This window comes from Coturnix japonica, chromosome 14 (assembly GCF_054131305.1).
Source record: "Coturnix japonica strain WE chromosome 14, WE-NBRP24, whole genome shotgun sequence".
NCBI lineage: Eukaryota > Metazoa > Chordata > Aves > Galliformes > Phasianidae > Coturnix > Coturnix japonica.
In genome coordinates this window covers 5281687-5422802 of record NC_140676.1, presented here as the reverse complement: position 1 = coordinate 5422802, position 141116 = coordinate 5281687, and the positions used below count along the sequence as shown (strand labels likewise).

Genomic DNA, 141116 nt, shown 5'->3' with positions numbered 1-141116 from the left:
TTCTCCAGTGTATGTTAGGAAGGTTGCACTGCCTATGTGTGAATCCAGTTTCATGATCATGCACTGAAGAAGGTGTTGATGTGTACAGCTTGCCTTCAGGGAGGAAAGTCTTTGCAGAATTTTCCCTTTAATAAAACAGAACTGGCAAGTGCAAAGCATGAGCTGGTGCAGGCACAAGCAAGCAACCCCTAATTTCTGGTCAGGAGTGTGCTTTCACTGTCAAGAAGCCTTGCCCTGGCATGTTGCACAAAGTGTGTTGGATTCCACACTGCCATTTTTGCATCCAGGACACATGTCTTAAAAGGAGTTACACAGCAGGGAGATCCATGTTGTAGCCATTACCAAGAGACTGGGACTTGGAGCTGTGCTTGCATCTGTTCAGGGCTCCACCAGAGCTGACTGCAGTGGTCCCTTCTGGCCTTAAAGTAAAGGAAGTTTAAATTAGTGAGAGCTAAGAGCTCCAGTCTCAGTGCTTCTGCCCAGTATGGCTTTTGGCTGTTAGTCTGAGGCTGAAGAAAGAGGTCCCATCCCTTGGGACGGTGGTGTTTGCATTTCTTCCCCAAATGGCTGCAACAGAAGCACGAAGACAGGGTTTTTCTGTCACCTAATCCTTATAGCAATGTGTGCTGCTGTATCTCACAGAGCACTAGGTAGGTTGTGCCATTACTGCTGTTGGTGAAACAAGCCATTTAATATCCAGTACAATAGGACTCTTAACCTAAACACTTGAAAATCTTTTTTTGAAAGCACTTGTCTGTATTATTTTGCTTCTCAGCCAAGACCCAACAGCTAAGTGATGCAGGGAGGTCTCAACTTACAAGTAATGCATTGCTTTTACAGGAATCATTTGCTCACGCTGTGAAGCATAAACACATACAAAAGCTAACCTGTGTCTACCTGTCAGAACCAACGAAGCGCAGTCTTAGCACTTTGCCTTGTGTCTTGCAATAGCTTTCCATAGGTTCCCAATTTAAGAGCCTACCTGCATATCAGGTCCACGTTAACGAGAGGCAGCCTCCCTCATTCCCTTCTTATTCTGCAGAGTTCATCTTAGAACAGTAACACTGGAGCGTCTGAAGCAATTACTGCAGAATAGCTATCTTTAGAAATGGCAAGCTAGAACCCTTTAGCCTCCAGCAATTAATTAGTCTATTTGGGCTCCACTTTAAAGGGGACCTGAAGCAGAACTCGCTGCACAGTTATCTCTTAATCCTCTGTAACCCTCGCTTAACCGTAGCATTCACTTAGAAAAAGGAAGAAGTTGGTTTTGCTGGTTTTTGGCTCAGCAAAAGGCAAACGATTTTCTCCATCAATTCGACACCATTTTTCTGAGCTAATTTATCACAAATCTGTGTTTTGTGGCAGCCCCTTTTCTCACACTGGCTCATTTGGACAACTCCCCAAGGTTTCATCAACACCAGAATCATTACCCAGGCTTACTTTGAAGGAAAGCATTAGGACTCTCCCTGTACACGTGCAAAACAGGCCTGTCTGTTGGGAAACTGCAGCACATGAGAAGTGCTCAGCCTCGGTAGGATCCCTTTAATCATCAGTGTTGGCAACGTGAAAGGAAAAGCACTTGATCCAGCGGGTGGGACCAGACAGTATCTTTTGTCTGCAGGCAGACAGCAGCGTCAGCAGAGTAGAGCAGGGAGGAACTACAGAATACAAATGTTTGATGAACTTTTGAGACCTCTCAGATGGGATGAGGATACGTCAGGCCTCGTGGGTCTATTTTCTATGCATTATTTTGTGGTGGTGTTTTTTTTATATATATTTTAAGCGAACAAGAAAGTGCTGAAAGCTGTGGTCAGAGTATGTCTGTGGCATAGCAACAAGGTGAAACACTCCGAGTGATTCTGTTTGGGTAGGAGTAGTAGTGCATGTTTCAGTGCTTTCTAGCTCAAAGGTGTGTTGCTTCTGCTGTCCAACTCCAGCCACCTCCTGTAAGTAGGAGTAAGGGGGCAGAGGCAGCAGGGCAGGGTTGGTGCTTGGGATCAGATGAAGGAGGTGCTGCGGAATGTCTGCACTGTGCAAGTCCCAGCATCTGATGCTAATGGCTCCTGATGGCTTTAACCCCAGCTCTGGAGCCGACATACAACCAGCATGGGGAAGGAAAAAGAAGCTGGCTTTAGCCAGAAATATTAGCCTTCCACTTGAGACCCGGTATTGCTCCCACCTCAACCAGCCAGCTTTAACAGAAGGCAGATTTAGCGAGTGCAAAGCTTAAGTGAGACAGAATGAAGAAGAACTGATTGGACCTGACATGGAGGCCTGCTTCCAAGCGCTCCTGAGCTATTCAGCCTCAGTCATTCTTGCTTATTTGCATTCCCCTTGGGCTGGAATGCCTCAGGCACTGCACACCAAGCTGGTGTCTGGCCTGTAAGAAATCAGTTGTATTCCCTTCACCACACAGCAAGGGGAGGGAGGACACGCAAAGATGGGCTGGAGCAGAATGCTGACTTTGTGTCTCTGTATTTTGACCCGGGGCTATTTAGATCAAGCAACAGTCACATGCAGAACTCCATCCTTGGTTCTGAGGCATCATGTGGTGGAGTAAACGCCCAGGTCAACTCACTGGTTCATTACATTATTTACGCTTCTCATCTATTTTAGTCAACAACCCTGATATTCAAAGATAATGCTTTTCTTGACCCATAGAGAGAGGTCTCTGTATTTCTAATCTACCATTTACTCTTCCTGCCAACAGCTGCAGAGGTAGAAGGCCATGCCCTGGGGAAGAAAGGAGAGGAAAAAGAAAAGCCACAGCTATCCCTTCATAGTAGAATGTTTATTGAAGTCTGATTAAGCCAGCTACAACCCTCCCCCCTACAAATGCAGCAACGCTGTACTGGGAGCCAGTTTATTTCCAGTACATGAATTTCCTTAGCAGTTAAAAAGTATGGAAATACTAAGCTGGGGAAATTCCAGGCTTATTAGTGGCTGATGAATTAGATCAGTGGTATTTCATTACTGTTGATCAGTCTGGGTATCTCTGCTCTCTGGGTGGTGCTGTACATACTGAAGTTAAACCATGAAGTTAAGGCCTCATGCTCTTAGGATATGTATTCCCTATTGCAAACCAAAGGTGCTTTTTATAGCAAAGTCCTTGAGATGGAATATATACGGTCACAAAAGCAAAGTGCCAGCTTGCTTAACAGCATGGCTAATAAGAGGGTCTGATTGGGAATAACTTAGGGAACACCTAAATGAGACATTGCTGTGGTTCCATCAAACCCGCAAGCAATTAAAATACATCAGTTGTGGTGTTACTTGTGTACTTTCAAACATTACAGTACAGTCTGACTGGACGTGCTCAGGAACTACCCTTCTTTTATAGGACAAAGCTATAGAAATGTTTATGATCTACCCAAATGCTTTAAGCCAGTGAATCCCAAAACAAGAAACAATCTTTGCTCTATTGTGACTGCTCAGAGAGCTACAAAGAGCCCAAGAGAGCACTACATGGAGCTCATCTCCCTTCCTTCTGCCAATTTGCTGTAGTGCTCAGATCAAGTCTTACTAGGTACACGGCCTCTGAGACCCAGGACAAGTGTCCCATTTGTCTTCTCTCTGTGGCCCTCACTAAACTGCACAGAGCTTAAATGAAGCTTTCCATCTCAAGTCACAAGTCTCTGCTTAGCGTATCCTTTTTTCTGCCATTTGAAGTCCTTTTAACAGCGATGATTTCTTTCCTGTTCCTGACAGAGGTCTTTTCTTTGCTGGAGTACCCTAACTGGTTATAATATGATTAGTTTGAAACCAGTGCAGCTCTCTGGGGTTAAGGCTCGGAAGGCCCAGAGCCACTGCCAGCTTTTAGAACAATGGGTCTTGTATCCTGTGATCATATGCCTGAACCTTTCTCTTCAACCGAAGTGATTTATACTGGTTTTGCAATTACTGGAAAACCAAGATGGTATTTGAGGAAGGAATTGTAATGATACATGTAACGCAGCAAAGCAACAAGTAACAAAACGTGCACGTGGCTTTCCCCTAAAAATACAGGCGAGCAGCAGCTGTTTCTAACCTGGGCTTTGTTCATTCGAGGGCACGTCAAGACACATAGCAAACGCTATTACAGATGGTGCTCTGCACCTACAGCTCTGGGTTGCTTTCAGCTGGCACATTTGAGCAGATGTAACTTCTCCTCTTTACCCAGAAGGCACATGGCTGTATGTGCTGGTAGACCTGATCTGAAACATTCTGTTTTCTGGGAGCTGATCCCAAGGATTGTACTACAATGAAATGAACTGAGCTGCACCAGGAACAGAAAGAAATATTAGAATACGAAGGTAGAATCCCTGAAATACAGTCTTAACAATAGAGCCGGAAAGTGGGAAATCCATCGGTCCGTGTTCTAGTTAAACAACTACCACGGAGTAAATAACACAGAGAGAAATACATTAAAATGAAATTGTAGAACAAAATAAAATCCAATGCTGGTGAGAAAAATATCTGGCCGCTTGATAGTTCATTTCATCTCTACAATTCATATCTGAAAGGATAATTTACTTCCAGCAATCCAGAGCAATTTCACAGCAAAGCTTTAATCAAAGATTGGATTCCAGCAAAATCTCTTTAATAGGAATCCATGACACTTAAAAAAAGAAAATAATAAAAAAAAGCAATGGTTTTGACTAAGCAGGAGCAAAGCTCTTATTCTGGTGGAGGAAAGCTTTACATTTATTGAGGGTAAATCCCTTATCTCTTTTGCAACAGCATCTCCTCCAATCTGTTTTGTCAGCTACAAGTGTGACATGGTACAAACATACCTGTTGGTGTTTTTGTCTCATTTCCCAGCTGGAATAATTGTTTATTAACAAGTGCTCTGACTGATAAATGGTTTTTGAAGCCAAAAGCTTCACTTCTCATTTTTCTTGCAGGGCCGATTAAAAACACAGGAGAGATCTCAGAGGGATTCTTCTTTCTTAGCACATCTTTAATGCAACGTTAACTCTGACAAGTTGCATAACAATGACTTTGGCATGGGATAATTCATCTACCATTCCAATGTGACTTTAATGCGCACCTATTTCTGCTGATTATGGCATAGGGAAAGGTCTTTATAGGCTATCAGTTTGCATACTTTGGCTTGAAATACTCAGACTTATGCCAGATCTCCTTGGTACAAGGTTTCGCTTTATATCCAGAAGAAACTGCGGCAGAGGGCATAAGCCCTCCAAGGGCAGAAAGAGTGAGGGCTATAAATCTCTTCTGCAGTTACTTACAGACTTGCTAATTCTAATGTTTGTCCCCTGGAACTGCATGAGGTTGAAAAGCAATCGATGTTATTAAAATCATTATTTTTGATATTTTACTTGCTTCTCCTAACCCACTTCAGTTTAATGAGCAGATTTACTCGCGTTGGCTTTGCCAGCTACTGCAATACGTAATGGAATTTAGTTAAATGTCAGTTTCTTTAGAGAAACGGCAGTTCAGATCCTCTCAGTCTCTAAGTCCACATTTAATAACACTGCAGTTGTGAACGCTGCTGTTCCTAACACAGAATTAATTCAGAAACAGGAGAAGGGGAGAATTCAGCTGCAGCCACCGTGTAAATACAAAGGAGCTGCTTGGAAACAGAACAAGGAAGAATCTGCAAACTCTGCTTGCTCAGTCACTTCTGTCACCTCCAATGCAGCGCACACCTCCTTCCTGCTCTGCTTCCTGGTCAGTGAGCTGCTCCACTTTCCAGGTGCCTTCCAGCCTGTACCTACAGGTCAGATCACTGCTAACTACTGAGAGTTTGTAATCTTCTCTGGCAAAGTTAGGAGTGAACAGGCAATAACTTTGTCATCTGCAAAACAGGAACAGCATTTAGCACTGCACGGGGACTCTCACCACTACTCGGAGCTAAACAGTAACACTAACGGTGCCAAAAGGAGATTAATATTCATTTTTATTTCTGCTGCAGCAACAAGCCAAACAGAGGACTGGCTTTTTAAAGCAAATAAGTTTAACTTGTTCTTGTTCCTCCATGTAGATGTTAGATAAGGTTCAAGGACTGCTGGCCTACCTCAAGCACGTGCCAGCACCAACCTGCTTCAGCAGCGTGACCGAGTGGGCCTCCTCTGGCTGCACCACACTGTGTGGACCAGAGATGATCACCAAGCAGATGCAGACCTTCACCAAGCTTCCCTTCTTGCAGCTCTGTGAGCCATCAGGAGCTTTTTCCCCTTTTGAAATGGGTGTGGGAATTTGCATCCATCAGCATCTACTCTACAGGAACACCACGGGGCATCGTTCCAACCGATGTACTGCCATCGACTTCAGGCTGGGCCTCCTGAATCCAAGCCTACCTGCTTAAGCTTAACTTAAAAAAGATGTGTTCTATACCTGGTGCGACTTCTACACCACGGACATCTGCATGGCCCCAGCTGCAGACACAGCGCACAACTGTGAGGCTGGAAGGCACCTCTCCAGGTCACCCTGTCCCATATAGGCTCACAGAGTCCACTCGAGCTGTGAGTGTCTTCATGGCCAGAACTTCGTGGGGTCATCTCCTTCACAGTAACACAGTAAGTGTTTTCTTACATTTGGATGGCACACGCTGAGCACGGGCAAGACACCACTAAGAACCCGGATCCATCTCCTTCACACCAGGTAACTATCCGCACCACCCCTCCAAAAAGTGCCTTGAACCCCCCCATCCCCTTTTTTTTTCCTCCTTTCAAATCAAAGTAGAGCACACTGAAGGAAAACCTAATTCCAAGGACCACTGGGCCCCTCAGAAGTGCCACAGGGCGCTATAAACCTTTCCCTTTTATCTGAGATCAGGCTCGAAAAGCAGACGAACAGCTGAGCGGCCCATCCCACCGCCCCTTCCCGCACAGCCCGAGGCCCTTCCCCGGGTAAACGTGAGCCGAGGGCCGGGCGGCACCTGCCGCTCCCTACCTGAAGACACGGAGCAGCAGACAAGCGATGAGCGCGGCCGTGAGGGCGCAGGCCCCGATGACGGCGGCCTTCAGAGCGGAGAGATCTCGGAGCAGCGCGGGCACGGGGCTCAGCTGGGCCCGGCTGTGGTTGCCGGCCGCTCCGTGCGGTTCTGCGGGCAGGCGGCTGCCGTTCACCGGGCTGACCGCCACCGCCGGCGGCTCCCGGCTACAGCGGGCTTCATGCAGCGAGAGCAGCAGGCAGGCCGCGATCAGCAGCAGCGGGACTGGAGAGCGCATCCTGCCCGGCTACGGCCGCCACCGCGCCGAGCCCCGGAAGGCAGCGGCGGCCCTGCCCGGCCTGGCCCGCCTACCGAGCGGCGCCGCCCTCCGAGCGGGAGAGGCCCGGCCCCGCTCACCGCCCCCCCGCGATCCGGAGGAGCTGCATGAGGTTGAGGTGAGCGTTGTGTCCAGGTTGTGCCCGATGTTGGAGTCCTGAGCACACCCGGGGCTTGGGCACTAAGTGCTGCGGGCAGCGACTGAGGGACTGAGGCCCCATCTGTTGTACTGTGTCCAGGTGTGGAGCCCTCAGTACTAAAAAGACATGGAGATTTTGGAAAGGGTCCAGAGGAGGGACAGGAAGATGATCAGGGGGCTGGAGCACCTCCACTATGAGGACAGGCTGAGGGAGTTGGGTTTGTTCAGCCTGGAGAAGAGAAGGTTGCGGGGTGACCTCATTGCAGCCTTTCAGTACTTGAAGGGAACTTACTCCCAGGAGGGGAGTAAACTCTTCGAAAGGGCTGATAATAGCAGGACTAGGGGAAATGGTTTTAAGTTGAAAGAGGGAAGATTTAGGTTGGATGTTAGGGGTAAGTTCTTTACTAGGAGAGTGGTTAGGCCCTGGAACAGGCTGCCCAGTGAGGTTGTGGATGCCCCATCCTTGGAGGTGTTCAAGGCCAGGTTGGATGGGGCCCTGGGCAACCTGATCTAGTAAAGGTGTATGTTTGGTGGCCCTGCCAGGCAGGGGGGTTGGAACTACATGATCCTTGAGGTCCCTTCCAACCCGGGTCATTCTGTGATTCTGTGATTCTGTGATTCTGAGATGGGATGGTTCGGTCTGGGATGGTTTGGAGGCTCAGGGGGAGAAAGCTCGTTGTTCTCTGTGCTCTCTGAAATGAGGCTGTGGTAAAAAGGGGGTTGGGCCTTCTGACTCAGGTAACAGCGATAGGATGAGAGAGAACGGCCTCAGGTTGTGCCAGGGGAGGTTCAGGTTGGACTTTAGGAAATATTCTTCTCCAAAAGTGGTGATGCATTGGCATCACCAAGGATGCCTAGGGAGGTGATGGAGTCACCAGCCCTAGAGGTGTTCAAGAACAGTGTAGATGTGTCACTGAGGGATCTGGACAGTGGGCAGTATTGCTGGTAGGTGGATGGTTGGACTGGATGATCTCAGTGGTCTTTTCCAACCATACTGATTCAGTGACTCATATAGGCCGTTCTCTCTTACCAGTGGGAAGCAAGGAGGAAGGACGCTTAGAAGAAAGGCTGACGGCCTGTTCCCACCAGCAATGGAGTGAAGGGTGAGGCAGGACTGGGAAGGAGAAAGCTATCACTGCCAGCTGGGAGCCAAGCAGACAGGCTGAGTTTCACAAGCAGCACTGCACTGACTGACAGATGTCATGCCCAGGCTGGCCTGCTTTATGTAAGTCAACCATTCCTGTGTTTAAAGGGTGCCAGAGGCACTAGCCAGCTGGTAAGGATCTCTGCAGTTAAAGGGTGTGTTAATCCATAGTGACTGCTCTATAAATACAGACTTGGATCTTATTACTTGTCTGGTGAGCTCATACGGCACGTGTTTCCTTAGCAATTGCTGCCGTTGTTGACTTAAGCAAACAGATATGCTATTAAATGTTCACCATCTCTTGGTGCCCACTGAGGTGTTTCAAGAGTCCATACCTGGCTTCTCCCAGAGACTCAAACCTGTTATGATGGCTCTGCATAATCCCTTTTCTGCATGGGGCTGCGGTCTGGGAAGGCTGTAAAGTGGGACTTGTCCCTGTGACTGATTTTACTCTTTCAAATGTGCAGTAATTCACACCACTTAGGAAGCCTTCTCAAAAACGAGAGTAAAATTGAAAAACATTTTGCTTGAAAATTTGCCTGCTTTCTGTACACGCCACTGGACTCTTGGGGAAGAGGTTCAATTATCTTGTTTCACTCTTGTGTTCCTCCAGAGACATCTATCTAAGAAACAGATTGAGCTAATTTTATTTTTGTGTGCCTATTGAGTCAATGGGGTAACACCAGAGATGAATGTGGCCCAATGGGTTCCTTAAGAACTCATCTGCTCCTTATTCCAATACCATTTCCTTGCCAATAACAACTGTTTTTAATTACAACATGCAACATCTGTCCAAATATAAAATGAAGTGATCACAGAGTTCAAGCTGCGATGCATTTGCATGGGCATTCTCATGGAATAAACCTCGCTGTGTTGCTGATTCAGCATCTTGCATCTGTTAAACTGAAAGGATTACTAAAACAGATTTACTTCTTTTGCCTTCAGCAACAATATACACTGATTGCCTTGACTTTGGGTCTAGTTTAATTTATGTGGTAATACTTGGCATCTATCAAATGACAGCAGTCTTTTCCTTAAGATTCGTGGAAATCACAGTTGTGGCTGTGAAATTAATCCAGGTGTGCTGAGTATTTGAGCAGTGCCATTAAGCCAGACAGCAAGAATAAAGAAGGAAGCCAATGCTAAGGGTACCTCTAGGACATAACTTAGTTTTGCTTGCCATGCGTTGTATCAGATTAGCACAAGTTTCACTTCTGCAGAATAGTTGCTTGTGTCTGGGGAAAAGGGCACGTTGCCACAGAAATGAAGTGAAGGAAAGGAGAAGAAGGAGCTGATTTCCTTCCTATTAAACTCCGCCTAGACTTGGAGTTTATCATGGCAGGGTATAATCTGTGTGTGTGTGTCAATCAACTTTGAAAAAGAGTACAAAGAAGTAGCTCTGCTGGCAATGTGCAGTCGGAAAGATAGCAGTAAAGAATGTAGGGTTCATAGGCTTTCCCAACCAATTGGGATACTGTATCAAACACCACCCACTCTGTAATAAAGGCATCCTGTGTTTTCTGCAGGAAGTCCTTTGGTATGAGGAAATTTTGACATGTCCAATGTGCAGAAGGGCATCTAAACTGTCTGAATTGGTCATTGTTCCAGCTTTATTTCACTGCTTGTTTTTGTGTAGTTTCCCAGTTTCCAACATGGGGCTCCAATTTATTTCTGTTCAGCAAAAGCAAAGAATCCAGCTGGGGAGGAGGTCAGATTGGTGATGCAGACTCTTTCCCAAACATTGGTGTGAGCACTGCTCACCTAATTTGTTATTTGTAAACACTGACCCTGATGCTGGCCCTGCCTGTTGTGAGATGTTTGCCAGCTGCTGCTTTGCCTCTGTCAGATCTCACTGTGCCTGTATGCTTCCATTCCTCTTGTAGCTCAGTGCTTTGCCGTATAATGAGGCAGAAGGTGTAGGGCCTTCCAATGTGAGAACTGATTCTGGCTTGTCATGAGGCTTCGGGTCCAAAAATGCATCTATCATTTACTATTGCTCTTATAAGTGTTATTAGAGCTTTGCAGTGACATGTACTGGACACGAATCTAGACACAGACACTCTCTATCCTCACAAACTAATGTCCATAACTGCTGCCTTCAGTGCCCAATGGTTATGCAAAGATGGGGGGTAAAAAGCAGATGCTGTCCCATGTTGACCCACAAGTCTTTGTTTTTGTTCCTTGTGCAAGAACAGATGAACCACAAAGATGAACCACCTTCTAAGCTTGCTCAGAACTGAGTGCTGCCATCTTTGCAATGGGGTGATGCAGGATGGTGGGCAGCACAAAATCCTTTTTGAGTGTAAAAAAATTAACATTTCTGGATCTGTGATTTTCCTGTTGTATGGGAAATTGGTAATAACAGCCTGAACCTCTGATTAATCAGCTGAGGCAAGTGTCGGGTCAGCTGTGGGAGCAAAGGTGAGAGTAATTTAGCTGTGCTCCCAGAAGGGGTGGAGCTTTACTCCATCTCCTCTAGACCTTATTTAAGGGCTGACCAGCACTAAGGCAGCATCTCTTGGAGATTGCTCTTTGGTGGTGATTGCCTCAGCAGTTCCCAGCAAAGTCATCCATATCGGTGAGTTTTCCCTCATAAATAACCTTTTGAATATCTGTTGCCATCTTTGTATCGTTCCACCTTACACCTGTGATCACCTTTAATCTTCTTGTAGCACTGCTGCTCTAGTGCAGGACTGGCTAAGGTGTGCTGCCAGCTTTGGAACCCATAGTTCCAAAGTCAGTTTGTTTCATATCCATTTCTTAATAGAATTGGACTTATTCCCAAAATATTCTGCAAGTTTGCAACAGAATTTGCTGTATTGTGTGAGTGCATCAATCTAATTCTCTCTAAAATTCTCAGCCTGAAACATGTTACTTGACTAGCATAAAGCAGGCAGTGGTGGATGCTAGGTCTAGCATTTTTGTTAAACTTTTATTGCTACTTCTGCTTTATTTTCAGTGTTCCTGCAGCAGATATTTCAGTCTACTAAGATTTATGCTGAAAGCCAGCACGGAGAATTAATATTTATTGACAGTACAGAGTTCCTCTATTTGACAAGGTACAATTGTACCGGTATGTGCTGTGTCAAAGATATTCCAAACAGTTTAGAAATGATAAAGCTCAGGATTTTTCTGGTTTGTTTGGATCCCCCTAAGAAGCAGGTTTGTGCTGTTGGATATTTTGGGTGTTCAGATAAGAAGCAGCACAGCAGAAGTAAAAAAAGGCATTATCCACATACAGAGTGCAATTACTTCCAGTTGTACCTTTGCTCTATCCCCTGCCTTCTAAGGTTCTTCTTTATGGCTGTTTCTATCCTCAATAATCCAGTTCTGAACATAATTGGGTTTAACCAGCCACTCAGTGACTGTGATTAATGATTTGGGTATTTTTTTTATTGCACTCCTTGCATCCAGGTAATTTCTGCTCAGTAATGTCTAGACATATGTGGGGATAGAGGCGTGACTGTGTTTAGAAATGGGACCTCCTGAGTGGGAGTCCCGTGGTACGTTACCTCTGTGTACATCCTGCATGAATTTTGCCTGTCTTTTCCTCTGGAAGAGGTTGAGGAGTGTCAGAGAGACGCAGCTGTGACCAAAGGGCAGAACATTTCTTGAAGCTGGTGCTGAGATTATACTTCAGCAGTGTTTGAGCCACATCTGAAGTTCTGTGAATGAGACCTATTGACTTAGATGAGCCCTGGATTTATTCCCTGGAATCTTCATTCTGCGAAGCAATAGAACATTATATTCCACCACGTTGTGTGTGATGCTGAGGTTCTGTTCAATTACAATTTAATTTCATTTTGTTCTTTAATTAGGACAGATTGGGATTTGTTCCCATCTGTTCAATGGAAATCCCAAGTGGCTGATTCTTAGGCATGTAATATCTCAGCTCTGATCTATTTTTTTTTATGTACAAGGTATTTAGTGTAGTCACTTCCTTTTCAGATGTTAAAGGGCTGAACCAATGGAAAATGGTTTGACTCTATTGAGAACAAAGCGTAAAGCCCCAAGAAGAAGTACAACTTCTGAGGGTTTCCCTTAAACAGCATAAACTGATCCAGCTGTCATTGCTGTCTTAATGTCTCAGGTGATTTATTTCTCTTTGGATCCAGAAGAGGGAAAGATTACCTCAAAACTGGAAATACTAAACCAGTGTTTTGGAAAGGAATCACCAAACTGTAATGCAGAGGGAAAAGGACCCTCACGTTAGCAGAGGTAATGTAGTAGGACCTTTGAGGTTTTTTAACTTTGCAATATACTGCAGCCATAAAAAAGACTCAGCCTTTATAATAACAGTATACTTGTTCTTCAGATTATCCTTGGAACAAATAGGGTGTTAGAGCAGAGGGAGCTTGGAATCTTCTTTATAGTCTCATCATTAAAGATGCCAGTAAAGTGAGAGGCCAGACCTCCAAAATCTCCTCCAAAGGGCAGTGTCCAAAGGAAATATTTGCAGATTGTTACTACATAAATAATCTGTAAATGTCCCTCCTGAATTTGAAATTAGTTTTGCAATCCTAGCTCCATGTTCTGACGATATGGAGAAGAACTTTGGTAAATGTGTTTGAAGTAAAGCATCATTAATGTGTCAGCTAAATGTGATTTGTTTCACATGGCTTCAGGGTCTGTTTTTTTTCTGTTTCAGCCTTTTTCTTTCTTTCTTTTCTGTTTTTTTTCCCCCTCATGGGTGCTTCACTGATATTTTCATGTCATTTGCCTAAACTGGGGATCATTCCTGGTTCCTAGGCTGGAATGTGACATTGCACAACTCTGTTCTTCAATGACATCATGCGGCTTGTTCTGAACAGAGCAGTAATAAATACAAGCAAGGGGAGTTTGGCAGCCCTTCTGCAATAAGCATTCTATTGCAACTGTCATCTGTCTGAGACTTGAGCTAATTCATGGGGTTTAGATGTTGTGTTGTATGTCACGTTTTCCATGTAATTAGAACAGAGGGACCCACCTGGATAACAAGGAACCTCTATCTTTCTTTCATCTCCCCCTTAGCAGTGGTTAATGTGAAGGCATGCGCTCCCAAGAGCTTTGGTAGAAGAACAAGATTTTGAGGGGAAGAAATTCAGTCAGTGGAAAATGCAGGAAGTGTTTGGTTTCCTTTCTGGTGAGAGCTTGCCTTTCTATTCTGTTAAAACATGAACCTGGAGGAGAAGACTTTACAGCTGGGGATGGAGTTGTTTTAGCTTTTCCCCCTGCTGAGCTGTTCTTCCAGTTTACACCTGCTCAGTGTCATTATAGACTTGAGCTCTCACTAGCAATAATGCTTTTGGCAGAAGAGCCTGGTTCTGGCTACGTAGAACTAGGAAGTGTTTCTCTCTGCAACTGCTTCTTGGAATGGCAGATTTCTGTATTTATGGATGCCTGTTACAAGAACATCCCCATTTGTGTGAATGCTATTTACGTGTTGCTTAGAAATGCATGTGAAACTCAGGTTCCCATTGCTTTGGGCTTTCTGATGACTTCCACACAGCACCCAAATGTATTTGCTATAAGGCACTCAGAATAAGGCAAGAAATGGTTTAGAGAACAAATAAGCAAAGGAGCTGGATTTGGGTGAGCTGGGATTTGTGGGAATGAATACACTTTGTGTGTGAGAAATGAAATGTAGAAACATTGAAGCAAACTACCTTCCCAAGGAGTTTCTGTACACTTAATGCATCTTCTGAACAAAGACCAGGTGGGAAATGAAGTGTGATGTATAAAGGAGTGGTGCTGTATGAGCAAACCCCTTCCCATGCCTCAAAACTAAAAACTCAGGTCACTAGTAGGGATATAAACACAAGGAGTGACCAGGTCCGGTATCATCGGAGGAGTCTTAAAGCTTCTATGTCAGAAAAGAGGGCACATGCCACCAGAGTTTATGTAATTTTAAAGGTTAAATCCTTTTTCTGGTGACTATTGACAGATAAACCTCAACCAGCAGAGCAGTAAAACCACAGAGCCTCATCTATCAGCAGTGATCTGAGGGCTGCTGCGAGGTCCTATTGCTAATTAAAGACCAGTGATGTAGAGCAAGCAGTATCTTTACATATGCTCGGACAAGTCTGACTCCTTTGGATCCTCCTAGTTAGCACATAATATTAGGCTGTTATTTCTGTAACCTTGTAAAGCTTTCATGGCTTTTTACAGGCACTTAAAAGCCGGTGTTACTGCTGTAAAAGGCTTGCAATTTAAGTCTAGGATAAGCAACAGATTTCTTTTAAATAAAGGCTGGTGCGATCATTAAACTGGTGTGCAGAGATTATCTCTTAAACAGGTTTCTACAATAACCGTAATATACACAATGTCAGAGTGTAGCAGTTAATCGGGGGGGGGGGGGGGGGGAATAAAAAGAAAAAGAAGAAAAAAAGGAAAGGAAGAACACCAGCAAACCACGAATCTTTGTTTAGATTGAATAACAGTAATCAAAGAACACAAAAGCCGATGATGGCTTTGCCTCCCACTGGTTGGTTGGCTATTCATGCAGTGAATCCCGGATGGTTTGCTGAAGGAAACCGACACATAATTCAAGTCGGGTGTTTGGGTTTTTTCTTTTAAGATAATTTGCGAACTGAATTCTTAGAGTGTTCTGCTTTATCTCAGCTGCATTAAATAAACTCATCGCGGTGGTAGCTAATAATCTTGTAGCCTCAGATAGCTTTGGAGGTTTATTGATGGTGTTACAGGGGTTGCCAAGTACTAAGACTCCATACAAAGCTATAAGTGACCAGGATGTGAAACAAACAGGACAGAAAAACGCTACTTTTCCTATCTCTCAGTCCGGCTGAACTGCTGTCACCATCACACATGGCACTTGTTTTGTCATTGCAGGAGATAAGTCTGATGAGGTCAAAATGGTATTTCTATGAGGGGATATATGTATGCTGTAATAGAATTTCTCATGCCTCAGTACCTACTTGTATGTGTCTGCACAGGTATAAGAAGCAGAGGATCCATCTGACAGATGACAATAACTAAGCTCTTGCTTCTGCCCAAAAAAGGCCTCGGTGCTGTTTTTGTTTGGTATTGCTGTAGTTTACAGGAAAGGTTTACTCTGTTTTTACTTTAGGAGTCGGAAGCCTTATCTTTATTTGGCTGGAGGGTCTCTAAGGATGAGTGGAGATAGAAGGATCGTGACCTTGCTAGATCAAAAGATAAAAGATAAGCAATCAGGAAAGGAAAGATTGTTTCATAAATTGCTAGAAACTCACTGTTGCTTCTTATCATCTGTTTAATTAAAATACTGGAAAGACAAATAGGGTCAGAATGTAGATGTTTGAAAGATTCATGTATCACTCCACTTCAAAGAAAACAACCCTAATACCTACTTTTCCCTCTGTTTAAAATGCGAAGAGCAAAGAAGAAAGGGAGGAGGCCTGGATAATCCTCAAATAACAAACACATTTTTTTCAGCTAATTTTTAAGCCTTCTTTATACCTGAAGAGTAGGTGTAAAATGTTTCCTTTACAAAGCAGCTTTAGATCAACTAAATAAATGCAGCTTTTCACCACAGAAATTGTCACTTAAGCCCAGCTTTTGTGAGCAGTAATTTCTACCCATCTCTTGTTTTTGCTGTCTGAAACACCATTTAAAATATTTTCCGCATCAGCCCAAATACAGCTGACAGTTTTTGGGAGTAAGCACTTCAAATAAGGTTGTTTCTAAGGAATTTGCCTGGTGCTGAACATCTGCTGTCAGTGCTGTTATCAGCTCAGTGCCACAAACCTTTCCTCACCTGTGCGATGCTAATAGGTTTATTGCGGTCGAGATGAAAGATGGCTGGTCCATAAGCCTTCCCTGCTTCTCTCAGTTTTCTTCCACCAGTTCAAACACCTGAGAAGGGACTTGGTGTTTATGAAGTAGAAGTCTGAGCACTGTTTGGAGCCAAGCATAACCTACAGTCCTCCCCAGAGGAGCTAATTCACCATGGTCCTTGCTACAAGGACTGGCTAATCTAACCTATCTCTACCTCCTGCCCCATGCTAAATCTGCTGTGCCTCTAAATGCTGAGCACCAAGACTCCTATGTGCACCTGACCTGAGCCAGATGTCAGATCTGTCTGTGAACGCTGGATTTCATCTCACATCAGCCCCTTGAAATTTCAGTCTCTTCAACTTCGTGCATCGCTCTACCCTGTGAATCTGTAGTGGTAGGGTGAATATCATTAGAACATTAAGCCCTCATACAGTCCAGGGACTGGTATGCCCATTCTCTAGTAGATCTGATAAAAAATCAGCTCATCTGAATTCAGCTTGGAAGATTTTCCACTTTATGTGTAGTGCTTCCTGCCAGCTGAATGCAAAGCCTTTTACTGGAGTAAACCTTCTCCAAACCCCTGGGCAGTGGGTAATAATGTCTACTTCTATAGCATACTTGAAAGCGTTTCTTCAAAGCTTCTACTACCTGAATAACAGCAAAATGGCCTTTATTTTATAGGGAGATAAAGCCATGCTAGGGAGCAGCAGAGGCCGACTGAGTAAGGCACAGCAGCACAGTATGCTCTGCATGCAGGTCCGTACAGATTGCTTTGGTTGAGCGATGTGAGTGGTAAATTGGAAAGCGTTTCTGGGTCACGGAGAAGTGAAGTCATGCAGACAGTTGCTCCCTGCTTCTGGGACAAACAGGCTAGAGGGCGTCAGCTAATGCCAGACAGGGTGGGGGTGGACCTACAGGAAAAGATCATTCCTCCCATATATGAAAATTCTTTAGCTTTGGGTGTTCCGGTGCCACATAGAACTATATGGCACCGTGTTGACTTGTCTCAGCTCTGTGGCTGCAATCCTATGTCCTACTGTTCCTGCAGAATACCCTTCCCTTGTTACTGGTGTAGACCCCCAAAGGAAGGGGAGCCACAGCCTGGCAGGGAAGCCAGGAGAGTTGCTCTAGGCTGGCTAAATATTCCCTGTATCCCTGATACATGATCCATTTGCTATTGCCAGTGCCCTTAGGAATCTCCTGCTCTTAGTCCACTACTTTTCCAGCCTGGAGGTACTGGGTGCTGGGTTTGATGCAAACTGCCTCTAGGCCACAGCGCATTCTGAGTCCTGAAGCCTATCATGATGAGAAGGTGATGTCTAGAATCTGTCTTTCAGTAGAGATTGTATGTTTAAATCCAGCCCCAAGTACTTAAAGGGAAGGCAGCAGACATTTTCATTTGTGAATTGTCATCCGCCTGCAGAGGAGCGAGTGTAGATTTCAGAGAAATAAGAGACATTTAGTTATGCTTCTGTGAATAATCTACTCATGTCAACAGAGGTTGCTAATAGAGGCTCTGCCTGGGCATTTGGATGGAAATTAATGCACTGAGGAGACAAAGCCGCGTGCAGTTTGCAGACATGACACCAGCTCAGTGAACGGAAATGATACATTGAGTTTTATTATAGAAGATTCTTGGTAGACATGTTTATTAAATGCCTTACCTGCCAAAGGCACTAAAGGACTTCTCTGTTATTTTCTTCCTGGCTCGCTGTAACACGTATCTCTAGGGCTTCAGCTGGAGTGTGTCCCCACACACCCCATCTTTTCATATTTTTTCATCATGGCACAGTCTTAATGAACATCACCTTTAAAGCCTTTAGGCATCAAGAGATCCAAATCTTCCAACCTGTCTGACTCTGAATTTCACTGCACTGAGATGTTTTCACTCTGAGTTTCCAGTCTATCCAGATTCCTTTGCATTATCTTTCTGGTTTCCCCAGCATTTGTGAGCCCTTTCAACTTCATGTCACTTTAGTGAATGCCTGTCATCCTTTTGTTCAGTCCTTTTTTAGATTCATCAGTAAAAATGTCAAGGAAGACTGAGGACCTGATCTCTCTGATGCCCTAATAAACATAATTCTACAACACAATAACTCCCTGTTTAGCATCCTTCTTTGTCTGCAGCCACTCAGCTGTGATTCAATCCATGGGCTATTGCATTCAGATCATCCAAAGAGCTAAATTTTATGATATGGGATCAGATGCTTTACCAAATCCAAACATGCTCATAGATAAATTTTAGGATAGGAAGAAAAAACATGAGAGCATCAAATCTGCTCTTTTCAACCCTTGATTGAGCGTGCTAATGTGTATCACTAAAGCTTCTCTTCTTGAATGACTTGAGTGGAAGACCTCATGAGACAGGAAATCAAATACTTTGCTTCATTAATCACGCATGTTGCTTTTTTGTTTTAAAAACTTACTGTTCAATTTAATCAGCCTTTTCCTCCCAGCCATTGTTTTTGTGTCTTTTTTTTCTCCAGATTAAAGATTGTGTAGTATCCAGCCGTTCCAAGGTACGTTTATCAATGTTTCATGCAGTGATCTTTTAGCTTTGTCTTTTCTTTTCCTCACTAACATTGCTCTTGATTCTGCAGACTCTTCTATTCTTGCGCACCTGGAGAAATCAATCAGTCTCTGGGAAGAGGAGGATCTGCTTTCATAAGGCAATTTGCAGGCTTTGAACTAGAGTTTATAATTCTACCCATAAACAGACACATCAGCTCTGGCAATACTCCTTTTCTTACAATTCTTACTATTGCTTGTGGGTTTCCTGCTGTTTTTTAATATTCTTCTCTACATACATAACCCATTTTTGATCATTTAAAAGCTTAGGTAAGGTTCATTACAATGATACGTGTAAACAACGGTCCTGGATTTTCTACTCACTCAAATATGGACAGAATCAGAATAATGACTTTGAAGCCAGTGATGGAAAACAGGTATAAATGTCAGGGGAAACAAACACAATCTCTTTCAATATCTCTGGAGCAGGCCATGCAGAAATAGCATCCCAAACAACATCTATAATCAGCTGTTCAGCCCTTCCCTCCAGTCATTCTCCACATACCTCAGATCCCATCTCCCAGCTGACAAGAAACCCGAGTAATCCAAAAATGGAATTACCTGATTTTCTTCCCTATTATCTGAGGCTCATAATAGAAATATGGAACGACATGGGGTATTTCCACAGTGAAACCAAAGCAGCTAGTTGACTCTCAGGGCTCAATTCTCACTACATCATATTTCCATTTGCAAAGGTCAGGGTCAAACCTGGTGGGTTTTCTGCTCCCTGGGTATTAAATGAAATTCTTTCAGAGCTAAAGAGGGAGGGTGGAAAGAAAGAGCTGCAAGATTTATTTAATGGAAAAGCCTGCTTTGCAGGTGGTGTAATTCAGCATTGTTCAGGGTAGCTGAGCATCATGCAGGACAGATGGGCAGCTCTCTCCTTACTCTTGTGCCTGCGATGGATGGTAATCTCATAGGTAGGAATCGAGATGAGGTGGAGATAGATAAGCACCTTCTTTCCTCACTCAACATACCTTTAAGCCCAAATGTATGGGTCTCTAGGTCTGGGCTTAATTCTGAGAGCTATAAATAAGGTCTGTAAGCTATCTTAAGCTTGTAAATCTCCTGATGTGGTAGCTCAGTCCTATGAGGACACACTTCATTATGCTGATTACTCAGGGTCAAAACTGAACTTCACATCCCACAGAGCTGGGCCCTCTGCAGGCAGACACAGAGCAGGGAAGATGCTGCACCCATTGAGCCCACAGCGCTGTGCTGCTGCTGTGTCAGTCAGTGGAGCTGAGATTGCTCCTCTTCTGGACTGTAGCATTGACACGTGCCCCACAGCTGCCTGCAATGCCATGTGTTCAGTTTCTCAGTATCCAGGTTGCTAAGGAAGCAAAGTGAAGAGGCTCTTCTCCACCATCATGTCTGTTGTTTTGTAGTGCATGGAGCACACCAGGGAGGTTTTTCCCCTGGGCCATGATCTCGACACTCGATGGCGGATGTGACTTGTGTGGTAGTGAAATGCCAGAAAGTTAAACAAATTACTCCAAAAGCAGAAAAGGTTAAAAGCTCTTTGCTGTGAGCTCAGTGCCAGGAAATGATTTTGTGCTCGGTTTTGTGCTTGACAGTGTCAGAAAGGCTCATGTTTTATTTCTGAGCACCCAAGCTAGGCCCTGTATCCTTGTCCACATGCCTAAATGTGGTCAGGCTATGAGTTCAGGCCACGGTGTGTTTGCCAGGGCTTATGTAGCTCTGCAATAGTTTTTCATAAGACTTCTCTGATTGCATGACTTCCCATGCATGATGTTGCTTTATTAGCATTTGGGTGCTGGAGGGCACCAGGCCTGCCTGAAGGGTAGCGAGGAGAGCATTAAAGATGTCCTTTCTTCCCCAGACACCCTTTCCCTCTGAGGCTGCAGTGGGACTGTGGAAGTGCAGGCTTCTCCAGGGGAAATGAAGCCAGACTGATGAAAGGAAGCAGCTTCTGTGAAGTGAAGAAGGTCAGTGAGTCAGGCAGGAGCACTGATCCATGTGGCGCATCGTGAAGATGCTATATAGCATATCGAGGGGATTTTGGAAAGAGAGGCCGAGCCCTGGCTGGCAGAGGTACATTCCTATAGCTGCAGTGATGAATGGGAAATGATTCTTCCAGCAAATGTGCTACTGTGAATGGAAATCACTTTGCCAGAGAGTTGATGATGCTCAGCATGGGTCAGTTGATTTCTTTTGCCTCCCTGCACTTCATCCCCAGGTCCTGCAGGGCACAGATATCACAGCTCATCCTCCACCTGCCCCTGGCATAGCCCAGGCTGTGGGGATGACTGCAAGGTATCGCTGTGCTGGAAGGACAAGCAGTGGTGCAGATCCCTTTGCAGACAGCTGGGAGTTGTCACAGCCTGGCTAAAGATGTGGTTGGAGTCCCACTGGAAAGCTGCTCTGGCTGGAGGGAGATTGCAGTGACTTCATGCGATCTGAGCTAGGTAAGCTAAGTCCTAGGGAGCAAAGGGTTGTATAGATGGGGGTGTTTCCTGGTTCAAGCTGTGAATAATCCCTCCAGTTGCAAAAGGATGAGTCCTTGGTAGGTAAGAGTGGGAAGAATGAAAGCTGAGAGGATTTTCAGTGCTGTCATTTAAAGGATATTTCAGATTTCAGGGGCAAGGTAGTCCTTGAACGCTCCTTTTCTCCTCTCCACCGCTGCTGAGTAGAAAATACAGGAACAGTGATAGGACCTGGGGACAGCACTCCAGTTCTCAGTAAAGAAGAAGTTAAATCCTGCTGATTTGATACCTTACTTTTCCTATACATAAAAAGAGGGACTCCAAGTTTAGGAATGTTTTGCAGAACCTTTGGGGGTAACAAAATGAAGTTTTCTCGCTGGTTGAAAGCATCGTTGCAGTGCAGTGCAGGTGGGCTGAAAAGAACTGTAAAGCTGCAAGAACAATGCCAGTCTGCCTCGGAGATTGGTGCTGCTGCAGCTTTCCTTCCTGCTGTATTTCAAGAGGTTTTTACTAACTCTTGGGTCCTCTTAAAACAGATTGTCTGATTCTTGGCAGTATATTTTGAGCGCCCAATTTGTTTCATGGCACAGAAGCATTTGTGGACCATGATGTTTCTATGTCAACACGTGCTTGAGAAGGCAGTTTATTCAGCTGAAGTGGCAGGTGTTAGAATCCAGATCAGAGCTCTCTCCGCGTCATTATTTTTAGTGAAGGACTTCTTTTTTTAATAAGACGCGTTGATATGTTTTTCTCTATGTGGGATTAAAAGCACTTTAGGCTCATGCATGGAATTTCACTTTATAAATCTCTGTGAGTGCAGATTTCCTCCACTCTTGTCCACTCTGGTTATATTGCCTTTGTGAAATGGGAATAATAAACCTTGTCTGCTTCCTGAAGGGGCAGGGAATTAACTCTCTGAAGTTTGTAAGACCATATAAATGCCTCGCTATTATTAAAGTTACTACTACTCGGGGCTATTACATAGCTGCCACATTTCACTTGAGAGGAGGTTGCCTTGAACTGGTAGGTGAAGTGAACACAGTATATCAGGGTGTTACACTGGAAAAAAAGCTTTGGAATCCGTAGGCTGAAAGGTGCTGTTATAAACATGAGTTATTTGCAAAAATGGATTTTATAACCCTATCACTCTCCTCTGGTGTACCTCTTAATCTAAGGGCTTCAGTATTCTTTATGAACATTTAACAAGATCTATATTAAGCTTCAAACCTCTTCAGTGCACATATTTTACATTTACATCACTTTACAGCCTGTGTCGGTGCAGTGGGAACAGATTTGGTTTCCTGCCCAGCTCACACAGTAGGTCAGCAATGGACATGACTTGCCTGCTTTGATAATTAGTAATTCATAGTGACCTGCTGTCTGAAAATGGTGAGAGACCTGCTGTAGCGTCAGGAAGAGGGGCCTTTAGAGCTGTAATGCTCTTGGAACACACATGCTTATTCCTGTCCTTGCAGCTTTTCTAGGAATAACTGCTGGTCTCATTGAGCAAATTTAGGCTCTGGGTAAGTGGGTTTGGATTACAGGCACAAGGGCCTGCTTCTCAGGCTGGTTTATCCGCGTTTGATCCATATTCACTGTTCCCATTCCTTTCATAAATCTTGGGACAAGAATAAAAGATGAAAGCCTGTGAGTATCTCCATTAAAGCAGTTATGGTGACATGATGAGTAAACTATACACACTGGGCAATGGAGGCAATCAGCTGGCATTTCTCACAGCTCTGTATTCAGGCTGTCAGACTCTTCATTGCTAGAAGATTTAAGCCCAGGTAAGCATTTCTTGAAGGAAGACAATGAGAACTTCATTGCTTCTGGTCCTTACGCTTCTAACCCGGTGACCTTTTGAATCTGCTTTGAGTCTTTATTAGAGGAGCAAAAAACATTTTTCCTAACCTTTGCTTTGTTATTTCTGCTTGGGAAGATGTGAGATAGGAACCAAATTTTGATCTGTGATACTTCACCAGTGTGGAACGACATTCCTGAAAAGCAGCTGCTTCAGTCTGACTCTGGTACCTTGTTTAGAGCTTCTAAAGCTGCAGAGTAACAACAGGGCGCTGCTGCTCTCTTGCTTCTGCTCAGGCAAAGGCTCCCCAAGACAGTGCTGTGCCCCATGGGTTGGGACTGGGATAGGTAGTGTGGGTATCCAGGTCTCTCTTTGCTCCCACGTCCCTTCATTAGTATCATTGCCAAGTATCTATTGATTTCAGGAACACTAAACACAGTCCCTAAAACACATTTGTTGCTTTATGTCTTCAGAGTACTCAACAAGCATTAGCAAATTAATCTTTCTAATGTGGCTTGTAAAATAGATAAATATTATTCTTGCTTTGTAGCCAGAGAAATGAAAACAAGGAGATAGAGCAGCTCCATCAAGTGAACCTAGGAAGCTGTGTTAAGGCCAGAAGTAGTGAAGAATTCTGACTTTTGATGGCTGTCTGTGCTGCCACAGGCAGATGTACGTGTGGCATCCTTTTCTAGAGGAATTAACAGCAGAGACCTCATTTGTCATCGTGCTGCTATGCCGAGATGGAGCATGAATTCTAATTTCTAGCTTTGCAATCCACGTGGACTTCACCAAGTCTGGAGCTGCCAGAAGGGAGTAAGCAGAGCGCGATCCCTATTCTCAGCATCACTTTATTGTAGATGCTCAGCTGCATTTACAGGTGCCACAAGATTTAGAAAATGAAATACTGTGAGACAGCCTCTTCTTTTACAGCCACTTCATTTACAGCTGCCAAGTAAATTGGATTTTGAAGAGGCATGTGAATTTAGGATGCTTCTTTCCATCAAACCCCCAAACCTCCCGAAACCGATGAGCCTAATAAGCAGCCTTCCTACTGATACTCTGGGCAGTTTTGCTTGTTCTCATCTGTAATCTGGTTGGAGGGAAGGTGAACTATGGAGGCAGGAGAGTACCCTGGATTTGAAAACCAAAGAAGCTTCCTATTAGTGTTCTCAGTTTGAGCTAAAATTTCTCTATAGAGTTTGTAGCTGCCAGCACTGTGGGTGGAAATTATTTGCCTTACTTTTGCATGCCCGTGTTTTGAATAACGTAAGTCTTAATAAGAAAAAAAAAAAAAAAAATACAGCCCAAGAGCTTGACATAATTTTTCCCAGTTTGATGCTCAAAAGTTCTTTTGTTCTTTGTGCTGCTCCTGTTGTTTTACATAGAGAAGTGGGGCTGCACAGGCAGCTGCAGAGAAGAGGATTAAATTCAGGAGTGAGCACCTGAAGTGAGGTGATGTGTTTTGTACTGACGTTCCATTAGCTCCTACAACGCTGTCTAGCTGACACCTGTTCATTAGCCACATACATCCCAAACCAATTGCCCACGTAGCTTTATCCCAGCAGTGCCATATACAGAGCAGGAGAGATCTGGAATTCAAGCTATCCCCTCAATAGGAGATATGATTAGGGAGGCTGGTCTATCAATATTTCACTGCATCTCTGCCCTGCAACAGAAGTGGCTGTGGGATGTTTCTCTGTAGCTCTTGAGCTTCTCCAACTTATCTCCTTGACAACTTTAAGCAAAGGTTATTTTGGAACAGAAGCTGTCAAGAAATGACTCCAAGTTTTCTTGTTAAAACATGTTGGCTCGGCAGCACCATCTTCTGTTCTGCCCTTTGAACAGCCTTGGAAGCACTCACGAAGTGAGTGCTGTCTTGGGTAGCTCAGGGCAAAAGGAGAGTTTGAAAAGGATGGAGTTAATGTTTTCTATGCTGGGAGTCTGAACCGTAGAGCTGACACGGGAGGTGTGGGTGCAGGTCTGCAGGGGAGGAGGACGGCAGGGCTGTGGCACACAGCTGCTGTGGGCACAGTGCTGGCAGCACAGCAGAGAGAAAGAAAGTGAAAGAGACCACATGCAGACCCAGACTCTGAGTCTGAAGCTTGCAGAGAAGTCGGTAGGTCTCATCTATGTGTTCCCAGTGCTTACAAGCTCTGTTGCCTTTATCTTTGCAGTATCAAGCTTGTTATCTCACCATATTAATATATATGTACATAAGTGCCTACATGTGTTACTATAGCATATCTATATATATACATATATATACATATGAGAGAGAATATCAATATTTTACTTCTGCTTTAGAGTGCTGTTGCAGGCCATAAGTAATTAATATATGAGCGACTCAGATCCTCGCATGGCAATCCCCACACAAGAGAGAAGTGTTCCTATAAAAAATACAACAAAGGCCTTAAATCTAAACCACAACAGCTTCCTTGTCAGAGACACTCAGTGGCAGGAGCCTGCAACACAACCATCAAACCAGTTCTCTATCCAGAACAGAACAATGTGGGGAAATACTTGGCCAGCAGCCACAGCTCTCATAAGCAGCTGCTGCTACATTTTTTGGTCAGGATTAAGTTCATTTCAATTATAGAAAGCCTTGTGATCACCTGCTAGGAGGTTTTCAGCAGTTCGGGTGGCCGAGGGAGTGTATACAGCTATATTTAACACTAACCCCGTTGTGTTGCCAGCACCATCACATTTGTAGAGAGCTCTGCAGACATTCCCTGAGTAAGTGCTTAAATAGAGATTCCTTCTTCCTTTACAGCTTGATACGAGTGGAATTTTTTAAGATCCCTATAAATCCTCATTTACTTTGGAGAGAATTTAAAGGAACTGAGGAGAAGGAATAAAACAGACATTGCATTGTGCATCCCTTTGTTGCTGCTGCATTGCTCGGGCTGTGCCAGAAGGGGGCTGAGCACTGCAGCTTTTGGTGCTGTCCCACCCTTCGCTTCCCACAGCGAAGCAGGCAGCAAAAAGCCACAGCATAGAAGGCAGCATGGAAACCCAGAGCCCCTCGTGTGGAAAACTCTGGGGGAGAAAAAGAGGAAGAAGGAGATGCCCCATTGCTGGAGGTGCTCAAGGCCAGGATGGATGGTGCCCTGGGCAGCCTGAGCTGGTGGGTGCTATCCAGCCCATGGCAGTGGGTTGGAGCACAGTGATCCTTAAGGTCTCTTCCAACCCAAGCCCTTCTGTGATTCTGATACGACAAGATCCTGTTTTGAGAAGTGGTTAAGGCCAGAGGATGCACAGTTTCACATGGCTCCCAGTGATCTTATGTAAATGAACCCAAGCAGCCTGAACACACAGGTGGTCATTAATGCTCAGCACTGCCATTCCTTGTTGGTTGTCACCAGGGTCCTCCGTCATCAGGAAGGTGACAAGTTGGCAGTGAGATGTGGCCTCCAGAGTGTCTGCACTAACAATTCCCCGTGCCTAGCTGCTTTCGCTTGTGTGTCTCCTTCTTTTCCATCCATGTTTGAATGAGACCCGGAGGGATTGGTGACACTTGGATGCCACAGACCAATTGATGCTGTTCTGCACATTTGCTAGTCACATCCCATCAGCACCATGGCACCATCACACAGGATGTGCTGTGGTGAAAGAGGGACAGAGAGCGAAGGGGCCAGAGGACAACATCAGCAAAAGGGAAGCCTTTGGGGACAGCAGCGAGTGAAGGGCTTGGCAGCTTTGGGAAGTGGCTTCTAAGGAGGAGGTTTGGCACATCATCTTGTGGTAGTGTGTCTGGCAGGCGAGCCACAGCTATCGTTTGGCTTGGGGGGGTGCTGTGATTTGGTTGTCATTTAAAAAAGAAATTGGAAAGTGGCTAATGCCAATTTTTAAGCATCTGAATAACTGAAGCTTCGTAACGCTTTCCAAAGGGCTGCCAGAAGGCTGTTCTCGAAGGAATTCATTTTGCCTAATTAAATATCTCTGTAGAGCTCTCCAAGTATCAAACCAAAACATCAACATGCAGCACTTTGCAGACTGATAGGAGTCACAATGGAGCCTGGCACTGTGAGCTGACGGGCGGACAGATGGAGCTGATGCAGGAGTGAGAGGACAAACCTCCCTTTCTACCTCTGCCCCACATAACCCATTTCTTCCCCCGTCTTAGTTCACCCAACTGTAAAATGTCTTGAAAATACTTGTTATGGCACGGATTTACCCAAAGGGAAGCTGGTTGTGGTCACAGAGCGTGAGGCAAAGGCTTTGTGTGAGCTGAGAGCTTTGTGCTTTTTGGATGGGCTTCTGATGAGCAGGGGCAGTAGCCCTGGAAGATTGCATCTCTCTGCACTGCAGCAAGGCAGCACTCAGTGCTTGCAAACCCCAACCATCCAGGCCTATCAGTGTATACCCAAGGCTGGCTCTCAGTCTCTGGGTTTCATTGCATGTTGCACAGCAGAGCTCTGAGCTCCGGAGCCAGAGGGCATCCACAGAGTCCTGCCCTGGCACATCCAATTCTTGGGTTTCCACCTCACTCAAAACACCAGGAATTTCTGCTTTCAGCTTTCTGCAGCTGACATGTCCTTTGGAATTCAAGTGCCTACGGAGTGCATACCTCATGTTACAGCCCCCATTTGCTGCTGTCAGCTCCTTTCTATTGAAGCATAGTGTTTACATACATTGCTCTGTTTTTGCAAGCCACAGAGATTTTTTTTAATGCTCGGAAAGCAGTTTGTAAAACTATTTCTTACTATAACCTTCCATTTTATAAAACCCCTACCAGTCCTTACAGATGAGGTTAAACAAAAAGAAGTGGAAAATAGCAAAGGCCTCAGAAGGTATAAGTAGAAGTTGAAATCTCAGGTGCAGCCAATTGCTGTTAGGTCTGTGTTATAATATGTCTGTTAAGTACCATCTCAATTACTTCTCAGACCATTCTGTTTGCTGGCTTTACCTATAATAAGCATTTTCTCTATTTATAGGAGACTCTTCTACACTGTGCAAATGCTGGGTGTGATTCCACAAGGTGAAAGCCGTCAGAATGCTGGTTACCTTGCAGCAGACAATAAAGTAATCCTGGGGTTTCTTGGGGGGGCTCTTTTAGCAAAGCAACAGATGCTGAGATGAACGTTTGCACGCTGGATGCTTTCCATTGACAGGAATAAGTTTTCTGTCAGTGCTGGAAGTGTCCCAGGGGCGGACAGGGGCTCAGGGTGATGTTAGACAGGAGGGGGAGCTCTCTCTGCACCAACTGAAGGGGAAGCACCGCTCTCTTCAGGCGGAAGTGCAGGGAAAAGCCACGTTCACCATTTTGCTCCTTTGTGTGTTTTTTCATCTGCTTGCAGGAGTTTTGCAGGCCGTTCTGACTGCAGTGATTTAGGCTGGTACATTCATAGCAATGTTATATATAAACGTAGCAGTAATACAAGCTTCTGTGCAAGGTGTGGTTCAAGAAGAAACATAACCTGCTTCAATCCAGCAGCTTGGTTGTTTCAGAGAGCACCTTTGTTTCTCACTTGCAGCAGTATTGCTGCTTACTTTTCAGCCTCTATCACTCCCTTTTGTCCAACAACAAAACACCATACATCCAAACACACACACTCACCCAAAAGCCCCAGCGATACGAATCAATCCAGAAGCTAAAGGCATCATTTACTCCTCAGTGTGTTTTTACTGCATTCCTCGCTTCTGTTTGTTAATTTAATCGTTTCTTTCCCCGGTTATTCCGTGTTTTGCAGCAGAGCAAAGGGCCCGGGGCTGTGCAGCCGGCAGGTGGCAGCCGCTCGTTTCCAGCGGGGCCGGAGCGGTTCCCGTTGCGGAACGCACTCACTGGGATGGGTGAGCGGAGCTGGAGGAGCCGAGCTCTGTTTGCTCGCTAATTTTGCGCTTCATTTCATTCTGTCCATTTGAATATCAGATGTAGTTTAATTCTCCTGGCTGTTAACACGCTGTGCGAGTAGGGCGGATTAGCAGCCCTTGCACTTGAATTCCCAATTACCTTTTTTTTTTTGGTCTTAACTCATAAGGCGGAATTACTTTCCACTTTACTGCAGCAGACAAAATATGTGGCAAAGACATGTTTCCTTTTTGCACACCGTGTTGGCTTTGGCTGGAATACAGCTGCGACCTCAATCTCTGTATACATAGGTATGTAATAGAGGATTTGTGATAGGTGACAGGAGAAAAGCACAGCCAGACAAGCAGAAGTTCCTTTCTTCTCTTCTGCTCTTTGTCCTCCCCACCTTCTCATGCCCAGCCAACACAGGGTTGCTAGATGGACATTATATGTGTTTAGGAGAGAAATATGCATATTTTAGTATATTTCCCCAGTACAGACAACTGGGACACATTTCTCCATGAGTAGAAAGTAAAGGCCATTTTCCTGCAAATCTGTGTCCTTTGTAACTGGATTCCACTGCAGCCATCCCAGCTCCCTGCCCACCCACACTAGGCAAGCAGGATGTGTTGTTAACTGTGCAGTAATTGTCAGCCAAAGCACACGCGGGCTGGGGGAGCAGCAGGATAGCAGATGGGAGCACTCACAGCTTCCTCACCCCCTGCTCAAGGATGGGATTTGGGGGAGAAAGGCAGAAACTTCTGGTGGGTTCGTGCACCTTTCAGACATGGCTGGGGCTGGAGGTCAAAGCGCTGCAGGGAGGCAATGGCAGATGGTGCAGCACGGCGTTTCCATGGGGAAGCAAGACAGCAGGACTGAGCCCAATACAGCAGGACTGAGCCAAGCTGAGCCGGTTACTCTCATGTGATTTTGCTAAATATCCACTTTCTGCATCTCCTAAACATCCTCCCCAAGTCTGCAGCTGCAGCTACCAGCACAGCAAACAGGCTCCTATTGGCTGCAGGCTGTAGCTGTTTCTGCATTTGGCTGTTTTCAGGCTAACACAGAAATACAGAAAATGTATAAATACAGAAAGCAGAAATGCAGTTGGGTGAGTGAAAGAGCTGGCGGTGTCTCTCCTGAAGTTCCTCTTCATGTATTTCCTCAATGTCTTCCTGCCCCCCTTGGCTGTCAAACTTTACCCCAGCATAAAGGAAATGAAGATCACGCTGTGGCGGCCATGCTCTTTCTTCCCCCACTGCTGCTTTTGCAGGCTCAGCACAGAGGGACCAGGGGGCCCCTTGTTATGAAGGGCCTGAAACTGCAGCTTGACAAACATCTCTTGACATGCTGGGGGCTGGCACCCGGCCTGGCCCAAAGCCCTGTTTCACTGTCACCCAAAGCTACTCCCCTGCCCAGCAACCTGCAAGGCCACACAAGTGCTGCTGCCAGCTCTCTCTCATGGGTCTGTACCCAATTAAAATGACTATTAACTATGGCTCTCATTAGTAAGATTGACAACAACAACTTTTAATCATGCTCTTGGCTTGCGGAAGAGGTGGAGGAGGGAACAGCTCACTTTTCCATTTACCACGGATACGCTCTTAAAAAAGCAACTACAAAAATTCCCTGCAAGTAATTTGAGTGCAGTGCAGCTGGATTTTAAAATTCAAGGTTTAGGCCCGAGAAGGACAAAAAAGTGTTTTAAATGCCCCTTTTTCTCTCCCTTGCCAGATGAATTTGAGTGAGGATCAGGTTCAGTCAAGATGATTTTCCACAATGACGTTTGTATTTCTGCCAGGACTGAATTGTTACATCCCATTTACAGTGGTGGGGGTAGAGTAGAGGTGCTAACATGGCTTCACCCCCCCCCACAGCACCGCTGCTAAAGACACACATAGAGTCGGTCTTGGCAGCTTACCCAGGGCTATTGGGAAATAACTGGCAGCTCTAAAAATAAGCTGGGGGAGAGCAAGCTGCTTGCACCGAGTAGGTGCAGCATTGCTGCTTGCTGCACTACAGTCCCAGGGCTTCTCCAACATCAGTGACACAGGATGGGGTTAATAGCTCAAGATGTACTGGGAATTGCTGGCCTGATTTATGAATGCCTTTATCTGATATACCAGGTACATGACTGGGAGAGGAAAAACCAGCTGAGCTAGAATGGCCCTGTGTAGCCAAGGGTGGGGTTGATCAAAGTGCAAAGACCAAACACAGCCAATCTGTGCAGTGTCCCTCAATCCCTGTATCAGTCCCTGGGAGCTGTGCTCCCCAAGGACACTGTCCCTCCTTTGCCTCCTGCTGAGATGCTCATTGTGCCACAAACCACATGTGAGCCCTTCCCGCAGGAAGCCCAGTGCAGGCTGTGACAGTGTGACAGCAGGGCTGGCACTGCAGGAAGCAGCCTCGCACTGAACAACTCATGGTGCCTTCAGCTGGGGGCAACAACGCTATCTTGATTTTGAAAGAAACCCAGGCTAAACCTTCGAGCAAAGCTGAACCTGGCTGTTTGCAATGGAGGGATCTGCAGAAATCAGGAAGCATTGAGGCTTGCTCAAGCAAAAATGCTCGCTCAAACCGCAACAACTGAAGGGGAATTTAAGAAAGCCAGGGGTTTTTACAAGAATTTGCTCTTTTTATACAATGTGAGTTTCTCCAAGCAAGCAGGACAGCATGAGAGGAAACGTGAGGGCTGCTCAGGGGTCTCTGTAGGCAATGCAGAGCCAAAAAGCAGAGCACTGTGGGCTTCACAAGAGCTGGAAAATGAATTCAAAATGAATATTCCAGTGGATTCCTACACTGTGTGGAAGAGTGAGAGTGAGATTCTTTAAACTCAGAACGCGTTAAGGTGGAAGTCCACAGGTAGCCATGCCAGCTCATCCAGCCCCTTTGGCACATCCACCATGGCAGTGTCCACCCTGGCTGCAGGAAACGTGGTTACTCAGTCACTTGCTGCATTTGGGCTTCCCCTTGTGACAACAACATCTGCTATGTGGAAACCCAGACTGCATTAGCTAAGTTAGAAAAAAAGCCATGACACATCTGTGTCCAGCTCCCTTGTGCATGGTTACTGAACTTAAACCCTTTTGCTGTCTTGCAGAGCATGGCCTCAGCAATGCAGCAGAAAACACCAGCAGCTCCACAGGGACAGAAGCACAGGGCTACAGCTTAACTCCAGCTTCAGATGCCGGCACGTAGGTCTCTTCCGAGCCCAAGATGAGCTTTCACCCACAATACACATCTGTGGTTCTTTCAGAGGTCTTTGTAGCAACATTATGCAGTGCTGGAAGGTTTCATTTCATTTCTCTGTACAGCTGTAAAAGGCTTCTTGGAAACCAGAGATCGTTGCATTTGACTTGAGTTTGCTTATCTGCCAGAGGCTGTTTCAAGTTACTCTTTGCAGCCATATTAAATGAATCCCGAGGTGAGAAGGAGGCAGCAACAACAAGCGCTCTTTATCCTTGTTTAGAAGTCACTGCTTCTAATTATGTTCCCTCCTTATAATCATTAATATCAAGAACTACAAAATGAGGTCAACCTCTATTAAATGTAATGACTTTGCCTGCAGAGTTGACAATGAAAGCAGCTTCACAGTAAAGGTTTCCATTTAGGGGGAAGCTTCTGTTTCAACCCAGTACAGTGGCTTCATTTTTCACATGCTGGTTATAACAAAACACAGAGACCAGGGTTGAGATTTTAATCAGCAAAAAACCCAAGAAAAACAAAAGAGGAAAATCTGAACGTGCAAATTAGGAACACAAGAAGACAGGTTGCTGCAGGTCTGGCAAGAAAAGCCTTAATCTGCAGAGATGACTGAGAGCTGCATCCTTGAACCAACCCGGGGTCATCATGAGCGACAGCTGCATGCAGTGAGAGGATAGCAAGAGCAGCAGGTTTGCCTCATTTACCTGTAGATAACTGGGAATTCCCTGCACCTGGTTCCCTATAGGTGCCCCCAACAAGCACATAGCATGTTCAGCCTGGAAGAGAAGGCAGTGGGGTGACCTCATTGCAGCCTTTCAATACCTGAAGGGAACCTACACCCAGGAGGGGAGTGAACTCTTTGAAAGGGCTGACAATAGCAGGACAAGGGGAAGTGGATCCAAGTTGAAGGAGGGAAGATTTAGGTTGGATGTTAGGGGTAAGTTCTTTACTAGGAGAGTGGTTAGGCCCTGGAACAGGCTGCCCAGTGAGGTTGTGGATGCTCCGTCCTTGGAGGTCTTGAAAGCCAGGTTGGACGGGGCCCTGGGCAACCTGATCTGGTAAAGGTGTATGTTTGGTGGCCCTGCCAGGCAGGGGGGTTGGAACTACATGATCCTTGAGGTCCCTTCCAACTCGGGTCATTCTGTGATTCTGTGATATGTGCTGTTTCTTGTGGTGGTGAAATGAAACTTGGTATGGATACAGGAACTCATTTTGAGATGTGAAAGACGACTGGCTGCATAGCAGCCTTCCTGGTAGGGGAGTGCAGTCCTGTCCCAGTGGTAAGTTTGCAATCTCTAATGTATGATTTTCACCCAGCAGTATTATGCAGTTTAAGTGGGGTATGTAGTGTTATCACAGCTATTTGCGTGGCTCTTTAGTTTGGCTTTAAGGAAGGTAGGTACAGGGCTGCCTTAAGAAACTGGCCTCTTTTTCACTTGAAACTGGAAGTAAAGATGGCTGTGATTTTTCAGAGCAGCTGGTAAAAGCCTTATGATTGGGGAAGCAAGCTTGTGCTTTCCTTAAGGGCTCCCTACAGCTGCTGAGGCAGGGTATCATTGTGGCATCAGCTCCTGGCTGCTGCTAACTGCACCATGCGTAGGTTCCTATCTCTTAGGCTGTGCTGAAAGCAGCTCTACTGTGTCTCCTTGTTGCTGCTCGGCTCTCTGCTTTCCATTTCTACCACTGCAGTCTGCTGAAATACCATGCAAACGCTCCCTGCCTTATTAATGCCCCAGCGTGCTGCTGACGCACTGCAGACCAACCTTCCCTGTGAAAGGGGATTCTTGCCCTTTAAGAAAAAGCCCGCAGTAATTTTCCATTGCCCTGCTCGCTCTTGCCTACGTGGCAAGAATTGTTTGCGGAGGCCGGAGTGCAGCGAGAGCTGATCCTGCTGCGTTGCCTGGGCGCCCGCCTCCCTGCTTGGGGTTGGGATTCTGTCCTCGTGCTGCGGGTGGGTGACAAATGCTGCCCTTCCAAAGCAGCCTCTGGGGTTGGAAACACCAAGAGCCTACCCAAGTTGTGATAATAATAGATTGGGTTTATCGCCTGCAATGATTTCTCTGCCTTTGCGCAAAGAATTGCCTTGTTAAAATGAGGTTCTGTGGTCTGTTTGCCATTGCAATAGTTGCTTCTGCAAAGCAGTGTGTCACATCAGAGAAATCATACCAGCAATCTTAAATCCCCCTGCTTCTCTTGTTCTCATTTAATAAACGAGATGGATGTTAGCTGCTCCGCAGCCTGCTAAACAGATTTGCTGGGCAGCCCCTGGGGTTCCACTGAGTGAGTCCCTGCCGCAGTCTGTAGATGGCTGTGAGATGCCTGAAATATGTGCAGCGCTACTGGCAGGCTGTGCAGCAATGGGGAGGGCTGCCTCTACGTGCTTTATCTGCCTGCTGATGCCGGGAGAGCGCAACAATCATCACTGTGGTGGCTCAGGGATCATTTATTTGTGTGAGGCTGGGTCTTTCTATGGGTAGCACAGCTCTGTGTGCTTCTAACTGCCCACATTGGTGAGGTTTACCTCCTGTGTTGGGAATGACCAAGCACCCAGATGCTCTGGACTGAGCTGCCACATCCTGAGCTCACACTTGCCCTCATGGGTAACTTTGCTGTTAGAAACAGCAGCTTACCCACTGTGTGCTGCCCGTCCCTCTGCTCAGTGAGCTTTCTGCCTTGTCTCATCTGTCCTCGGATTGTGAAAAACTTCAGCTGCTTCCTCTGAGCAGCCTTAGCCAAGCTTGGTATGAGTTTGGCCTTTGAGAAGTAATCATTAGTAATGGCTGTTTTCCTTTTTGCTGTAGGTCTGGGCTCAGGAATTTTCCAGCTAACCCAGCAGCCTGCAAAGGGGGCCCCTCGCTAACACTGCTTTGGCCCCATTCTGCATCGGCTCCGATGTGCTGCCGCTGCTGGACTTTGCTTGGCACAGTGCAACGCAGAGGATCAGGTCTGCCAGGAGCAGGGCTCGCCTCTTGTTGGAGCAGTCAGGAATGTGGGTGAGTCACTGCCTTGACTGAGGAATGAAACCTTAGATGCTGGTTTCTTAAAACTTTGTTTGCTTTCAGAACTGTAGTGACTTTGAAGGCAGCACACATTCCCGGGGCTCCTCTGCCTCTCAGTCGTAACATCAGCTTTTGTATTAATCATTTCTCTATCTTTTAGAATCACGCAGGAGGGAATACTCATTTTTGCATGCTCTCAGAAGTCTGTAGGATCCCATAGACTATCTAGGTCAGAGCATGCAAAACCACCTGGTATTGCCCATCCATCTCTGAAGCACAGCCTTGATACCGTAGTCCTGCCAACTTCTATCCCCAGCAGTCAGGGCTTGTGTTCTGTACAAGCGCTCAGCAGGAACTGCTCAGGGTTCTTCCACAGCAATGTGACTAATTAAAGCCGTATCAATTTCCACGTGACACTGGAATGGCATTTGAGGGTGATTTGTTTAAGGAAGATGAGAAAAACAGAGGAGAGAATGCACAGGAGAAACAACAGAACACAGCAGGGTCTTCCAACTTTTGTAGCTTTCAACTGTTTAATTAAGCTTAGGGACCTGTGGCCATTTTGTGAATAGTTTATCTGATTTCAGAAGGTTTGGATACCTCAGGAGACGCTGCTACCTTTGAAAATAAGGCTTTTCATGTGGATGCTGCAGTATGAGCTTAGGTTCTTCCTGTTATGTTTGCAAAATGGAACAAGATGACATGAAAATATTCCTCAAACATAACTGGCACCATTTTCCTTCACGAGTTTTTGATATCTAAACCTGACCGTATTTTATTTATTTAATAGATACTTCCATTATCTATTTATTGCTGTTTTGCTTTTTACAATTTATGATCTACCAGTTATTCCCAAGTACTCTCTATTTATATGTATTCGGTAGCAAGCATGGACTGCTGTGACCATGTAATTATATCAAAATGAATTTGGGTTTCTTTTGTTGCAAAACATTCTAGGGCTGCAGATAGAGACTGAATGTAGGATAAGCTCCGAGCATTGAGATTACAAGAAAAACTATCTACGAAATCCTACAGATTAAGGTCATGCATGAGTTACTAATTCTCCCTCCTGTGAGGTTTGATTGCAAGATATAGTCAGCTCCCACTGACTTCTTAAAATGAGATGGCTTGAAAAATTGACCAGATTCTGTCCAATTTGCTTTGCTGCTGGAAGTGTCGGAGAAATAAGAAGCTGTGAGGAAAGAAAGAAGCGTAGACCAAGAGAGGGTCAAAATCCCTGCTGGCCAGCAGCTTGAGAGCAAAGGGAATCTCTAAGACTCCTCTTTTTTTTTCCTGTTTTCCCCTATCAGAGCTTGATCTGCTGCAGAATCACAGTGCTCGCAGTGGTGTTTTTGGGGCTGGGACTAAGGCTCCATTGTGCCAGAATCCGCATCCTTCCAAGAGGTGCGAGAGCAGAGCAAATATGGAGGAGAGAATAGGAGTGATAAGGGAAGCGCCTCAATCCTACAGAAAATTCAATCGTAGTCTTCCCCCATGGAGGCAGAGATATATCAGTGCACAACTGTATGGGGAAAAGCAACAGCAGAATGTGCTTTCCTACCTCAGTTTGCTATTATCTATGTTTGGTCAACACGTTTCCCTGTGATCCATGCAGCAGAGGGTAGCACTGGGCTCATTGAATTAAAGAAAGTGTTTTTATTTGTTATATCTAAGTATCTTTGAAAGGTGCCAAACTGGATATCCCTCTTGCTTGTAGGTTTTGTTTGCTTGGTGTTCATTTGCAGTGCGCCATGTGGCTTTGTGCTTGCTTACCTCCTGCTACACCTTGAAGCAACATGCCACAAAGCCCTGGCTTGCTAGAAGTTAAAATGGGATTATTCTGCATGGGCCAGCCCTATGGGAACAACTTAGAGGAACTCATTTTGCCAAATGAGTGAGGTGTATCTTTACAGGGGGCAAAGCCCTGTGTCTTTAATGGTTGAACATCAGTCAGCTGCACATGTATCCCTCTTGAAATAACCTGTGGCCGTAACAGTCTCATTCTGTTGGAGCCATTATTAGTCTCTCCCTTTCTTCATGATGCCTGTAACTAGGGCACGCTGCTGCCTGGCTGCACATCCCGAGGGAGCCTGGTGGTGTTTGTGCAAATGTGATTGGGCTACAAAAGGGGTGGAGAAATGCAGTTCTCTCTGCAAGATATATTTAGTGAATGCAGCTGTGGGAGGCAACAGGAACAAGAGAGCTCTTGTACTGCCAGGGCTCAGAGCTTGCAAGCCTAAATCTGCTATTTGCTTTGCAATACGTTTCTTCTCCTCTACAGCATTTATTTGAATGTAGATTTGCACTTCAGTGTAGCCAGAGCTCTTCCTGGAGCTTAGAAATGAGATGTCACAGTGCCAGCCCTGTTAGCTGCTTCTGCAGGCTCTGTACTTTTTCCTGGGCAGGAAGGGAGATTTGACCTCATTTAATGTTGGAGAGACTAGTGTTGTAGAAATAGGTGTGTCGTATATGCTGTGGCTCTTGCTTGAAGTGGAAGCAGCTCTGCAGCACGAGGATGGCCTCTCCCCAGCAGCAGGTGGGGAGCTTAGGGCATTTCGTGGCACCATATAAATACTCCTGGTCTTCCTGGCTTCCCTGACAGTCTGATCCGATATTCTCTGGTACGTCATGGAATACTTAGCACAAAAATAGGTCTGCTGACCTGCCAGGTCAAGTGGGAGCCTGCTGCCCTTAGGTGCCCAGGCATGTTGCTGGAGGGAAGGGCTGGGAATTGAACCGTTGTTGTTGTTGTTTGCTTTGTTCTAATGCAGTGGGGGTAAAAAAAAAGTAATCAGGATGAGTGTATGGAGGACTGCGTCTGGGCACAGGGGATTATGAAGACATATGTTTAAGAGGGAGCCAGGTTGCATCACTGCTGTCCCATTCACTGCATGCACACAGGAGAGGCTGTGTAGGAAATGCAGTGCATCCCCCATAGGGTGGCACAGATCTGGAAACGCATCCAGCTTTATAAGAACTAGTGTGCTTTAGTGCAGTAGTCGGTTACACCTCGGAAGCATTCAGCCAAGCACTGACGATGGCGGCTGCGAACAAAGTGGGGCAGCGCTTTCAGCCCCTCATCACCACGAGCCCGTGTCTGAAGCTCGAGTCTCCCCGCAGTGAAGCGGTTAAGTCCTTGACTAATTGGCTCCGAGAGCTCCAGCCCTTCGCAGCAGATGACTGCGGGCGGAGGAGCTGCTCCCTTCCCCCATCAACAACAACCACTGCGCCGAGAAACCCAACACCGAGCGGCCCCGGCCCGCAGTGCCCCGCGGCGGGGCGTCGTCCCGCAGCACTCGGGGGTGGAGTTGGTCAAGCTGGGGTTGTGCAGAAGGTTCTGTCTGCACCAGCCCTCTACAGCTGAGTGCACGGAGAGAAAAATAATAGCGAACACAAAAGAAAGTGATGTTCGCGGCCTCCTGCGGGACGCTGTGAGGGTATCCAGGAGAAGGGGGGGCTGAGCCGCCGCCATTTTGTGGAGAGGAGGCGGGAGGAGCCATGTTGTGCTGCTTGGTGTAGTACCAGACAACCGCCCTCCTTTAGTGCAAAGGATTCTAGATTCAGACTTAATATTTAAATAAATAAATAAAAGTATAAATTAAAGACAAGAAGTAAGGACAATAGTTGTTTTTTTTCTCAGGGATTAAGTGAGCAGAATAAGTCTTCTCAGGAGGCTGCAAAGATGGCGGAGGTGTAACGTGGCTCACTGTGTGCCCAGTGACAGCAGGAGATGCGGTGTCTGTACACAGTGTGGGGCCAGGCTGAATTGTGCAGGGAGATGAGGTGTTTCAGCCAGAGGAAAGGGGTGTTTTTATTCAGGATTTGGCTCTGGTAGGAGAAGGTGGTTGTACACAAAACAGCAGTGCTTTTTGATGCGGCTCCCAGGTGTTGAGATAGATAGTTTTGATCTGAAAAACTCAGGCTGGCTGCAGCTGTCAGAACTACGTGTTTGATCAGGAGAATGTGGAGATTTTGTCAGGAACGTGGCCAGACAGACTCCCCTCCAGCCAACAATCCTTAGAGTAAAAAACAGCGTTTCTATCGTGGGCCTTCAGCATCTGACTTCACTTTCTCTGCTCCCAGATCTTTCCCTTTCAAAGTGCATTATACAGCTGGTTTGTTTAAGGAGACTGTGGGAGAGGGAGCGTTAATGCTGGCATTTGGGAATACAAGAGAGATTGCCGCATGTGATTTTCGGTTTTGTGTCATTGTTATCTGGTTTCAGACTCGGGAAAAGCTGCTCATTTATTTTTCATGCCGCTGTATTTTTATCCTGGCTTCCTAACGAGGCAGAACTTGTGAAACAGTGCTGTTGGAGGCCTTCAGCTTTTGAACCGATGTTTCCAGCAAATTCAAGTGAAGTTTGTGGGTAGCTGTGGGTTACAGAGGCAAATCAGTGCTTCCACTGAAGAACTACAGAACGTGTGCAAGGGCTCGTTTCTTTGCTGTCAGTGCTTCCCAGGCCATCAGCTTCTGGTCAGTGATGTGTGGCATGGAAATACTCCAGCCCTGCTCAGGACAGGGGGTGATGAGCTGAGATTATTGGGGAGAGGAAGGACCTGTACGTAGTGCTGGGATTTCAGAGAGCTTTAGTCATAAAGAAAGCCAAGGGTCAGATTCTTCCAGATTAACTGTAGTTCACTTTTGCAAGGTGCCTGATTCCCTGTCCATGCCACTAACAGAGTGTTTCATGGAGCTCTGGTACAAAGCTGATGTATGTTTCTGGTTTGTTTTTGTAAGGCTGCATTATTAGGATAAAGAATATAGTAATTTTGATTGCTTTTCCAGTATATACTAATACACTTTTCTGAACCTCTCAGTTAGGTTCTGTTTTCTCCTAAGCGTAATTCCATTTTAGCATCACTTGAATAGACTTTCTGCATTTAAATAATTGATCTTCAACTTCATTTTTGTTCCAGTTTTCATCGCTTTTGAGTGTGTGTATGTATATAAAGACAGTCCTTTATTAATATTTTAAACGTGAGTTTTTGTTCAAGCAGTAAAAGTTCTGTCTCCAAATATTCATTATCAGGACTTGGTTTCTTAGCCAGCAGCGCAATATTTTAATAATTGGAGTTAAAAAAAAACCCACACAGAAGTCAGTTATTAAAATCCCAGTGTTTCAATTTTGCTCGTTATGATTCTGAATTATTCAAGCATTTCACTTAATTTCCTGCGCGTATGCACTTGTATTCCCCATACGTTTCCCTCCTCAAAGTGCTCTGGAATCTTGTTTGTTTCCTTGTTTGCTCTTACTCAAAATTCTCCCAGTTTATTCCAGATCCTTAGGACAACATTCTGTTTATTTTCAAGTATTAAACCTGCTTAGTCTCAATAGACAACGTGGTGCACATGCACAAAAGTGCTTGAGTTCTGGGCTGGGTATGGCCCTGCTAACAGCCAGTGTGTAGCAAATGGACTGTAGGAAGAAAATACAAAACCTCGTGGGTAACATCAGTCTGACACAGGAGCTATTTCTGGGAAGGTGACATTCTAATCCAAGCATGTCCCTGTATTGCTACATCAACAATGGCTTTTACTCCTCACCTAAATAGTGTTGACAAATACAAGGGAGTTTGTTTTGAGCTATGAATGCAACAAGTTTTCCCTTCTATATATACAATGTGTTGTCATGCTGGTTGTCTGTGAAATTTAAAAGGTTTGCTTGTCCAACTTCAGAGAAAAGCACAATTCCTTTTACTGCATGTGGCAATTTGCTGAACAATGCATCATTTTGGCAACTATTATATTGTAATCAATAAAAAGCCCTGTGGTGCTACCTGTGCAGAAGAGAAAGGAATGGAGATTGTGATGGAAACAGGCTGTTACTAAGTGTTCAACTTGCTTGAAAGAAGAATCTTGGTTCTGTATTGTATTTTTAGAGGCCTGGGCTGTTTTTTATTCTAGAGTAGCTGTAACTTATCTTGTTCTGAGTGAAATTCATTGCGTTTGTAAGGGTAGCATGGAGCCCTCGTGGCTCTGAAACCACAACGAGACTGATCAAGATAAACACCTTTCGTTATGTTTGTCATCTAAACCTTCATAAATCTCCCTTAACTAGAATAAAAATTGAGATTTGGTAAAAAATAAGGATTAAATCTTACAGGTTTTTTTTTCTTCCCTTGATTTTTAATTTATAAACACAAATCTGTTCTGCTTTCCCTGTTCTCGTACTGTTTCTTAAGCGCTGAAACAACCAAGGGTTGCTGATTGGTGTTTGAAGAAAACAAATTGGAGGGGTGAATAGAGAAATGATTTGCAGGCTGTATTTCCAACCAGAATGGTAAGATAACGAATTCTGATTGAAGTTTTGCATTTTAAACCCTACCAATCTGTCTGACTTTTACATAACTCCCCCTTCTCAAGTATTTTAAGTTTCCAAAGCAGTGAACAGCATCAGCACAGAGAAGTTAAAGCATGTAACTCGAGTGATACAACCTGACTGCGCATCCTGTAGCTATTGGTGTTAAAGTTCCTGGGAATGGCCACAGCGGTTCCTGGTTTGCTTTTAAAGGTGATGTCAGTAATAAGCAAAGTTGCATCATTCTCCTTCATGTCCAGATACTTGTCAGCACTTGTACCAATCCAGGTGTTGAAGTAGGTGCATGAAGGAGTTGATCAGTAGGTTTTTTTCTACCGTGTCCCACTCCTTTTATAAAAGTTTGCCAAGCCAAGAGGAATAGTTTAATAGTTACCTAAGAACCAAAACTTGACAGACCAGATCATCCCATACAAGTAGCTGTGGTAGTGAGCTCCAGCAGCTCAATGTATAAACATCAAACCTCAAATTTCAAAGCTCCTTGATGAAAGGAGCTCTAGATTTCTCCAGGAGAATAGGTATGTATTCTTTAGTTGACTCAATACAAAACTCAGTGAGCACCTGGCGGTTGTTACCTATTTTCTGTTTGCCTTATTGCTTATGGAATTCATGTGAAATGAAATGAGCTGGGCAGGTTCTTCTGATGGTCTTAGATCTAAAATCTGGGCTCGGGCCACAAGATCATGTGTACAGAAACAATATCAACTCTTTGCATTGTGACCAGCTAATACCACAAACAGTACTGGTTCCATTTCTCACTTATAATATTATTTTAGTATCGATAACTTATTTCTCTTTGTGAACACGTGAAGAGCTGAATTGTGGTTAAAACAGCTTCATTTTGAATAAGCTGCAGAAAGTCCTGGAGTGAGGCACAGCAAACTGAAAGATTTATTTTCTTTACCATATGCTTGCGACAGTGAGGATAATTGGTTTCAAATTATTCTTGGTAATAAACCTTTCTCTTGCTGCTCCAAAGGTCCATCATTCTAAATGGGAGCACCATAAAAGTGCCAGCGAAACTGCCATATTAACCGAATCATGGTTTTCAGTGTTAAGTCATAGCAACAAAAAGGGTGTGTGCAGAAGTGCTGCATGTAGATGTGTTTGCAGTTACTTGTTATGAGGTAGAATGAAAGTCTGAGCTTCAGTTTCAGTTCCAGACCTGTAGTAGAATGAATAGCATGAGCTGACTGCTACAACTGTTGGTGCTGTCACTGCTCACTGTGTGAAAGTAGCAAAAAGCTTCTGCTAGGATCAATATGCCATAATAATCTTTACGGTCACAGAGGGAAGTTGGTTCCGTGCTTAAAAGGACTTTGTCTCTATTTACCTTTCTGCTTATTGACATTATTCTATGTCAAAGTTTAGTCGAATCGATATCGGTCATTGTGAGAAGTCCTTAAATGAGAGCAGTGTAGATGCAGCTGTGTTCGCTCAGCCTGTGCACGCTGCTGCACTGCTGTGGTTTGAATGGTGACTTACTAAGAAGAGAAAACATTGTTTCAGTAACGTGTTATATACAAATATAGAATGTAGGAATAGATTTAATTTGGGACAGTGACAATTTCTGTGAACACACTGGAGGAATTTAAATGCTTACCACAAAATAACTCGCATATCTGAAGGACTTTTGTTTGCTAATGACCTTCATGGAAGCTGGGGGGAAGGTTAAAAGCTCATACAATAAAATGGGGTGAGTATGGGAAGGTGAAGCCGAGTGCCTAAATTGGGAGCTGTAGCCACAGATGCGGTCTCAGAAAACATTTCCCATATTAGTAATGGAAACACTAAGTTGCCTCCTTACTATCTGACAAGTGGTTCATAAAACATGGCTGAAGTATTTGGTTTAATGATACACAAAGCCAGGAAAAGAAATCGCTGTCTAAAATAGAATAGAGCGTATAGAGGAAATTGCAGCTGCAGAGAAATGACGAATTTAGAAGGGATAAGTGGTGTAACCACAGAGGTGGTAGGAACAAGGATTTGGTGTTAATCCAGAGCTGACCATGGGAGATGGAGGTGTGAGAAGGGAAAGTAGAGCTGTCCTTCTGTTCTGGTAGGAAAACAGAATGCAGACGATCTGCTGCTTTGAACATGGAGTTTGATGGGTGTAGTGACTGCTGAGTGGCTGTACTTACATTCCTCTACACACAGCTCACGACAAGCCAAGAAACAGCAGAATAAATGGATCCTTGTGCGAGTCTTTTTGGAGCTGCTTTTGGCCTTGGTGGCCAGGAAGCAAAAGAGCAGCACTGACTATAATTAATGAGGATATTAGATTTCCAGTAACTTTTTGTTTATGCTTAAAAGCAGTACAGTAATTGACTGTTAAAAACACATCTATCTGTAAAAGGTACAGGAATAAATTTATCTTTAAAGATGAATAATCTGTTCTATTAGATTAGCTGGGATGGGGGGAAAAAATCAGATAAGCAGGTCAGGTCTTGTTCAGTTCTGACTTAAAACCACTCTGACTGGATCCACGCTATTCCTACCAAGAGCAGTTGTGTCTTGAATGCTTGATCTCCTTCCATTTCACGTGGCTGTCACAAGTGATGGTACTTCATATGCTTTTCTAGATATGTCTTCTGGGAAGAAACAGCAGAAAGGCTGGGAGCTGAATATTGAGCTTCATGTCTTTGTGAAGACAGACCTCCTGCAGTGAGTGAAAACACCTGTGTAAGTAGCAGTGCTGTTGCTGTACTGTTGTCTACTTTGTGCCTCACTGTGGTTGCCTTTCCCTTCTCCCCACTGTTGGTATCTTTCCAAGGAGCACAGGCAGCACCTTTGCATGCAGTTACACATGCACAGTTCCACTGGGAGAAAGATTAGCTTTTGCTTTGCCAGAATCTGAATGGAAATGAAGTTGCAGAACAGGCTCCCTTCAGCAAACCAAAAATCCAATTCTCCCTACAGGCCTTCCCCAAATGTTTCAGGTACTGCTGACTTAATCGCTGCCGTACCTGCTCACATTGCTATGTTTAAAACAAAAAAAAGAAGGGAAGAATGTCTATTCTTCCTCTTTCTGCTATATCTTTGTGCTTTTAACAGAGTAAGCAGTCAAACAGGATCAATGCGCACTGATCACACAGTGATTGCTGAAGGGTGTCAGTGTTAATTGTGTCGTTGTCACTTAGCTGGGTGTGCATCCTGCAATATCCTCCTGCCCAGCTGCACGCTGACATCTGACATCGCAGGTGCTGGCGGACACACGGGGATGCTCCCATGCTCCTGGTATCTGGTTTCCATGGCAGTAGTCAAAATAGCAGACAGCGTCCTGGTGAGGTTGGCAGATGAGCCAGTTTCTATGGTGTTGGCTATAAAAAGCAGGGTACTGTGTTGTGTTTGGGTGCCTGCGGTGTTTTTTAGAGCAGCTAACGCAGACAGCGATGCTGCAGGCAGGTGAGACTGTTCCTGCCGCTGTCTGCATGGATGGGCGTATGGAGCAGGTGGAGGCAGAGCTGGATTCGGGTTAAGGGAGACACATATCTGTGGTATGTCATGAGGTCGGCCCCTGTGTGTTGATGGCTACAGGAAGGGCCCGAGCAGGCCGTCCTGCCTCAAGGACGAATGAGAGCAGCGCTTTGGGAGCGCCTGGGAGGATCGTTGGAGCCCGGTGTGTGAGGGGCGGCGCTCAGCTCAGCTCAGCTCAGCGGGGCCGATGCGGGTGGAGCCGGGGATGCCCCGTCCAGGTGGGGCTGGGGCTGTGCCGGGCGCTGCCGGCCGCGTCCCTGTCAGCCCAATGGAGAGAGGCGCTGCGCGCACGCGCCATCGAGGGCGGCCGGGGAGGGAGGGGGGGGGCCGCTGCTCGCCGAAGGTTGGGGGTAGGGGCGGCCCCGCCCCTTCCTCGCCGCAGTGAGTAGCGAGCGGGCGGCCATGTTGTGCGGGGGGGAGGGGAGGAAGGAGTTGAGAGGAGACGGGAGAGACTCCCTCACACACACGGCACAAGATGGCCGGGGAAGCAGCCGCCGCCGCCGCCCGGCTCCCGAGCGCTCTCCCAGCCGCTCGGAACAAGGGGGTCCGACGGGCGCTCCGGGCGCCGGGGCTCGGCGGTTACCTCGGGCCCGGCGCTGCGGGGGCTCTGGGGGCGACGGAGCGCGGTCGGGAGAGCTGCTGAAGGGCTGCGACGGGCGAAGGGCAATGGCGCCGGGCTGCTGAGCCCTGCCCGAGCCTCGCCCTCGGCGGGCGGGAGCGGAGCCGTCCTCAGGGCGCCGGCTGGGCGAGGAGGGCAGCGGCGCCCCGTCCTCGGGGCCCTCGTCGGCCGGCAGCGGGCTGCGATCGCCGGTAAGTGGCCGAGCCGCCCCTCTCCTCATTGTCCTTTGTCCTTGGGAGGAAAAACAAAATGTCCTTGGAGCCGGGAGGGGGAGGGGGCCGCTGGAGCTCCCGCCGTCGTCCCCCCTCCCCCCCCGCCCCTCTCCCCGAGTGCAGCCCGGGGGACCCCGGCTCTTCTCCCCGAGCTCCTCCGGGCCGAGAGGAGACCGTGGGGCCGGGGGACCGCGGTACCGCAGACCGAGTCCCGCTCCGCGCCCTCCCCGCCATGTCTCGGGCTGCAGAGCGCTCCCCGCCCCCCGCGTGCGGGGCTGCCCCGGGGCCGGGGAACCGTGGACGGGGACGACGGCGGGCGGCAGCGAACGGGGGGCTGCGGGACCGGACCGCTCCGTGCAGCGCCCAGCCGCCCTACGACTGTGCCGCAGCAACGAGAGCCCGGGGGGTGCAGACCGTGGCACGGCAGCAGTTACGTGTTCAACCCCGTCTGTTTAAAGAGTGTTTGCTGCCCGTCGCTGCTCGGGTCGGGGATATGTTTTCGTAGTTGATAAGAACAAAGACGCCATGTCCTTTTCTCTTAAAAATAAAACTTAGTGGTTTTTTTTTGGTTTTTTTTTGGTGGGGTGTTGGCTTTTAACTCTTTCTAAACCAGCAAGAAAAAAAACAGGCTGCGGATGAGACAGCTCGGTACTTTATTGAGACAATGGATAGGAATATACCGCACTTGGAAAGCAGTTGTTCAGGTGTTGAACTTTAAAGAAAACTCCAACAATTACGGATGAGACGATTTTGCGATTTAAAGGGCAATACGAAAACTTCCAAACACGAGGAAAACAAAGATCGGCGGTGCCAAGTCTGTAGTTTAAAGTTGGCAAAACACTGCTGTTGTGATTTAGGCGACGGTAGGAGAAGAAAAGGTCTTTATTGAAATAGGAATTATGCGATATGGAGGCGAATGGGCTCCCGTGTGACAGTAGAAGCTTTTAAAAAGCATTTATTGGGTGACAGTTTTGTTCCTGCTGTTCAGCCTGTGCATTTTACGGGCAGCTTGCAGTCGTTTCTGTTTATGTAGCATTTCTATCGTTGTTTTGCTTGTTAATAATTTAGAAGTTGTCCAACACCTATTGCAAGACTTTAGAAAAATGCAAGTTTAAATGGAATGCCTGGGGTTGGTTTTGTGCTGGTTTATGTTCAGCAATGACCAATTTAGGGATAAAACTCTAATTCCAAATGTACGAGAAGTCACTGCAGCAAAAAAAGAAGGTAAATATTAAGAATGTGGGTTTAAATTGGGTATTGTGAGTAGCCATATTTATTGCATTCATCTGTTGGACGGGATTAGAAAAACTCCATGCAGGTTTTAAATGCTGCAGTTAGAGGTAAAGCCACCTTCTCCTTTTTTCCTCTGCAAACGTGAATCCATCGTTGCAACAATGAAAGCTGCCTTTATATACAGATGGAGATAGAAGTTGGAGCAGCCATTGGACTTGGATCACCTTTACGCAGGGTGCTTTGTACCTTTATTTTAGCTTTGGATTATGGCTTTGGAATTCCAGCAACAGTTCTGCAGCGTGGAATAGGTTCTGCCATGCAGACTTTGCTGTACAGAAAGTTCCAGCTTTAGGCGGGGGGGCTGGATTTATTTTTTTCCTCCTTTTTGTATATGAGGGGATGTATTTTTCCAATAGCTTTGGTTTGTTTCTTTCAGCTGCTGAAGCCAAAATAGCAGCTCACTCTCACAATAAATAGCGATTTTTAACCTATTTGGTTTAATAATTGTAGATTTTTACGTACATAGGATGTTGGTATTTTAATGAAGATCCTTAATGTAACGTGAAAACGATTTTTAAATTACCCACATACGAATGGAATTATTTCCAACTTCTTCCAGTGTATAAAGTAGTGCTGGTAAATGTAACCGCTGCAGAGTTACATGGTGGGGCTTCACACAAAAAGCGAGGGAAGTTGGCTGGAGGTGATGCAGACGTGGTGTAGCTTGTGTTGAGGAGCAGAATTTGGGATCTGATTAAAGGTCAGAGAGCTGAAGGCTTTAAAAGTGTATTTGAAAGAGCGCAAAAAGAACCTTATTTGGGGAAATCAGGTAACTCTTGACTTAGCTTTCAGGGAGAATGACAGAAACCATTTCAGAACTTGCAGCGATAGCAAGTAATTTTAAACAGCGTTGCATAGCCCACTTAGGGAGACTTTAATGTGGGATGAGTGCAGGGACTGAGAGTTGTTCTCCAATACAGAAGTTACTCCTAAGGAAAAACTCAACTGCTTAAACATTTGATCTTTTAGTCGAAGCAATGGGAGACGGAGCAGATTCCAGCTCTTCATGCAGCAATAGAGATGGTGCGTGTTGTGTGTCAGTCACTTTTCATCTGGGTTTTTCTTCAGCCAAGTACATACACTCACCCGTACTTTTATTTTTAGAGTTGAGTTAGAAAGATACAGTTACTGCTATTGTAAGTTTTTCCGAACTTAATAATTATCTAAAGGCCAATATATTTCAAGCATCTTGTCCTAATTTTCTAAAGCCAAATGCTGAATGTTTGCTTGTTTTATTACAGGTAGAATTCCATGAACAATGCCTTATATTCCTGAATGGCTTCCAGAAGAATCGTTGGTACCTTATTTTCTTAGGTAAGAGTGGTTATAACTTGTGTTAGTACGTCCTGCTTTATTAGTGCTGTGGGGAAAAAATCCATTGAAGTTGGGAGGGACGTGTTTTATAAATGGTCTGGACTTGTTGGGTGCGTTCTTTCTGCAGACATGGATAGAAATACATGACATACATGCCACCTCTCCTGGGTCACTTTAGCTTTTTTATGGTTATTTATGAAAGTGGATTGTGTATGTGTAAATACACACTTGTGTTGCATTTGAGGGAAATAGCAGTATATTTGTATAAAGCTGCATGTGTCCCGTTTCACCTGTGAAAACATACATTCAGCTTCAAAAATAGTGCATTTTTTGTACTTGCAGTGTTTGTAGCATTAAAGTTCGGACACATGGTAACATCTGTATGTGACAGCAGCAACTTGAGGCTTCAGGTATTTCTGCACAAAACCATTCTGCAGGGTCTTCTTCATTTTTGGAGACCTGAGTGTTAATGCTTGACAAATACAGATATTACCTTTTTGTATTCTAGATATGAGTTGTATGAATCGTAAGACACCTGACGTGTTTTCAAGTAGTTAATATTGGTCAAGAGCATTAAGACCATAAATAAAACCTGCGTGTGTCTTTCTACTCTGACAGACTTGTTTCTTTTGCTGTGTTTTTCTTTAAAGGCTGTTAATGGATACGGAGGATTCAGATGGCTGGTCAAGTAAAAACCTTGATCAGAGCTCAGTGCTGTGTGTGCCAGGTATGTTACACCATTGGCTTTTTGTTTTTAATTTTAGATGTGTGGGGTTTTTTTAATGCGAAATAAACACGGCGTGTTTAAGCTCAGACATCATTGAATTTTCTTTTGAATCTCAGTGCATTTGAGAACTGCTGTTACGTGCTAAATAATGTTCTTGTCTCTTCACTAATTTTCTAACGTTTTGATGTCATTCATAAGGCATTTTTTAAGAGTCCGAAATGAGCATAACTGAAATAAGGCTGTGCTTATGGGAGCTGCCACTCTTGTTAATGGCAACTAGTTTAATCAAACTTTAGAAATACTTAAATTGAAGGTATTGATTTATTACCAGGTGATGTGTGTGAGTTTTTACGTACTATTTTTACAGAAGAAACACAGAAATTCTCTTTTCAACATAATTTTACGCTTAAAAGCCTAAACCTAAATTCCACACTGTGAATAAAAAAAAATCTGTCCTAGCAATATTAGTTTTCAGCATTTTAATGTCTTATTATTATTATTACATTTTGAGGTTCTATGTTTAGAGACAGAGTAATGTGTTACTTTTGTGCCACGCTTTCACCACTGTGTAATTAAAAGTTGGGAATCTTGTCTGTCTGTCTTAACTGGCTCCTTTTCACAGCTTACGATGCTGATGTCCTCCAATGTAAATTCGGGACCTCAGAGCTTAAATGCATCTACTTGGAGATATGTAGCAGAATTCTCAGAAATACTCCTGACAATTTGTTTTTAAATAAATACATAATTTACCCTGATCAGTTAAGAAGACCGGTCTTACAGACTTACCTTTGTGCAGCTATTCTCCTTGGCTTGGGTGAAGCTTCAGCCTGCTCGTATAGGACGAGTTCTATACCTCTTTTCATTAAGCATTTTAAAACTGTTTGTATTGTGATGAACTTTAGCAGTAACTTGCTGCAGATGATAGGCAAGGTGGAAATGAGTTCATGTTTTCAGGTAATAGACACACAACATGCACCGTGGCTGTGCTGCAACATAACACAGCTAATTAGAAACAGAAGGGCTTGTTCAGTGTATTGTGGACCTTCGTTGTGCATGTGCCTGAGAAGTTTGAGAAGTAGAAAGATGCAGTAGGAATGATCTGATGCCTTGAGAAGAACAGCAGAACATACTTGAAACCCTGTGTGAATCTTCACTTACGAGAGGCCAGAATTACCAGGCGTATTACAGTCTCTTATGTAGACTAAGCTGTGATTCACGTAAAAGCATATTCAGACCCTGGTGGTAATAATGGAACCAGTCAAAGTTGAGATTTGTGTCCTGAAATTATATATCCTTAAGCTATTGAAATCACTTTTAATTGACTTGCTTTTATAAAGTGCTTGTGAGCTGAGTCATCTTGACTGACCTGAGCATTTTAGAATGCATACAAAATTGAGCTCTTCAGTCTTAATTGTTTTATATACTTTGTATTCCATCACAATGCTGTTCGTGCTGAATAGATACTTACAATACAAACAGCTTTAAATGTCCTTTGCTGTTTTTGTGACCTCTTTGGAGCCTCTTTTGTTTTATTTTATTGGTAGGAACAATGTGTTTTCATCTAGTAAATGGCAGCTCGCTCCTTAGTTAGGTAGACCTTATTGGGCTAGATATGTGTTACTGGGGACTCAAGGAAAGGTTTAAGTTAATGACCACACTGCAGCATATTAGTGAGGTGTAACATTTGTAGGATTGGCAGCTTATGTGGAAGACCAGTGTCATGGCTGTAGGTTGTATCGTCTTCACAAAAATACATTCTTAGTTGCTCCTGATAAAGAATGTAATGTCAAGTAAGTGGTTTAAGAGCAGCTATTCTCACCTCACCTTATGAAAGGAGATGTGCTTTCCTGCTTCATGGACACAGTAGTGTTGATCTCTTAGTGAGGGAGTAGGATCTGTGATGCAAAGTGTGTTTTCTGTGGGGGACTTAGGACATCTCTTTGTAATATGGAAACATAAGACACAACTGTAAGGCTACCAAAGGAGTCCACGTTTGTTTTAAAATCTGATCGCGTGACATCTACAGCAATTATTGTGATTAGCTTGATTAAAAGGTGTTCAATTTACCATGTATGAAAGAACGCTAAATGGGAAACAGATGGGTTAATCATCTTAAGCTTGTCTTGGCATAAGCCTCCAGCTTTTGTGGTGCATTTAATAGTTAGGGAGTGAATACCTCATGGGTATTACCAATTGTAAACTGAATTGCTACGGTGTGTTTGAAAATAGTGAAAAAACGATCACTTGTTTATGTACATTAACATATATCTTAGTGCTTTTAGAAAACTCACTGCTTGATTCATCTATTCACCGTAGAGAAGTTTGACTACTTGTTAGTAATGCCACCACGACAAATACTGGATCTGTTTCCCAACATTTCTCTGAGTTGGGAGGCGTGCTTTCTGCTCAGCTCTGAACTTCAGTGTTCAGGTAGAAGCAGCTTTTACTCTATTCTGTTACGGAGCTGGATCTTATATTCTCATTGAAGTTTTAGAGAAATTACCTTAAACGAATGCTAACTCTGGACTTAAAGAAAACAAAATAGCTTGAAGGTAGATGATGTATTTCTTTCCGTTGTTAAAAGTGACTGAGTGCTTTCAGTTGAAAACCTGTCAGTGATTAGCTTTACCTGGTTTTCACATATTAAATCATTCATTTCGAGGGTTTTATTGAGTGTAATGTTAGATATAGGAGAGAAGGAGTTTGGAAGGGCATAATTAGGCCTCTTTATCTAGTTCATATCTTAAGCTTTTTATGTGTGTTCTGAGTAAATGACTGATAGGTGCCTCTAGAATGATCAAAAGCCGGCAACCATGTTGTGTTCTGCAGGGCACTCATCCACCATTTTAGAAGTGCCTTCGTTTTGTGCTCTCATTTAGTAACAGCTGTTGGATGACATTTTAAATACATGTTTTAAACATGTAAATCCCATGTTCATTTTGATCTCCTTCATGTTTATGCCACTTAAGGACTCAAGGTCTTCATTATTTCTCCTTCCTAAGGGGATTTTTTCCCATATTAATTGTTTCAACTAAATTAACTCAGTTCATCCGTTTTTCTTTCTACTCATCTGAGTAGCTATCAGTTTGAAGATGACAATTAGTAATACTGTAGGAGATTAACCACGCTCTGCTATCACCATACAGATTCATTTTTACTTTGTTGGAGGCTGTGTTCTAGTATCAATAGATTCTGAGAGGTCATGAGAGAAGCACTTTCTTTCTACATGTTAGAAGGCAGCTTGTGTGTCTCATGATTGTAGATTGATTGGCATGGATGAAATTGAGTCAAAAAAAGGAGAGGGATGGGTGAGTTCTTGACATTTCAGGTTTTATTGTAATCTTTCTACCTCTGCATAACATGATTCTTAATTGATGTTTATTGATGGGGTTTGCCAATAAGCATTTTCCAAGCAGAATTTTCATATCTGGGTCTTGACTATAATGGGCAACTTTGTAGGATACAGATCAGATAACTTGTTCCATGCAAGTCTGTTAAACTATCCTACTGCATCTAACTGATACCACCTATTCGTAAATCAGTATTTTAATTACTTTTATGTGGAAGGCAGATCAGTTTCAGCATGTTTCCACTTAGTGCCTGTTTATTTTTAGGGGATTTATGGATAGTTTTTTGGGGGGGAGAGTTGTACAGATTCTTTGGTAACATGTTGCCCAGTCATCCCTCAGGTTCTTCATAAAAATGCCTTCCATGCTTCATGCTTGGGTTTGGTTTTATTCAAGAGGAGACCTTCTGCCATAAGCTTAGGCTCCTGTTCTGATCTTATGCATCTTTGTCTTTTCTGTTTTTATTTTTTTTATTATTATTAATTTAAGCATTTAACATGCTGTTTTCCCTGCAGATGTGATGAGGAAATGATTTACTGTAAGCAAAATAACTGCTCTTGGTTGAAGCACTGGTAAGTTATTATTCCTAATAATGTTTACATTTTAGCTGTAAAAACAACTGAAAATGAAAAGAACCAACATGTGGGTGTAATGTTGAACTTGCTGAAGTTGTTGGCTGAATACATTCTGAAGTTCTTGGGAACGTGTTGCTGTGCATGTGTGTGTTCCTACAAGGCTCACATAGGACCACAGCAGCATCTTGCTGAGCTGTAAGAAATGAAATCTGTCTTTCTGGAGAAGAGCTTTCACATGTAATTGTTGTATTCTGGTCTGCTGCTTCTGTCACTGAACTCCATATTTATGAGCACTATTGAATCATAAATTTGCTAGTTTAGGAGGGTTTGATACACAAAGCCTGTCACAACAAGGGAATACTCTGCACTTAAAATTTAGGTAACAAATGGTGTGGAAAGTGTCGCAGCAGGAGAAATTTGCTTTAGCAGCATTTCATGTTGTATTTCCATGCTTTTGTCAGCCTCAAGTGAGGGGCTTTGAGCAGAGAGTAATTGTCTCTATAGACTTTTTTATTCCACGATTATTCTGTCTCTGTTCATCTTTCAGAGTGTTTCTGCTTTGCAGGAAGTTGTCTGTAATGTTGTTACAGCTTGCTGCATTAAACTAATAGCTGATAAATTTTCATTTAAGAATCATTCCCCATATAATCAAAATGTAAAAATGACAAACTTGAGTAGAAGAGTTTATTCAGTTCTGCACTGAATGAACATGAGGATGGGATAGTCTCCATCTTCCTTTACTGGAAGTGGTTTGGTCTCAACGGCCGTTTGCTGTCTCTGGCACGTTTTGTGACTCTTAGGAGCTGTCCCTGGAAATACTCAAGTCCTTTTGTTTTCCCGTCTGCTCAAAGTTCCAGCTCCCTGGTTCTACATTTTCAGTTAGGACGTCCATTGGATTTGTGTAACTCAAGTGACTTCTAGTAGGAGCTCTGTATTCCTGCGGAACTGTGCTTCAGAATGTATATTTCTTTAAAAGAGACAGTTTCTTGGAGCCAGTTCTTGCAGTTTGAAGGGGTATCTGATTGAGCAGTGCCTGCCTTAGGCTGCAGGTAGCTTGAAAAGAAATGCTGTTCCAAGATGCACTTATTTCACTGATACATGATAGCTGTTAACTTTCAACTGGCTGTGTGAGCAGTGACCTCCAGCAACCGTTCTTAACTAGAACGAAATGCCATCAAAGCTGCCTCACGTGCTAGAAAAGCAACTGCTCCAAGTCACTTGCTTCCTTCTGTTCTACTCCTGTGATGTGAGGATTAAGGTAGAGCTGTTTTGAAAGGAAAAAGGAGTATGGGGGAGGAGTCCTTATTCACTCCATGGAGTGAACAAAACCTGTTGTGGCCTTTGCTACTTTTTTGTTACACTTAATTATGGAGCATTTTATCACTGAATGTGTGGGGTCATTAAGTGAAAGAGTAGAATAGACTAACCTTAAGGAATTCAGTTTAGTGTGCAGGCTGGTTTTAGTCATCTTTGCTCAGTGTTTCACCACTTCTACTGTCCTCTGCATTTTATTATGTTCTTTTACAAGTATTAAGCTAACTTCCATTGTACAGGCATATGTAAAACAACTTATTTCTTCAGATGCTCTAAGCAGATATTGTTCTTTCTAGCTGTTCCTTTGAAACTCTTGCTGAGCTGCTGTCCACTGTTACCTTTCTTCCCTGTTCATCTGCTATAATCTCTAAACATGATTTATTAATATGTTATGCTTCAATATGAAATATTTGCCTCTTTCTTTCATTTTTCTGTATGTTTTCCCATTTTCTGTCATTGAAAAGTAAATGGATCATGTCACGTTTGGTTTGTTGAGGAGGAATTAGGCTTAAAGTTACACACTGGGTAATTTTTCCATCCTCATTTTGTAATCTTTACCTCAATGAGGGGATGAATGTGGAACTCACAGTTGGAGATATTTGTCTTCAAGGTGTGTTATTTCAAAATGAATTTGAGTAAGAACATTGCCATGTTTGTGCCCTGAAAGGATATTTGAGTACCGTATCTGGTTACCAACATAGATCATAGCTTTCAAAATGTTTAAAAATACTTTTTAAATGCTTCCAATTTGAAATTCCTTTCTTAATTAGAAGGGAGAGGAAAACAGTAGGAGCTTTAATGAAGCCAACATACTTTGCTATATGCACTAAAATCTGTGTGATTTATGTTCATTCAGGTGCTCTTTATTTAAATGCAACTTATGGTTGGCTTTGAAAATAATACTCCTGAAAAGTGCAACAATGTGTGGAAGCCCTTGGTCGCATCTTAAATTAATCTTTAAAGCTGTGAAACCTGCAATACTGCTTTTCTCAGCTAAAAATCCCTGATCCCACGAGTTGTGCTTTCACTGCTGTGCTGACCGAACATGCAGTAATGTGAAAGGGGGCTTAGGACTGCCCAAAGCACGGAGTTACTCAGAGGCAACAGAGGGCACATCTGCTTTTCCTTCTAGTGTAGAAGTTACCAGAAGTATCTTCGAAATCTTTAACGAGTTTTGAAAGTCACATTTTTAATCAGTTTTGAAGTACAGAACTTGAGGTTTTGCCTGCCAGAACCTCGTTATGTCTATTCAGCTCCCTCAGTTGGAGTCCATTTCTTCAGCTGGCAATTCCTAATCTTGTGTACAAGCCTTTGGAGTATGAAAAACTTCAGTCTGAGGAAGTTGTAACTGTGTTGGTGTCTTACACACTTGCACTGATGATGATTGTTTTATATCTTGTCATTGGTCTTCAATCTCAAGACTGGAGAAATAAAGGCTTTCAATTGACAAAAAATAAGAGACCGCAGTTTTGGCAGCAGGGGATGTCTGTTGCTGCTTTGGTCTTTGAATAGACACAGTATCACACAAGTAATTATCTGAAACAAAAGCTGTGTAAACACTAAGGTTTCAAAAATGTTACCAGTTTGCCAGGTTTGTCAATATGTTACCAATGTTACCAGTTAAGGGAAACAGTGTTACATTGGCTGCCCAGCTCCTTTATCTTGTCTGTAACACCGGGTATGGAAACAAATATATCAAATAGTAGGTAATAGGAATTGCAAAAACAGGGCTATTGCCTGACTGATGTTACAGGAGGAATTAAGTTTTCCTGTGATCTGGCAGAAATTGGCTATTCCATGGTTACAGTAAATGCAAGATCACTGCATGTGGCTTAGTGGAGAAGTACATTTTAGCAGTGTACTGAAATTTCTTAGCAATCTTTTTCATAAAGACAACTTGTAAGTAAATTTAAGTCCTGTGAAATCATTTAGTGAAGAAGTAAGTTTCACGTGAAGCTTATTGATGGCTCTTAAGACTTCAGCCGTTACTGTGGCATCTCCTTGATATATGAACAACTTGTAGACCAGTAGCTGTTGCAGCATTTTCTTAATGATGCCAACAGTTGTTTACTGCTAATTACTTTGCAAGGTCAAAAGAAGAGTGTGAAGTGAATGTGGCAGGGTTACTTGCAACGGTTCTTGTACAACCAAATGTAAGTGAACCTAGTGAAGAAATTTGCCCTTCAATTTTTCTTGGCAGATCTCATTAGTGTCTAAGGCAGAAAGCTAACTCCACTGAAAAGGGCCTTTCAAGGTTGAGTGATATATAAGTAAGTCACATTTTTTGAGAGGTGGGGAAGCTATTATCAGTAATTAAATCCACTTATTTCTTGAAATAAATAAAACGCTTTAAAGAGATTATTTGTAGGTCTACCAATGCGTTCCTGTTAGTGCTCCTGAATATTTGATCATAACAGTAACGTACAACTTTGTGTTGGTGATGGCTTTTTCCTCACATTTTGGATCATGTTTGAGCATTATTGTTAAACATACCCAAAGTATTACTTCATTTTCAAATGGCTGAATGAGTTTGAAATTAGGCTAGTGTATAAAATAAGAGTCCAGACCAACCAACCAACCCACAAACTGTTTCTTTAGTTTAGCAATGAATAGAAACCAATCCAGATATTTAATTTGTCCCAATTGAGGATGAATCGAAGCTTGAAACAAAGAACTTAGGCAAATATGTGCATTTTCAAAAGCAGAAATCAAAGATCTCCTGACTAAATACTGTGAGTAGCACAAGTGATGCACAGTGTTTATTAAGCAGAGTGAATGACCAGATCCTGCATTCCACTCCTATGTGTTGTGCTGCTTTTCCATTGTGTTTAGAACAAGGAATAAACTTGTCTATGGAAGAGTGGAACGTAAGGCCCAAAGGTGATTGTGGAAGTCAGATGGAGGCTTGCTGCAATGGTTCCATCTCTTCATTTTGCTTTTACTGGTAATTTTGAGAGGAGAATGGAGAACTGTGGGCAGTGGGGGGCCACTAGATGGCTCCACTGATTCTTGCTGTACTGTGGGTAATTTCTGTATCCCTCATGGAATATGCCCAGGACTCCCAGGAGCAGCACAGGGGTGGAGTTAACTTTCAGACTAAAACGAGGTTAAAGCTGTGCACATTCAAATGAAAAAAGAACCAACACATTGTTAGAGTGCAGGTACTCAAAATCATGAAGCCATTATAAAATCTTTATTGTGTTTCATCCCCTGTGGTCATTGTCAGTTTTCAAATGATGTTTTTACCGTAAAGTAACTTCTTGTACTTGATTTTTGAGTGCTAAGAGCATGAGTAGTTTCCTTGAAGTACCCAAGCTTATTTTTCTTGGAAGAAAACATAAAGATGGAGACATTTGATTTTTGTTTATCCACATAGAATTCATTTGAGGAGTTTGGTTTTTTTTCTTCATTCACCTGTGGGCTGGATTGTTGTTATGTGAAAACTGAAGCTGGAATATGGTTCAGAAGTAGTATGGTGGCTCTGCTATAGCAACTAATGTAACTTGTGACCATATTCATCTGCTTTTTGACATGTTTCTTCTCGGTATTAACCAGATCAGCCATCCTGTTTGTTCATAAGTGTGCGTTTTTTTTTTTGTTGGACTGTATGTCTTCCATAAGCTAGAAAACTGGATTATGATGGTGTAGTTTTAAGGACGTCCTGTTTAGAGTCACCGTCTTTATATAGGAACCCAGTTTTCATACTTCTGTGTTGGTTTTGATGGTGTTTGAAGAAAGGAGAGTGGACAGCGGTTAAAAATTTTTGGGTTAATTATAATTAAATTGGCTTTTCTAAGCTTTGTCAACTTTAACTGCTGGGTCGAACCAATAAAGATGGTTCCCAGGGCAAATATCCCATGTTTCCCATTATTGATTTATTTAGTGTTTTAACGCTAGAAGGGAAAAAAATAAATAAATGGAGCTTATGGAGCCTTGAAAAGGTTCTTGAAGTTGAAATCATTCTTCCTCTGCTTCTTTACAGTTTGGATTAAAGTTCATCTTTTTGATTTTTGAACTGATGACCTTTTTGTGAAACAAGTCGATATTTTTGGGTGCATGATATGGAATGAAGCGTATTCAAAGTTACGGTTGTTGAATGTCTTAGTTTAAAGATAAGATGATCTGTATTCCAACAGCATTTTTCTTTTAATTTTCCATAAAGAATCCAGTAAGATGAAGAATGTCAAAAGGAGTCTACGAATGAGACCAAGATGGCAGTTCCACTCTTGATTGAGAGTTTGAGGAAGTGGACTAATGCATGAGTGCTGTGATAAATCTGTCCAAGAAAAGGACGTTAAAACATGGACTCGTGTCTTTTTTAAACCAGAGAAGATCTGGGTTGTGATCATCCAATCAAAATGGACTTTGCACTTGAATTAATCAGGGGACTGTCAGTGCTTTATCCAGTGCTGGATCTGTTTGAGGATTGGGTGGTAAAATTTGATTCTCAGATTATATGTGCTTAAGAGGGAAATGGATTTGGTAAGAAATCTGTTACTATCCCATTGGACAAAATGTATTTATTATTTTTTTTTTAAAGTGACTTAATAAAAGGTTTTGGTTTCCTTCATGCTTTGTGTTTGTCCTTTCTGGCTGAATCTTTTCTTGGTCGTGTTGATATTTAAGTGTGTTATATTTTCGGTTGCTATGAAAGTGAGAAATACTTTAGCTGCCAAGCACTAAAGGCAAGGTAAATTTTTTTATGTTCTTGATGTTTAAAATGTGGTTTTCATTTACAAATGATCTTCACTTTGCTATGACTTCTAATGAATATTCATTCTGGTTTGTTCATTCAGGTGCTTAACATTGGCCATTTCCCTAACCTTGGTGTGTTGTCAGGGTGCTTCTGCTAAACTTTCTCAAGTTATTTTAAGGTGGATTCGGTATCATCTTGAAGGCTGGGCAAATGTGTTATAATAAAGGAGTACTTAAATGTTTTCTGTTGGGTTTGTTAGATGTGCTCATTCACTGGTGTGTGGGTACAGAAACTGTTACCAGACTTCCTGGACAACATACTTCCTAAACAGTCTATTTTCTTAAAATTGTTCTGTGTACCTGATCTGTTTCACTGCTATTTAATGTGGACAGGGCTTCCTGATTCTGTACCATGTATTTGATGAGGAAAACTGTGTTAATTTTCTGACTGCTGCAGATGATGGTTGCTTTTTCTAATGAATTTGAAGGTGGTTCTTACGTTAAAAAAACTTCTTTCCAGATTTTTCGTGAATGAAATAATTGAACTGTATTTCGAGTACGTTTCACTTGAAATTCGTGGTTGTCTGTGTCAGATTGGTCTTCGTGTGAAGGACAAATCTCATTCTGTGGACTTAAGCAATGGAGTTTTGTTTTTAAAAACAGAAAACAAAATGGGCTGTTCAGTGATTTTGCTCTTTTAGGCCTCTTTGGAAATATCCACTCTTACCATAATGAATTGTTGATACTTATTTGATGATGCTATTTCAATGATGCGCGCCTGCCTGTTGAAGTTTGCTTTTGCCGTGCGTTATGTGGTGGTGTTGGATGTTGGTACCAACTTAGAGATCCACATTCAGATGAGTGGATTTAACCCAAAGCATTTTCAGTTGTGTTGTCGTACTCCTTGGTTCTAGTTTAGGTGTTAAGGTTCTTCTGTAAGTCATTGGTTAACTTGTGTTCAGTGAAGTGGATGCTGACAGCAGAGTGTACTGTATCGTACCTCTTGGTATGGAGATGTGATAGATTGTTGGCAGAAATGGACAGCTTGTGTGTAGAGTTCAAAGGAAGTATCTTGGTTCAGCTGGTGGAAGCCAGTGTTTCCGAGCTGTTGGGATGCTGTGCTGTGGACAGTCCTTGTAGACACTGGAACTTGCCCATTGCCCTCTTCCCCTCCATTGGTTACCCAATGGCTGATTTCCGTCTCTGGTTGTGATGGCTACAAATATGGAAGAAGTCCATGTGATTTAAGTTGTCTGTTGCTTGTGGGGAAACAAATGGTGGTCAGGATGCAAGAGGCTGGGAATGGTTGGTTCTCCTCCATGTCCTCTGTGATATGTCTTCTCAGCACCCCAGGATGTTGGACTGTAGATGCGGGTTGATTTCTGAATACGCATCTTGGCTATTTCGCGGCTTTGAATTCTTTTGTTTAAAATCTCTTGGCGAGTATTAATGATTTAAGAGTGGAAATGAAAAAATAATTCATTTAATGGTGTGAGACTTGTTCTACAGCAATGCCTTCACATCTCTGATGAAAATGCCATAGCTGTTGGATTAGTGTTGCTGGGGCAGACCACTAGGGAGGCGCTGTTGAGCTGGAAGGGGTCGGTAGCACTGTGGGGCTTTTTCAGGAGCTCGTGGCACTTCTGTTCCAAGCACTAACTGCAAATACTGGATGACAGAAGGAAGAGCTTTTGTCTAGGGGTACTATGGCTTAGCTTAAAAATAAGCCCCCCTTGGGTGGGGTGACCCCCAAGGTGGGCAGTTGCTGGCTGCATGGCTGTGAGCTCCACTGCCATTCTTTCAAAATGGCTTGTAGCAGCACCACTTCCTGTCCAGGGAGGAAGTAATTTTAGCCCATGCACTGAAATATTTAGCAAATCTTTAAAACAAAAGGAACAAATTACGTTTCTTTCTGGTTTTAAAAGAGTGGCTGAGCCACAGGGGGTTAAGGTGCCCCTTCTGCTGGGGTAGTTGGAAGGAGCCAGGGCTGTGGGGGGTAGCAGGCACCCTTTAGGTGGAGGCTATCTCTTTTTTTGGTAGAAATGAAGGGGTGGGTCTATGGTACATCACCTGAGTTGTGGGGTAAATGTAGAGAGTGTCAATCAAAGGCAGAGCTCAGAGCTGGGAAGGAGCTCTAGATGGCGGCTGTGCCTTAGAGAGAGCGCGCTCAGCTCCGTGCCTTCCCCAACACTTTACGCAACTTTCCCTAACTTTCGGGCAGCCTCAGGGGGCCCCCACAGCCCCTTGCCTCTCCTAGGCACTAATAGGGGGCCGAGCGGACCTTTTTCGGGCAGAAAAGCAGCTTTTGAGGGCTCCTTTTTCGTGCCTTGCTGGAAAGAAGAAGCCGTGGAGAGAGCCCAGGTCGTTGTTTTTCCAGCTTAGAAGCCATGGCGTACCTCCATTTTTGTGCGCTCTCCTAATGAGCTTTTTCCCCCGGACATTTTTGTACTAATTATCGTTTCTTTTGCTTTACCGACAGCATATTTTTGAGGATTAGAATATATATATTTTTTTCTTTTTTCTGAATTTGGTATTTTATCATTCGAACTCTAAATATTTTGGATCTAATGTTTTACCACGAGCCGAAACTAACATCGACTTGGTCCTGGCGGCGGTGCATGGATCAGGTAGGTGAGCAATTAATAATAATAATTTTTAGATTTCTGCCGTTTGGAATACTTTGATTTTCGACCGATTTGGGCTGTATTCGGATGACGCAATAAGATAGAGATTATTTGCATCCAGTGTTACTTTGGGAAAGTTTGCAGGATGCTCCCCTCCGATGTTTATTCCCCTGTATTTTTTTTCCCCTTAAAAATGATTATTTGTTTTAAATCTCCGTTCTGCTGTGTCGATGGGTTTTGTGTATTGTTATAACAATATCATTGCAGCGTCAGGACTTTGTTCCTGATAATGAAAGCCAGTGAAACGAGCTGGGACCTTACCTTTCTTTCAACTTTTGACAGTAAATACCTGGGCACAGGACTTCAAAGCAAGCAGACATCCCTGACCCCCTCTTATTATTTAAGAATAAAAAGATGATGAGAAATAAGGACAAAAGCCAAGGAGAGGAGGGTTCAGTCCACAGCAATGCATCAAGGTACGATCTATCAACTTTCTTTTCTTTTTTTTTTTTTTTCTCTCTAAAACCTGTGAATGCCCTGTTTGCTTTGACAGCCACGGGTTACTGTCAGTGCTCCCTATAGAACATTTTCCTGATTTTTGTTGCCTTTTTAAGGAATGACCTTGAGATTGTTAGCATGCCACACCCTAATTTATTTTTTATTTTTTTTCTCGGTAGCAATTTCTGAAAGTTGTGTTGTGACTTAAGGGCCCATGTCACAGTCAAAAGGTACCGTACCTTTATTCAGGGGAGCCCTTTTCTCTGTAGGGTGTTTTTCCAGCTTTTCAATTTCGGTTTTTAGGTTTTTTGTGCTGTGAAAAATGACCTTGTCGGTTTAGCCATTGCTGCATTGCACCATTTTACATACAAGGCGGATTTTTTTTTTTCTTTGAAGAATCTCAGAAGTCTAAACTTTAACTGAAGGCCATACAGAAGCCTGGTGTAGTAGTAAATTATAGTAAATAGACCTAAGAAAAAGTTACATGAATGAAAAATAGCTCATTTTAAAATATAAACTGGGAAGTGCCTTTCTGTCCGACAGCCCTTACTTCATTTTTTATTTGAGCTTGTGGAACTTTGATGCTGTTTTGATATTTTTAGGATATTTTCATACAATTTAGACTCAACTTTTCTCCGGTGGTCGTGGCATTTTGTATTATAAAATATAACCTAGGGCTGCTAACAAGAGGCTGCAAATGCATTGTCTGTTTATTTAATGCATTATTGCTCGGAGGATTTTTGTTTATTTTGTGCAGTAATTAGATTATTTCCAGATTTTAATCAATTGATCCTTGATGTAGGAAAAGTATGGAATACTGAAATTGCTGGTTCGTTAAGAATACATGATTGTAACTATTAATTGCTCCTTTTTATATTAAATGGGTCGACTTAAAGAGAGAAAAGAGCAAAAAAAAAAAAAAAAAAGGAAATGAATTTTACATGCATTTATTTTGTCTTCTGGTTTGTAAACACGCCGAGTTTTGCATTTTGTTCATTTGGATGGGATTCTGGCCTGTTTCTTATTTTCCCTTTGGTGTGAAGTAATTTTGAAGGCATGCTAATAAAACAAATTCTGAACAGTTTGTTGTATCACACGTACTTTTATGTGACGTTTGCAGGTGTTTGGTATTTTTGATGCCCATTATTTAACCTTATTTAAACGCACACTTGAAATACTGTGGGAATGTGTCTGTTATCAGAGTACTGTGACACCTGAAAATATATATATACATGTGTGTATTTATGGTATGGGGGATGTGTTGAGACTACTGACGAATTTTAAATCCTAAAATGGATATGGGTAAGTTTAAAATGATTATTAATAAATCGAGCTTCGGGGATGTTGAAACACAACATATAGCACCTATACAGCTGTGTTATAATAATGCAATCTGAACAGAAGGCAGATTTTCAAACCACGATGTTGGTGTTGTTGGAAATACTGCTTTATAAGCCTGATTTTTTCACTAAAATAGGAGCATTCACTTTGTTTTTCTGGTCGCTTTAAGTGCGGATTGCCAGCTAAAGCAATAGTAGGTGTGATTTGCTCAGGATATCTAAATTAAGGTAGCGCATCTGCTTGAAATTCTGTCCTGAATATGAGGTGCAAACAGAGACATCTAGCAGTAGAAGAGCTTTGTGTTTTTTGTCCTCGGGGTGATTCTATTTGCATAGTCTCACATGTGTGATTTTGCTGATTTCTTTGAAAGGTTGTTTATCTGGATGGCTTTAAACCAGCACCTGTTGTGAGGTTACGCTGCCTCTTCCACTGTTCTTCCCAAAATAAACTTGCTGTGGGTTCACATCCCCTCACCTGAGGTGTGGGAACAATCCAACACGAGGCTGTTTGTGAGTGAGCCCTGTCGAGCTGCCTCCTGAGCTGTGAGTCAGCTGAATGTCGTAAAATGGGCTTTACTTCCTGAGGTTGACTTGAAGTTGCAGGGGAAATGATTTCTAGGAAGTAAAGCCACCACTTTGCTTTACTGCAGCCCCAAGCTGCACTCATGTCTGTACCTCAAATGCTGCTGGCCTGTTGAGTTTGGTTTTGGTTTGTTTTTTTTCCTGAGCGGTGAGAATATGTACATCTGTAGTCCTGGATTGGAGCTGTGGATGGTGGCAGTGGGTGGACAAGGTGGATACAACCAGTACCACTGTAACTGGACTAGGAAAATCTGATGCTTCTCTGCTCCTTTAGTGCGCAGCCTGGGGACTATTTGGAATTGACACCTGCACTGCCAGTCCTAAGGAAGCGAAAAACTGTGTGAACAAACCAGAATCCCTCTGAGGATTGTCCTGGAGCAGGTGATCATTGCTGGGGGCCAAATGATGCTGACCCCCAGTCTGTGAGCTGACTGGTGCTATGGGGGAGCAGCCACACCTGCCCTGGTGTCCCCTTGATGCTGGGCCTGCCCTGCAATTGATTCTGGGCCATCTCCACGTGGGTCTGGTGAGATGCTGGAGCTTCTAATAACCACCACCTGTGTGTTTGGGGCATGAATTGCCTGCAGCCAAACACAGCCCTGATGCTTTCCAGCATTCTTTGTGTTGCCTTTTATGAAAGGTGGGTGCTCAAGTTCAGTGCAGTGATGGGAGCTGCAGCAGTGAGATGCAGCTGGGGGTCCTGTGAGCCCTGGAGCCATGCAGGGATGGCACACAGCACACAGCCACCATGTTGCTTTCCCTTGGCTCTCTCCTTGCCTTTGTTGCAGGGAAGTTAAGAGCCACTGCATGCAAGGAATTTATCACAAAGGCTGCAGGGCTGAACAGCGTTTAGGACTGTGCTTCTCACCATTTGGGAAGGGAAAAAAAAGAGAAAAAAGAGGGGAAAAAACAAGAGCAGGGTGTGCCTGAGGGCTGTGTGTGTCGGAGCTGTGGCAGGGCGCTGCGGGCTCGGCCCAGCACGGCTCGCTGCTCCATGGCAGCCATTTTATGAAGATGTAGCTGCAGACACAGGACTTGGTGCGGGGGGGGAGCGCTGGGGGACGAGGCTGCCGAGCATTAATGGCTGTGCCCCTGTATGGGGGGATTGCGGGGCAGCTCAGCCTGCTTGGTAGCGTGAGGAAACCCGCCATACCCCACAAAGGGCGAGGGGAAAACCGCCCCGCCTGGCACTTTGGTGCGGGTCCGGCGGAGTCACAAAATGGCTGTTCCTTTGTGCCGCATAGCTGACAGACATACTGCATTGCACTGTGTGTACTCTAAAAACAGCAGGAAGTTGCTGGTGCTGAGTTCAAAGGCCATTTGTGCTCGGCGGGGCTGGGGATTGGCTGCGTGTTCGCCTGGTAACAGCTGGCTGGACGGCGGCGCTGATGGAGGCTGGGCCAGGCCTGCGGCTGCGTGCGCAACCTGACTGCGCGAGGGATGCTGGGTGCTATGGGAGCACTGGGTGCTATGGGAGCATTAGGTGCTATGGGAGCACTGGGTGCGCTTTATGAAGCTGTGGGAAGGCTTTTTTTTTGTTGGGAAAAGGGAAAAATGCTTTCTCAGAACAGGAATCCAAAGGAGTAATGCGTGAGGAATTTGTACGATAGTGATGTAAGCTGAACAAAGGAGCTTGTTATTCTTTCGTGACTTCTGTTTCACATTATCCTCTCAAAGGAAATGTCTCATCAAATTACAAACACGCAATTCCGAGACCTAAAACTTGTCGGTTTCCTGTTTTGCGAGCGCTGCCAGGAATGGATACTCCACACAAAGCCTCACCGGCTGCAAGGAGCTGCATTTAGCTGCATTCCAGCTCTTCCGGATTGTGTCCTCTGGTTAAACTTCCTAAGCCAGCTAATGGCATTTTATAGTTTCTTTAAATGCTTGACTTCTGCTGAATGAAAACAGAAAACCAGAGCTCACCTGGGTAGCTCAGTAACCCTTTGCAAACACTCCTGTAGCACATAGCACATGTTCCTACCAGAGCCCTGCTGCAAACATCTCCTGCCTGCGTTTCTCTTACTGAAGGAATTTAGCTTGAGTTCTGAGGATGAGAAATGCTTCTATATCTCCTGTTTGTCTTCCCCTCTCCTTCAAGGAACGTGAATAGGAACAGAACACTGAGGGAGGGGATAGCCTGGATTATCGTAATTAGTTAAGCCACCTTCTAGCAAAGGATGTACTGCCCTACTGGCATAGTGTCTTACATAAACTTTGCTGGTGAAAAGCCACCAAACGAGCTCTGTCCAAGAGGTGGTGGGATACTGGTAAAAACTGTGTCCTGCAAAGGATCCTTGGTATGAAAGCAAAACCATTGAGAAGGAAAAACAGTGTCTGGTGGCTTGTGCTGAGACTTTACTAAGTCTGTGTAAGGCCGCTCATGCCTCCTTTTTTTGGAGCTGGGAGTGTCTTTTGGTTATAATAAGCAAAACGTTGATGAGTCTTTCCAAGCATGCAGTAGCATTTATGACAGCACTGCTTGTGCAGCGCTGCTACAAAGCTATCACTTTTCAATACGTGGTTTACTTAACGTTAACATTTTGAGATCATCTATCTAGAAGTAGCCTATATGGGACCCCCAGCTGGGATCCTTTTCTGGTATGGTGCTGGTAAGTGCTCACACAGCCTCACATTTTGGCTGTGCTCCTGGGAAGCCTTTGCCAAGCACTGAGCCTCACAGCTTGCTCTGCTGCTCAACGGTTCGCTGCTCACAAACCCCAGCTCCAAACAATTGTGTTGCAATGTGAAGAATTCCCCGTCTCCAGAACACTAAGAACCTTAGGGGGGAAAAAAAAGAGTTGTAACTGTTTGTTTCTTGCCAGTTTTCTCGCTGGGTGCAGAAGACGTGGTGTAATTGTTCACATATTAACTCGAGGAGTCATTTACGTCTCTTTCATGGGGAGGAGCCTCTGCTCTGAACACAGCCCGGCTGTGGATTGGAGAGCTCTGCGTGCCATGTGCTGTCTGTACAATGGAGGCTTAATGCGGGCCTTAAATCTGTTGGTTAAAAAGAGCTTTTAACAGACACTTGGAATGAAATTCTCAGGCCGGGTCAAGTTACGTTCTTTGCACTGCGGGTCATCTGGCACCAGGAGAGAATCTGTGCCTCTGACTTTTTGTTGCTGATTCTGAGTCACAAATTCTCATCTTATTCTGTTTATTATTTCTCAAAGGAAACTTGCAAATGTTAAATGGAGAAAAAGCCACAAGCTCCTCACTGCAGTAATTTAGGCCTGACTTACGTGTTGTGCAGCTTAGTGTTCTTTACATCTGGCAATGCGTGCTATTCCCATTGTGCTACCCGAAACAGGAGCTGCAGTGGCAGTGGGGTACGATGAGTTCCCCCACCCCTTGTTTCAGCCTCCTGGAGAAGTATAGGCACCCGATGGTTGCATTGCATGGAGGTGCTCAGCAATGGATGCTGAGCATTGCGATGCTTTGCATCTCTCGGGCGTGGAGAGCGCTGTCCTTTTCAAATCCCTGAGGTCTGCAATTGCGCTTTCCTTTTGGCGCAGGGAAGGATGCTATGCTGCCTTTGGACGTTCTCAATGGCGCTCCTTAATCACGCGGACAGGTTGTAACTCCTTTTATCACTGTTCTTTTTTTTATCTTCTTTTTTTTCTCCCCGCTAAACATCCCAGGCATTTTCAGCCTCTGGCTCAAAGATCAGAGAGCAGAAGAGCCCCCTCTCCCACTCATGAATGAGCTGCTAGTTTTGTTTCATTATTCAAGCATAATGGGTTGCCTTTGTAGTGGGGGGGGGGGGGGGAGAGATCTTCTGGAAAATACTTGTCATTCAAGATAACCCCACGTGCTTTGAGCTGCAGCAGAGCAGTGAGGGATATATTTAGCTTGCTCTGTGCTCAGGATTGCTTTGCCTTTGGCATTTGGGAGTCCTGTGCTGGAGCAAGTAAATGGTGTCTGTGAAGATTTCCCTCTGCCTCCTCCCCTTCCTGTCCTTTCAGCCAGGCTGGCAAGTGGCACAAGGCAATTCAGATGGTTATTCAGATAGGATGCCTGCTGGGTGCATAATCCCCTGGTTTATGCAGTAGCACGGTGGCCCTGTTGTGCCTGCTGCTGTGAAAATGTAATTAACACCCACTTTCTGCAAGCCGGGTTTGCAGCCACGTGGGGAAAAAGAGTCACTATGGAGAATATACAAGTGCCTATTTAGGAAGAAAAGTTGCCTGTCAGTAAGTGAGACTGGGGAAATATTTTCCTACCTCGAAATCCCTCAATTTCATCTGGTTATCTGGCAGGGATATAATCCACGGGCTCTTGTTCCCCATGACAGCCTACCCAATTTGCCCAACATATACTGTATTTTAAGGTGCTTGAGGCTTGATTCTGAACTGCTTGAAGAGCCTCTCTGCATTCAGTGTATTGTAGTTTGGAACTGGAGCCACACGCAGTGCATGAGCGCTGATAGCAGAGTAATGGCAGCATTTTTCTTCCTCTCCATTCCCTCCCCCATTTGCATTTTTGCCTGCAGGAGATAAGTTCACCGACTAACCCAAGCTGGGAAACTTTGTTGACTAAACTGTCTCAACTGTTATCACTAGAAAAAGCCATTGCCTCAGGAGCTGGGTGGGTGCCTGTCACTTTTCGTGATAGATTTTGAGAATCAAGCCCAAAAAGTTAGGAATTGATTTATTTTCAGTGTCACAGGTTGGGTGTTCACTCAGCTCTCCTACAAGCTCTGTGTACTGTCTTACAGCTGCTGTGTGTCTTGGGCCGTGCATCACTATTAACTGATAATGCTTGTTATTCTCATTGTACGTAAACACAGTGTATGTTGGTATATAATAATAGAGAACATCACGTTTATATTCAGGGAAATGTTAAAAAGAAAACAGCAATGTGGGATCTGGCTGGATCAGTGCATGTGATGTGGTTTGCCACGTTCCCTTTGTGTGTAGAACCACCTGTGCATAGGTCACGTTAGGAAAGCGTGTCTGTTTAAATAGTTGTGAGTTGGTGGCTTGCACTCTTTGCCTCTGTGTGCATTGGAGTAAATCCAGGGTTACCTCCATGCCTGATGCTGCTGATGGGCAGGTGATGCTGGCAGCCCTCACTGAAGAACTACGTGGAGTGAGAAGCCCCTTCTGGTGGTAAAGCTGGACCTGAAAAATGCACCTGGGCTGGGGGAGATGTGCAGCTGCTCAGCCTCATGTGCCCACTGGGTGCATGGATGGAACGTGTCCCAACCCCTCTGGTTTGTTCCCAGCTGGGGTTGCCATGGGGCTGGAATGCAACTGCCCCATGTGGCAGGATCACTTGGTTCTGCCAGAGGAGGAGGACATGGGTTCAGGTGTGGACAAACTGAGTGCTGGCTTCATCCTACCCCAAAACCGGAGTCATGCTGCTGGCCCCTTTCTCCACTGTACGGCTAAGCATGGTGTCCTGGCGCTGTTCTGGTGACCTAGTTTATGCTGGCTCGAGTGAAAGGTGAGTGTTAGGGACATGGGCTGGGTGGGTGGGAGCAGGTTCCCTGTGTCCCCAGTTCACAGGCAATGAGCTGAGATGAAGGTGGGGACCTCGGCCTCCATCTTCTACACATCGCATGAAGCTTTGTTCAACCTCACACAGGGGTTAAGCATGTGTTTGCATGTGGGGAGCACTGAGCTCGGTTTCTGATATTATCCAGCTCCTGGAGTATGTGCCATAGACTGTTTTGAGCCTGCACTAGGATTATTTGGCTAGCACCAGGGTTACTTGGCCAGCACTGAGTGCCAGTTAAGCTTGCAAAGCCTAGCAGAACATTGCTGTTGGGATTCAAACTTGTTTAGATTCAAAACAGTGATGTGTCAAGTACTTACAAATCTTACTTTGGGGAGGGACTTGGCTTATGGGAGGATCTTGGACCATTCATCCTCACTTCTCCCACTGGCTGGATTCAATTTCTATCTCTTGAAAGCTGAATTTTGAAGTGTGGGCAGAATGGTGCCATTAAGAGCCATTTCTGTGGCAGCTCTTGACTCCAGCAACATGTTGGGTCAGTGCTGAGGGTTGTCATCATGCCTTGCATCTTCTGAGCAAAGATGATCTCCTATAAAAAGAAGTCAGTTGCTCAGATGTGAAATACTAAATGCTAACTCAGGAGGCTTCAGGCGTGCTGTAATAGCCTTGTAAACTCAGATGCCTGATTGTGAAAGGTCTTATCGTTGCCATTCAGCCACTAATTTCTTGGAAGGAACATGGCCTTCTTGGTAAGGGATGATTTAGTTGGTTTTTTTTTGTATATTTTCCTTCCATCCAGCGGATTCTTAATTAAACCAGCATTATGGCCTTAAGGAGTTCTTAGAAAACAAAGGAACATGATCTGCTGAGCATTAGCAGATCGCAATTTCTATTAAAATCTCTCACTTCAGCGCAGCTACCAACGATCCAGCTGTGGTTTTGACGTTCATGGGTGATTATCTCAACTGATTTGGAGGTGTGTGGGACTGCTTGGATGTTTAGAGCTTACCCTCGATTAGACTTGAATAGAAAAGAGGCCTTTTTGGATGTTAACTCGTGTATCTTAAAGTGGGATGTATTCCCAAACCAGCCTCAGGAAAGAGCCCTTCAATGTTTGGTTCTGTACAATGGTGGGGCCTGATTTGATGTATCACTGTTTGCTTCAAGGAAGAAAACGATAGAGTCTGCATAATGTAGGTAATGTATGTGAGTGATGGCTGTTTGTGTCCCTCTGTCCCTTGTTTCTCAAGGCCCTAAGCTTTATTACAACGAGCTTTGGCGTGGGAGGCGGCCAGCAATTGCTGTTCCATCTTTGCACAATACTGCGATGCCGTCTGGCCCCAGCGTTGCCCTAATTTCTTCCAGCTCTTGCTAATAAATCCAATTGAGGAAAAGTAGGGTTTTTTTTGGTGCCCCCATGGGATACTGCCAGCTTAATGCAGTGCCAGCCTGATTGTTGCCATTGGTGTGGTGACAGCAGGGGTTTGGATGCCTCCAGATGCCTTCTGAGGTCAGGGCCCCAAGGGTGGCTCCATAGGACGTGTCCTGCTGTCCCAGGAACAGCTGGTGAATCATTTTCTTGGATGTTTTGGCAATGGTTTCTAATAAAAATCCCTTGTTTTTCTTGAATGAATGCCGGAACTTCCAAAAATCTCCAGCAAAGAAAATTTCAGTGCTTCTCGAAGCAGGTTGAGTTGCAAAACTGAGGTTGAGCAGATGGCAGTGGATTTGTGGATGAATTCAGGGAGGATGGGGGGGATGGTGGGGTGCCTGATGGCCCAGCAGGGCAGGGCCAGGTGTGGGAGCTGGGAGTGCTGGTGAGCAGTGGGCAGGAGCTGTGCTGCTGTACAGGAGCAGGACACGGCGGTGGCTCAGCTGGATTTTCCTGTCCTTCTGGGAGGGGAGCACTGCAATATCCTCATCCCAGTCCAGACCAACTGGGATGATGAAACCAGCAATCATCGGTGACGATGCATCCTCTCCCCTTTGCTGGAAAAGCCTGCATGTCTCTTACCTTTTGACATCTCAGCTCACAGCTGTTTTTTATTCCCCCCCCCCCCCCCCCCAACAAATACTAAGCTCTTCCATTCCAGGCCTTGCAAACAAACCCAGAGCACCAACCACCCCAGCAATGAACACCTAAGATGGTGGAGGAGGGGTGACTGTGAAATGGCGGCCGGGAGCTTGGCTGCACGCCCTGCGCTGGAGGGATTTGGGATGAGGCTCCCGCTGCGCTCAGCTGCTGCCCTCTGCCCGCTCCATGGGAGAAGGCAGCTGCAGCCTGACTGCAGGGAAACCCCGCAGGAATTACAGCAGTTCTGAGCATCGGGGCCTGAGAGTGAAGATCTGACTTCCATGATGTGACTGGTCCCATCTGCACGAGGATGTACACGCCAGCAGTAGCTGCCTGCAGCAAGTGGATGCCTCTGAAGCGTGCACTGATTTCTGTGTCTTTATGTAATAACGTACATGCTTTTATTTTTCTTCGGTGTATATTTTTAATCGTCAACTCTGAGCAGAGCTTTCAATGTATCTTGTGTAAAAGGAAGAAATATTAAAAAACCTGCTTTCCCTCTGCAAAGTTTTTTTTTCTGGCTCTTTATTCAAGATGCTGTATTTGCAATGTACTCTTAAATCTAATGGAAGCATTTAGCTGCAGATAAGAGCTGGCTTGGAAGGAGGTGCTCCCTGTTCAAAGCATTTGTAGACTCACTGTTCCAGCACTGCTTTTTGGCTTGTGACGTGGGGTTTCTAATGCTGTCTTACTGGCAAATGTGTTATAACGAGTTTTCCATTTTCTCTAATTGGATTTGAAAAGAGAAAGTGATTGTGTGTTGTGGGAGAGATCGGACAAAAAAGGTATTTTGAGTATTCTGGCTTCTCACTGCTTTGTTTTGTTGAGGAGCCTGTGTTTAATTGAATGTTTGGTGTATTAACATGTTGATGTAAAGCAGAACGGAACAAGCACCTCTGTGATCTGCTCTCCTTTGACTGGGCCAAGCTCCTTTCTGCTGAGTTTATTACCCTCTTGAATGGAATGTGATGTTTACCATGACGTGATATACTGTTGCACAGTGCTTGGTGCTAATGGGTTATACTGGGATGTAGTGGAGAGCAGAGCAGGAGGACCTGTGCAGGTGGTATTGCTCATGTTGCTCCTCGTGTGGCACCCCTCGTTGCTCTGGTCAGGAGCTTGTGCTGTCCTCTGCATTCAGCAGAGTCCCCTGGGAGGGAACTGTGTCCACTTCAGTGCAACAAAGCAGAGCATGTGTCAAGAGCCACGTGCCTCACACTTGCATTTAGGCTATTCCAAGCTCTGCAGCTTGGATGTGGCTTGGTTTTACTTGTTGACAGTACGGTTAAAATGTAATCTCTTCTCTCTCTACCATTAGTCACTCGGCATCCGAAGAAGCCTCTGGCTCTGACTCTGCAAGCCAGTCTGAGAGTGAGCAGGGCAGCGAGCAGGGCAGCGAGTCTAACAGCAGCTCCGAGTCCTCTGAAAGTCAGTCTGAATCCGAAAGTGAATCAACGGGTTCGAAATCCCAGCAGACCCCTCCTGAAACCAAAGAAAAACCAGCCTCTAAGAAGGAAAGGATAGCAGATGTTAAAAAGGTATTGCCCCCTGCTGCTTTGCAGAGCCATGTTACCTGGTACCCACTGTGAATGGGCAGAACACAGGACACAAACCAAGCTGTATTTCACTTCCCTGCTACTCAGCCAGCCTGAACTGCACATCAACCAAACAAGCTCCCTCCTCTGGTGTCCTCAAGCCCCTTGCTGGCCATTTGGTCTGTATATGTGTGGCCCTGTGTCCTTGGTGTGAGCAGGAGATGTTCAGAACAGTTGTGTGGTGTTTTGTTTTCTTTTCCACAGCTCCCTTAGCAATCCCTGTCCTACCTACAGAGGCAGGTTTGCCCTCTCCTCATTGCTGTGTAGGCCTAGGAGGGCTTGCAGGAGCTGTGCCTTTGGTTTGGTGCTGCACCTCCAAAGTGCAGCAGTGGTGCCTTGGCTCCCTGCTTGACCCGAGCAATGGAGGCACCTGAGTAACACACAGGGTGTGAGGGGAAAAAAGCCCAAGTACTCATTTGGAGATAGGAACTTAGTGAAATGAGTTTTTTAGAGGGAGGAAGGTCAGGTTAGGTCAGTGATTTTTCTGCCTTGTGGTGTGTGACTCGCCTCTTCTCTGTAACTGTGGCTTGTACATTGCACAGCTTGTTCACGAGGTGGAGTTTTGTGGAGCAATTGCTATGTATGTGACGCAGGAGAAGAGCAGTGCTTGCAGCCTGTATTCCCCAAGTACCTGCAGGGGAGAAGTGCAGCATTAGGTACAGCATCCATATTTCTTCCTCTCACCAGTCTCTGGGCTGCCTGCTCAGCTTGCAGTGAATCTCCAGTATTTAGGCTGCCATGGAAGAATGCATTTGTGAGGCAGTTGTGGTAACAGCCTTCAGGTTTCTGTTTTATTGTTGGTAAGTGGAGACTGAAGGAAGTTGTCTCTTCTGTGGCCTTCTAGAAGCATGTTAGCCTGACAATAAACATTAATATTATGCCATGAGGGAATGCATCCATATACAAGAGGATAATTAGCGTGGATAAAACTTCTAAAGGTCAAGACACCCTCTAATAAGGAAGCTTCTCCCTCCCTTAATTCTGCTGTTAATGGGCGTTTTCCTTAACTAGGTCTAACCTAGACGTGCCGATACCTGTTCCCCTTGAATAACCAAGTCAATTAATTGTATTATTGTTTATGTTTTATCTCCGTCTAGACACACCCATGAAGGTGAGGTTAATTTGTATGTGGTTCTATTCTGATGTGTAATGGGAGGCATTCCTGTTCATTGTGGCATCAGTTCTTGAATCCCTCTTCTCCTCCTGTCCATCCAGAGAGAACAAATGCTTGCTTTTGTATGCAGCATGAAGTTGCTGTGGGGCCTGGTTACAGCGCATAGAGCACAAGCATTTCCAATAGGCAGCTCTGCACTTCCACAAGTCCAGCACTACCAAACCACATTCTGTCAATGCATTCAGAAGAATAAGGTGGTCTGGCACACTTGCCATCCATAATGGGTCGCAGGCTTTGCACTTGAAATTGCTGCTAGTGACCTCTTGCCACTGGGTTGGACAGGCAGCTAATAGGGTTTGCTCTATAGAAAACAGTAGTGAGGGCTGTATGCAAGACTGAATCATCCCTTTGTGTTGGTAGGTTCATTCATTCCACCTGCACAGTGCTGCCTTGGTGCTCTGTCCTTCAGCCTAAATAAGTTGAAAAGTGCTTTATGCCGTATGGGAGAGATGACCAGTATAAACATAATGCTAAGCTAAGTTGTATGCTTGAAAGCATTACCAAATAGCCCCAAATAATCCTGAACTGTTTCAGAGTTTTAAGCATCTGCCTACTAGTTGTTGCTATCAAAAAATCCCCAATGGTACTATGGTGGTTCATTTATTTCTTTAACATTCATTGTCAAACCTCTCTAGAAATCAGAAATAACAGAGCGAAGCAGGCCTGCTGATGGTCTGTTTATTTTGCAGATGTGGGAAGAATATCCTGATGTTTATGGGGTTAGGAGGTCAAACCGAAGCAGACAAGAACCGTCACGATTTAATATAAAAGATGAGGTAAGGAAAAAAAAAATAAAATAAAAGGATGAGGGATTACTGAACATATAAAAACAACTAAACCCAAAGAACAAAGGCAGGTCTCATCTGCATCGCCTTGTAAACACCGAGTCCTAGCCTGGTTTGTGGATGGTGGAGTTCAGAACTGAGGTCGTGGTGCTGCACTTGAGTCCATGTGGCCCAAAAGCTCAGATCTCAGTGGGATGCTGCATGGGCTGAGATCTTTGCACGCTCATCTGGCCGCTGGATCGGGGTGTAGCATGGGCCATGCCCTGCTGTAGGAACCTGCTGGAGGAAAACACAAAACCACAATGCATGTCCAACCAGGAATAAAAGAAAGTGCCCAGAAACACCTCACTATGATCAAACAGCTGTTGTTGCCCATCCTGGAATGGATCGTGGTCATAAATGCTTTTGAGTGTGTGTGTTTTCAGCCTTATGAGCCATCACTTTGGTTGAATGCCCGGGGTATTTTATGCTACGATTGAAGGTGGTAGGCAAAACTTGCTGTTGTTCCTATCTCAGGACTTGCTTTTTCCTTGAAGATGCAGGAATTAGCTGCTGCTTCCATTTCTATCTATCAGACCTTGTGCACGTCTGCAGATCTTCAGCAAGGCTGAGTAGTTAGAGAGGAGAAAAGAACAGGCTTAGACTGAAATTGCAGGGGGAGGTACTTGGATACAAAAGCAATTGGGAATCTGCAGAGAAGTAGCCAGGTTTGGGGCAGGGCAGGAGCCAGGTGGTGCTCTCAGCAGGTCAGGCTGTTTGTGCTTTGGTGCCAAAATACACCCGTGGATGCCTGAGAGGTGCAAGCGTGACGCAGGTCTCTGCCGCCTCCTGCGCTGGATGTCCCCGCAGCAGCAGTTAGGAAGGCCCTGCGGCACATCATTGACTCAGGTTTTGTTTTCCTTTTCAAGTTCTGCAAAGCCCAGGCTCGCCAGCCGCCTCTCTGTGATGCCCCAGCGTGCACTTTGTGCTGTGCTGGCACTGTCACACCCACCACAGACCTCGCCTGCGGCCCCAATGCCCTATAGGGGTTCAGGTAAGTCCCATTACTTTTTGTTTTACAATATTACGTGGTTTTGCAAATGTTGTTTTCTTTTTCAGTATCTTTATTTCCTACTACTTAAGGTACGATAAAGTTTAAAAAACAAAACAAACCAATCTGAGATGCACAAACTTTGCTATACCACAAAATATTGTAAAAAACAAAAAAATAAAAGTAATCCCCTGAACGAGCCCTTCACAAAACAGAAAAACAAAGTTAATGAAATCGGGCCAATCCTTTCTCCCTTCTCTCCCATAGCAGCACTGGCCGCTTCTCATAGAGCAACTTCAGTGGCGGGTGTGACATGTCAGGCACAGAGCTGGGGCCTCACAGAGAGTGGGACGTGGCATGGCAGGTCTTGCTGTTGGAAGACCCAAAGCAGCAAGGGAGAGCACAGCAGAGCTGATCCTGCATGGTGCTGAGCGCTGCTGGAGCTGGCAGCAAAACAGGGTGTCTGACACCTCCCAAGATTGCTTTTTACCTTTCAGGGCTAAGCCTGTCACCAGTGACCTGCTCTTGTTGTTTGCTGCTTTGGAATTCCAGCACCATTCCAGCTTTGAATTGCTTTCTTCCCTAACGCTTCTCTGCAATATTAGCAAGCGGGGTCAGACTCAGCAGATCCAGCCTCCTGTCTGCCTCTCATCAGGGTAATGGACTTGTTTCAGGTTTGGGGCTCTGCAATTTCTGCCAACACCACCAGTTTGGGCAGAGCTCCTTCCTTAATAATGACTGAAACGCTTCTGGGAAGTGCCCTGAGGGCTTTGGGCACCTGATGGAGATCTCTGAAATGGAAGCAGAGAGGCTGGCAACTTCTGATTGAGACAGAGGTGTGGGCTGTGAAGGGCAGGAAGCAGAAGTGCTGTTTTGCATAGGGTGAAGGAGCTGCCTGGAGCTCTGAAGCTGCCTCCAGGAATGAGAGCACACGTGAGCTTTCAGTACAAACGGTCCTTGCCTGTGTGGTTTGAGTGAAGCTAATAAATCAGCTTCAGGTTTCAGCAAGGGGAACTGAAACATGCAGAGCAGGGCAGTCCGGAAACAACGTGCCCAAACCAGGTACAATCCATTGGCTATAAAGAGGATGGTTTGTAATTAGCATTAGCAATAAAGGTCACGGTGCATCTGTTCTGTGAAAGAGGCCACAGGTTGTGCACCACAGCTGTTCCCAATATACACTTGGTTTTACCGTTGTAAAAAATACATAATTCTGCTCGTTTGCATTTTGATTAATGCTCTTTCTCATAACTTTGCTGAAAGTTCAGCTTTTTAACATCAGAGACACAAGAAGATTAAGCTGGCAAGCTGACAGTCTCCAGCTTCTCTTGGCCTCTCCTAAACCTGAAATGAGCAAATCCCTGAGCTCAGTCTGAGATTTTGGGCCTTCCCATCTCCTAACAGGCAGCATGAGCTCCAGAGCACGGCCTGGGCCATGCTAAGGGGCTGGAGTTTCCTCTGTGGGCTGGTGAAGGGGGACACCCTTGGACAGTCCCTAGTCCAGTTGGGAGAGTGGCATAGGAGTTGGTTGGGCATGTTTGCAGCATTCAGTAGAAGGGGGATTAAGGCAATTTGGGTAGCACTGGTGTGAAAGGTCAGAGAGAGAAGCACACGCCTGGCATCCCTTGCTGGACTGATAAAGTGATAAAGTCTTATAAAGGTGGGGACTGAAGGCAGAATCTGGCACCTTTGCCCATGCCGCTTGGGGAGGTGACATTAAAACACAGGTTTAATGCAGTTTTCCCTTCCTGCTGAAGGTGGCTGGTGGGCACCCTTGGGCCAATTGGAGCAAGTCAGTGCTAAGTTCTGTAGCCGGGTCCTGAAATTTAAGAGATCTCTATAGCATGGTCTTTGAAAAATTGTTTTAATTATTTTGTAATTGTTACGTGTAGAACAGGATTAAGCAGCTTTCAGCCATGGCAGGAGCTGGGCAACACAGGGCCAGGATGCCAGGCAGAGTGGGCGAGAAGTGATGCTGGGGTGGACGAGGGCACTGGGGAACAGGGGCTGAGTCACCGGGTGCGTGGGGTGGCTGTAGCAGCAACAGGCAATAGTGACTCAGGCTGGGACTGGCTGTGTCAGAGCAGAAAGAGCTGGGCTCGCTGCCCAAAAGAGACAAGGGAGCTTTGAGCAATGCAGCTGGAGGCAGCTGAACTGGAGTCACAAGTTAGATTTTTTTTTCAAGGCGGAAAGAAAAGAGGAAAAGATGAGTTGTTGAGAAGTGCAACAGCTGTGTAGGAACAGCAGCAGAGCAGGAGAAGAGCAGAGGCACTGGGGAGCAGGCAGAAGGATCTTGAAAAGTAGGATTTGGGCAAGTAAGTGGAATTAGGTTCAAAAAACAACCAGGGGTGTGTTTGGTGTTCTGCAGACTTCACCAAGCTGGGCTTGGCAGCTCTAGGTTAATGGCTGGACTTTTGGAGATCTTTTCCAAGTTAAATAATTCTGTGATTCAAATCTTGTCTTCTTTAATGCAGAGCAGAAGGAAGACTCACCCCTCTCTGCTCATGGTTTGCCTAAAGACAGCGAAAAAGTAAGCGCTCATTGAGAGATGGCTATTGAAAAACATCCCACCCACACAGCTGGAGTCAGCTGTGCTGCAGGCTGCGCTGTCAGCCAGTCCCTTGTTTCCTGGATGCTTGGTGTGTGAGACAGCGATGTCAGGCAGTGGAACAGGCAGTGAGAGCACTCACAGTGAGCTGCAGTGCAGGGGTGTCACTGTGCCACGTGTCAATATGGCACGAAACACCCGAGAGATTCATCAGCGCCCTCAGTCTGACGTGGCATCCAATACTCCGCCTTGAGCAAGAAGGAAGTTTCTGCTGGGGAAAAGGAAGGTGGAAATAGAGGCAGCAGAAAGGCAGCAGGAGTGTGGGGCGTGACTTTGTACCCCGCCTCGACTTCTGACATTGCAGCTTCTGCCATTTCATGCCATGCTGTGAACAGCTCTTGGCGTGAGCCGTGGTGGGTGTACAGGAGGCACAGACAAAGACAAGCTTCATCTGCAGGGCCTCTCTGACACAGCTTGGATATTGCAGCAAAAAGACCTTTTCAGAGGTTTTCAGATGAGCAAGATGCATATAGCAAGCAGTCCCGAGGCTTTTCGGAGCATTTAAATACTCTTAAAAAAGCTTCTGTTGTCTTCTGCAGTTTTCTCCCTGCTGAGCTGTGTTTTCTGTAGCAAGTGTCTGAGGCAAAGCCATCTGTTTGTTTGGGGGTGCTGTATGTGCAGGGATCTGTTTCTGTGGTTGACTGGCTTTTACAGAAATAGAGCTGTGCACAACAAAGGTTTTCTAGCTTGGTGGGAGCCAGTGGGAGTTGATGACACCCACGTTTAAAATAGTTCAGTAAGGACTTAGCATCTCTCTCAATATATTTATCTAGAGAGTCTGCTGGTGGAGGCTGGTATGGTTGCAGGAAGGAAGGCAGCAGGGCAGGGTCTGACCCAGCTGCTTCCTCAGCTGCTTTGGCTGTGGGATAAAAATCCAGGAAAGCAGGGAACACCCTTGTGATAAGAATGTTGTCCTTGTAGGAGAATTTCTTTCTGTATAGGAAGCTTCTGTAATGAAAGCAGAGCTTGTCGTGCATTTGTGTGATTGTGAAAGGTAGGTCTGCAATCACAGAAACACAGTCTGATCCATCCCCAAACGTTACTGGGTTCATACTGATGTGGCAAGTATGGATGCTCTGCATTCTGCCACTGCACTTTCAGTTAGAACCTTGTAAAAGAGCTGAGCTGCTGCAGAAGGAGCATTGCAGGGCAGCGGGCAGCTCCCCTGCAGCCCAGTGGCTCCAGAGCATCCTTCTGGCTGCAGGGAGAGCAGTGCAGCTGTGTCTGAGCTCAGCCCACCTGCATGTGTGCAGCTGCGTCCTTGGGGAGACGAGCCGGGGTGAAGCCTACAACCTCATTTCTCTTTCTTTTCAATTAAAGGCAAGTAGCGAATCTGAAAATGAGAGCCCAAAAAGAAGAGGCCAGAAGCAAGTGAAAAGAAAGTAAGTTACTAGGAGAAGAGTTCTGAATAGTGGAATTCTTATTTCTTCTTCACGATGTTACTTATTCTTCAGTGACCCTGAAAATAGTTTAATCCTCACTCCCTTCCCATTCTTAGGAAATGGGGAATAAAATGCCAAATCGTTATTTTTTTATCTTCTATAACCCTCTGATAAGTTAAAGCAAAACTTTCCATTAAGGATGTTTTGGGTATCTCAGCTCAGTGGCCAAATTCGCTGAGGTTTTTACCTCTGCACACACTGAAGTGCTCTGATGTGGCCCTACTGAGCTGCCTGCTGGAGAAAACTTGAGCGCAGCAGGATGCCACGTGGTTCAGCTCCCTCTCTCCTCTTTCTTGTCTTTTAAAGTTCTCATTCTGTTGTATACAGCAGTGCTGTACAACAGGGGAGGTAATAGAAGCCAGGGAGGGCTGCGGTAACGTGGACTTCTTTTTGGGCAAGGACTCCTGGTGTACCCCTTGGAGACACAGGGGGCATTTCACATTGCAGCCAACAACTTGTTAGCCATAGTGCAGTGTTGATTCATCATGAGCATGGCCTGCTAGGATCAACCTGGTTGGGTTGTATGGCTAATCAGTCAGGTATCTGTGTTGAAATATGATGGCTCTTGATCAGCTACGTTTCTGACCATAGAAAAAAGTGGAAAAGAGAGATTTCTGGTGAAGAAGAGGATGAAGATGGAGGGGATCAAGGGACCAGTGCAGAGAGTGAGCCTGAACCGAAGAGAATTAAAGCAAAAAGACCCGTCCAAAGGAGGTATGGAGTGGTCACTTCAGTCTGTACCTCTTCATCTTTCCTACCTTTACAGGAGTGGAGAGGCAATCGCTATTTGCTCTTAAAGCATGTTTGTTTTCTTCAATATTACCTTTGATTACGAGTCTATGGACCTGGTTGCTCTGTCCAGTGAGTGGAGCAGTGGTTTCCATGGTAGTTACAGCGGACTGAATCTCTGGGAATCTAATATCTGAGATGTGTATGTTCTTAAAGACTTAAGATAAAAAAAAGAATGTTAAAGTGAAACACTTTCTCCTAATACTTATTTTAGAGCAATGGCCAAAACCAGTGTTAAAAAACCTCCCAAACTCCAGCGTGGGAAGAAGAGAAAGAGACAGGTGTCATCTGAAGATGACGACGATGATGAAGATGGTGAAACTCCCAAGAGACAAACTCGACGAAGAGCAGCCAAAAATGTCAGGTATCAGTGAGTGTGGGGTGGTTTCCTTAAGCAATGTGTGTGCTGTGCTGAACAGGCACTGAGCCCTGGGATAAATACTGGTCTTGCTCCGTTCTATGTAATGCGCCACTCTTGTGTTTCTGGGCAGTCAGGGGCTTTTTCTCACTTTGGTTTTGGTCTTGTTCAGTTACAAGGAGGACGACGATTTTGAGACCGATTCTGATGACCTGATAGAGATGACTGGGGAAGGGGCTGATGAACACGAAGACAACAGTGAAACTATTGAAAAAGTCTTGGACATCAGGCTTGGAAAAAAAGGAGGTGTGTAGGCTATTTTTGATGTCAGTCATGCACTCTCTCTGTTTCTCATCAACTGCTCCAACATGTTTGTAATTTTGAAGCCTACCAGTGGGGCCCGGGGTTATTTCAGTGCTCTTCACCCTTTCCTGCCTGCCTCTTCTTTCTTCCTTCTAGAAGGTTCTTTTTTAACTTGTTTTTGTTTTTAAACAATCCGTTATTGAAAAACCCACGATATCAGGTTTATATGCTGTCTTTTAGTGTGTGCACATTTTAAAGATGCAGTCATTGTTCTGCAAGTTCTTGCTTTTCTCCCCTATAAAAGATAAAACAGCTCTTCCAGTGGAGTCAGTTTTTGCAGCTCCATTGACAAAACCATAATGGGAAATGAAGCTGATGCTTTGTTCTCATAGCCATACAAAAGTGTTTTTGTAAAACCAAATGGTCTTGAATATTTTCAAGAGACCTTTGAATTATATTAAAGAAAAAAATAAGGCAGTTGTGATAGAGATTTAAAATGATCCCTTTGTGTGGAGAACTTTTGTGTGCCTGTCTCAAGGGTTCAAGAATCTGTAGGATATTGTTTGTGCTGTCACTGAGGATGTGTTAGAAAAACAACTTCCTGCTTTAATGCAGTTCGTGGCCACTGGTTTTTAACAAAGGAACCAGCTGCAGCCTGATTTCTTTTGCAGCCACTGGCGCTTCCACCACAGTGTATGCAACTGAAGCCAATGGCAACCCCAGCGCTGACTTTGACCCTGAAAAAGATGAGGGAGAGGTTCATTACCTGATCAAATGGAAAGGCTGGTCGTACATCCACAGCACGTGGGAGAGTGAGGAGTCCCTGCAACAGCAGAAAGTGAAGGGCCTGAAAAAACTAGAAAACTTCAAGAAAAAGGAGGAGGAGATCAAGCAATGGTATGCTCTATTTCAACCGGTGATATATGGCTTTGGGTGATTCTTCTTTAGCTGTAGGTATGCACAGTCAGGACTGAAGACAATTCAGTTTCTTTTCTTGCAGAACATATTCCATCCAAAGCAAAGGTTTTCAGTTCACAACACTCTTCTCCCTCTGCCTGCCGATGAACCATCCCTCTTATAGAAATGATATCTGCAGTACTAAAAGGGAAAGAAGAGGCAGAGCTTCCCAACACTGCCAGTTCTCAGGCTCAGGAGTTGGGAGAACAAATAAATGGTGCACAAGTGCATCTGGCCCTAGAGGTGATATAAGGGCTCCTAGTTAGCAGTGAAACCTGGCATGCTAAACTAAGCAGCTGTGCTGGGAAATAGGGCTCATCTCAGGACACGCTGCTGAATTTTGCTTTGTCAAGGCAGCCTTGTTAACCCTTGTTAATGATGAGCCTGTCTATACGTGAGTTTTTGTCTGACCTCCCCAAGGGCTGTAAAGAGAGCTACTGTGTGTTCCCAAAGTGATAAAGCTGGAGCAGCAGCTTCCATCCCTGACTGTTTGATTTTCATTTTTGTGACTAATTCTTGCAGCAGAATAAGGAGTCATTCATCACGGAAACAACGAGTATCTATGATATTTGCTTCCCAGTAAAGCTTTGTAATAGGAGATGCTTTATTATAGGAAGCATTAAGAAACGTGTCATATAAGCAGTAGTTTGCTTCGGTGACTTGACTACATAACCATAAAATAAAGTAGAATTTCTATATGTGGCCTCAGCGAGCACTGACACTACAGAAGCATTATAATGCCTGGTTTGTCTTTCTTTTTGTATCAAGGTTGGCCAAGGTATCGCCTGAAGATGTGGAATATTTCAACTGCCAACAGGAGCTGGCTTCAGAGCTGAACAAACAGTATCAAATTGTGGAGAGAGTAATTGGTGAGTCCAACGCTTTTGTAAAGGGATGAAGTAAGACAGAATGAGCTTCCTCTTCCTCCTTGCCCTCCAGTATCTCTATAGAATGGCACTGAATGTATTTCACTCTGCAGGGGGTTGGTGAAGTTGCTGCTGTTGGTAAAGTTCTTTGACCTCAGTTCTTTGCAAGGTGCTTGCAGATGCATGGGCCTGGCTGCTTCCAGGACAGCTTTCTGTGACACTGTGGTTAAGGATGTGGTCAGGCTGCGAGGTGGCTCGGGGGTTAGATTTTCATGACTTGTTAAAAATAAAGGGTTGTACTTTGCACTTCACTAACATTACAGCAACATCACTCAGAGATACTGGCATCCAGTTGCTCTGAGAATTGGCCTAGAGAGCTGTACAACCTATTTCCATACAATGCTTATCAAAGCACGTGATGTTCTGTTTGTGCTGCTCCCCCTGCTGGCTCTCAACGCACCAAACCCTTGTTTCTTTTGTGTCTCCTGTTACAGCTGTGAAGACCAGCAAGACTGCGACGGGGCATGCTGACTTCCCAGGTAAAGGAGCATTTTGGGCCTCTCTAAACTTTTCCTGCTAGCCAAGACTTGTACTGTGGTTGTAGGGATGGGTCAGACTTCCCTTGTGAACCATACTTGTGGTTCAGCCGCAGAACTGAGGTTTGGTCTTTTTTGCATATTTTGCAGCAAACAGTCGCAAAACATCCTCAAATGACCCCGAATACCTGTGCAAGTGGATGGGGCTGCCCTATGCAGAGTGCAGCTGGGAAGATGAAGCTCTAATAAGCAAGAAATTTCAGCACTGCATCGACAGCTTCAACAACCGTAACAACTCCAAGACGATTCCTACCCGGGACTGCAAGGTTTGCTTGCTTCTCTCCTGTTGCTTTACTTCTCCAGGTGGGGTGATGAAACAAACTGTGTGAATATGGAGTTTTGTCAGAATAAATGTCAGAGAGTGTTTTCCCATCTTTCCACCAGCATTTGAATGGTTGTTTGCTGTTCTTGTACTTTAGTCAGAGATGTGAGCGCCTTTTGGTTTCATTTACTTGAGGCATGGTGAGCACGATGGGTTGGGAAGTTTAATTAATCCTTGCAAAGTGCTTCTTCCTGAAGAGGTGCTGCTACAGCAATGCAGATTTTTAATATCACTTGAATGGATAAACAGCACACCAGGGAGATGAGGAAGTCTGCAAGATGCTGATACAGTGTGGGAGAGATGGAGAGTTAATGGGATTAAAAACAGAAGGGGCCAAAACAGAAAATGGAGTTTGTTCCATCTAATAGGCATCATATATGGCTTATTGCACTCGTGGGGGGACTCAGCCCTGATCATCAGGACTGGAGATCAGCAGGCAAAACATAATGATGCTTAGTGGCATTAGAACTGCATTTACCAGAAATAGATAAGAAAATGTGGATGGACAATAACTGACAAACCAATCTACACTCTGCAGATTTCATTGCTGAGTTTTCCACCTTACCTTGTCTTTTTCTTCTGGTTATGGTATATTTTTTTTCCTCAGGTATTGAAGCAGAGACCAAGATTTGTTGCCTTGAAGAAACAGCCTTCTTATATTGGCAGTGAGAACCTGGAGCTGCGAGATTACCAGCTGGAGGGCCTCAACTGGCTGGCTCACTCGTGGTGCAAGTAAGTACATACACTAAGTGATGCTCTGGTCAACGCTGCAAATGAGCTATGTTCATTTTGGGTCTCCTAAGCTTTGTCCCAGTGGGATCTGACCCTCTTGTTCTCAAGTGAGATTTTTGCCCAGCTTGTTTTTGCAGCTTGAAAGGATACAAACGCATTAAATCAGGACTTAGGTTTGTTCTCTTCCTTCTCAGGAACAACAGTGTGATCCTGGCTGATGAAATGGGCCTGGGGAAGACGATTCAGACAATCTCATTCCTGTCGTACCTTTTCCACCAGCACCAGCTGTACGGTCCCTTCCTGGTGGTGGTTCCTCTGTCGACTCTCACCTCGTGGCAGAGAGAGTTTGAAGTGTGGGCACCTGAGATCAACGTGGTGGTTTACATCGGTGACCTCATGAGCAGGAACATGGTGTGTAATCTGACAGCAAAGCTTGTGGAGTTGGATGGAAGCGCTGGGTGTGATGCAGCACTTCCATGCAGTATGTAATGTGTGTGACATGCTATCTGCTGGAGCAGCTGATGGACGCTGCTGATGGTCCTCTGAGTTATTTAGACAAGGCAATGAAAGCGTGTTGTGAGCCTAGTGGTGTCGGTAGTCAGATGATGAGGTCCTTGGACACCCTTTGCTCGTTGAATAGCACACTGAACACTAGAGCTTGGACTTGATTGGAGATCCTAGCTGTAGCTACAGTGAATTAATGATTGTTAACCCAGTTTGGTAATGTTGCTTGATGGTAGCATCTGTTGTTTCTTGCAGATACGTGAGTATGAGTGGATCCACTCTCAGTCTAAAAGGTTGAAATTCAACGCGCTTATCACAACATATGAGATCCTCCTCAAAGACAAGGTGGGTGGAGGTCCAAGGGTGTTATATTTAGATCCTCTCTTGCAAATGGGGAAGCCAGTCTGTGACTAGTGGGTTTCACCTCTCTTTCTTCTGTGGTGATGGAGAACACTTCTTTTCCTCCAGGCTGTTTTGGGAAGTATTAGCTGGGCCTTTCTAGGCGTGGATGAAGCCCATCGTTTGAAAAATGATGACTCTTTGCTGTACAAAACACTGATTGACTTCAAGTCCAACCACAGGCTGCTGATCACTGGCACTCCGCTTCAAAATTCACTCAAAGAGCTCTGGTCCCTGCTGCATTTCATCATGCCTGAGAAGTAAGAATCCTTTTGGTGCTTCATAAAATACCTCTGTATGTTTGTCTTGTGCACTGATTACACTTGAGGATGAGCAGAATGGCAGAAATCCCTGAATGGAGTTAGACCGTTCTGAGGGGAACAAACACTGGTGAGGAAAATGATGGGCACTGTTTGAAGTTCAGAAACTGCTGCTAGGTAAATGCTAACAGGTGACATCAAAGTAAATATTGGGAAACCTGGGATTTTGGTTCCTGGAAGTTGATGTGGAACCGTGAAGCTCAAAAATAAAATACTTGGAGGTACTTAAACCCAGAGAGCTGCTGGCTTTGCCACCAGTCTGCTCAATTAGCCAGAGAAAAGTGAACTTTCTATCCTTCACTGTACGTACATAGACTTGATGGTCTCCTATTTCATTGTGATGCTTTACGGTACCACAAGACAAGGTATTCCAACTCCTTTCTATTACTCTGTTGCTAGGTTTGAGTTCTGGGAAGATTTTGAAGAAGATCATGGGAAAGGTAGAGAGAATGGCTACCAGAGCCTTCACAAAGTCCTGGAGCCGTTTCTCCTACGCAGAGTGAAGAAGGATGTGGAGAAATCTTTGCCAGCCAAAGTGGAGCAGATCCTCCGTGTGGAAATGTCTGCTTTGCAGAAGCAGTATTACAAGTGAGTCCTTTATTAAGTTATTGGGAGTACCAGCAGAAATGGACGCATCTTTCTTTGTGACTTGAGAACATGCACAGTATATGTAGGGCAGAGTACGCTGTGTTCTTCAGAAGGCATCAGTGTGGCAGCCAACACCTGTAGCAGGAAGGGCTTCCCAGTAGGAAAACAAGGTAGGATTGGGTGGTATCTCCCCCTCGTGTTTACCCAGCTCTGAATCACTGGATATGCTTTTCTAGTATCATACTAATCCAGCTGGCCAGCTTTGTAGGGCAGGGACTGTATCTTGGTGGAGTAAAGCTCAGCACAGAATTGTAGTGGTAGGGAAGAGTGTAAAAACTGATGCCTGAATTAAGGTGTCCCTGAAGGTTTTGCATCTCGGACTCCAGCAGGCCTGATTTGCACTGTGAAATGATCTGGTCTGTTTATTTTCCTGTCTGCAGGTGGATTCTGACAAGAAACTACAAGGCTCTTTCAAAGGGAACAAGAGGAAGCACGTCTGGTTTCTTAAACATCGTGATGGAGTTGAAAAAGTGCTGCAACCACTGCTACCTTATCAAGCCTCCAGAGGAAAATGAGAGAGAGAATGGCACTGAGACCCTGCAGGTGGGCAGAGACGTTGCTTATCTTTATTTTTCCTTAGTTTTCTGCTTCCTGCCGTTCTCCCTCTGAGAACAGTTCTCTAGTGTACATAGGGGTGTGGTTGGAAAGCAGCAGCTGGAATGACGGTTACTTTTTCAGTCTCTGATTAGGAGCAGTGGGAAGCTAATTCTCTTGGACAAGTTGCTGACCAGGCTGCGGGACAGAGGCAACAGAGTCCTGATCTTCTCCCAGATGGTGAGGATGCTGGACATCTTGGCAGAGTACCTGACTATCAAACACTATCCTTTCCAGGTGAGAAATGGCACATGGGCTTCACCTGAAAATTCAAGAAAATAAGGAGGGAGACTGGGCAGTGAGGGGCACTCAGGTTCTCAGGGCACAGTGGTTGGGTTACGGGTTGTTCTTCTGAAATGCATTGGATGGAACTGGAAAGTGCCTTCGTTTCAGTGTGACACTCAAGGAAGGGGACATATGGAGAAGCAGAAGCCAGCTGAGAGCGTGGGATGCCTCGCTCTGTGTCTGATGCTGCCTCTTGGGCATGACACGTCTCTCTTTGTAGATCTCTTGCTGTTTGTAATTGAGGATAGTGGCATGTCCTTTGAGAGCTGTAAATGAAGACTGCTCTTAGAGCAGCTCAGTAATGATGTATAAAGTGAAAGTCAAAATGATGGGCATAAACCTGCATAAAGCCCCATCTCTGCAAAACACCTCCTCTGCTGAGCTCCTGCTCTGGCCTTCATCCTGTGATAAACCCCGAGGAGAGGATAGCCAATGCAGAGATCCTGGCTGGGAGCCTGTAAGAGGAGCTGGAGCGTCACTGCTGTGTGACTGCTGCCTGAGCATACCACCTCCTGCCCTTGCAACGCAGTGTAGCTATTTTTAATTGGTGGCTATTTATAATGATTAAACACTACAGGCAGGGGAAGGGGGCTATCAGGCTCCCAGAACTTGGTTGCAACAGTTCTACGGGGCTCTTTTCCTTCTTTATTTTCAGTTGTTATTGCTGATTTTCGTTTTTTCCCCAGCGCTTGGACGGCTCAATCAAAGGGGAGATCCGAAAGCAGGCGCTGGACCACTTCAACGCCGACGGCTCTGAGGTATGGCAGATGGGTCTTACCTGCCTCCAGTGGGGTCTGACGGGTGGCAGGAGGGAATTAGCTCAGTTCATTCCTTCTTACAGGACACCTGGCCCCTTTTAATACCAACACAACATGTTTTGCAGTCATCCATATCGCTTGTTTCAAATCTCCCACATCTAAAGGATGGGGCTCTGAGACGCATTTCCAGATAGTGCCAAAGAGGCTGGGAAGAGCCAGAATTTACCAATTCTCTCCTTATAGTCTGAGGAGTGAACCACTTGCTAAATAAATCCTCCAGTCTGAAATGGTTTGTGGATATGAAATGGCATAGGCAAAAGAGAGATTTTAAGCACAGGTAGGCAGTGAAGGAAGTCTGGTTATTGGAGGTGAAAGTCTCCAGTGTAATAGGAGAGGACATGCTGAGCTTCTTGTCAGGGTTTGCTGACTCACAGGCCATCCCCCATCCATGGGAAATGTCTGTCCTCACTCCAGGAGCCTGCACTGGTGGCAGCTCTTGATTGGCACAGGAGGTGAAGAAGGTGCTTCGTGATGGTGGGGAATGTAATAAATAAATGTGAGAATGCAGAAGTGTGGGTGGGAGAGAAGGGAGGAGGGCTGTCCATGGGAGCTGCTGTTTCCCCTCTCCTGGAGGATCTCAGATGATCCTGATTCTGTCCTGGCACCCTGCACATTTGGGCAGCGACTCAAACATTCCGTGTTTGGAACTGATCTCACTCCCAACAGACTGCAGACAACAAAAGCACGTGTCTGTCTGCTGCCTTCATGGGGATCTGATGAACAGCGTGATCTGACCTTCAGAAGTGACTCCAAGGTGCCCTTCCCTGACCTTCCTCCTTTGTGCCTTGGTTTTCAGGCTTTTCCTCCTCTTCAAATGAAGTACGAGCGCACCAGAGCCTCCCTTGGTTTCCTTGTGTGACTTTGTAGTCACCAGTACTATTTTATATCCACTGTGATAGACTGACTAACTTTGTTGTTGTTTTTCCCCCCAGGACTTCTGTTTCTTGCTGTCAACACGAGCTGGAGGGCTGGGAATTAATTTGGCCTCTGCTGATACTGTTGTTATCTTTGATTCGGACTGGAACCCCCAGAATGATCTTCAGGCTCAGGCTCGGGCTCATCGCATTGGACAAAAGAAACAGGTCAGAAGAGTTACCTGGAGTTACCTGCATCGCTGTGTCAGCACAGTGTTCAGGTCCTGGAAAATAGCTGTGTTCTTCTCTGGCCTTTCAGGTGAATATTTACCGCCTGGTCACAAAGGGTACAGTTGAGGAGGAGATCATTGAGAGGGCCAAGAAGAAAATGGTGCTGGATCATTTGGTGATCCAGCGTATGGACACCACTGGACGGACTGTTCTGGACAACAACTCTGGGCGATCCAAGTAGGTGGTTGTGTCAGGAGGCAGATACATCTGATAGAGCATGTGGTATAACCAGCTTCACCTTCTGATATCTACTCATTTGATCGGGCATGGGGCAGAAAAGAGCTTTCACTAATAAGTAATGGGAGCTTCCGTTAATTCACCTCACACAATCATTAGTTTGGACACAGAGGATAAAGATGGTCAGAATTGGAAATGCATTACCTGTTTGCTCCTCATTTTAAATAGGAAAAACTTCAGAATGGTTTTGTGCTGTGACAAAACTGACTTAACAGCTCTAAACCCTTCTTCATTCTCCTTTCTGTTTGCAGTTCAAATCCTTTCAACAAAGAAGAGCTGACAGCTATTCTGAAGTTTGGAGCTGAAGATCTCTTTAAGGAGCTCGAAGGGGAAGAGTCAGAGCCTCAGGTAGTTTGACGCTGAAATAACATCACTGTTGGTAGTCCACTGCAGGTCTGCATTGGGGATGTATTTATGTCTGCTCACTCTTTGTGTGAGCTGGTACACAGGATGCACGGGAGTCCCAGAAGGAAGAGAGCTCTGGTGCTGAGATCAGGGGCTGCTGTTGGGGGTTAAGTAACAATGGTCACCAGAAGAGAGTCCCCAGACTCCGTAGAATTCATGAGTTTGTTGTAGCACAGCTTGAGGAAAGCTCTGCTCCCTGCCTCCTCCGAGCATCTCCAGCTTCCTTCTTTTTGGGTTGTTCTTGTGAAGACACTGGAGCCAGCAAAGTGAAGTCAAACAGGTCACTCCCTCCTTTCTCATCACAGCAGTGCTAGGCAGTTTATTATTGAGTGCTGTGACCAATTCTCTTAATGGCTCAAGTAGCAGAGCCACCCCTGGGGGAAAGAGTTTATACATCTCACTGTTGGAAAAATTTCCCTGCTGCTCGGCCTTGATGTTCTTTTTCTTCTGTCACTGCATTTATACTCTTTTGTACCACTTGAGATAGTTCATTCCTGCCCCTCACCGATGACACCCTGCAGATGTTAGAACTTTATTTAGGACATATCAGCACAATCAGTATTTAACTATTGTACCCTGCAAGTCTGTTCTCAAAGCCTTCTGTTCCTTCCTTCTCTTTGACACGTTTTCCTTTCTGACTGTTAGGAGATGGACATTGATGAGATTCTGCGTTTGGCTGAAACACGAGAGAATGAAGTGTCCACCAGTGCCACTGATGAGCTGCTTTCACAGTTCAAGGTACAGACCCTTGTAGTGTGGTGCAGGAACGTGGCTCCCCGTGTCTTGTTATAACGGTGAGGTTGGGAACAGACAGGACAAATCAGGCCCAGGGAGAGGTGCTCTGTACAAAGCGGCTTTCTGAGGGGCTGCCTGGACTTAATAGCAGGGCAGATGTGTAGGTATTCATTTCCTTTTAAGTGGTCTTGAAGGCTGTGAATAAAATGCTGAATTTACCAAATTTGGAAGCAAAAACGATAACTTAGGCTCAGCAGTTCTTTTTAAACTGCACGTACTTTCTCAAGAGTTGTTAGCCCAAAGACGTGGCAAAGGACCAGGAATGTAGTGACATAAGGATCAGTTATACAATAATCATGGAAACGCTGGCAGAACTCCTATGGAGAATAAGTTGAAGCTTAGCAGACAGCTCTGGGATATTCCTGCCAGGGGAGGGAATTTATGAAAGTGTTTCTTTGCTTATAAAAGGTGGCGAACTTTGCAACCATGGAGGAGGAAGAGACAGAGTTGGACGAGCGGCCCCAGAAGGACTGGGACGATATCATTCCAGAGGAGCAGAGGAAGAAAGTGGAGGAGGAAGAAAGGCAGAAAGAACTGGAGGAAATCTACATGCTGCCTCGCATCCGGAGCTCAACGAAAAAGGTACAGCACATCTCCAAGAGCTGAGGGGCTGGAGGCCAGAGCTGGAAAAGACAATGCTTGTAGGGAAGCTTTCCTGTGCTTCTGCCCCATCTCCAAAGCTGGTTAGGGGTAACCCTCAGAGGGTGGCACATCGGCCTCTTGTTGACAGCAAGGATTAGACCCATGGTTTGTCATGCAGTGTAGGAGCTCACACGGGATTTGGTGCAACTCATGTTAGTTAGACAAAGAAAACCTGTAGTGAGCACAGGGCAAAACAACTGCAGATGTTATTGAAGTTTGTCATTTCCAGGCTGTTTCTTTTCCTTGGGCTCTACAGCTATTCTTGCCTAAATGTTCTCTTGAGGGCAAAAGAGGTACCATCTTCCTAAGGTTGTTTTCAGATGTTGTGATCTACTCAGATCCAACAGGAAGCAGTCTGTGAAACTGCTGAGATATGGGACTTTAGAGGGATTGTGAACTGTTCTACGGGATAAGATGAGGAAAAGATTTAAAGTGGAAGCTAGAGAAGGAAGAATCATTTGTATTGGATGATGGCAGTTGTTGCAATTGCACCTCACTTCCCAGGTGTCCTGGTTTTCAAAATACTCCAGATACTCCTAGGATACTATGGCACAAAACCATGGAAAATTAATGTGTTTTAAGGTCTTATACCTTAATAAATCAACATGCGGTTGGGAAACTAAAGGCTGTAAAGGAAGGATGGCCATGGGAGTCTTAGCTAGCCAGAAATGGCAAGTATGCATAACCATACTGGTTTGATTACACAATCTTCTGCATCTTCAGGAAATGGTGCTGAGTTGATTCAACATAAAACAGTGTCAGTGCATGGGAGGGATGGAAAAGACCATCAGATTAGCAGTTAAACAGCCCTGCTATCCTTCTGCTGCATACAGGCTCAAACAAATGACAGTGAATCAGATGCAGAGACAAAGAGAAGGCTTCAAAGATCATCGGGGTCAGAAAGTGAGACTGATGATACCGATGATGAGAAGAGACCAAAGCGCCGTGGACGCCCTCGGAGCGTTAGAAAAGATACTGTGGAAGGATTTACTGATGCTGAAATCCGGAGGTCAGTGCTAAGCAATAGGATGGTTCAGTAAACAAGTATAGAAACCCCACACGGGTGTTGGAAATGCCTAGATAATCCAAGAGATGTTCAGCTGTAAGCATGTCAGTGGTTTATTGAAGCTAGTTCTTTGGAACAGCTTCTGTACAATTCTTTTGCTACTGACTGATGACCTTAATATTCAAATCTGAGCAAAATGGGCTGGATTGTCTTCAGTTAGACTGCAGTCCAACTGGTACCTTCATAGAACCAATCCTTGAGGCAACCATCAACCTGAACCGTGTGGATTCTGTATTACATATGAGACTTAAATGCCATGAGATAGTGCTGGAGAAGCCAAGGTCTCTGGCCTTCCTGACATTTTTCTGGCAGCAGTCCTGATGAGTTAAGCCGAAGTGAAAGGCAGCCTCTGTCTGGCAAAATAAACCCCACGAGAAGCAGTGGTCCAGTCAATCAGAGCAATAGTGTATCCTCTCCTGCACTGTGTCCCAGGAGTCAGCTGGGGGCTGAATTCCAAAGTATTATTTTCTTCTCATGTTTTCTTCTCCTTCTCAAGCCTTTCCCTCGGGCCTTTGTCCTATGGCTCTGCCCAGAGGTTCAGCCAAAAACAGAACAGGGTTTGAGAGTCTTCGTTGCTTCTGTGTCTAATAAATGCATTTTAAAATGGGAGATGTTAAACCTTTTTGCATTGTGGTAGATGCCATATATACAGCCACAAAACCAGCGAGGAGGAAAGAGGTGTTGCAGTGTGACCTATAACAGCTGTTTTGGTTAAAGTGCTGTGTCTGAAAGAGGAAAAGATGGGGGAAAAAAAAGAAAGGAAAAAGTAGCTCATTTAAAAATAATCTGTTAGTTTGAGCCATTGAGTCTACTCCCAGCACAAAGCACTGTTCAGTCACAGCCACAGTGTCTGACACTTGCCTTGAAGGTGCCATTAGCAATGGCAGTGATTTTCACAACAAAAGGTAAGAAGTAAACGTAAATAGCAATTCTTGTCTGCAAGGCTGGGTGATGGATTGCCCTGCATTTGGCTGTTCTGCAAGAGGTTGTTACACTTACAGCCCAAGCTTTAAAATTACTAATGACGTTGATTTAATGCCTCTTTAATCTTTGGAAATTGAAGTTATTAATTACCAACAGGGTGAGAGCTGATGCTTTCTCCTATTTATTTTTTACACTATGGTTGTCTCTCCTCTTTTTTGTCATCTGTCAAACATCTGACATTCATACCAATGTTCTGTTCTTCTCCAGCTGAGGTCACAGAACTCTTTGGGGGGGGAGGGGGGTTAATGGATTAAGCTCCCCAGTCCTGAGCGATGCTTAGCTAATCAGTGTGGAATGTGAGGTTGATAATATGACAGGCTGTAATTAATACATCCAAACGTATTTGTGAGATTGGACACGTGTTTTATGGCAGTTGCTTTAGTTCTTTGTTTGGTTTTGTTTTGTTGTTTTCTTAGGTTTATCAAGGCTTACAAGAAGTTTGGACTGCCTCTTGAGCGGTAAGTCTCAACCTGGCCTTTCTCCAGAGGTTTCTTGTGGGGAAATGTTGTGTTTCTGAGCACTGCCATACACGCACTGCTGTAGGTGTTTGTCAGCCTCACCTGACAGCACAGAGCCCAACAAGTTTGCTGTCATGTGCTCCAGTAACTCAACACTACCATATGGTCTCTCATGTCTCAGTTGGTGGGCACTGATGACTACTGCCCAAAGAGCAGCTGGATCACTAGTGCTGCTGGCACAATCTGGCCCTCAGGGCTTTTCCATCCTGCCTTGAAAGAAGCAGGAGCAGCTGCCTGAACAGCAAACGTGACCCAAAACACTGGTCAAGTTTCTCCATACATGTTACAAGGGCTGCTGCAAAAGCAATGCTCCTGTTTTATGATGTTGGCCACTGACATCAGAGGCAGGTCTTGGCAGCAGGGCAGTAGAAGTTGAGCCTTCCCATGAACTGGGAGATTATGGTGAGGGAACTGTGTACAGAGCTGAGTACTGCCTTCATTGCATTGGAAATGATGGTGCCAATGTTGGAATATCAGAGAGTTTGTGCAAGGTGGGTACTGTGAATGCTCACACAGAACAGACGCTGTGTGCAAGTTTGCCAGGACCGACAGAGTCAATGTGAGGCTGAAGGTGACAGTTTACTGGATCACACTGTTACTTGTGACAAGATGTGGCGTCACCGCTATGAGCTGGAGTTAAAACAGCAGTTCCTCCATAGAAGAAAAATTTCAAGACAAGGCCTCAGTGGATAAAGGGATCTGCAGTGTCTTTTGGGATAGGAAAGGGGTGATCTTTCTGGGTTTCCTGGAACCCAGACAAGCCATCAACTCTGTCCACTACATTGTAGTGCTGAGTAAGCTGAAGGCTCAGAATTCCTGAGTCAGATCAGAGAAGGCAATGATAATACCAGGCCCTACTCCAGTTTGATATTAGAGCACATTGCCAGTCTTGGCTAGTCTGTCCTACAACACCCACTGTACAGTCTGGATTTGGCACCTTCTGACTTCCATCTGTTTGTGCTGATGAAAGATGGAGTCCATGGGCAACATCCTCCTAGCAATTACAGCTGTGAAACTGTGGGTCCCCTCCACTGGTGCAGTTTTTTACAAGCATGACATGCAAGCTCCTTCTCATTGCTGGCCAAAATGCACAGCTAATGGTAGTGACAGTGCTGAAGGGCAGTGTTTTGTACGTGAGAATTTGCGATATCAAATGGTGTTGCTGTGCTCTTCGTATCTCTTGTTGTTTCAAGTGGAAACAAATAGGAGGCATTACTTTCAGAGCAACTTCTGCAACCTCAAGATTGAATGCGCAGCATCTTTCTCTCATCTTTCTCCCTCTCATGGGGATGTGGGGAAAGGCATTGCCCTCAACTCTGGGTCTGCACAGCCCCAGTGCTGTGCTCCAGCATGGATAAGGTGATGGTGCATGTGGTGGGTCTGCTAAGCTGGCACCCTTAGTGAGGTCTTGGAGCCAGGGCAGGAATCCCTGCGTGTGTTGTCTGAGAAACTACTGTTTTTTCAGCTGGTTGTACTCTTTGGTTGTGAAACGCAAGGTTTGTATGGGCCTTGATGTTATGAAATTCAGCCAGGCAAGAGAGACAGCAGATGGCAGCTTTTGACCACCACATGGAGCTAAGGCAGCGCTGACAAGGAGGGCATAAAGCACGCTGGGCAGTCAGTGCGCTGGTTGTGCCAGCGATAGACAGTTCTCACCTTTGCTTTAAACCTGAAAAAGCTGAAGGACCAGGTCTGTTACGCTACATCTGCACTGTGCTGCAGTTGTCAGAACTGGAAAAAGAACTAAAACCTGTGCCAGCTTCACTCACACAGAATCACAGAATGACCCGGGTCATAAGAAATGGGATATTGGGATAAGAAATGCTACATAAAATATAAAACTTGCAATTTGTTTTTCCCCCTTCCCAGGCTGGAGTGCATTGCCAGGGATGCTGAGCTGGTGGACAAGTCCGTGGCTGATCTGAAGCGTTTAGGAGAACTCATCCACAACAGCTGTGTGTCAGCGATGCAGGAATATGAGGAGCAGCTGAAAGAAAACCCAGGTGAAAGTAAGTGAGAGCTGCTGCAGTTAGAATGTTTTTGGTGAGCGATAAACTGATGAGAAGCCATTCCTTGCTGCTGAAACGGGGTGGCTATTCCACACTGCAGCTTCTTAAATCATCCCATCTCCACCAGGCAGCTGCTGCCAATAGAGATACACAGGGATTTGGAGATGTAGGGCTGCGTTTCCCACACCGTTTCTGCTGCTTCTGATGTATAAAACTTCTGAAGCAACACTCCAGCGTATTTAAATGTATTTTGAAGGTGTGGGGATGCTTTAGATGCAGATCTAAGTGGATTGATAACGATAAATCATACAGGGAACCTACGTTAGCAGTTTTTCTTTAAAGAAATTGTGAGGTGTTGATCTCTGTGTGTCTGTCCAGGCACTGTTTTTTTCCACACTAAAACACCCATTCCTAGTTGCTGTGTTTTGTTACTAAGCAGGAAAAGGACCTGGGAAAAGAAGAGGGCCTACCATCAAGATCTCTGGTGTCCAAGTGAATGTGAAATCCATCATCCAGCACGAAGAGGAGTTTGAAATGCTGCATAAATCCATCCCTGCAGACCCAGAAGAAAGGAAGAAGTGAGTTTGAATGACTAAATGGGCAGCACAGAAAGAGACTCGGGGCATTTGGATTTTGTAGTGGAAAGAGACTAGCCTAGATATGTGGGTTTGCTTTAGCCCTGCAGCATTAAAAGCAGCTCATGTTTGCAATGCCTTCAGGTACCGCCTGACGTGCCGTGTCAAAGCTGCCCATTTTGATGTAGACTGGGGAGTGGAGGAGGATTCTCGCTTGTTAGTGGGAATTTACGAGCATGGTTATGGAAACTGGGAACTAATTAAAACAGATCCGGAATTGAAGTTATCTGATAAGGTAGGTGGCTTTGCATGTTGCTTATATTGGGTCCATTATAGTCTTCATAGAGAACACATGTGATTTAGTCCAGAAACAGATGTTTGTTTGTAGCCACTCCAAAAATAATAATAAATAATAACAAGGGAAACAGCAACCTCTGTGGAATGCTGCATGCTTGATGGAAAGCAGGGTTGTCTGATTTGATTGGCAGTAAATCTTCTCTGAACAGTACCATATGCACCACCCCGAAATGATGCAGGAAGAAAAGAGTAATGCTGACACATGTGGCTCTGTGCACAGTATTGAGGGTACATTATAGTTGTGACTTGATATTTCCGTGAGCGACTCACAAAGAGCTGAGTTCAAATCTGTGTGTGGAAGTTATTTTAAGTTATTTTTCACAGATTTTAGGCTGTTTATGTCAGGAGTGCTCTGTGTTAGCGTTCAGGGTATGGTTCTATGACTGGCTGTGACAGCAAAGCCAGATGGAAAGCCTCTATCGCTTTCCTCTGTTCCTCAGTCATTCCCATATGAGCTCTTTATAAGGGCCACATTGAAATGATCCCGGTTACAAATAAGCTGCCATCCTTTGTGTCAGCACCGTGGAAGGAGTGTGCACTGCAGCGCTGGGCTGAGGAACACCGGGATGCTGCATCAGCTTGGCTGCCAATATGCTTCATTGCCATGACATCCCCTCTAGTGCTTTTAGCAAAGATCAGGTTGTGATCGAGATCCTTCCTACGTGAAGTTTCAGAAAAGTCATTTTACAATTGCCTGAGACACACCATCCAATTTCCAATGAAACAAGAAAGTAACCTTAGCTGGTGAGCTGAAATACGTTCTCCACAAATTGGTACCTTGCAGCTTTGTTTTCCAATAAAAGTCTTGTGTTTCTACATTGCTGTACCAATGTCTGAGGTCACCAGAGAAGACGAGGCTGCACTGACAAGGCTGTCACAAGTGAATCTGTTGAATCAAAGAGGGTGGACTCAGAACTGCAGTGCAAGGTCCCAAATATATTTTGCAGGGCTTTTTTTTTCCCCTTTGCACTTCCAAGCCTGTAGAGAATCTAGAGAGCTGCCTTCAGGATCCTTTCACCTGCAAAATGCCACAGGGAGAGATTGTTGCTTGGAGCTTTGCTTATGGATAGACAGGGAGAGTCTGTGTAAAGTTCTTCAGGCTGGTGGAAATGTTTGAGCCTTGTCATTCCCCCTGGAAGGTGCAGCATCTCCAGCCATTCGCTGCACCTGAAAGCAGTGCTGCCAGCATGCAATTCTTTTGCCAAGGTTTGATGTGTACATGTGAATGTATCTTTTTTTTTTTTTTCTTCTTTATCGAAGATCCTGCCTGTTGAGACAGATAAGAAACCTCAGGGAAAACAGCTCCAGACCCGAGTTGATTATCTACTGAAACTGCTGAAGAAGGATCTGGAGAAGAAAGAAAATATGAAAGATGGGGAAGAGGTGAGACACAGCTGCTTGGCTCAGAGTTTCTCAGGGTGAGGGGTTGGTTGGTAGTAGGGGCAAGACAGCTTGTGTGGGTAGGTCACTAAGTTTGTCTTACATGAAAGAATATTGACTTGTTCGCTGTCTGATTGCCCTGTGATGCTGAAGTGATAATTGGTGGGGGACGTGTAATTGGTTATTGCACTTACCAAAGGACTGCAGTGTCACACTTTAATTCCATATACACCAGTCAATGGATGTTTGAGATATTCCCTTGACCTCTTACATTTCACAAGCTATTCCTCTTTCTGGCTGATATTTGTTTGTCTAATTTTGTATGTGGCCCGCCAAGCTTTCCCGCGGTTCCCCAGGCATCCTGGCACCCTGCAGGAGCTGCAGCTGTTAGCGAGACGTTCAGGAGATGGGCTATGCCTCTAGGAAGCAGCTGTCAGTATTTCCTTGTTCTGACTTGTTCTGTCTTCTCTCCAGGGCAAGCTAAAGAAGAGGAAACCACGAGTAAAGAAAGAGAACAAGGCTCCCAAAGTCAAAGATGAGCATGGGAACGAACTCTCCCCTCCTCGGCACTCAGACAACCAGTCAGAAGAAGGTGAAGTCAAGGTGAGTCAGCTTGAATAGCAGCCTTTCCAGGTTTCCTCGGGCTGTGCTGTTACTACAGAAACTCACGTTGAGAAGCACCCCTGGCAATTGCCCTGTGGGGTCAAGGGGAGCAATAGAGAGCATTCCCACATGAGAATAGTAAGCTTACAGAAAAAATACATGCAACTGTTGAGGTGGAAGAAGGACCTTTCCCACCTGCTCTTTCAGATCAGTCCTTCAGGTGTTTTGGGGAGGATTTTAGAAGGGCCACAAACATCCACGTGCTGACCTGGAGGAAAGGTGGTCTCAGGACAAAATCTGTTGCCCTTATAAAGGAGAGAAAGAAGAATTGTTTCCTTTTCAGTATATCAGCCAGTCGTGAAGCTGGAGTTTACCAAGGTCATACTGTTGCTTAGAAAACCTTCTGTCATTGAGTGGTTTGGCTTGTAGTCTAAGGCTTTTTGTTCGTGTTCTGATCAGTATCTGCCTTATGGACTGAGCGTTCTCCAGCACGACTGGCATAGGAAAGTGGTGCTTATCTGAAGTCTGCCAGGGGCTCGTATAATTTTTATGCCCTGTTGTTCAGAGTTGTTTGGGTGGATTGCAGCACCGGTCCTGCTGTCAGGTTAAAGAGGTGTGAGGGCAAATTTGGATGGATGTCAACAAATGCTTGCTTTTCAAAGATGCACGTTTTATGGAAGAATGTGTATGTGAGGTGAAGGACTCCAGCTTTGACTGTGCCGTGACTGATTTTCTAGGATGATGGCTTGGACAAGAGCCCAGTGAAAAAGAAACAGAAGAAGAAAGAGAACAAAGAGAATAAGGAAAAACAGACAAGCACTAAGAAGGAGAAGGAAAGTGATAAAGAGAAAAAGAGGACAAAAGAGAAGAAAGAGAAGGTATGCAATACTCTTGAGCAAGTTTAAGGGCCAGGGAACTCTGAACGGAGGGATAAGGCCGTGGGTCCTATTAAAGACCTTGTGTGTGAAGTCATTAACAAAACACCAGGGTGAGTCCTTATCCATTTCGCAGCCTTCCTGAACTTCTTAGTGTGCAGAACTGCACTAAGGAGTGGAAAAGGTGACATATCCTAAGCCTTGTGAAAAAGGAGCAAAAAGGAAGAAGATTCTGTTGGACTGCCTGCAAAGTACAGCTGTCCCTGTGACAGCAGCACGGCTCAATAGCTGATGTTAAGGAAGAAATGGTGTAGAGCATGGAGCACTCAGTTCAAAGTTATGTTCAGCTGCGATTTATCACAGGATTGGCAGCTACTTGTCTGCATTCCCCTCTAATTTAAATTCACCCCAAATAACCTAGCAGACAATTCTGCCAAGACTGGATTAACCTTGTGACTGTTCAGGACTCATCAGAATGAAGGTTTCAACACCAAGGGTATGTCATAGGCTAAAATGTCCCTTGAATTTTGGGTACGACTGCCTTTAGGCTGGATTCAGATTGGAAGAGAAGTAAAAGGTTCTGGAATGATTACCTGATGTACCTGTCCAGTGAGCAGGTGTGTACTGTGTGCTCACTGTGTTTTGACACTGAGGTTACGAGTACAGACCAGGGAACTTTATTGCATATGTAGGGGAAGGTTTGCTTTCCAGTGATTTTTCATGTGGTTTTGACTGCAGGTAAACCATATAAGTCAAAATTCACACTTAATTTAAATCCGAGGTTGCTTTCCAGAACAGCTAGTTTGAGGACTAGTGATGCTGTATGAAGTTGCAGGTCTTCATAGACATGAGACTACTCCAGGCTCTTTGCAAGGGGCATGTATTCTTTAGCTTAACCTCTCTTCCAAGTCTTCCAATGCTGTTTTTTTCTATCCATGAATATAACAATAATATTCAGGTCCAAAACATTGGCTCTTAGTTCCTTCTTGCTCCCTCAGGGATGACATAAAGCTAAACAGAGGCATTACAGCAAAACAGTTTGAAAGCTTGGGAGGAAGGTTGTAGGAGCTGTGCCCAGGGTTTAACAACTGCCAGTAACAATAGTGTGCGGGCTGTTACTTGGATCACTTGCGGGGTTCTGCAGACTGGTTCATCATGTGATGTAATTTGTTCTTGTAAAGCCTAAAGGTGGTGAAGCCAAATCTGGAAGTAAAGGGAAGAGATCACAAGGTCCTGTCCACATTACAGCAGGGAGTGAACCAGTCCCCATTGGAGAAGATGAGGATGACGATCTGGACCAAGAAACATTCAGCATAGTGAGTATTTTCCTCAGGAGATGGGATGGTAATGGCAGAGCCTCCCAGTAAGCCAGTGTTTGCTTGTACTTTATCTGAGGGTGTGTTTTAGGTAAATCCACTTCAGCAAGGAAAGACCCTCCTCATAGAGCCCCTCAAACTAAAACTATCAACCCATAATCAACCCATATCCCCCCCCTACAACTATCAACCCATCTAAGCAGTTGTTCCCCCTCATTTTTATTATGTTCCTTCAAGTACTGGAAGGATAAACTCCCACTGCTCACTTGGTAGCCTGGGTCACAGATGATACTGCAGCCTGACGTGGCAGTCTTGTCTGCTGTAGGAGCCACTGAGCCATTGGGGTTGTTCTAAGTGGCCAAATGCAGGGGACTTGAAGAGTGACCTTGTATGGCTGTAGTCAGTATGGAGTTGTTGGAGTTGTATAAATGCCCTGGCAGCAAACATGCCTGCAAGGCTTGTAAAAATAGCCTTTGTATTGAAAGTTGTTGTGACAGATGCTCCTCTGCCTGACTTGCAAAGTGAAATGCTGAAGTATCTGTTTTTAAAAACAGTTCCATACTTTGAAATCTCCGTATTTTCAGATCTGTGTGTTCCCTGTAGGCCCTGTGTTATCTTTGTGCCTTTTCTTTTTTCCCCTTTTATTTTCCCTCTGTGGTGCATGAAAGGTCCAGTCAGGCAGTGGAAACCTGTCTGATGTACTGTCTGTGCAAAGTGCTGATGCCTCCAGTAGAAAAAGGTGATGCTTTCATCTCATGTCTCCTGGTCTTAATAAAAGCAATAGATTAAAGCAAACACAGGCTGGGATGGACAGGGAAGCTATTGAGAGCACTAATTCAGCTGGGGCTGCTTGCTCAGCGTGTCAATGCTCAGTTCCACTTCCCTGCCTGTCCTGGGATCAGCCTGTGTGCATTTACTGTATGCAAAGCAAACTATTCACCCCTAAGAGGCTGGGGGACAGCGGAGATGGAGAGACTCATCTTTTCCTGATTATTTTCTGCAGCATGTCTAACAAATTGCTGCTTTCAGAGATGATTTCTCCTTGCCTAACGGTTAGATAAAGCTAATATCTCATGCTAATGAACTTTCAGCTCTCTCTGATTAACAAGGGAACACTGCAGAGCCCTTTGCCAAGTGAATCACTTCCTACTCTGTTTCTTTCTCAAGTGCAAGGAAAGGATGAGACCAGTAAAAAAAGCACTGAAGCAACTTGATAAGCCTGATAAGGGACTGACAGTTCAAGAACAGCTGGAGCACACACGCAACTGCCTCCTAAAAATTGGGGACCGCATCTCTGAGTGCCTTAAAGCCTACACTGACCAGGATCTTATCAAGCTATGGAGAAGGTGAGGGATCATTTTATCTCTTGTTGCTAATCTGTGATATATCTAAATGGCACTTGTAGGCTGCTGGGGTTTATGTGGATCAGTAACGTGAACGTAAGAGAAACTTCATGTTCTGTAGCCCATTCAGTCCTTGACCAGCCTCTGGTGAGGGTTTTGTCTCCAAGTTGTGCTGGTTTCATTTAAATTGATTTCAGAGCTAGTTTAGAGAAACCAGTGCAAAACAGTCATTCTACTTGGAAGGGCTTTGTTCCAGCTCTCCTGAAACATCCTGTCCTGAGCTGGAATGTGCCTGTTTTCCTTAGAGGGCAGCACTGATTTGGTGTTGGTTTGGAAGCAGATGGCAGTTGAACAGCTCACGTAGCAATTAACAGAGAAAGTTCATGTCCTTCCAGGAACCTATGGATATTTGTGTCAAAGTTCACAGAATTCGATGCCAGAAAACTGCACAAACTCTACAAGATGGCTCATAAGAAAAGATCGCAGGAAGAGGAGGTGAGATGGGAAGTGCTTTTTCTCTGGGTGCTTGCTTTAATGCTTGTTGCGCTTGCCTGCACTTGGGCAGAGCTGCTTCACAAGGAGGTGGGTGGCCCACAGAATGGGGGATCTCCAACCCAGGGCCTGACAGACTCACATAATCTGAGTTGTGGTTGAAGAGCAGCTGAGCTGTAACTCTCTCTTACCCTTTGCAGGAGCAGAAAAAGAAGGAGGACATGGCCAGCATGCCCAGCATGAAGAAGCCGTTCCGCCCGGAGCCTTCGGGCTCCAGCCGTGATCCCACCATGTCCCAGTCTCACGTGCCTCACAATCCTCATTCCCAGAAGCTCCACATGCCCCCTTCCCATGCCCAGCAGCAGATGCACGGGCACCCACGTGAAAGCTACGGCCATCCCCCCAAGAGACACTTCAGCAACACGGGTGAGTGCTGGGAAACCAGAAGCAGCCATTCACTCCTAACCTTGTGGCTGTTTGTTTGCTTTTGGACATGGATTGTGGTTGCTTGGGTTTAAAGGTGATGGGATGGAATGTATGTGATTGCTGTTGTTATTGCTGGGCTAGAAAACATGATAACAGTGTGAGGAAAGAGTGTAAAAAAAACAGGAGAGAATAAGATTTGCTAGAATAATGGTGAGGGAATACAAGGAATAAAATGTGATCCATGTAATTTAGGGAAGAAAAAGTCAAAGGAGCAACAGTAAAAGGTTATCGGTTCTTTGAGGATTGAGCAAAGAAGAAACAGGCTTAAAATTAAAGTGCTTCTCACTGCTTTCCTCATTGCAGACCGAGGAGAGTGGCAGCGAGATCGAAAGTTCAGCTATAGCGGCAACAGCAACCAGATGTGGGGTGGGGAACGGCATCACCAATACGAGCAGCACTGGTACAAGGACCACCACTATGGGGACCGGCGATCTCGTGGAGACCCCCACCGGAGCTCTGGGAACTACAGACCAAATAACCTCTCCCGCAAGAGGCCGTACGAGCAGTACAGCAGCGACCGAGACCATAGAGGCCACCGGGATTATTATGACAGGTAATTCTAGTTCCTCTTGGGAAGGCTGGCAGGGGTTTGCAGCAGTGCACCCAGCCACCGTGGACAAGCGTTCATAGAGTCATGGAGGTTGGAAAAGGCCTCTAAAGACCATCTAGTCCAACCGTCCCCCCATCCTACTGTGCCCACTAAATCACATCCCTCAGTGCCGCTTTCCTTACACAGCTGACCTCCACCCACCCATTTTCCCTCTGCAGGCACCACCACGACTCCAAGCGCCGGCGATCCGATGAGTTCAGGCCTCAGAATTACCACCAGCAGGATTTCCGACGGATGTCTGATCACAGGCCGCCCATGGGATACCATGGCCAAGGACCTTCGGACCACTACAGGTCCTTCCACACAGACAAACCGGGAGACTACAAACAGCCCCTTCCTCCACCTCACCCTTCAGTGTCGGACCCTCGCTCGCCCCCCTCTCAGAAATCTCCTCATGATTCCAAGTCGCCTCTCGATCACAGGTCGCCTCTGGATAGGTCGCTAGAACAGAAAAACAATCCAGACTATAACTGGAACATGAGGAAAACGTAAAGCGACCGAGAAGGGGGGAAACACGTCTTGAAAGACTTGGATGCAACAACCAGAAACTCTGAACATGCTGCTATCATCTTGCTGGGTCAAGGAGGATTTTGGAGGAGCGGGTGGAGGAAGACTCAGTTCTAATTTGGGTTCCCATTTTGTTTCCCCCCTTTTCTCTCATTGAACGTTGGAACCAGACTTGCCTCATTCTTTTTCTTTGGTTTGTTTTCCCCAATCCAACAGACACATGGAGAATTCTCCTCAGCCACAGTGTTTCCCCAGAACCGAGAAGGCGGATCAATGCTGCTTAGGATTGTGCCAGAAGGCTGCGTGCCTGCTCGGCCTTCATGTTACGTGACAGATGCTGCTCTGGGATTGGGGATAAGCTGGTTGGGCTGGGCTTTGTGTGTAACCAGCATAGGTCAATGGATGGTATATTCCAGGAGGGATAGGAGAGTCCCTCAGCATCCAAGCTGTTGTTGCCACAAGGGCTTGGTTGAAAGAGGGACTCTGTGTCCCTACAGTGACTCCAAAGGAGTTGGATCCATGCTGGTGACAATCCATCGCTTTTCTGGACTCATAATCATTTCTTGTGTCTTTATCCATTTCAAGAAACTGGCTCTGCTCTCACTGCTGTTGTGCCCCCTGCTGCAGAAGAGCAGAGGGGGGATCCAGAGCTGGAACCAGCAAATCTTGACTCTGTGAGACTCTGGGATATGTGAAAACAGGCAGACTTCTGTAGCAAAGGCTTGCTTCACTTCTAACAAGTAGGGAAGAAATGAGGGTGAGAGCAGTATTTCCTTGTGGGCAGGGCGCAGGAATTCAGAACAAGACCCCTCTTCTCTCCTGACATGGGCAGCTTGGATATCCAGGAATTGACACAGCTGCTGGCTGGGAGCTGTGAGTTACCAGGACCAGAGATGGCTCTTGGCATCTGGGGACCTTGGAGCTCCTAATTCTGGGCAAATCATTTCTCTCTGTGCTTCACAAAATGGTGATCACAAGCCTTTACCACAACCAAAAGATAAGGGGTGGTAGCACAGAGTTGAATGGCAGCGCTGTGGGCTGATCTCTGTCTGGGAATGGTCACACCTGTCACCTTTCAGCAGTCCATCTATGTTGGAGATGTGCCTGCGGGCTTAGCACTTAAGTGAGGAGGAAGAAAATGAGGAATTCAGGACTTGGTACTTAAAAATTCCTGGTGCAGATGTCTCAGAGGCCCAACATGCCAGAGGGAGAAGAGGGGTTTGCAGCCCAGCTCAGCGGGATTCAGAGCAAACATTCCTCCAAGTGTTGGAGTCGTTGCAAGTGATACAGAACAGTGTCCAGCCAGCGGTGTGGGGACAGGTTGCTGGTCAGAAGTCAGTGTGGTCTGTGTCATTAGAGCCGCATCCCTGTCCCAACAGCCAGGCTGCTCAGATCATGGTGTCTGAGGATGCTTTGTCTCTTAGAGTTCAGTATTAAAGATCAGGCTGTTCCAGGCTGTTCTTCTTGGTGGGGGGACAGAAGTTGAGGCTCTGTTGAGATGCCAGTATATGACCTTAATAAGCTGTGATGTCCTTTCCCTGTTAGTCTGAGGGGTGTTGAGGGCTGGCCTTCCTGCTCCGGGCGCTTTGTGAAGCGCACACAAATCAACACTAACCCCCAGGTCTCCCCTCCATGCCGTGCCGGAGGTGTTGAGGCAACGCGTTCCCGCTGCCTTTCTCACTAAGCTGTGATTGCACTTGCTGTGGTATTTAACAGAGAGGTCCTTTCTTTTCAGAGGTATTAGCTTTTAAAGTAAGGATTGGAAGAAATCTCACAGGGGCAAAGAGAAATTGCTCTTTTCATTCACGTTCACACAGTGGTGCTATCGTGATGGAAAGTTTGTGCCATACAAGTCGTAGCAGGAGGCAATACTGGCCAGACCAGTGTTAGGGTTGGTGCAGGATTAACTTCAGACTCCAACAAGAGGCACTTCTGTGCGCGTACATGAGGGGTTCTGTTCATCCCGGGTTCTGAGCATGAGGTGGTTTGGGGTTTCTTCCTTGAAACCAGTGCAACAGCAAAAGCTTTGCCTATAGCTGGTGGAGCGGTGCCCGCTGTCACATTGGTTTGCTACTGAACAGTCACCTGCTTCTGCTCACTCTCAATGCACGGCTCTCCACTGGGCTGCACATTCACACGGCTGGAAATCTGCAGGGAAAGTCTTCCCCAGGTGTGTGCACGCATCTGATCCCCTCCAAACAGGGACCAGATGTAGTCACTCGGTGTGGGTGGCATCGGAGGGGACAGATCCACAGCCATAAACATCACTGCGGTGTCTGTGTCGGCATTTGGGGTTGGAACTACATGATCCTTGAGGTCCCTTCCAACCTGGGTCATTCTGTGATTCTGTGTGATCCGGTACAGCTCTTCCTTCTGAGCCAGCTGTGGGGTTTCCTCTCTCCTCTTTGCTCTCTGTAGCACCGTGTTGGCTTTGTTTGTCCATTTGTGTCTTCGTTGGTTCATTCCTTCATTCATTCATGTCACTTTAAGATCCTTTTTCAGCCCCGACCCCTTGGAAATGCTGTGAGCTCGGCCCATCAGGTCCCACAGAGCAGACAGGAGCTGCGGTGCCCAACCCAGGTGGCTCTGAGGTCCCTTATATGAACAGTTTAATTGACCCCCCACAGAAACACTTCTCTGCTTTCACTCATTTCCTCCCCACCTCCACCTCCCTCCAGGGAGAGAAGGACTCTTTACTGTAAAAGTCTTTTAAACCTGTTGACTAAAAGAACAGTTAATTAATATTAATTTATATTTGTGAAAAGAAAAAAAGGAAAAAAAAAAAAAAAGCCACTGTCCTAGTGATTTCTGATGTAAATATGTTGTTTATATAGTATGTATTAAATTTTCCTACATTGTAAAACTGCTGTACTTTGGATTCTTGTATATTAAAAAGTGTTCCTGAGGTTTTCAGAGCTGTGCCAGACTGGATGCGATGCGGAGGGTGCTGCAAAATGGGGCTGGCACAGGATTGAGGGACCTTTCCCTGCATTGCCACAATGGGGGGTTGTATTGTGCAGGATTTAGTGTGCCCAGGTTGTTCTTCTCGGCTCTTTGAAGTTGTTTCTCAGCTTGTGGTGATAGAGGTCGATCCAGACTTGGAAACCTCTTTACATGGGAATTTCCACCCGATCAGTAGAAGCTGTGCCATTTCCTCGCTGGTTTCCAGCCAGGATGGTGATGTTTATCCAACCTTCAGCTCTTCAGGATCTCCGTGAGTGTATAATCCTCTTTTTGGCCCTTTCTTGGGTGAATTCCCCTTTCTCTGTTCCCAGTTCATTGGTGGCATTCTCACCTCCCCCATCCCCCCCCCACCTCCACCTCTCCCCAGGTGCGATGTGATGTGCTGCTTCACTCGGCTTTATTTCCCCTCCACCCATTCACACTGAGTCCCTGGTGCAGTGCAGGGACTGGAGCCATTTTTCTCCCAGCTTATAAGAGCTCATTGTAAAAAATAAAAGCTTTTTGCTTTTCACACCTGCAGCCGCAGCGTCCGCCCCTTCCCAGCCTCTCTCCTGCTAAACCGAGCCAAGTTTCAACCGGGAGTTGAGATTTCGTGGCTGAGTTACGTTCCCTTGAAAAATGGGTTTCCTAATGGAAAGAATGATGGGCTGTCAGGCGAGGGGCTGCGGGCTGGGGGCCCTGCAGTGGGGGCTGCGGGGGGTGGGCTGCTGTCCTGCCTCAGGGTCCAGGGGCAGCGTTGCAGGTAATGATTTGGGGGCACACAGTGGTGTAATGTAGGTCCGTTCACAGACCATCCCCAGCCCAAAGGGACTCGGCCGTGTCCGTGTCAGGCTGCACTGAGCGCCATGGCACAGCCGGCCCTGCAGAGGGCGGCCGCTTCCCAGCAAAAAGCTGGGATCTGGGATCAAGTCCTGCCGCTGGGAGCCGGAATGGGGCGAAATGTGCAGCACTGCACCAACTCCAGCACAGGTGAGGTGTGGAAGGATCCTCGGGTTACGGGTTAAAGCGAGTTGCTTCGGGATGAGGGGCAGAAACGAGTGGCAAACGGCACCATAGAACACACCGGGAACAAAACGAGACCCACTAATTTATTGTCCAAAAAAAAAACCCTCCAACTTTACTTGCGTTTCTCTCAATAAATAATTTACAGTATGTACAGGTGGTGACACTGGGTGGGTCGCAGCGCAGGGAGGTGGGATCCATCCCCTTATACCCTTCCCCTCCCTGCGCCTTTTTGTTTCCATCCATCGGGTCTTTCTCGGCCACACTTCACCTCTTTAAGCAGAACTGGGTCGAACGCAACCAAAATAAAGTGCTTCAATGTTTGCTTTTAAAACAGGGATACCCCGACCAGCTCCTAACAGCCGACCACCAGCTGGGCTGCGATATCCTTATTTTAACACCTGCCTAAACAAACTCCTGGGGCACCAGCAAACAAAGCAAGGAGCAAAGTAGTAAACACATCTTTTTTCTTTTTTTTTCTTTTTTTTTCTTTTTTTTCCTTTTTTTTTGGTTTTGTTTCTTTTCTCTCCTTAAACATTTAGAAACCAATGACATCTCTTCATATCTGTACAGTCACACGAGATCAAAGGGCCGGGGCTCTAATATATTAAAAGAGACAATATAAATTACATCCATGGACACAAGTTTGCATTTCTCTGCTGCTTTACAAATGGAGCTCTAGAGCTGTTAGGACACAATGAAAAGTCACGCTGACTATTTACATCAGGCCACCTATTGGCATCGCTTCCGACTGCCAAAGGCTGCCCATTCCCACCTCTTTTGGTGTTAGCTTGTCTCCTCGTGCCCAGAGACCTCACTTGAGCAGGACATTACCCCACCAGTGATGTGTGTTTGGGGGGATGATTAATGGGAACCCCCCCCCTTGAGGAAAGGAGGGCAAATCCACACAGGGGTCTCTGAGGTGCAGGCTAAAGGTGGTCTCGTTTTGTTCAGTGAGCAATGAGGTGAACCACAGAGGAATATGGGGGGGAGAAGGGAAGCACTGTGTGGTGGGGATAGGAGATTACCAATGGTTTTGAGGGAGGGAAATAACAGACATCTGGGGGTGGTTGGGGAGGGGGGGCCCTCTGCTGCATCCTGTCTCCTGGCTGAATCTCTTAACATTGCCCCATTCCAGAGACAAGCCCAGATGGGCTTAAGGTGCAACAGGTCTGCAATGGGGTTGCAAGTCACGACCCTGGGAGAAGGAGTGGAGCAGAGACCTAGCAGCAAACAGAGAGGGATGCTCCTGCTTCAGGACCTGGCTGATCCATGGGCAGGTAAGGGGGTGAGGGGCTCGAGGGGGTGGCGCAGATGGGGTCTCCTACTGAGCAGCCTCCCCAGTTTTAGGGAGTAAAAGCCTCCCAGCTTTAGGGGAGCAAACAGCACAAGGAGCTCATCCGACACTGGGCAGAAGTTAAAGAAAACGCTTGAATACTGGCCAGGTTTCTCCTGCCACAATCAGGAGTCCTCAGTGGGTCCGGGTAGAGACAAAGGAGCCAGGAATAGAACTGTGGAGTGAATCAGCCAGGTGAAGTGGCTAAAATAGCAGATGCCCTTTGAACCACAGAAAACACAAGCCAAAGCTTGAGGATCACGGCCTCCTTCCACCATGATGCCTTGATCCTCTCTGTGGTCAGCCCCACCATTCTGGCCCCTGCCTGTTGCTCTGCATTGCTTCCTGCAGCGATGGGGCCGCAGAAAGAAGCACACCCCAAAAAGTGGAGCCCAGCCACATGACGCTTGTGGCTCCCCAACACAAAGCCACGTTCACACGCTCCAACATCACAGTCACCGTGAGTGTTTTGGGGACCGTGGAGCAGCGGTGCGAGGAGGTGAGGGCTCCCCAGCACTCACACTACAGAAAGGGAGGATGAGGGGAAGTGAGGAAGGACCACCTGAGGTGTAGTCCAGCAAAATATCCCAAACGTCCTCAGGGCATACAGTGCTCCTCCTGGGCAAGAGCTGGGGTGATGAAGGACTGGGTGCTGGAAAGGGGCTGAGATCTGAGGATGATCCACGTGCTCCCCATTGGATCCTTTATCCAATCTCTCCTTATCCAGTGCTGTCATCTTGTCCCTTGTCCCCTCCTGCTCCCTTCTCCCCACAACGTGAAGGAGCAAAACTCTATAACAAACCCAACCAACACTGACTCAAACACAGCAGTGCTACCCAGAGGGCAGAGAGGGCCCAGGGATGCTCTGAGGGAGCCGCATTGCCTGGAGCAAGGGCCCGTGTCCTTTCATAGAGGTGCAGTTTGTCTTTGTTGGAGTGAAGCAACTTCACGTCCTCAAAGGCGTAATAAGCAGCCAGCATGAAGTTGACATCCCCCGTAGTCAGGAGGTCAAAGACGCAGGACTGGAAGTAGAGGTCCTCCACGGGCAGCTTTTCCCTGCACTTGGCCGTGGCCGACTCATAAGTGAAGGCCTCAGGTGGGGCCGGCAAGCTGGGCCCCTTCCTGCGAGCACGGCCCTCAGCGGCCTGAGCCAAGCGGAAGGTCTGGAAGTCAATCTGTTGGTTGACTGGACAACCCCGGAGGCACAGGTAGAGGCCCTGACTGTCCCGGTCCTCCACGGCGTTGACCACCTCCTCAGGCATACGCACGGCGAAGGTGAGGTAGCGGCCCACCTGCCTCACCACGATGGTGGTACCGATGTACTTGGCCTGGATCTCGATGTGCTGACCCGACACCTTCTCGGTGATCTTCAAGCTGTTGGCTCCGTGTTTGTCGCCGCCGTTCTTGGAGCCATCGGCAAAGGCAGCAGGGAGCTCGTCCATCTCTGCCTGGTACACTTTCTGCTCCACGCATTCCTGGAAGCTCTTGAAGATGATGGTGAGCTGTGGGAAGAGAAGGATAACTTTTAGACAGCCAGACAAGACAGGTACCCCAATTTTAGACGCTCAAATAGGGTCATCCTGCTTCAGCACGGGGGTGAAGGCACCAAGCACCGATGCCAAGACCCAAAGCCTGGACTGAAGGCTCCACCTGGAGCTGTGCTGTTATCTCCAGGCCCCACGCAAAGCTCCCATGCAGGAGCTGGTTGCAGGATCACCAGGCACAGACCTGTGTTGGCATGCCCATGCATGTAGCACTGTCTCGCCCCCAAGGGCCTGGCTCCAATAAGTGGTGGAGCTTCTCTGGCTCCCATGGTATTCACGTCCCACAGTCCCAGCCTCCTCCTTTCCCCTGCTTTGTAGACAAACAGGGGCTTTTCCTCTGAACCCCAGAACGTGTTGTGCTTCATCTCAACCGTGTGCATTCAGTATCTTCAAATGGGCAAAGGGGATTTTAAAGGAGAAAATGGAGGCTCCCAGCATGTGCCCAGAGCTGTCCCTGCCCCTCTCTCCCACCACTCTTCCACTGAGCACAAGATGCTCCCAACCCAGTGGCAGCTCTGCTGTCCTCTCCTCCGCCATGTCCTCAGGCACCACCTTGCAGTATTACTGCTCCCATAGATATCCTGCCACCTTCTCTGGGTCCTACCCTGTCTCTGGCTGGAAGGCATAAGGGTAAGTAAGGGTAAGTAAGCAGAAATACAAAGAGCCCCTTGGAGGAAGAGGTTTTCCTTTCCAGCAGCACATGGTCCACTATCAGTAGCCCAGGAATGCTTCCCATAGCTCGTGCTGCAGATCTCATGACTAATCTCTCGCCACCACAAGCCCGTGAGGCAGATAACGGGTGAAAAGGCTCAATTAAAATGGTGATGTTGGGATCCAGCCTAGAATCGAAGGTCCCCGTGTCCTCAGGGACCACGTCCCTCCAGCCAGACTTAACTGCGCCGCTTCAGCAAGTTTTAACACCCTTTGGTAAATAAGCAGTTACCATCAGTAATTATCTCTAAGGATGTTTGTTAGGGACATGTCAAAACCAAAATGTCAGCTTCAGCTTAGGCTGAAACAGTCACATCTAGAAGAGGTGAACCTTGGGGCCAGCCCTGGGTTTGTTTGGACCTCAGTTGTGCCTGAAAAAGTGCTGCCATCTTTCCCAGTCTGCCTGTGCACAGACATCTAGAGTCCCTTGAATTTGTCACCCCATTCTTTCATAGTTGTTGAGCTACAACAGCAGTGGTTCTAAATTGCACCAGGGGAGGTTCAGGTTGGATATTAGGGAAAAATTAGATCTCAGAAAGAGTGTTGGGCGCTGGCACAGGCTGCCCCAGGTGGAGTCACCATCCCTAGAGGTGTTCAAGAACCATGAGGATGTGGCTCTGAGAGGTGCTGGTTAGTGGCCATGGTGGGGATGGGTCAATGGTTGGCCAACTCATTAGCCTTTCTCAGCCTTAATGATTCTATGATTCTATTCCAGCCTGCTAACTGTGGAGCCAGAAGAGGAAAGTCTGGATGGGCAGCAGATATTTGTGGCCAAACACCCACTTTCAGAGGAACTCCTACTCTTACTCTCCCCGAGGAGATGGGCAACTTGTTGTAGAGATGGCTATTGGGAAGAAACGGCACTCGGAAGCACCCGCACCCTGCTCACAAGCCATGCCCAAGGCTCACCTTGCTGGTGGCGGTGGCTGAGGAGCCAGGCAGCACCGGCGTGTTGGTGACCTGGACATTCAGGTAGTTATTGTCTATGAGCGGCCAAGCCCCTTGCACCTTGCAGGTCTGGAAGGTGTCTGTGAAAGTCCTGAGGTGGGGGTCCCCGAAGAGCCCGCAGTGGGTATAGTTGGGAGCTGCCGAATGTTTGTGAAAGCTCTTCTCATAGTGGCAGATTTCGGGGCTGTCAGAACGTTCCTGGCTGTCCCCAGGGGGCAATGTCCGGAGGCGGGGTTGGGACGTGGGGCCATCCTTGGAGCAATTGTGTTGCACCATGAGATCGTCTATGCCATGCACGGCTGAATGGTAGGCCAGGTCCCCCCTGCAGGTGCGGGCGGTACGGCGGGTGCAATGTGCGTAGGCACGCAATGCTGTGCAGAATTCCGGTGTTTCCTCTGCTCCCAGGTGGTGCGAACCCGACGTGGCCGCCCAGAACTCAGAGTTGCACTTGAGGATCTTGCATGGAGACGTCACTGTGAGGCAGGGAGAAAACACAACAAGGTCAGTGCTTGCGTGGTCCCTCACCTTACGTTATGTAGGGTCCAACTCTACCCCCAGCCGGGTTCCCACAGCCCAACCCCATCACACTGGTTGCACCGCGTGACGCGACCTCGCTCACCAGACGTGACCCTCTCACATGACCCAGCTCTCATGCATCAAAGCCAAGGAAGCCAACAGAATGTGCCCCGATTTAAGCCAAGAAGGGAAAGAGCACCCGGCCTTCAGATGAATGTTCCTGGGGGAAAGCGGGGTGTTAAAGAATGGGTCTCATTCATTAGCAGGATAAGGCAGGATCACTAATGTGGTGGTGGGAGAAGCAGTGGGGTTTTTAATGTGGTGGGAGAGATGCAATGGGTTTTTTATGCCCTTTTAGTGCTCAACATTGAAAACGGTGCGGCACAAATTACTGTGTGTTCTGCCTAATCTTCACCGTGGCACAAATCCACGGTCCTTCCTATTCCTCTTCCTTGGGCATGGAAAAACCCATCCCCAGCACAGCCGCTGTGCCCCAGCTCTGCAGTGATACCAGCACCGGGCAGAGCATGATCCCAGCTCAGGCACCGAGCTCCCTGGTTTGATGCTGCAGATGAGAAGCCGTGCACCTCTCCTGCAGCACCCCATGCTGCAGTGCACCCCAGGAGCTTGGGGAGCCCGGGGCTGGAGGCAGGAGGCCCGTTCCCCACCACGACCCATGCAGAGAGAGCAGGAGGCTGACACAGAGGAGAAAAACCGGCACAGCAGGGTGCAGGCTGCCAGCCACCCCGCTTGCTGTTGCCCACGCAGAGAAGCTGAAGGCAACAGAGTCTCTGCCGGGCTTGACAAGCTGGAAGAAGGCAAAGGAAATTTGGATCCTGCTCTTTTTGTTGGGTTTGGGTTTTTTTTAATTCCCCTTCCCAGTGCCTATTCCCCAGGGCTGTGTGGCTTCCCTGGAGCAGAGCTGAATGCAGCTGTGCAAAAGCACATGGCCTTCATGCATACACTGTGTGTGCCAATCCAGAGCCCTGCTGGGTGAACCCGGGCTCCCACCACTTCACATCCGTGGTGCTTTCCTTCCTCTCCTCTTCATCAAACCCCTTCAGAGGGCTCAGAGATGGGATCGGGCACAAAAGGCAGCAGGGCAACGAGAGAAAAAGCCCCACTATTTCCAGCTGCTTTTGCATGTGCACATATTCCTGTCTCGGCGCTTGTTTAGAAGGAGGCTGGCAACGCATCTGTGCCAAAATCATTTCACGTTTGTTTAAAAAGAAAGTTACAAAACCCAGCATTGTTGCAGGGAAAACAGTGTGTTTTAGTTTTAAACACTGCAGTGTTGGAAACCTAAACACAGTCGGTGCTGGAAAATCAGAAAGAGAGAGCAAAGCTATAAAACACTCAGCAGTCCGGCTCTTGGGCTGCGTGCTCCTTCCAAGAAGAGTGAAGTGCAAATAGGAAACGGTGACAGGTTCCTCACAGCTTTAAAATTCATGTTTAATAAGCACAGATGCTAGCAACAGCTCCGAGAATCCAGGAGCTGTTTCAGCTTGGCAGCGTCCAATTTAAACCTGCAAGAAGCACTGTGGAAACCCTTGTGTCCCGCTGTAACTCGCCGTCGGCTGGAGGTGACCTGCAAACAAGCTTTGGACACGGGCTGACACTTCTGCTGTGGTTATTGCAGTACAGTGCCTGAATGCAGAGGGAGAAGGGAAGGTCGGCGCTGGAGGTGGCATTCCAAGTGGAAGGTATGAATTTATACGCACACAGAAATGTGAGTGGTGCTGCTGGCTGTCCCAGATGCCTGTGGCACCAGGCTACAGGATCCTTGCTCTCCCAGCACTTATGCCTAATGCTTTGCTGAAGGGTGCCCTGAGGCTGCGCACAGACAGATGTTACAGCCCCTGGGGGCAATAGGACACATCCCTGAGCGTTCCAGACCCCCAGCCCTGGTTCCAGCCACCGGGCTGTGCTGTGTGTATGGAGTTTTCAGCAGGAGTGAAGTCATAACCCATCACTCAAGGACCATCGAGTCCAGCCCCTGGGCAGCTGCTGCTGTAAAACTGCCCCCAACGCTCTGTGCCCAATGCTGCCACATCACTGAGGATCACTCATGACTTTATAAGGTTCCATGTTAAAAAAAAAATAATAGTAATAATACCCACAATGGTAAGGAAGCCCATCTCTTCCCTCCCTGGGCCTGAAGGGGGAGCGTTCTTCTTTAAGATGTTATCGCTTGGGTTTGGCACCCGTCCCCTTCTCACTGTTTCGCACACGGCCCCATATAAGGCCACATTTCCAAGCCAGGTGCCCTGGCAGCAGTGCATGGGGCGGTGCGGAGCAGGGCTGCACACAACCGTGCTGCTCCATGGTTGTGCCTCTCAGCAGGCTGGTGGCTTGGCAAAGCCCTGGGGGTGTTGCCTCCTCTTTTTGCTATGGTGTGGACTGGCCATGGGGGCTGGATGGCTGAGGGTTTGCAGGCAGGGCTCAGCGGGCACAGCCTTGCTGCTCAATGCAGTGATTGTGCAGGCACCTGAGTGACTCAGCCCTGGGCAAGACACACGGCTGCCACCACCACCACCACCACAACGACGATGGAGACACAGCACAGAGCCACCATGGAGGACAGCAAGCGTGTTCTGTTCCACGCCGTGCCCCTTCCCCTGGCAGCAGCTTTGGCACAGTCATGCAGGCTGTGCATTTGTACCTGCGCCAGGGTGCGATGTTTATTCAATCTCGGATAATCTATTTTCCATCTCCTCACAATGGATCTGTTTTTGAACCACAGATGACTGACTTAGCACAAGAACAAACCCCTCCTGAGCAGGAAACCAAGGAGGCTCTCCAGGCCCTGCGTGACACCCTTGACTCTGGGTGACGCCGTCACTGTGATCCGTGGCAAAGGGACCTTCAGCCTGAGGACTAGGTGGCACCTGGCATCAGTCCCAGGCAGCAAGGCCTCCTCACTTCTCCTTTCAGGGGCTTGGTGCCATTCAAACAAGGGACAACATTTCCTTCGGTGTGAAGGCTGGGAAAGCTTAAAGTTAGACAAAACATGCAGTGACAGCCACCCTGCCTGCCCAGTGCCTGCAGTTGTTCAAGTGTACTTCCCAGGAGGACTTCAGCAGCCCAAGGTGACCACAAGCTGAAAAGCAATGCCCCTGCTCTGCGAGTTTATCACCTTTACAAATGTGGGTCCTGCTTCTAAGTGGATTTTATCTGCCTTCATTGTAAGGACATAAAAAGAACCAGCGAGTTTCTCCAAAGCAGTAAAAAAAAAAAAAAAAAAGCCCGTTAGTAACCAGCATGTGTTTCCCACAAAGATATTTACACACGGCAATCAAGTCACTTGTCAATCCTCCAGATAAGCTAAACGGTTTGCACTTTTAAGTTCCCACTGGAAGGTGTTTGCCCAGCCCTGCAATCAGCCTGCTGCCTCCCTTCCCCACGGCGGGAGGCTTTCTGCAAGGCTCTGCCTGTGCACACTGGGTTCAGTTTATCCACCAGCCATGGCTGCCCATGAGCCACAGCCATCCACCAGCTATAGCCATCCACCAGCCATGGCCATCAAACAGCTATGGCCATCCAACAGCCATGGCCATCAACCAACCATGACCATCAACCAGCCATGGCCGTCTACCAGCCATGGCCATCCACCAGCCCCAGCTGGTGGTGAATTCATCATATTCCATCAAGCACACTTCCCTGCTTCCCAGAATCATCCTGGAGTTGCCATTGGAGAATCACAGACTGGAAAAGACCACTAAGATCATCCAGTCCAACCACGAACCCATCAGCCCCGTGCCTAAAGAGGATCCTGAAGGTTGGAGGAGACCACTAAGGCAGAGCCACACTGTGCTCCCCTCCAGCACAGCCCCGTGCCCAGCTACACTGCATGCTGTTAGGGTAAGTTTTCAGGCTTCCTCCACACACACATCCAACTTTAACCATCTTCTAATGATCAGTGCCCCTATTTTCCCCTTCGTTAAGTCTCGGGTTACCCAAAATTCATTTACCCAAATCACTCTCCTGCACAAACCCAACAATTCATCCCTTCTCCTGTAATTTCTCCAGCAATGAGAATTACTGGAAATTCATTTCAGTAAGCGAAAGCCAGTTCTTTTAAGACTCTTGGGTGCATGTTAACCAGACCTGTTAATTTTAAAGCGTTCACTGCTACGAGATGTTGTTTAATATCCTCTTGGTTACTAACGGGCTGGAAAGTATTTCATCACCCACATGTGATGCAAATACATCACCCCGCTTCTTTCCAAAGACATGGATTGAAGTGTAGATGTGCAAGCCTCACACAAGCAGTAAAAGGCCTTTTCGGTGAACACAGTAAAACGTAATTACCTTTGGCCTCACATCTGAGCACGTAGACTCGGGCTCCTAAACACATATTTATTTAAGTAATCTAAATAAACATATTTATGCCGACACCTCCATAGGAAAGGCACGGCTCTCGGCTCAGTATGGGGAGCGTGCAGCTCCTGCATGGACATGGCTTGTAGGAGAACGATGGGGAAAGGGCTGCAATAACCCCAGTGCTCCTGGAACAAGTCATAGAGCGGACCTCATCCTGCTTAGTTTGTCCTGGGAGGTTTTGGGGTCCAGAGTGCGACCCATGGGGATGTGCAGCATCACCCTCGGCCCAGCTCCGACCCGGAGCTCAGTCAGCGACCTCCTTTGAACTGCTAATAAGAGCCAATCTTGCCGAATAATAGCCTGCTTATTATTGCCTCGTTTGCATAACAAAGAGGCCCAATAAAACTGATTCGACTGTGCTCAGAGGGGGTGTGAAAGATCAGCCCTGAGAAAAGAGCTGCAGGAATGCAGCAAACTGCTCCAAAGCCTCAACCCAGGAAGAAAGACAATGCAATTTGCCATCAAGAAAAGCCCAATAGACCAATAAATTACCCATGTGCAAAGGGATTAGATCAGGTTTCAGTTGCGCTGAAGTGGGGGGAGGAGGAGAGGGAGGAGGGAACTGCAGGAGAAAAATAAACCTGGCTCTTAAAACGCTGCAGCTCATATTTTGCAAGGGCGTGCATGGGGAGGCTGGCTCAGCAGAGGCACCTTGGGCGCTGCGGCCTGTATTTCGTGCTCTCTTCCAGTAGCCAAGGCAGCAGTAAATGCATTACAAGCATTAAATGCACGGATGCATTAAATCCAGGTGAAGGATGTGGTGAGAGCTGGGTTGAGTCTGCAGCGTTTTTCAGCACAGCTGCTTAAAAGGATGCTGGGTCAGGGCTCCATCCGGTTTGTTTGTGCTAAAAGGAACACAGAAGGAGTTTTCCCCTCTCAAGCATTAAAGCATCTGGAGGACCTGCCACAGCCAACTCCCCGTTGTCCTCAGCACCGAGTTCATGGCCCCCATCCCTCCTCTCCCAGCATCACAGACACGGGGCAAGCACAGGCAGGAAAACAGCAGAGTCAGTGCCTTCCCCAGCCACGAAATGCTATAGAAGGAGCCCACGACGACCATTCCAGTCAGCCCTTCTGGCTCCGGGTCACCTCACTTAGTGGGGGTGAATGCATCTCCTCCCAGTGCCCAAATGGGAGAGCTGGCATCAGTGCAGAAGCAGCAGCCCCGTGCTTTGGAGCACGTTGTGAAGATGCTGCTGTGGCAGGAGCCGGCAAATCTTGAGACGTTCAAGATAGAACTGGAAGGAGGAATGAGCCGGAGCAGCAAGTTGCAGGTTGGCCCGTTTTGCTTTGCAGCTTCACTGTGGGACTCAAACATCAGCAGTGCCTTTGCTGCTTTGGTTAAAGCAGCAGCCTGGAGCTGTGCTGCTGCTGGAGGGCTGCTGAGTTTTGTTATAGATGCACATGGAGAGCTGGTGGACAGAGGAAGACAAGCGAGGGAAGCGACCTCCTTTGATTCTTCATCCGCAGAAGGGCACTAACGAAGCAGCTCCTCGCCACGTCACACCACAGGTTTTCCTGGCTGCTCTCCCAGCACCAACAACATCCGTGTGAACCACCTTGGAGGAGTGCTCCATTTTACAGATAAGAAGACGGGGCCAGGCAGGGATTCACCCAAGGTAGAAAACAAGGTGGTTTTCCTCCCTCAACCCCTCCACGAAACGTCACCCTCAGCTTCTCCAACAGCACCAGCCCTCAAAGCAGTGACACTGGTGCCCTCGGCCACCTCCTCCAGCCACCAGCCCCCACTACCCCATGCCTGGCAGCCCCACAAACATCTGCTTTGGATTTCCATTGAGCTCTGTGCACCCAAGCTGTTTTCCCAGGGTGCCTTTGAAGGCACAGCTGCCACCCACCAGCGCCTGCGGGCCCCCCAGGTGTGGCAGCGGGTCCTTCGCCCTCCTCCTCCTTGCCCGGGCCGCAGCAGAGCTGGCATGGAAGCACTCAATGCTTACAGGTGTGGATTCCCTCTAGGAATAATCATTCCCGCTTGTGCTCTTGTGAAATTTCAACCCTTCAAACGCAGAGGTAAATGAGACACAAAATGAGGAGATGGAGAAAAGCCCGGAGCACATAAATCTGGATGAGGCAAATTTATACAATTAAAAAGCTGCCAAAAAAAATTGCGGCATCTCCATTGGAGGCGTTGATTTGTGCATTGGGGGGGGAGCACAGCACCCAACCCAAAACCTACATGGGCAACCGAGCAATGCTGGGGTCACAGCTGGGAAAGCACAGGGACCAAAGTGCCCATGCAGTAAAAAGACACAGAAAACCACCCAGCTTTGCCCACCCAGCCCTGTGCTCAGCCATACCCATGGCTGCAAAGCCAGGATCTCTCAGTGTCCAAACTCCTCGTGATGCTCATGCAGTGCACAGCAGGACTCAGCACCCTGCACATCTTACTGTCCTTGTATCTGCAGGCACTGCAGCCCCTCACACCACAGCCGGGACGTTGCACAGAGCTGCTCAGTTGTAGGAGCCAGCTTGTTCTCCGCAGTCAGAGCCCTATGACTTCATCAAGGGGATGGCATCTGGTTTTGCAGTTGGACATAATTCAATTCTCCCCCTCGCTGCAGGAATTTCAGCTGGTGAAGCAGTGATTTACTCAGCCGGGCTGCACTTGAGTGCAAAGCAATCTCGAGGCTACAATCGAACGCTCTGTTATTTTGAGAGCTGACAGACGAGGGAATAAATATCCCAGTGATGGGAGCTCTTCGTTTAATCCTGGCTGTTGCCAAGTGCAGGTTGCAAAGCTTTTTAAAGGCACTCAGGGGCTCTTCTGTTAGAAATGTGCTCCGTGCCCCAGGATAAGACTCCCCATCACAGCTGCATCTCTGAGCATCCCCCATCCCACCCCAGACCCCTATATCTCCATCTCACTCCAAGCTTGCAGCAGCCCTAAGCTCTCTCTAGCCCCATTTAAACCATCCAGGACACCGACTGCTGTTTAGGTTCTCTTGTTGTGCATTTACTGGAGCACCTATTTAGCCGTAACAAACCCCCAAACCTTGGCTGCTGCCAATATAAACCCAAAGTCACCCCGATATCCCCCCATTTCCACTCAGCAAGGGCCTAGAGTCTTGGGAAGGCAATTTGTGGTGCAAAAACAAGCCAAGAGTCCACCCCACATCAAGGTACAAGGCCAGCTCAGCATGTAGTACAGCAAGGAAGCCCATGTATTTCCAAGGCTGTTGTTCAAATCTCTCCCCACTTCCCAGCCCTGACAGTGTCCTCCCACTCCTGGGCACTATTCAAGGTGATGTTGGTTCAGCTCCTCTTCTCAATTTTGGCTCAATGCTGTTATCACGTCCCTCCCTGCCACTGTGACAAAAGCTGTTGGGCTGGATCCTTCCTGGGAATCCACCCCCTTGCCCAGGTGGACCAAGGGCAGAGCTCAGGCAGAACAGCCGAAGCAAACCACCATGTGGATAAGTCAAAGTGAACCAGAGGATGTGGGAGAGCAAAAACCAGGCTAGTTTTCAAAAGGATTTGCAAGAAAACTCAGTGCAGCCCCAGCTGGGAGACTGAGACACCCCAGACACAAGGATCCCACATGTGATGGGACAGTACCCACAAACATCCAACAGTGAGGGCTTGGTGTGAGCATCATCCTGCTCCCCACAAAGGACTTTTGGCAGCGGTAGCTTTCTGCACACCAGTATACCCCCCCACCAGGACCTCCATGGAGTTGAAGCCAGGTTGAAGTCATTGCTGTGAAAGCAGTACACTTGGGAATCCAGCCCACGTTGCATGTGTAGGGGGGGGTTAAGCAAGCAGATACAACAGGACCCAGTGAGGCAGCCCACCAAGCCCCACATCCCCCCATGTTTTGAGGTGCTACGTGGCTTCCTGAGGCCGCAACACCTCTTTGTGGGCTCCGCCAACATCCTTCACTGGGAAAACAAGAGGGGGAAAGGAGGAAGAAATCCCCCCCACGTACCCCATCCCCATCTTCCCACCCGCAGAGGAGGCAGCGGGGCCCCCCCAGCACCACACACGGGCAGCACCATCCGTCTGCTCCCTGCTCCCGCCGGCTCCGGATCGCCCCGTTTTGCCAGTTCTTTGCACCTTATTTGACTGCTGAAGGGAGAATCAAACAAAGCAGGCGGGCAGATCGCGTATCAAGTTCTTTCTTGCACCGTAAATCTCATCACAGCCCCAACCCGCTCGGAACAGGGCATTGTGGGTGCTGCAATGGTTTAAACACCCCCCAAAATAGGTGTTTGTGTAGGGTTGGGGGGGGGGGGAAGCTCGGTGTGAGCACAGACAGGAGATAGGAGGGAGGGAGGAAGGGCACAGAGCAGCGTTGTATTTATTTGCTGCATGTGTGTGCAAGACGGCTGCACCTACGGTTATGCAAAAAGAAAGGCAGAACACTTGAAAAAGGGGAAACTTGTGCTCAAATGCAAGATAAACAAACCTGGCAGAGCCGAGAGCAAAGGCTGTTCGCTCTCCCTCCTGCTTTCTCTCCTCTCCCCCCCCCAGCCTTTTTTTTTTTGCAAGCAAGGGGAAAAAAAAAAAAGGAGGTAAAGAAACTGGAGAGTTTTGGAAGGAACAAATCCGCCTCTGTGGACTCGGTTTCCCCTCCCCCAACAAAAACAAGCACTCAGGGCTTGAAGGAATTTGCAGGCAGAGATCTGCCAAAAACATTGTGAAAAACTATGGGGGATTCATTGGAAACAGATGGCGTTTTCAGCTGTAATTCTGAAATTCTCTCCTTTTCTGACACAATACAAACAAACCGGGGGTAGGGGCAGGGGGGGGACCGCGGCGTTACGGGGCAGCTCCGGTGTGAGGCCGGGCCATTTGGTCGCCGTGCAGCCATTTGCTGAGCAACCCCCCCCCCAACCCAAGACTATCTGCGACCGAAACAACGATGTAAAGGCTGCAGCACACACGGAGGGCAGGAAGGTGACGGTGGGGGGGTGGACGGGCAGCTGGACCGCGCATCCCGCCCCAGGTGAGCACCTTAGGGCTGTTCCCTCCTCCCCTGCGTTCCCCATTCCCAAGCGCACCCCCCCGTGTTGTTAATACACCAGCACAGCAGCGGCGATCGGAGCGGACCCCCCCCCCCATCACTCGCACCCATCCGCATCAACGGGCATCAGGCGCGCTCAGGTGCCCCCACCGCTATTTCAGTGCAGCCCCCCAGGGACGGGGAACACAGCGTGGTCTGACGGCTGCTGTCAGAGCGAACCCCTCCTGCATCGCCCTATTGTTTGGGGCTGCTTGAATTATTATTTTTCATCCATCCATCCCACACCCCCCCACACACCCCAATGGTCTCTTTTCCCGTGAGGTGAAGCAGCGGGGAGACAAAGAGGTGAGCGCACGGGAGAATAAGGGGGGGGGGGGGGGAGAAGGGGAGCAGGGCAACAAATCTCAGCCCCCCACTCCCCTCGCTCCTCTTAAACATGTGGCCGAGCGCTGCGGAGAGCACAGGGGAGGCCCACGGGTAGGGGAGAGGAGATACACAGGGGATGGTCTTGAAAAGAAGAGGTTGGTCCTTACCTGGAGGGAAGATGCAGAGAAAGACAGGGAGGATTTGGAAAAGTCCCAGGGCTGTGGATCCTGCCCCTCTCCCCATACCCATCCATCCAGCTTGAGCTTTAACCACTATCCTCTCCCTGGAAGAAGAGTTTAAAAAAAAAAAAAAAAAAAAAAAAGGGGGGGAGGAAGGGAAAAAAAAAAAAAAGGAAGGAAAAGAGGGGGGGAAAAAGGAAAAATAAATCAATCGAAAGAAAGAATAAGGAAAAAAAAAAAAAAATCTAAAAGCCCCACATGGCTCCGAGGAGCGATGCAGGGACGGGCGGCCCCAGCTCCTCTGGTGCCCTCTGCACTGGAGGATTACACTCTTTTCCTCCTCCTCCTCCTCTCCCTCCGCCCAGCCCCGGCCCGTCCGTCACCCTCCACCCGCCAATGGCCGCCGCCCGCCCCGCTCCTCCTCCACTGCAGGGCGGGCGGGGAAGGGGCAGGACGGGCGGCCATGGGAGGCGGCAGGGATTGGGGGTGCGGCCCGGGGGGAGCGGGGTGGTACCACCCCCCCCAACCCCCCCCTTCACATGTCAGCATTCGGGGATAAAAGGCGCCAAGGGGAGGGAAACTGAGGCAGGGGTTGTGAGAGCTCGTTTATTTGTGCGGAGCCTTTCGCAACCCGTCCGGGTCGTGGTGTAAACCCGGCTCTGACTCCTCCCCTGGTACCCTGTGAGGTCTGCTTTTAGGAGGGGGGGTCTCTTTGGGGTTTCCAAATGCAGCCTGCCCTGAGGTCTCACTGTGAGTCCTGGAGCCTCCTTCCTGCTCCCCCAGCTGCAGCTCCGAGCACAGCAGACGTTGGTTTGCCTGCCGGGCTCTAAAACCCTTTTTCCTCCCACCCCTGGGTGCACAGCGGGACGAGGAGAGCAGGTCGGACCTGCAGGTCCCAGGGCTGTGCTCCACCCAGGGAAAGGCAAAGCCAGGAGGGGAGCATCCCCTTGACAGCCTACTCGGGTCTGTTGAAAGATTGTCCTCAAATGGGTATTTTAGCCACGGTAAACTGAAGACAAGTCCTGAATGAGGGTGCCTATGGGTGTACTATGCACTAACTAACTTGCTTTAACTTCCCTGTTTTAGATTGTAGGCCCTCCTTTGATGGGGTGTCCCCTCACCATCTAAATGCTTCCTATCTCCGAGGGGTTTTCTACTAAGAAGAGAAGGATGCTGGCTGTTCTCCTGCCCTTCTCCCACCTCAGAGTGCCCTCTAACATGGGATCCTTCCTGCTGTGGCCCAGCACAGCCTACAGATGCTGGCTGACTTCGTTTCCAGTTGTCCTCGGAAACTGCCTTCTCTTCTGCCTCACAGCAGCCTCAAGGATGCTTTTCAGCCTGATGGTCTCCAAGAAGAGCCTGTGATTTCCCCCTTACAAATATCCCCACACAGGGAGAGGAGACAAGAAGGTATCCATGGAGCAGAGGGATCTAACAGTACCTGCCTGGTTCTCCTCAGGGGCTTGAGCCCCTTGGCCTCCAGATGAAGGAGGGCTTTGTCCAGGCTACAGCCTGAATTAAAATGCCGGAGCTTTTCCAGATGGGACCCAGATGGGATCCAAAGATCCCGGGGCTTTGCCTGCTTGACAGACATGTGTCTGGGTCCTGCAGCTGCGCATAGATCATAGAATAGCAGAATGGTTGTTGGGTTGGAAGGGATCTCAAAGATCATCCAGCTCCAAGCCCTGGGTGATGCAGGGGGAGCTGTGCCAGGAGCTGGTAGGCCACATCCAGGCTTTAGGAGGTGCAGGAGGAAGGCCTACAACAGGCACCCCTCTGTGGGGGATGTCAGATGGGGGCAAATTCAGCCCTTCCAGCTGCTGCTGCCACCCAAGGAGAAGAGCTGATGGGACACAGAGGGGACAGGAGTGGGAGGCCGTGAGCTGGAGGAGCCACAGCCTGGAGAGATGGGGTTAGGAGCACAGGTTGCATATACCCTCCTCTTCTTCTCACCCCCTCCTCCTCTCAGCCCCAGTTCCTTTCAGCCCACCCTTTGCTTTTCCTTCGGTATGAAAAATGCCCCTCCTGCTATCGCCGATGACAGACAGCGTGATCTATTTGTTTTTAACTCGCCAAACAGCCGAATGACCACCATTTAAAATCCAGCTGCTAAATAGCTGCTGCGAGGCTGCTTGGATTGTTTGACCTAAAGCCTCCCCCCCTCTTTGGTGTTGCTGTTTTGTGGCAAGCTGACACATGGAAATGATACACTAAAAATCCCGTTTGAGGCGATATTTTCAGAATGAGATCCTCTTTGGAGCTTCTGCCTTTGGTACAGGGAAAGCTGAAAAGCAATGAGCAATGTTGCCCCTGGCTCTGGTTTGTGAAAATTTCTCCTTGATTTTGCACAGTTGCATTACGCGTTGCAAATGGGATTGCTGTTTTTGGCACCCATCAAAGCAGCGGATTTCGCTGGAGAAAACAACAGATGGGTCCAAACTGAAACAGCAGAGCACGAAAAAAAAAAAAGCCCCAAATAAGGTGTGTCTGAGCTCCTCGCTCTGTGCTTTGCAGGTCACCTTCACCTTTCTGATAAGCCAAATCAAAGACCTGGACTTAAAGTCACCCACTAAGACTGAAGCAATGTGAAGCTGGGATTTCTGCCTTGCCCGATGGGGCTCTGCAGTGTGTGTTGGTGTGCAGTTTCCCCTGCTTTTTCCCTTCGTGAAGCTGGGGCCAGGCTTTCAGTTCAGGCAGCTTTTTGCAAACAGTGTGTGGGAAACCACCCACCGCTATGTGCAAACACCTCCAAGGCACGGTGGAGCTCCTAGGTGACACGCAGGAAGAAATCCCAGCCCATGTCAACCGGCACCATCAGCCCAGCCAGCACTGCTGGTCTGAATTCAGTTTCAGAGCATTTCCCAGCGCGTTCTGCCCTATGCCGCACTATGCATATCTGTGGGCTTCAGCGGGGCTGAAGGAATGTGCCTAATTTGAACCCTAGGGTTTAAAGGTGATGCCTCCCCTTACAGCCTTCCTAATGGAATTATTCAGCACCTGTAATTACATCGCTAAAATAGTAAATATGGGTATTTCTGAGGGCTGCAACTGGTAGTTAGAGGACTCCTGGTCTGCTCCTGACTCTCCTGTGAACTTCCTTTCATGCAGTGATCCCTGCACAACTGCAACATGCCTTTGCCTTCTCTGCCTCAGGACAAGGCGTCCTGTTCGTGTCCTGGCTGGGGTTGAGCTGTGATCAGGAAGTTCATCTTGCACTGTTCAGCAACAAGACGTGCTTGGGTTAAGCAGAAAAAAAAAGCTAATCATTCCCTAAAGGAGGAAGGGAAGTTTGTAGTGGAAACCCCCAAATTATTATCTGGGGAGGTTTGCGAACCAATTCCAAAATGCTTGTGGAAGTAAAAGCAAACACCTGTGCTCTGAAAGATTCCCTGAGTAGAGAAAAAAAGCTCTGAACAAGAAGAGAAATCATGAGGAAAAAAAACCCAGCATTTTTCATCTTTCTGCAGTAAGTCACACCTCTTGTGTTTGCGGTACACTGGGAAATACTGCAGTTCATTTCCTTTCCTTTGCTATTTTTTTCCCCCCCAATTATTATTATTAAATACTTTTGCAGTTTCCCCAGCTGACAGCACAAGCAAACTCTGCTCTCCCTGAGCTATGAGCCTCAAGGCTGCCCAGCAAGTGCTTGAAACTTCTTCTCTCCAACCTGTCACCTTGCACCGCTGATAGCAAAGTGTCCCTCCAAGATCTCAGCCATGCACCGAGTGTCTGCTGTGACCTAATGGGGCAGGAGTGCTGGGACTGGAGGCTGCTGCGTGGCAAAGTGTTGTCTGCCTGGGATCATCCACCTGCCTCTGTGAACGTTAGACTCACCGACCCGGCTATGCAAAGAGAGGCCAGCGGGGCCAAGGTGGAATATGCATAGCTTCCATAGCTTCATAGCACCAGTGAGTAAAGTAGGAATGGTGCCTTGTCGACCTGCAACTTTGCGTCTGCTGAGAGTGGCTAATTAACGGCAGCCCTAATTGGAGTTGCTGTGGGTTACCCTGCTTCAGGCTCTCTGTTCCAAACGCCTGCTCCAGATTCGCAGCCACAGGTCACCTCCAAGTGCTCCAAACCAACACAAGGCAAGTGAGAGGTGGGTTGGTAGAAAACTTCGTCTCACTCGTCACAGAAAATACAATGTGGGGATAGTTCCAATTGAATTCAGTTCATCACATCCCTCCCTATAGCAGAGGGATTGGAATTAGATGATCTTAAAGATCCCTTCCAACCTAAACCATTCTATGATTCTGTGATTCTATTTATTTAATTATGACTGGTTGTATTCATTCCTTTCTCTTCCTTCCCCTTGATTGCAAAGCCCTGTGGTGTCAGCATCGTGCACAGGGCAGGCTGTAGCTCTCCCTTGTTCTGTAGGGTTTGGAGGGCTGCCTGGCATTCGCTCTCTGTGTATTTAGTTCTCTGCAGGGCACTGTACTTTCTGGTCTCCTCTTTGGGGTAAGAATCAAGCGCTACCTCTGTAATGTATCTTCTGCGCATCTGGGCTTCCCTAAAAATAAAGAGGTGAGCTGGGAGGTGCCCAAGGTGAAGTCCAAATGGCCACATTTCAGCTCAGTAGAAAAGATGGGCAAACCTGAACTGCCAAAAAATAAACAGCGCAGAAGAATTCATACCCAGAGCTGGGTGTTTATCAGCAGAGACAGAAACCAGGCTGTGCAATGGGACAGGGGGGCAACCTTGGCTTTCCCCACTGCCTTTAATAACTACTGCTGTCTTGAGTAAGTGCAAACGCAGCTCCTTAATCCCACCCCAACCTGGCAGGTCAGCTGAGGACATCTCCTGGGTCTCCACGTTTAAAGGTGGGGCATGACATCCTGTGTGTTTGTGAATCTGCATCTTGGGCAGGTAGAGAGAGGTGTCACTGAGGGGTCTCAGGGAAAATGCTCTGTGAGACCCAGCCTGCATCCCCCCATGTCAATTACTAACAGCAATGGCCAGAAATCCAGCAGTCCCATAGCACAGATTCTGTGTCATTACTGAGGTTGCGAGATGCTGATTCAAAACTTTTCCCTTTTTTATGGGGTGGGGGGGAAGCAAAAACTGTAAATCCAGCAGTTCTTTATGTATTTCAGGAGGTGAAACTGAGCCGGGTGGCAGCTTTCATGGGGGGAGCAGCTGGGGGTGGCCGGGGCCCCACTGGGTGGTGCTGTTAGCCCTGCACCGCCTGCACAAGGATCCAGTTTATAAAATAAATGCAATCCAACGCCGCCTTAAACCACATGACATAACAGCAGCTTGCGAGCTCCCATTAAAATCTCAATTTGGGGAAATTGATTCTACCTCTGAGCAATTGCGATGCAATTACTCCAACAGGCAGCAATCAAGAATCACATCAAAACAACACCAAACTTTCATCTCCTGCCTCACAACCACCACCACAACAAAAAGCACCTGTCTTGCAAACACAGCCCAGTTTCCTTCGATGTATATAATATTTAAGAAGAACAACGTGCAGGTCTCAGGCTGAAAGCAAGCCTGGACAGGGGCTGTAGGGCTGGTGCCTCCGTACTGCCCTGGCTCGGGGTGATCTGCTGCTTTACACCTCTCCCACCTCTGCATCCCGGCTGGGTTCGGGGGCTGTTTGCAAATCCAGTTCCCCAGCAGCGAGGCCAGCCACGCTCCAGCTGTGTGTACTCTCCCTGCACACAGAAGCAGCCGCCCATGCCCACCTCCCACATCTGGCCAGCTGTTCGGCATCGCCCACCCTGCCCACGTCCCACATCTGGCCAGCTGTCACCCTCCGACTCGCAAACCCCCCGCCCGACGCTTTGAGACCCCCCAGCAGCGCATCTGCGGAGCGGTTGAGAAAACGGGAATATTTCCCGTTCTCATCGGTGGTCTCCAAAGAATTATTCGGCTGGCTTAACCCAGGAAGGTGCAGCTTTAGCGGCGACCGTCAGGAGGAGGATAAATGAATAACAGCGTGCTAACAGCAAGCCGGCCGGAGGGGAAGAGCCGGGGTTCCGTATGGAAGCGGCCGGGGAGGGAGCAGGCAGCCGGGGCCATGCGGGGGGCCGGGGGCAGCATGCGGCCGGGGGGGGGGTCCGCGCAGCCCCTTGCAGCTCCCGCTTACCTTAGCGGCCGCATCAGCCTCTCCAGCCCTCCGCGGGGGGGTGGGTGCAGGGAGCTTTTTTTTTTTCTCCTTTCTTTTTTTGCCTATTTTTTTTTCAGTAAGAAAATAATAATAATGATAATAAAGAAATGGGGGAAAAAAATAAAAAAAAGAAAAGAAAAAGAAAGAAGTAGCGGTGGTGGGAAGGGGGGGGGGGGGGGGAAGAAAGGCGGCCCCCCCTGCCCTGAGCAGGGCAGCCCCGGCGGGGAGCAGCGCGGCCTCGCTCAGCGGGACGCGGGGAGCCGCATCGCCCGCCCGGAGCATGTGAGAGGCAGAGGAGGAGATGGAGCCAGATAGGGAGGTCTCCTCCCTCCTTCCCTCCTCCCTCCTTCGCTCCGCGCACGCTGAGCAGAGCCGTTAGCATGCGGCGGAGGATGGGGGGCGGGGGGGGAAGCAGGAGCAGCCACTGCTATGGGAGCCGGAGGGTCCGTGTTGCGTCTCTCCTCGGGCAGCAGGGCGAGGGTGGGGGCTGCAGGGTTACCCCGACACGAGAGGGGTGGGGATGCTCCACCTGCAACAAGAGCTGTGGAGGGGATCGGGGCTTGGGGCGCATCATTGTGTTGGTGGGGTATTGCGGGAGAACTGGTTTCGGGGGAGGGAAAGGGATGCTCTGCGTGGGTCTTTCAGGCAATAGGTGAGGGATGGAGACCCCGGGCAGCACCCCTGTCTCAGCATCTCCCTTCAGCCCCCTCACCCATTGGGGTGCGCCCAGGGTTGGCACTGAGCTCCCACGGAGGCTTGGGGACACTTTGGCACACGTGGGCACTGGGTGCCTGCATTTCGGCTGGGAAAGCTGTGAGTGCCAGGCTGTGCCAGCCCGAGTGTCACACACACAATTAATTACTGCAGCCCCAGAGCCACAAATGTGCTAAATATGCTGTCGGTGTAGCGCGTGGGTAATAACAACCCTTTGCAAAGCGTTTCTTTCTCTCCTTTCTTTCTTTCTTTTTTTTTTCCTTACCCAGCGCAAGAGACAACAATTGCAGAGCACACAGCAGCTCTCCGCCGCTTGATTAAGTCAGCAGAGGAGACAAAATGTGCCTGCACAGCTTAAGGAGGGATCTGAATGTGTGTTAGGTACAAATTAGAAAATGGATGTGATTTAATCACAACAAATCTAAACAACCCTGCTGCAAAAACCCTGCCTGCCATCCAGGAGGTCTTTTTCTTAAGCGTGGGTATGATGGGTGTTCGGTCCTGACAAAGGAACAATGTGTTTGAGGATGAATTGTTAAAGCAAGAACAGAGAAAAGGCTGGGGGAAAGGCTGATGTATACCAGATATGTTATCAGCTATAGAAAGAACCATTTCCTTCTGTCGTACTTATTTGCAAATTACTTTGCAGTTCTGAATGCTGTGGGGTCTGGATGCTGGAGCACAGGCAGGGCTGCTGCTGCCAGGGCTGGGAATGGGCACAGAACCTCGGAGATCTCTCAGAAGTCCCCACGGCCACTTCCCCCAGCTCTTATCAGCACGCTGTTAATCTTTGGCATCGCAACAGCAGTTGGCACCTCCAGTTCCAAGTGCAAGGTGCGTGTCTTTGACCTTGTTTTCTGTGCCCCGTGCAGCAGCTTGGTGCAGGGTGCAGGCAGAGGTTTAAAGGCGCTGGTTGTGGGGGTGCAGCTCTACCCTGTGGTGAGGAGGTGCTGTGGGAGAAGAGAAGGAGTCCATGGAGAATGGACTGTTGTTCTTATTGATAGGCTTCAACTGCACTGGTACGAATTAGCTCCCAGTGTGTAAATTCCAGCCAGGTGAGAATTAAAGGCAGGATGTTCAGGTTTCCCTTCTCTGCCTGTCCCAGGAATGCCCAGCTCAGTGCTGTACTGCTCATGAATTTATCCTTCTCCCTGCACAAGGACCTGCTTGGCTGCAAACCAAACCAAGCGAATAGTGCCGGTAAACTTTGTCCTTCCACAAACCATTAAAGCAACGTGACCGAGTTGGCAGTTAAAGGAGGAGCTTGGCCCTGGGAGAAGCTGAATGGCAGTGCAAGACCAGCAGGCAGGTGGTGTCCTGGGAGCCACAAGGTGCAGGTGACATTGGGAACAGTGGCACGTTGGAGTGTGAGACTCATTGAAGTCATCTTCATGGGGTTGTAGGTGTCTCTGTGTTGAGCTGTGGGGCAATGGAGAGTGTGGGGGACACACAGCTTTTCCATTTTCTTTTCCATTTCCACAAGACTCCTGAACGTGTTATTTCCGTGCTGCAGCTCTCTCCTCCCTGACCTCTCCAGGATCTTGGCTGATCCTGATCTCGAGATGAAAGATTGCCACCTGACGGGCTGTGAACACCGGCCCGTGAGATTAGGCTCTGAATTATTAATCCAATCAATGACTGCCTCCTTTCATCATACAGGAGGCACAAAGGAAAGCTATGGGGGCCCTGGAAGGGAGGAAGGGAGGGAGAGAGGAGAAAGGGAGAGAAATAACCAGTGCAGATTGGTGTCCCTTGGGTGGAAGCACCTCCATGCCTGTTTGGTTCTGGAGGCAGGGACAGCAGCACCATATCATTGCCTGTTTGAGGCATTCTGGGGAAACTGATGTCTTTCAGCTCCTTTCCCTGTTGCATTCGGGAGGGAGGTACCACAACCCCATCCTAGTGAAGGACTGGAGGGAAGGGAAAACTCTCCAGTTCTGAGCCCTGTGTAGGAAATGAAGCCAACTGGAAACAAGAAAATAAAACAGCGTCTTTACTCCAATATTCAAGAGGTTAAAGAAAGCTATTGTGCTAATAGAGCTATTCTTTCTCGGTTGATAATACAAAGCATTGCTTTGGTGCTGGCCAAAATGTCTGAGAAACATTTTTTTCCCCCTATTTTCATTAAAATTCAGATCAACATTACAAATGAGATAAGAAAAGAAGTGTACAGTTACAATTCCGTAGCGCTTTGTGATCACAACCAGATTCTGCAGTCCCTACTCAGGGGGGTTTAAGAGTTCAATTTAGCTTGTTTCAGAGCACAGCATTGAGCTCAGCCAATGCTGCTCTCCCATACAACCCTCATCTGCTCCCTGGTCACACAAGAGACCCATGGCAGGACAGGCTGCACAGCCAAGCAAAACCTCCCTGGTGTATCAGCTGCCCTGGCTGGGGACCCAGCCTCTTTTTTTCCCCCTCCTGGCCATGTATTAAGACTCTTCTCTTACTCTGAATCTGACATTTGCTTTAAACATCCAACCCTTGTTGGTTATATGGATTCAATGAAGGAACTGTTAATTTCAGTGCCAGGCTGTGCACAGATAAATCACTAAGGATTGGAAATGATCATCAGGTCCAACCATGAACTCATCACCCCCATGCCCACTGAATTTAAGTTACAGAGATATGGAGATGGACAGGAGTTAAGTGGGCTTCTGGGAGCAGCCCCAGCTGCCGACAGCTGCAGGTTGCACTTTGCTGAAGTGTTTCATTCTATCCACGCTGATTAGGCTTCCCACACAGACCAGTGCATTGGAGGCAGGTCTGGCCAGAGGGTCCCTCAAGCATCATCTGCTCAGCAGTTTGGAGAACCCACCCCTCTCTGGGTAATTCAGGTGCTATGTGCAAGACTCCAGTGTGTGTGGTCAAGGCTACAGCTGCAGAGAGATTGCAGGGATAACATTTAATTAGAATAACACGATGGCCAAGCCTTGGGAAAGAGAAAGGAGCTCCAAGAAGCTGGGGTGCTCCAAGGGATGCCCCTTCCTGGGACCTTCAATGCCGCTCACTGCTCGGCTCTGGTGCCTTGGTGTGGGGGGAATACAAATCGGGCAGCTCTGAGCATATGGAAGGGGAAGAATGCTCAGCTGTGAATTTCGGGATGGGTATTATACAAACCCAGCCACCAGCACATCACCTTTTCAAAGGTTTCAAATCCGCTACAAATTGCCTCTGAATGACAATGAGAATTTCTCGCCCTTCACAAAGCCTCCCATATTAGCATCTTTATTGGAATAAACCAGCTAATTTCTCCAGTTGGAGGGCTGGTCTGGAGAATCCCTAATTCCAATTAGATGGATATTCATCAAGCCGCCTGATGCAGGCGGGGAGGCAGGGAGGGGCTCACCACCTGCCAAACCCACATCAGAGACAAAGAGAAGGGGACGGCTCCATCCCCAGGGCCAGCAGCAAAGCAGGACATTGCAGGGTCCTTTTAATCCTCAATTTGTTCTTTGTGGCACTTGGTAATTCCCAGGCGCAGGGTGGGGTGGCTGAACCCAGCCTGGCAGGAATAATGATAAATCTGTGTGCCTCGCTATTGCTAAGGTGCCTTTGATGACAAATATACCTTCTACTAAGGCAGGCTGAGTGCAGCTGGGTTGAAGCACACATGGACCAGAGGGAGGTACAGTCTGTCCGTCCATCCATCCCGAACAACCATGCAGCAACTTGTAATGAGGTTCACTGTCAGCATTTGTCTTGTGAAATGGGCAGTGGGATTTCTCCAAGCCAAGGCCTGATGCCTTGCACTTGGCTGCCCTGCAAAGGTGAAATTTCTTTTGTTGCCATTGATCAGTTTCACATAGAAATGGGAAAAAAAAAAAAAAAAGAAAGAAAGAAAAAGAAAGATAGAACTTGAAGGTTTGGAGCTGGGTGGGCTTTAAGGTCCCTTCCAACCCAAGCCGTTCTATGGTTCTATGATAATACAATTATACGATTTATTTGGACATTCCTAGTGCAGCACTGACTTGGATGTGGCTGGGCAGTCAAGATCTGTTTGGCCAGGAATGGCACAGATCACATGAAGAGATCAACAGCAGGAGGGTATTTTCCCTTTGTTTTTGAGTTCTTGGATTTAAGCTCTGGGATGTGGTTGTCTGCAGGCAGCAAAGCCTTCAGTGGTGGCAGGTCCTTTGGCATCAAGCCCGCATTGGGTGGCTTTCCCAGTTCTTCCCAAGTGATGAACACAGTCCCCACTCTCCCCATGTTGTTTGTCACACATCCCATGCAGAAAGGCCCAGCACTGATCTCTCCTCACCTCCTCTGAGGGTTAATGGAAACAGGAGATGCCAGTGAACAGGGCTGGGCTGCGGAGGGGAGCGGGTCAAAGGACAAAAATGAGGACAAGTCTGCACATAGTCCTTTGGCTGCCACCTGCCCCAGCCCCAGGATGGAAATTGCTGCCTGACTATTTTCCTCCCATTAAAGTATCACCTTCATCTAGACTGTGTCTATCTGGGCTAAAAGAGTGATTAATTCCATTTATTTTTTTTTAAGAGGGTTTATTTGCCTGCAAACAAGAGGCTGATGAAGCTCTCATGGAAGCAAAACATCTGTATTTTTGCAGGCTATTTTCTGAGGCACAAGGGATTCTGCTGAGGAAGGGATCTGACCCAACGTGTGAAGAGCAGAGTGCACTTACTGACCATCACCCAGAGCGCCAGGCTGCTGCTCTGCCTGATGTGACCTGCAGGACACAGACATGCAATGGTGCAAAATGACAGTGTTGCTTGCTTTGTTGCCACAACTGAGCCTTGCTATGGACTTATTTATGGTGGAAAAATTACATTTGAGAATTGCTTCACCAACCTCTGACAAGCAGCTGCTGCTGACATGGGAACCGTGAGGGGTCTGTAGGTTTCCCTATCCCTCGCAGGTGCTGTGATCCCAAATATCTTTCATCAGTGCCCTGGTGATGGGATTAGCGTGCATTAAGAGTTTCTCTTCTCATCTCTCCCAGGGAGGATCAAATGCAGTGAAATATCTCATTTTGCTGGTTGCTTTTTGAAAAATGTGTGGTATGTGTCCGTGTTAAGAACGCGAGGTCAAAGGAACAGGAGCACAGGCCATGGGGATGCATCAACCCTTTTAGGACGTTGGGTTTGGTCCACGCATTGTAGTCCTGTTTGCAAAACTGTTTTAAAAGTAGTGTGTTTGTTTGCCCTCAGAGCATGTGCTACAGAAGCTCCTCCTGAATCACCAGTGTTTTCTGGGGAGAAATGTGGAAGGAAAGCTGTGGGTCTCGTGATCCCTTGTCCCTTAGCAAAAGACCAGCCCCTGTACCAACATCCTGAGAGCACTGTGTCCTGCGCCTGTGAGCATCCTCCTCTCTGGGGATGTTTCCACTCTCCCTGGTGAGGTTAATCCCATTGATTCACATTGGCTGGTTAGGGCTGGAAAATGCGGCTTTGAGTTTGAATGTTGCTTTGGGAGAAATCGGCACTGAGCAGAGACCAGCACTGTAGGAGATTGCATTAAGGGATGGGTAAGGGAGGATGCTGAGGAAATTACATCCAGCTGAAATAAGGTATTGGGGCAGGTGAATTTAAACACCAAATGCCACTTAGGCTGCATGGATATATGAAGCACACGGACACTGGAGGAGATGGGACACTTCAGCAGTGACCATCAAGTCACCCAGGTCACTCACGTGCCGTGTGTCTTAAAGCAGGTCCCACACTGAATGGTGCAAACGGCAGGGCCACAAACCCTCCTGGGAAACAGACTGACAGAGATGGGTTGTTTAACAAGCAGAGCAGAGAAATCAGTGGTAGCACTGCTTGTTTGCAGCAGCAGACTGCTAAAAGACAAGTTAGTTGTTCTTTTTCAAAGGCCTCGGGGAAAAAAGGGCCATCATTTCCAGGCAGGAATTCTTCTAAGGAGAATATTTTTGTGCCTGGCTAAGAAGAGATGAAAAGGTCAAAGAAAATTAAATTCACATGCTCAGAACATTTTGGGGCAGGTGTTTTTCCTAAGCAAGATTTCAGGCCTGGGAGGGCATACCCAGGATTTATGCCCCTCCTAACGTTTCACCTGCTGTGCTAGCACTGGAGGGCAAAGGATTTCACAGTCCTGGCAGCCTGGCTTCTCTGGACCCAACTCAATAACTTTGCTTCAAGCTCATTGCAATTTGTACAGCTCAAACGAAGGCTGAGACGAGCGCTCCGGTCTGGCTGCTCATCACTGCATTTCACTTGGCATGTAGGCAACGGATGAGGAATGCACAGAATTTCCTTTTCCACCCCGTCAGATCCTCTGTCTTGAGCCTGGCCCAGCCCCAAGAGCACAACGGATGCAGCTGGAGTAGGGCAGGTCCAATCTTGCTGCTCAGCTCCAATGACACTTAACCTCCTCTGCTGCTGAGCTGCTTGCAGCTGGAGGTGGATGCTAATAAGCATCAGCCTACTGAAATGGCTCATCAGGGAAGGAAGCAAGGGGAGCTGATTTCTTTGACTGGAGAAGGCAATAGGAGCTGGAGCTTTTGTGGGACAAGATGACCATGGTCAGTGAAGTTGGTCAGATTGAGATTTGGTTTTGCAGCTCAGCTTTTCTATTGCTGTTGATCTGCTTGAGAAGGTAACAGCACAATGCGTCTTGCCTCTGGCTGCTGAATTTGCTGTTAGCAGTTTTGCCTCACTGTAAAACTGATTGCAACTAACTGTGATATCTTACTATGTGGGAATCAATAGGGAGCTCTGAGCTATCAAATGAAGAAGTCAGTTAATCCCTTGTGTTGCTCTAGGGAAGGTGCTGGGGAGGAACATCAGCCCTTTGGGGTGGGCTGTCTTCTTGGTGACACCTGCGCTCTGTGGGACAGCAAGACCTTCCCACAGGTCTGTTAGCTTGGCCTTGGTTGCGAAGGGAGCTGTAAACACAGGATCAAATTTTGTCTTATCTCATCCCTGAAAATGATTTTTCTTGGCCTGGAATGGGACGTTAACTGGCTTATTTCCTAAAGCAGCTGCACAGCAATGATGGGATTGAATGAGATCTTTCCCTTGAGCTTAGGCACAGCTCATGGATGGGTAGAAAACTGCTGTTGCATCTCTGATACAATAGTAACAATAATTCACGCTGTGTCTAAAGGTACCTGAATTTAATTGTTATCAGTGATGGCTTTACTGGTTGAAGCATCTTTATCACATTAGGAAAACAAGTTTTGCCCCAGGGATGCTGCTAAGAAATGAAGAAGAGGATTTTGTTTATGTATTAATTTTAGCAGCATAATCCCGGCAAGCAGTGCATAAGTTGCTGCAAGTCAGATTAAAAAAGGCATTAGAAAATCTTCACCCCCCAGACCATAGCTTTCCTTTAAGGGGAGTGTCTTAAAAATAGCCCGTAATTGAATTAGTTAATTAGGCTTTATTTTATTTATCTGTTTAATTTCACTGACACAGTTAAAGGCTGCATAGGCTGAGAGAATTAGCATCATTTTTTCTTACTTATTTCTTTGCCTGAGAATTTTGAGGACTGACAAACTTTTTCTTCTGATTTTTACAAGGTCTTCCTTTGCAGGGTAGAGGCAGGTTTGCCTAATAATGTTTATTAACATAATCAAAATATTAACAAAGGCCTTCTTTAAACAAAGTGCTGGCTTGGCACTGGAGTGAAATATCTGCTAGCAAAACCTGTAAGTCTGAACTAGAGAGGAACTTTGCTCAATCATTCAGCTTTGTGTTCCTAATGGTATTGTGATTTTTACAAGTCAGTAACCATACGGATCTCAATTGTCACTTGATTTTTGCAGCATCAAAGAGAAATCAAAAGTCATTTTCTGAGAGCTTTCGGGCCTCTCCCTCCAGCAGCAAAGCATCTCACCTTAGTTCTTGTGCGTATTGCTCTTTTTGGCCTCCTTGCCAATTATTTGGGTTGGATTTATTTGAACCAAAAGCGACCATCAGGTCACCGTGACTCTGGAAACAGTTTCTGTTTTGTTTTTTTTTTAATCACTATTTTGTTCTTGCCTCATTTGTTCTTCCTTTCTTGCTGTAAAGCAAAAGGCTTCAGTTGTCTTTTCTCCAGAGAGATCGACAGCAGCGCTGTGCTAATGAAATCCTGTCCTGACTTAATCTAAACAGGGACTTTGGCTAAATTCTGTTTGTGCAGTGACTCCTCCAGCACAGAACGTCTTGAGGATGGCAATGGAGAGACTCAGCCTAAGGGTTTCACCCCTGTGCTGGGATCCCAGTACTGATCGCATCCACAGCTTCTGCTGCTTTGGGGACAAGGCAGGAGGGGAAAAAAAGCGATGACTAGGGGGAAGGATCCTGCTGCATGGTAGAGCATCCCGCTCTGCATGCCTTCTCCTCTCTGCAGGTAAGAGCAGAGCCCACCTTGCCAGTGCACAGCATGGAAAATTCCCTCCCAGCCTCTGAAGCGTAGTGCAGTGATGCAGGATGTACAAAATGGACAGCATTTGAAGTGTTTCCTTATAGGATAATCAGAGGAAGTCATTGTATTAAATATCCATTTGTGTCATTAGCCTTTTATTTGGTGCTTTGTCCAGACATCCTGTTTGCTTCCCCTATGAAGTAATGAATATGTTTCCTGTGCGCCGGGTCCCGTCCAAAGCTCCCATGCAAAGGTACTGAGCCGAGGTCAGTTGTGTCCTCAGTGCATTGCTGGGTTCACCTTGTGTGAGGAGCTCTGGGGTAAATGTAGAGCCCTCCTTGTGCTGCAAGGACAGAGTCAGAGTTGTCACTTCCTGGCATTTGAGATCTCACGCTGTTCTGGTTGGACTTTACAGCATCAGCATGTCACGCTGAGTGCTTCTAAGGTCTGGTCTGGCACTCAGGGCATGCAGAGCAAATGCTGAACTGTAATTCCATATGTTCGGAGGCAGCAGGTGGGAAGAGATGTGGCCTTTCCATCTTTAAACCTAGGAGGTGACAAGCTGCTCTGCATCCCTCTCCCTTCTTCCTCTTCGTTCCCATGCAGCAGGGATCGGTGTCCTCTTACTTGTCTGCAGCAGCTGCCTCGTTTCTGCTACCTTATGGATCCCTTCCAACTTGGGATATCCTACGATTCTTCCTTCAATGTCCTTCTACTGAACCTGGGACCTCCACCGTGAGCAGCTAAAAGTATTCTGTATCTACGCCAGGGAGAACAGAGAAGCTCTCTGTGAGGCCTGGAAGTATGACACATGCTTATGAGCAGACTCTAGGCACATACAGTGTACTCATTAAATGCTACAAGGAAAGCTGTGCCAGCAGGAGGGATCCTAGCCTCAAAAACCATTGCAAGAGTGCATGACCCCTCACCCTGAGGCAGAAGTGGGGAGGACACCTCCATCTTCTAATCTGCATTTGTCAAAGAAGTGCTCTCCTTGTTTTCTGCCAGTTTGGGAAGGGTTAATGAGAGAAGCACAGCCCCCAGGGGCCAGCACTGTTGTTCCATGCAGATTGGCTTGTTCTTGTTTCTTCCATCGATCGCAATCACTCAGAGCTGTGCCTGTAACAAACTGCCTTAAATCATTGCAATCATAATAAGCACACCTTGGTAAATAATGCATGAGGAGTCCGTAAGCCTATATTCATTAGGAGGAAGGCACATATAGAGCATGGTAATCATCTGGACTCAAGGAGGAGTTTGGCTGGTGGGGCTGAGCTGGGTTTGAGGCAGGTTCCCCAGCCCCTCCAGATGTTGGAAACGTAGGCAGGTTCCTTGTCACCTTCATGAATTTTGTACGAGATGTTTAAAATGCCTTTAAGGTTCACAGCACAATACAGGTTGTGTGGAAGTGGGCTTGTGGCGAGTCTCCAAATGGTATAATAGCAAGGCATTGCAATTAATTGTGTTTAATATGTTATAATGACTCAAAGCACGTAGCGTGTAACCAGTTTTGCTGTGAGAGCCTCGTAGCCAAGTTAATGGTCTGGATATTAGAAGCCATTGTTTTAAAACACAAATTAAAAATGCTTTGTTTTCCCTTTGTCTTGAGGAACAGAATGGTGTCGCAGCATGGAGCTCCTTTAGGGCACCTCTACTGGGCCTTAGTGCCATCCTGGTGCTGTTGCCTTCACTGCAGGGTTTTCAGTGCAGTCTGTGAGGGAAATTAGGCAGAAATTTCCACCTTATTTTTGTGTGCGTGCGTGAGAGAAATGACAGCAATAAGGACAGGTTTTTTTTTTGTACGGTTAGAAGGGATGGAGCCGTGGCAGAAGCATTCCTGCTTATATCAGACAGCTGTGGATGGCAATGGGTCATTTCACTCCATTATGGTTTCTGGCAAGTGAGTATTAAAGGGTGTGTGAGGGCATCGTTTCTCAGCGATGACTTCATTTGGCTGTCTAAACAAACAGCCGTTCCTCACCAGGTGCAAAGGGCCTTCTATTTGTTTTTTAACTCCGTGAA

General features: G+C 46.6%; 4 protein-coding genes across 24 annotated transcripts in view; 2 read left to right on the top strand and 2 right to left on the bottom strand.

Annotated features, from left to right (window-relative positions):
* FAM174B (family with sequence similarity 174 member B) overlaps positions 1-7235 on the bottom strand; it is an 18233-nt gene extending 10998 nt beyond the window's left edge. Inside the window, exon 1 of the mRNA XM_015873118.3 lies at positions 6895-7235. Within this exon, the coding sequence (XP_015728604.1) occupies positions 6895-7172 (278 nt within the window). The 5' untranslated portion in view covers positions 7173-7235. The remainder of the gene's footprint in view (positions 1-6894) is intronic.
* Positions 7236-45719: 38484 nt separating this feature from the next.
* Positions 45720-58822, top strand: LOC146758442 (uncharacterized). Of its 2 annotated transcripts, none has more exons than XM_085514946.1 (5): positions 45720-46906; positions 48217-48289; positions 48940-49016; positions 52879-52935; positions 58415-58822. In XM_085514946.1, exon 1 carries the CDS (start codon positions 45720-45722, stop codon positions 46185-46187), a length of 468 nt encoding a protein of 155 aa, XP_085371072.1. In that variant the 3' UTR covers positions 46188-46906; positions 48217-48289; positions 48940-49016; positions 52879-52935; positions 58415-58822. The 2 variants fall into 2 exon arrangements, with proteins under 2 accessions (XP_085371072.1, XP_085371073.1); XM_085514947.1 differs by lacking the exon at positions 58415-58822 and adding an exon at positions 56453-58145.
* Positions 58823-61064: 2242 nt separating this feature from the next.
* CHD2 (chromodomain helicase DNA binding protein 2) lies at positions 61065-107911 on the top strand. 20 transcript variants are annotated; one of them, XM_015873114.2, is made up of 40 exons: positions 61065-61574; positions 61914-62047; positions 72847-73066; positions 74987-75073; positions 75991-76115; positions 80041-80102; positions 80754-80876; positions 81166-81315; positions 81482-81615; positions 82284-82509; positions 83338-83438; positions 83930-83974; positions 84122-84297; positions 84961-85085; positions 85280-85496; positions 85845-85934; positions 86058-86248; positions 86708-86896; positions 87337-87499; positions 87635-87787; positions 88522-88593; positions 89586-89735; positions 89827-89975; positions 90287-90383; positions 91086-91178; positions 91644-91817; positions 92711-92886; positions 94344-94385; positions 96315-96454; positions 96891-97032; positions 97174-97324; positions 98647-98769; positions 99241-99369; positions 100107-100247; positions 101426-101560; positions 102728-102906; positions 103299-103398; positions 103596-103821; positions 104185-104434; positions 104650-107911. In XM_015873114.2, exons 8-40 carry the CDS (start codon positions 81170-81172, stop codon positions 104981-104983), a joined length of 4959 nt encoding a protein of 1652 aa, XP_015728600.1. In that variant the 5' UTR covers positions 61065-61574; positions 61914-62047; positions 72847-73066; positions 74987-75073; positions 75991-76115; positions 80041-80102; positions 80754-80876; positions 81166-81169; the 3' UTR covers positions 104984-107911. The 20 variants fall into 20 exon arrangements, 19 of the variants coding, with proteins under 19 accessions (XP_015728600.1, XP_032302775.1, XP_032302771.1 ...); XM_032446884.2 differs by lacking the exon at positions 75991-76115 and having other exon boundaries at positions 96894-97032; XM_032446880.2 differs by lacking the exon at positions 75991-76115.
* A 1118-nt stretch (positions 107912-109029) lies between these two features.
* On the bottom strand, positions 109030-130330 carry RGMA (repulsive guidance molecule BMP co-receptor a). The gene is made up of 4 exons (XM_015873142.3): positions 130026-130330; positions 123917-124032; positions 113465-113976; positions 109030-111802 (listed from the first exon to the last, which is right to left on the bottom strand). The coding sequence occupies exons 1-4, from the start codon at positions 130037-130039 to the stop codon at positions 111092-111094; spliced, it is 1353 nt and encodes a 450-aa protein (XP_015728628.2). The 5' UTR covers positions 130040-130330; the 3' UTR covers positions 109030-111091.
* Between the last annotated feature and the right edge of the window lie 10786 nt (positions 130331-141116).

Excerpts from the sequence above, each read along its gene's own strand:
- RGMA (XM_015873142.3), bottom strand. Across the intron at positions 113,977-123,916 it reads TCTCTGCATCTTCCCTCCAG|TGACGTCTCCATGCAAGATC; the intron begins GTAAGGACCAAC and ends CCTGCCTCACAG. Across the intron at positions 111,803-113,464 it reads CAGCCACCGCCACCAGCAAG|CTCACCATCATCTTCAAGAG; the intron begins GTGAGCCTTGGG and ends CTCTTCCCACAG.
- CHD2 (XM_085514934.1), top strand. The coding sequence starts at position 69,354 with ATGCTGCTGGCCCCTTTCTCCACTGTACGGCTAAGCATGGTGTCCTGG. Across the intron at positions 85,497-85,844 it reads ACCTCATGAGCAGGAACATG|ATACGTGAGTATGAGTGGAT; the intron begins GTGTGTAATCTG and ends TGTTTCTTGCAG. Across the intron at positions 101,561-102,727 it reads ACCAAGAAACATTCAGCATA|TGCAAGGAAAGGATGAGACC; the intron begins GTGAGTATTTTC and ends TTCTTTCTCAAG.
- LOC146758442 (XM_085514946.1), top strand. The coding sequence starts at position 45,720 with ATGTCCTTGGAGCCGGGAGGGGGAGGGGGCCGCTGGAGCTCCCGCCGT.